General features: G+C 40.7%; 1 protein-coding gene, 1 long non-coding RNA gene and 1 pseudogene across 3 annotated transcripts; 1 reads left to right on the top strand and 2 right to left on the bottom strand.

Moving 5' to 3' along the window:
• The first annotated feature begins 17,353 nt into the window (after nt 1-17,353).
• Nucleotides 17,354-101,970, top strand: SLC17A5 (solute carrier family 17 member 5). Of its 2 annotated transcripts, XM_088840538.1 has the most exons (12): nt 17,354-17,591; nt 30,974-31,170; nt 34,627-34,860; nt 38,435-38,522; nt 43,429-43,515; nt 44,378-44,496; nt 67,406-67,498; nt 69,295-69,453; nt 74,907-75,039; nt 76,432-76,579; nt 87,777-87,867; nt 100,567-101,970. In XM_088840538.1, exons 1-12 carry the CDS (start codon nt 17,498-17,500, stop codon nt 100,702-100,704), a joined length of 1,581 nt encoding a protein of 526 aa, XP_088696664.1. In that variant the 5' UTR covers nt 17,354-17,497; the 3' UTR covers nt 100,705-101,970. The 2 variants fall into 2 exon arrangements, with proteins under 2 accessions (XP_088696664.1, XP_055289756.2); XM_055433781.2 differs by lacking the exon at nt 67,406-67,498 and having other exon boundaries at nt 17,356-17,591; nt 100,567-101,969.
• LOC129561377 (U6 spliceosomal RNA) lies at nt 54,361-54,460 on the bottom strand (annotated as a pseudogene).
• Nucleotides 78,896-114,462, bottom strand: LOC148776285 (uncharacterized). Its single transcript, XR_016038389.1, has 3 exons — nt 114,146-114,462; nt 108,887-108,995; nt 78,896-79,308 (listed from the first exon to the last, which is right to left on the bottom strand). It is a non-coding gene; the product is annotated as an uncharacterized LOC148776285 (long non-coding RNA).
• Nucleotides 114,463-115,961: the final 1,499 nt, after the last annotated feature.

The raw sequence follows: 115,961 nt of genomic DNA, 5'->3' as shown, positions 1-115,961 counted from the left end.
TCAATTTTTTGTAAATTTATTTCATTGTAGGTTATTATAAAATATTGGGTATAATTCCTTGTGCTACAACAGTAAATCTTTGATGCTTATCTATTTTATGTATAGCAGCTTGTATCTATTAATCTCATCCTCCTACTTTGTGCCTCCCCATCTCTCCATCCCAATCCTATTTGATAGCCGTAAGTTTGTTCTTTATGTCCGTGAGTCTGTTTCTCTTTTGTCTATAGGCTCATTTGTATTATTTTTAGTATTATTGTTAAATAATATTTTGTATCATTTTTATATTCCACATATAACTGATGTCATACAGTATTTGTCTTTCTCCGACTTATATCACTAAGCATAATGTTATCTGGGTTCATCCATGTTACCACAAATGGCAATCTTTCATTCCTTTTTCTGGCTGAATAATATTCCATTTTACATATATTAAATGTTGATGGGCACTCGGTTTGCTTCCATGTCTTGGCTGCTGCAAATAGTGCTGCTCTGAACTCTGGGGTGCATGTATCTTTTCTAAATAGACTTTTTGTTTTCCAGATATATACCAGGAGTGGAGATGCTGGATCAAAGGGTAGCTCTATTTTTAGCAATTAAGAAAATTGCATACTGTTTTCCATACTGTCTGCACAAATTACATTCCCACCAACAGTGTACAAGTATTCCCTTTTCTCCACACCCCCTCCAGCATTTATTATTTGTAGACTTTCTTTTGTTGGCTGTACTACATGGCTTGCAGGATCTTCATTCCCCAACCAGGGATTGAACTCGGGCCTTCAGTAGTGAAAACTTGGAGACCTAACCCCTGGACCACCAGGGAAGCTCCATTTTATTTATAGACTTAATTAAACTTAATTTTTATTGGTGCATAGTTGATTTAAAATGTTGTGCTAATTTCTGCTGTATAGCAAAGTGAGTAATCACCTATACATACGGCCTCTTTGTTTAGATTCCATTCCCACGTAGGTCATTACAGAGTGTTGAGTAGGGTTCCTTGTGCTACACAGCAGGTTTTATTAGTTAACTAGTTTATATATAATAGTGTGTGTATGTTAGCCCCAGTCTCCCAATTTGTCCCTGCCCCCACAATCCCCCCTTGGTAACTATAAGTTCGTTTCCTACATCTGTGACTCTCTTTCTGATTGCAAATAGGTTCATTCGTATCATTTCACATATAAGCAATATCATATGATAACTGTCTTACTCTGACTTACTTCACTCAGTATGATCATCTCTAGGTCCATCCATGTTTCTGAAACATGACACTGTTTCTTTTTTTTTCCCCCAATTTTAAAAAAAAAATTTAGTGTGGCTTACCGGATCTTAGTTCCCAACCAGGGATTGAACTTGGGCCCCAGGCTCTGAAATCACAGAGTCCTAACCACTGGACCACCAGTGAAGTCTTACAGTATTTGTAGATTTTTTGATGATAGCCATACTAATTAGTGTGAGGTGACTAATACCTCACTGTGGTTTTGATTTGAATTTCTCTAATAACTAATAATAATGAGCATATTTTAATGTCTATTAGCCATCTCTATGTCTTCTTTGGGGAAAATGTCTATTTAGATCTTCTGCCTATTGTTCTGATCGAGTTGTTTTTTGATACTGAGTTATATGAGTTCTTTTATATTCTGGATCTTAACCCATTGTCTATTGTAACGTCTGCAAATACTTTCCCCCATTCCATAGGTTATTTCATTTTGCTGATGGTTTCCTTTGCTACAAAAAGCCTTTTAATTTTGATTAGGTCCCATTTGTTTGTCCTTCCTTTTTTTTTGCCTTGGGAAATTCATTCAAAAAAATATTGCTACAATTTATGTCAAAGAGTATTCTGCCCACGTTCTCTTCTAGGAATTTAATGGTGTCATGTCTTACATTTAGGTCTTTAAATAAGTTTGTGTTCATTTTTGTATATGGTATGAGGTTGTGTTCTAATTTCATTGATTTCCACATAGCTGTCCAGCTTTCCCAGCACCATTAATTAAAGAAGCTGTCTTTTTTCCATTGTATATTCTTGCCTCCTTTATCATAGATTAATTGACCATAGGTGTGTGGGTTTATTTATAGGCTCCCTATTCTATTCCACTGATCTATGGATAAAATCAATTTTAATTGAACCTATTCAGTAAAAAGACATCTTTGAGACAACTGGGAGAATTTTAATATACATAAGTATTAGATGATATTATTATTTGAATATTATGCTTTGGGGCTTCCCAGGTGGCGCTAGTGGTAAAGAACTGGCCTGCCAATGCAGGAGACATAAGAGATGCAGGTTCAATCCCTGATTCAGAAAGATCCCCTGGAGGAGGGCATGGCAACCCACTCTAGTATTCTTGCCTGGAGAATCCCAAGGACAGAGGAGCCTGGCGGGCTACAGTCTATAAGGTTGCAAAAGAGTCAAACATGACTGTAGCGACTTAGCATGCATGCATTATGATTTTAGTGTAATAATGGCATCATCATTTTTAATCTTTTACCTGAAATGTAGGAAACGATGTCTGATAATTGGTTTTAAATAGTCTGGTGATGGTTATGGAGTAATGGGGGACAGGGACACGTGGTCATTCAGTCGCTAAGTCATGACCAACTCCTTGCGACCCCACAGACTGAAGCACGCCAGGCTCCCATGTCCTTCACTGTCTCCTAGAGTTCTGAGTCAGTGATACTATCTAACCATCTCTTCCTCTGCCTCCATCTTCTTCTGCCTTCAACCTTTCCCAGCATGACAAAGCAGATTAGAACATAGGCTGGGTTTTCACTTAGGACCACCTTCTGCACAGCAGTAGGAGGGAGACTGTGGGGGGATGTCTGTGTCTTAGGTAGTAACTGGGATTCCTTTTCAAGTTTAATGTATTGGGAGCCTAATCCAAAAGTAAAGTAATTTCCTTAACCTGCATCATAGCATTCAATGCATACATTTCCTTGCCTAAACAATCAGAAAAAAGCCAACAATGACTCTTAGACACAACTGACGCTATCATTGAAAGTCCCTCCCAAGCTTCACAAAGGTAGGATAGAATTCATTTCTTTAAATCTGCATCAAAACATTTAATTAACTCATTCCTACGCCTAAGTAGGGGCTTCTCTGGCAGCTCAGCAGTAAAGAAGTGCCTGCCTCAGATCAAAGTCCTCCCCACGGCCCCACCTTGTAATCCCAATAAAAGACAGAGTCTTCCTTACCAGCTCACTCATGCTCTTCTCCAAGAAAACGATGTGTGGGGTCCACCTCTGTTGACATCACGGAGGCTAAGCTGTCAGCTTGGCTGCGTGAGAGACAGAAGTATGACAATCCAGCAGTAGACTACTGAGATTTTTTTTTTCCCCGAATAAACACAAATTAATGAAAAAGATAACTCAAATTTTAACAGATTAAATACCTTTTCTCCAGTCCTCTCAAAATACTTTAGGGACTTTTCTTTGTAAAACACTATGAAGAACCAATTCTTCAGTCCTTTACACAATTTTGTTATTTTATAGACACATCTTGTACGTTAAAACCGTGACCTGGTTTGACTGCTTTCCTTTATATGTAGTGACGCTACCACATAGCATTATTAACTCTATGTCTTGTGGTTTTGAGTTGAAGGGGTTAATCAATCATGAAAACTCTGAGTTTCAGTTTTGCCTTAGCTGTTGTTATTGTTTGAATTTTTGTTCTTTGGTGCTTTTTTGTTTAAGCAAAAAGAGGTCTAGTGATAGAGACTGGAATCATTTCATCAATTGATGTAACCAGTTCTGATGAATTTTTTTTTAATAGAAAGGATTAAATTTAAGATTCTGATTTACTAGCATTATAGCTTTTGATTTGTAAGACTGTGATTTTTATTCCTGAGATACTCAATTAGAAAGATAATCTCAACATAACTCCTTTTTTTTTTAAACTTAAATTACTGGTACAGAAAATAAGTATGAATGTATCCTATTAAAAAGAAGAGCTAAATTTGTAAGGCTACGTCTTTCATGAATACTGGGAATTGCTGATTTTTTTAATTGATTTTTAATTGGAGGATAATTGCTTTACAATGTTGTGTTGACTTCTGCCACAGAACAACATATCAGCCATAAGTATACATATACTACCCCACATCACCCCTCTAGTTCGTCACAGAGCTCTGAGCTGAGCTCCCTGTGTTAAACAGCAACTTCCCTCTAGCTGTCTACTTTACATATGGTAAAAAATGTCTCAATGTACAAATTCAGAAAGCTTAACAAATTGGAAGCAAGATAAATAATGAATCCACACGTAGATGCATAACAGTGAACCAAAAGAGCACAGAGTCAAAAAAAAAGATACTAAAAGCAACTAGAAGGAAAAGACAGATTAACTAGATTAGACAGATTAACTAAAAAGGGAAATCATTTAGTCAGACACCAGACTAATCAATGACCAAAAAAAAAAGGGAAAATGTGTTCAATTTCCTAAGAGTAAATATTCATCAATTTTTGACTTGTAAAACATCAAACTGTAATTCAACAGTAAAGAAGAAAGAGAGGTTAAAAAAATACCTAAAAAATGAAAATTCAGTTATTCCTCTACAAAAGGGTTAATCATAGCCCTTTTTAAAAAAGTAGCAAACTCACATGTCACCTTAAATATGACTGAATTTATGTAAATTTTAAAATAAGTTTATATAAGGAAAAATAAGGTGCTATTGTGTTCATTGGTAGGTTATAGGGATACCTAGAGCCAGAAATTCTGGAATGTGAAGTCAAGTGGGCCTTAGGAAGCATCACTACCAACAAAGCTAGTGGAGGAATGGAATTCCAGTTGAGCTATTTCAAATCCTGAAAGATGATGCTGTGAAAGTGCTGCACTCAATATGTCAGCAAATTTGGAACTGGAAAAGGTCAGTTTTCATTCCAACCTCAAAGAAAGGCAATGCCAAAGAATGCTCAAACTACTGCATAATTGCACTCATCTCACATGCTAGTAAAGTCATGCTCAAAATTCTCCAAGCCAGGCTTCAGCAATATGTGAACCATGAACTTCCAGATGTTCAAATTGGTTTTAGAAAAGGCAGAGGAACCAGAAATCATATTGCCAACATCCGCTGGATCCTGGAGAAAGCAAGAGAGTTCCAGAAAAACATCCATCTCTGCTTTATGGACTATGCCAAAGCCTTTGACTGTGTGGATCACAATAAACTGTGGAAAATCCTGAAAGAGATGGGAATACCAGACCACCTGACCTGCCTCTTGATAAAGCTGTATGCAGGTCAGGAAGCAACAGTTAGAACTGGACATGGAACAACAGACTGGTTCCAAATAGGAAAAGGAGTACATCAAGGCTGTATATTGTCACCCTGCTTATTTAACTTATATGCAGAGTACATCATGAGAAATGCTGGGCTAGAAGAAGCACAAGCTGGAATCAAGATTGCCAGGAGAAATATCAATAACCTCAATATGCAGATGCCACCACTCTTATGGTAGAAAGTGAAGAAGAACTAAAGAGCCTCTTGATGAAAGTGAAAGAGGAGAGTGAAAAAGTTGGCTGAAAGCTCAACAAACAGAAAACTAAGATCATGGCATCTGGTCCCATCACTTCACAGCAAATAGATCAGGAAACAGTGGGAACAGTGGCTGACTCTATTTTTCTGGACTCCAAAATCACTGCAGATGATGATTGCAGCCATGAAATTAAAAGAAGCTTACTCCTTGGAAGCAAAGTTATGAGCAACCTAGACAGCATATTAAAAAGCAGAGACATTACTTTGCCAACAAAGCTCCATCTAGTCAAGGCTATGGTTTTTCCACTAGTCATGTATGGATGTGAGAGTTGGACTATAAAGGAAGCTGAGTGCCAAAGAATTGATGCTTTTGAACTGTGGTATTGGAGAAGACTCCTGAGAATCCCTTGGACTGCAAGGAGACCCAACCAGTCCATCCTAAAGGAGATCAGTCCTGGGTGTTCACTGGAGAGACTAATGTTGAAGCTGAAACTCCAATACTTTGGCTACCTTATGCGGAGAGCCGACTCATTTGAAAAGACCCTGATGCTGGGAAAGATTGAGGGCAGGAGGCGAAGGGGACGACAGAGGATGAGATGGTTGGATGGCATCACCGACACAATGGACATGGGTTTGGGTGACCTCCGGGAGTTGGTGATGAACAGGGAGGCCTGGTGTGCTGCAGTTCATGGGGTCGCAAAGAGTTGGACACAACTGAGTGACTGAACTGAACTGAACACTTTTTAATATCCAGATCCCATTTTCTCAGATTTTTTTCCTGTTATAAAGTAACAATTAGTTTCTAATCCATTATATCCTTCATTAGTCAGAAAATACGAATGTATATGTGCAGAGAATTCTGACCAAAAAGGATTATCAGGAAGATCTGACTCAACAGCACTGTGGTTTCACACACTAGTCAAAAGAACAAATTTGAGCCTTAATCTTCTAATCTGCCTGAGTCATTCAATTTTAAGTTGCTTTAGATGCACTTTCAGCTTATTTCTGAAGGTCATTCTGTTTCTTGTGGTTCTTATGTGATTTTCCCAGCTGATTCACTATCTGCTTCACTGATAATTCACAATTGCACAATTTGACTTATTTTAAATTCCCTAAAGTCAAAGAGATAAAACCACAACATATCTTCTAAATTTTTCAGTGTATTTAAATGTTACACATCAGTCTTTTCCAGGATTTTCCCAGAGGCAAAATTATTTATGTCTCTTATTCAAGTGACTGCTTTTTCAGCATCCATGTAGCAAATAAAAGAAACTGACAAAGAAAATGTCATATAATTTATAGTCAACAACTAAGTTTACATATTATATACCTATCACTGAAATGACTTCCAAGAGTAAGCAAAATTCTACTCAAAAGTTTTAAGATGCAAAGATAATGAAGGAGGTGTTGAAAATCAAGAAAATTATGAAGAAGCACCACCATCCTAGGGGCTCTGAATTCTAGAAAAGGCAATAAATCTAAATTGCCATAGTGCCTCTCACTGACCTTGGGCAATTTACTTCATTCAGTTGTCATGCATTAGTTCCCCTCTTTTAAATGGTTATAATAACCATGTATCTGTGGGTATATTACAATAATTACCCAATTGTTAGGTTGTAAAGCACTAAGAAAATTTAAACCCTGCTATAAAAACAATTGAGTGCATGCTGTCAGGTAAACATGACAGAAAACTATTCACATTTACCTGCCTTACTTTGTTTACATTTTGAACATTGTCTGAGAACATCTGTCAGTACAGCTGCATGAAGGAAACAGGATACGGGTAAACATGTCCAGACTGTTCATTTCTGAAATTCCTTTCTAAAAATACGATCACTCATCCTCTGGAATACATTAATCATATACCCCTGGTTCTCTAGAAAATATACATTTTAAAAAGTCCTAATTCATAATTGTTAGAGAAATATTTGTACTTCCCTTGCACAGTAATTAAGAAATATTTTCTTCAAGGTACATTTTATTTATAAACTCCCTAGAGGCAAAAATCATGTTTATTCATCCATACACTTTCATAGCAACCAGGTCAGGCCCTTGACATAATATGAGGTTCCATAAATATTTCTTAAGTTGCTCTGTCTGCTTAGAGCTGGAATGGAAGATAAGTAAGTCAAGGTTCCTATCTTTAAGGAATGACACACACACTATAAACAGCCTCAGCTATAGCACAATGTGTTAATATAAATATATGAACAACAACACGAGCGCATGAGAAAGGGAGAGGTGGCCAAGAGACCTTGAAAGAAATGTGACATTTCAGTCTACAGGCAAATAAGAACTCACTATGCAGAAAACAAGCAGACAAAGAAAACATGATGTGCAGTCCAGTGTGTACAGCACCCGGCGGGCGCAGAAGTGGTAGAAGGTGGAAGGAAAATGGGGCCAGTCAGAAGCGGTCTTGTGTTCTCCACCAAAGTATTTTGATTTTATCTTCCAAGCGATAGTCTCCAAAGTGGGGGGCACTCACTGCAGAGCATATGCAAACTGATTCAGGGAAAAATCAAAACAACTATCTCTATATTTTCTCATCTCCTTTTTGAGTGTTCATTGAGTGTATATATATATTAATGTGTAATTTACAAAGAAAAACACACAAATTGGGTCCATATTCAGAATTTTTATTGAGGAAGTACACAATCAAAAGATGTGAAGACCCAGGTTTAATTTATCATTAAAGGGCTTTTTTAAAGGAGTAACAGTATCAGACCTGTATTATGCAGAGAGAGCATTAAGGTACATGCAGATGATACTTTAACAGGGAAAAGGAGAAATATTTTTTCCAGCTTTGTTGAAATATTGACATATATGTAAGCTTAAGGTGTACAGTGTGATGATTTAACACATGTATATATTATAAAATGATTTCACAAGGTTAGTTAACATCTCCATCCCCTCACGTAATTGCCTCTGTGTGTATGTACTGATAACATTTAAGATTTATTCTCTTAACTTTCAAGTATACAGTACAGTAGTGCTAGTTATAGTCACCATGATATACATTAGATCCCTTGAACTTATTAATCTTGTAACTGGGAGTTTGTACCCTTTGACTGACATCTCTCCATTTTCCTCACCCCACCGCCAACCCTTGGCAACCACCAATCTACTCTCTATTTCCGAGTTCAGCTTTTAAATTTCAAATGTAAGTGAAAACATACAATATTTGTCTTTCTCTGTCTGACTTATCTCACCTAGCATGTCCTCAAGGTCCATCCATGTTCCCATAAAAGGCAAAGTTTCCTTCTCTATATATCTGAATAATATTCCATTGTATTTTCTTTATCCATTCACTTCTTGATGGACACTTAGGTTGTTTCCACATCTTGGCTATTGTGAATAATGCTGCAGTGAACATCGGAGTGCAAACTTTTCTTTAAGACCCTGACTTCCTTAAGATATCTATCCAGAAGTGGAATTGCTGGATCATATGGTAGCTTTAGTTTTAACTTTTTGAGGAATCTCCACACTGTTTTCCATAGTGGCTGCAGCAATTTACACTCACATCAACAGCTTTGCCAACATCTGTTATCTTTTGTCTTTTTGACAACAGACTTTCTAACAGGTATGAAGTGATATCTAGTGATTTTGATTTGCATTTCCCTGTAATTAGTGATGCTGAGCATCTTTTCATGTGTCTATCTATGTCTTTACCATATATATGACTTCTGTGGAGAAAAGTCAACTCAAATCCTTTACCCATTTTTTAACCAGACTATTTGGTTTTATGCTATTGAGTTGTATGAGTTCTTTTACTTATTATGAATATTAACCCCTTATCAAATAGGTTGTTTGCAAATGTTTTCTCCCACTCTTTTTATTTTGCTGACTGTATCTTTTGCTGTGCAGAAGCTTTTTATTTTAATGTAGCTCCACCTGTTTATCTTTTATGTTGTTGCTTAAACTTTGGGTGTCATATCCAAAATACCATTGCCAAGACCAATGTGAAAGAGCTTTTTTCCTATGTTCTCTTCTAAGGGGTTTTACAGTTTCAGACTCACATTTAAGTCTTCAATGCATTTTGAATTAATTTTTGTAAATGATGTAAGATAGGGGTCCAATTTCACTCTCCTGCATATAGTTATCCAGTTTTTACAACACCAGTTTTGAAATGGCTATCCTTGACCCATTGGGTATTACTGACACCCTTGTCAAATATTCATTGACCTTATATAAGTGGGGGTTTATTTCTGGGCTCTCAATTCTGTCCCATAGGTCTATGCCTTCATTTTTATGCCTGTACCATACTGTTTTGAGTACTATAGCTTTGTAATAAAGTTTGAAATCAAGAATTGTGATGCCAGAAAAGAAGTATTATAAGGAAAATCAATATTTTTAGAGAGAAACCTTATACTCAATAGAAATTTTCCTACAAATTCTATCTTTTTAAAATATTTTAACACTCCTCCTTGAGTAATTACATTAGGTCAGGCTGATTGGTAGTACCTAAAGTTTTAGTGTCTCTCCTCTGCAAAAATCTATTGTCTGAGCAAGTATTTGGCCTAACACTCTATATAGGTTACAAAGATAATTTGAGAAAAAAATGATCAGTGGAACTGAACTTTACAGAATTCTATGAGGAAAAGATCTCCAAAATGGTGGAATATATAATAATGTGATACAATTTAAAGAAAATAGTTGCTAAATCCTAGAGAGTCAAAACCATAAAATGACAAAGAATTCTGAAATTAACCCAAAGAAATGAACTCTCAGATGATTAATTGTAAAGTTTGGCAAAATAATAATAATTAATTAAGACACTGAATAAAGTATCTCAATAACCATTATAGCTTCATAATCATCATTTGTGATTATAATTATTTGAGAGGAAATCTGGGATAAAGGATGATTTTATACGGTGACATGGTTCATCCAAAAATTCCTTTACCAATTTTACTATTTCTAAATTTAGTGGTTCTAATACTTGTCTCTCCATTGAGTTTTTTACACCCTATATACACATATCTACTCGAAATTTCACCTTGGTAGTTTCACCAAGGCCAACATGGCAAAGCACTGTGAAATATGATAAGCACAGTGAAAGAACCAGAGATAGGAACTTCTCAGCTCACAAAGATAAATGAGACGTGATACCAGTTCCTAGGACACCAACAGTCACAGAAAGGAACTAAAACAGCTGCACAGTCAGCTACTATCCATATAATTCTGGACAGAAAGTGATTTGTATTTTGAAAGAGGTATAATAAAAATTAAATTGGAGTTCCTCTGCACTGTTAGTGGGAATGTAAATTGATGCAGTATGGAGGTTCCTTAAAAAACTAAATATAGAGCTACCATATGACCCAGCAATCCCATTCCTGGGAATATATCTGGGGAAAACCATAATTTGAAAGGATACATACACCCCAATATTCATAGCAGCACTATTAACAATAGTCAAGACATGGAAGCAATCTAAATGTCCATTGGCATTAGAATATTACTCAGCCATGATAAAGAATGAAATAATGCCATTTGCAGCAATATCGGTGGACCTAGAGACTGTCACTCTGAATGAAGTAAGTCAGGGAAGGAGAAATATTGTATGACATCCCGTATATGTGTGTGCCTGCTCAGTTGCTTCAGTCGTGTCTGATTCTTGGTGACCCCATGGACTGTAGCTTTCCAGGCTCTTCTGACCTTGGGACTCTGCAGGCAAGAATACTGAAGTGAGTTGCCATGCCCTCCTCCAGGGGATCTTCCCACCCCAGGGATCAAATCTGCATCTCCTTTGTCTCCTGCATTGCCGGGGGATTCTTTACCCACTGAGCCACCTAGGAATCCCATATATGTAAAATCTAAAAAGAAACAATACAAATAAACTTATTTATAATCAGACTTAGAGAACAAACTTAATAGTTGCCAGGGAGGGAGGATGGGAGGAAGAGATAGTTAGAGTCTGGGATGGACATGTACACACTGCTATATTAAAAATGGATAACCAACAAAGATCTACTGTATATAGCACATGGAACTCTGCTCAGTGGTATGTGGGAGCCTGGATGGGAGAGGAGTTTGGAAGAGAACGGATACCTGTATATGTATGGCTGAGCCCCTTTGCCTTTTACCTGAAACTATCACAACATTGTTAATCATCTGTACCCCAATACAAAACAAAAAGTTAAAAAAAAAAAGATGTGGTACACATATACAAAGGAATACTACCCAGCTATACACACACACATATATATATATTCTTTTTTATGTTCTTTTCCATTGTGGCTTATTACAGGATATTGAGTATAGTTACCTGTGCTATGCAGTAAGACCTTATTGCTTACCTATTTTATGTATATTAGCTTGTATCTGCTAGTCCCAAACTCCCAGTTTCTCCCTCTCCCACTCCCTTTCCCCTTTGGTAACCATAAGTTTGGTTTTTTTTTTCCCTATGTCTGGTAGTCTGTTTCTGTTTTATAAATAAGTCCCTTGGTGTCATATTTTAGATTCCACATATAAGTGATATCATATAACATTTCTCTTTCTCTAACTTACTTCACTTAGCATGATTATCTCTAGATCTATCCATGTTGCTGCAAATGGCTTTATTTCATTCTTTTTTATAGCTGGGTAATATTCCTTGTATATATGTACCACATCTTTTTTTATATTGGGGCTTCCCTGGTGGCTCAGAGGTTAAAGTGTCTGACTCCAATGAGGGAGACCCGGGTTCGATCCCTGGGTCGGGAAGATCCCCTGGAGAAGGAAATGGTAACCCACTCCAGTATTCTTGCCTGGAGAATCCCATGGACGGAGAATCCTGGTAGGCTACAGTCCATGGGGTCACAAAGAGTCGGACACGACTGAGCGACGGAACGGAACATATATTGAGACTTATTACCCATCATGTAGTGCTTCCCTGGTGGCAGTAAATAATCTTCCTGCCAGTGCAGGAGCCACAGGAGACACGGGTTCAATCCCTGAGCAGAGAAGATGCTCTGGAGAAGGAAATGGCAACCTACTCCATTATTCTTGCCTGGGAAATCCCATGGACAGGGAGCCTGGTGGGCTACAACCCACGAGGTAGCAAAAGAGTTGGACATGACTTAGTGACTAAACAACAACCCATCCTATACCATGACTTGCATGCATTATCTTATTTATTTCTCATAATAACAAAATGAGTTGTTTAACAATAATGAGTTGTTTAACTGTAATAATAATAGTTGTTTCTATTATTATCTCCATTTTATAGAGGAAGAAAACAGCTAGTCTTTTGAACTAGGCACTGATCAGAAGACATTCTTTTTCAATGCAAAGACAGAATTTGGGGGAAAAGTAAACCCTCACATGGTCTACAACTGTGCTGTCCAAAATGGCAGCCCAAGCCACATGTGGTTATCGAACATTTGAAATGTGACCAGTCTTAATAAAGATGTGCTGTAAGTGTGATATACACACCACATTTTGAAGATTTCGAACCGAAAAAAAGGATATAACATATCTCATTAAGTGGTTTTTGGTTTTGATGTGGATCATTTTTAAAGTCTTTATTGAACTTGTTACAATATTGTTTCTGTATTATGTTTTGGTGTTTTGGTCCAGAGTCATGTGGGGAGTCATGTGGGATCTTAGCTTCCTAACCAGGAAGCTAAAGAAACCCCCAGCCCCTGCACTGGAAGGCAAAATCTTAACCACTGAACTACTAGGGAAGTCCCTCATTAAGTGTTTTATATTGATTAGATATTGAATTTACAAAATTTTTGATCGATTTGATTAAATGTTTATTATAAAATAATTTCATCTTTTTTTTTTACTTTTTGTTTCTTAAGTTTTTAATGTAGCTACTGTTCTGTTCTGTTCAGTCGCTCAGTCGTGTCTGACTCTTTGCGACCCCGTGGACTGTAGCGTACCAGGCTTCTCTGTCCATGGGATTCTCCAGGCAAGAATACTGGAGTGGGTTACCATCTCCTTCTCCAGGGGATCTTCCCGACCCAGGGATCGAACCCGGGTCTCCCGCATTGGAGGCAGACACTTTAACCTCTGAGCCACCAGGGAGGCCCCAATACTAGAAAATGTTAAATTACATATATGTCTTGTATAGTATTTCTATTGAACAGCACTGGTTTAGAGTACTGGTAAAGGAAGGAATTACCAATCAAAAAATAAATAAATAACCTCAACAACAATCTTTTATGGCAGTGAGCAGGAATTGAATGCCAGATACAAGGAAGTAAAAGGTGTTCAGTTCAGTTCAGTCACTCAGACGTGTCCGACTCTTTGCGACCCCATGAATCACAGCACGCCAGGCCTCCCTGTCCATCACCAACTCCCGGAGTTCACTCAAACTCATGTCCATCGAGTCAGTGATACCATCCAGCCATCTCATTCTCTGTTGTCCCCGTCTCCTCCCACCCCCAATCCCTCCTAGTATCAGACTCTCTTCCAGTGAGTCAACTCGTCGCATGAGGTGGCCAAAGTATTGGAATTTCAGCTTTAGCATCAGTCCTTCCAATGAACACTCAGGATTGATCACCTTATACTTTAAAAAAAAAAAATATTCTCTTGGGAAGATTATAAAAGGAAACAAAAACAAAAAGTACCTCCTCTGGGCCTGGAATCAGTGACAACAGAGTAGCAAGAAGTACACCCAGCACCCATCTTGGAGAAATGGCAGGAGCGGAGACTATTCAGTTTGAGCTGCAACAGCCTGTAATATCAGAAACTAAGGTAGTGCCCAAAAAATACACAACAGGGACGTATAAAAGGGATACAGGAGCTGACTGAAAGGAGCACTCAGTTACCAGAGCTGGAGTGATCTGAGCAATCAAATGAACAACAAAACGTTGGATTATAACCCAAAGGATAAAAAACCATGAGTCCACATTAATATAAGCAAATGTTTGAATAAATAAATATATGGGGGTGGGGGAGGGATAGACTGGGAGTGGGGGATTGATATGTACATGCTGTTATATTTAAAACAGATAATCATGGGAGTTACCTGGTGGTCCAGTGATTAGGACTCCTCACTTTCACTGCCTTGGCCCAAGTTCAATCCCTGGTTGGGGAACTAAGATTCCACCAGCAGTGCAGCACAGATTAAAAAAAAAAAAAAATCAACAAGGTCCTACTGTCTAGCACAGGGAACTCTCCTCAGTACACTAGAATAACCTAAATGGGGAAAGAATTTGAAAAAGAATTATGCATGTACATGTATAACTGAGTCACTCTGCTGCACACCTGAAACTAACCCAACACTGTCAATCAACAATACTCCGATGTAAAATAAAAAATTTAATAAATAAATATGAGTCTCAAAGTTTAAATATATGTATAGATAAAATAAACAAATGGGGGGGAAAAGACACATTTCCGATACAGAAGAATTCTGTCCCTCAAAGAGACGAAGCACAAAGTCCCTACCCCTCAAGTACAGGCTGCACATACCAAGAGAAAGGATGGAATGGGAGGGAAAAAGAGGACACAAGGAAAACCTGACAAACACCACCTAAAGCATGTGATGAAGTGTAACACTACCAGTGATAACCATTAATGATAAGTTATGCTGACAACACATTCTCTTGAAATTATGTGATGACGATGGCACTTTACCTCTGTGGTCTTTCTTCAAAACCCATAACTCCAGTTTAATTAAAATAAAAGCATCCAACAAACCCAAATTGAGAGCCTTTCTACAAATTCTACCAGTACTCAACAAAACTTTCAAGGTCAGCAAAAACAAGGAAAGTCTGAGAACCTGTCAGTCTAGAGGAGTCCCATGAGATACAATGATTAAATATAATAATGTGGTATTCTGGATGGAATCCTAGGACAGAACAAGTATATTAGGTAAAAGCTAAATAAATCTGAATATAAAGTATGAACTTCCATTAACAACAACCTATCAATGGCTAATTACTTGTTATCAATGTATCATACCAACCTAAGATATTAGCTATAGGTCAAACAAGGCAAATGGTATGCAAAACTCTGGATTATCACCACAACTTTTCTTTAAACTTAAAACTTCTAAAATAAAAGGGGTAGGTTTGTGGGGTTTTTTTTTAAAGGACCTCTTGTGGTTTGAAAACTTTCAAGTTTTTGTTGGAATCTTTCTGGTTCAAGTCCTTTATAACCTTGCTATTCAAAGTGTAGCCACCTGTGAACTTCCTAACACTGCAGAATTCTGACAGGCCAGAATCCACCTCAGAGAGTTTAAAACCTACCTAATTTCAGAAAGTACGTCTGATTTGTCCTAGTTTTAACGTGATAACCTTCCTAGCCATTACCCATGCAGAGGTGAAGAATTCCTTCAGTAATTGCCACACTCCCCTCTGGACAAAGGTGACCCCTCTCATTCGTTCCCAGGTGGACCTCACCAAGCACCTGACCTGGCTGACTCAACTGTTGGCTTGTGAGTTTCTTCCCCGCTACAAGGTCATCTGCTGCTCATTAATCTCCAGTTCCCAAGATTACTGCCGGTGGTCACACACCCCAAGGCAAGATAGTGCATTTTCCTAGCACTTCTCCCTTAGAGTCAGCAAATGTCAGGAAAACCTGTTCTAATTAGACCTATGGAGACCTAAGTCAGATGACTGTATAGGGTGAGCCATAGGAAACTGCTGATAATTGCGTATTTTGACTGCAAAGTAGGCGATTACATAGGAATCAATGTTATCTATCGCCTGTTTTCCACCTTCAAAGTTATCCTAGGGACAACATGCTGTCACGGGCAGAGAGAACTGGTGTTGCTAATATCCATGGCAGTTTTCCCTTGTGGCTCAGCTGGTAAAGAATCCGCCCGCAATGCGGGAGACCTGGGTTCGATCCCTGGGTTCAGAAGACCCACTGGAGAAGGAAAAGGCTACCCACTCCAGTATTCTGGCCTGGAGAATTCCATGGACTGGATAGTCCAAGGGGTCGCAAAGAGTCGGACACGACTGAGCGACTTTCATTTTCATGCCAAATTACTACTATAACTGAAAGTCATATACACGCCATCCACTCCAAGTTCTGCGCTTAATGATGCACGGTTTAAGCCCCTGTCTTCCGCCTCAAGGTTCCCAGTCCCCGCTGCTCTGAGCTTTACCAGGGAGCCCAAGGGAAGGTTCAGTTCAGTTCAGTTCATGTCCGACTCTCTGCGACCCCATGAACCACAACACGCCAGGCCTCCCTGTCCATCACCAACTCCCGGAGTTCACTCAGACTCACCTCCATCGAGTCGGTGATGCCATCCAACCATCTCATTCTCTGTCGTCCCCTTCTCCTCCCGCCCCCAATCCCTCCCAGCATCAGAGTCTTTTCCACTGAGTCAACTCTTCACATGAGGTGGCCAAAGTATTGGAGTTTCAGCTTTAGCATCAGTCCTTCCAATGAACACCCAGGACTGATCTCCTTTAGAATGGACTGGTTGGAAAGAGGAGAGTGAAAAGGTTGGCTTGAAGCTCAACATTCAGAAAACAAAGATCATGGCATCCGGTCCCATCACTTCATGGGAAATAGATGGGGAAACAGTGCCAGACTTTATTTTTGGGGGCTCCAAAATCACTGCGGATGCTGATTGCAGCCATGAAATTAAAAGACGCTTACTCCTTGGAAGGAAAGTTATGACCAACCTGGAGAGCATATTAAAAAGCAGAGACATTACTTTGCCAACCAAGGTCCGTCTAGTCAAGAATATGGTTTTCCCAGCGGTCATGTATGGATGTGAGAGTTGGGCTGTGAAGAAAGCTGATCGCAGAAGAACTGATGCTTAGAACACCAGCGACCCAGTGGGCCTACAGCAGGCTGGGCCGACACCTCGGCGTCCGCTGCGCCTCAGCAAGCCAGGCCTCCGGAAGCCGGCCGTCCCCGCCCCACCGGCCGCCGCGAGCCCCGACCTCAAGATGGCGGCGGGGGCGGAGCCTGCGCGGTCGCCCCGGGGCGGGGCCTGGCCGACGTGGCCGGGGGGCGGGGCCAGGCTGGGGGCGGTGCCAGCGGCCCAGCTCAGCCCGGCCGCCTCGGCCCGGGGGCGGGGGGCTTCGGCGGTCCGGCTGGAGCTCTCTTTTCCGCGGGGCAGGTTTGCGCCGTCGCTCCCTGGAGGCGTCATGAAGTCCCCGGTTTCGGACTTGGCCCCGAGCGACGGCGAGGAGGGCTCGGACCGCACACCGCTCCTGCAGCGCGCCCTGCGGGCGGAAACCGGTGAGTGGCTGCGCGATCCAGGGGGGTTTCGGGCGGGTGGCCGTCCCAAGGCGGAGGGTGTCCAGAGCCGCTCAGGCCGCTCTCGGGGGCTGAGATCGGGGAGCCCGGTGAGGGCCACCCTGAAGCCTCCGACCTCTCGGATGCCCAGAAGCCCGCTGCCGGGCCCGGGAGGCGAGCGGCGCCGGGAGGCCGGGGCCGGGCGGAGGCTCCGGCGGGACCTCGGCAGGTGCAGCCCCGGGGGCCTCGGCAGGTGCAGCCCCGGGGGCCTCGGCAGGTGCAGCCGGCGGGCTCGGGCGAGGACCTGCTGGGCGCCGCGGGCTCAGGGCGTCGGGCGATCTTCCGTAGTATTGAGCTGGGAACCCTGTGGAAGAACGAACTAGGGTAGAGAACCTTGAAATGAATGGGCAGAGGGCGGAGCGGAGGACCCCGAGGAAAAAGCGCCCTGGGGAAACCTGCAATTGAAGGCTGGAGGGCGGGAGGAGCCGTGGACTCTTCCTCCTTGTCACTGCCAGCTTGCCACAGCTGCTGGTCCTCCAGCATGTGATCTGGCATCTAGCTCCTTGGGCGTGGAGACAAAAAAAAAAAAAAAAGACTGAGGTTAACTTTGTTGCGTATGCGGAGGGAAATTATTGGATAACTCAGCGAGTATCTTGAAATTGTGCAGTAAAAGTTACTACATACATTTTTTCCCCGTATAGTTAGTTGTCTACAATGAAGTCGTAGCAGTCTAATAAGTTAGGAAACGGGTAGGCCACCCATAGATAGGCTCCAGATAGGCTATCCATAGAGCGCTAAGGTAATTTGTCCAAAGCCTTGCAGCAAATAGAAAAGCCTGTATAATACTTCACAACGCATCTTCCCTGAATTTGGGAAAATTAAAATATTTTGCTATCATGCTTCTTGAAAAGAAATCATAGCTAAAGAACAAATCACTTTGCATGCGTTCTGTAGTTTCAAAGATGTATGCTTGAGAAACAGCGCTGAATTAGAAATTTAACTTTTCTTGACCAAGAGCAGTATAACCTTTTAAGTTTGTTTTCATCATTACCAGATGGTGGCAGTAGAGGTAGCAACAGTATAGCTCCATCTGGCAACTAAGTGCTTATTTTTGTGGACGTTCAGGGTAAGCACTGTACCACAGTGGCGTTTTATCTGGAATTCGGATCTAGTTCCATAAACTGATCTTTTTTCATGACATATGAATTATATTTCTATAATCCTCTTCTCTGAAATAATCTAGTGTGAAATACAGAAATAAATGCCGTCATAAATATATTCACTAGAAACTACTATATTCTATTGCAATTGGGAAATATATATATATAATCAAATTTTAGCTCAGATGTTAAACAGAGTAGTTTTCAGGAAATGCAGAGTAAAACCGCAATGGGCCATTACATGCTTACTAAAATAACTCAAGTTAAAATGGCCAAAGATACCAAATACTGGCAAACTGATGGAATAGCTAGAACTCATATTTTGCTGGTAAGAGTGTAAAATGGTACAAGTACTTTGGAAAACTGGCAGTCTATTAATATTTTAAAGTTAAACATGCATGACCATAGTACCACACAATGTTTATAGCAGCCTTAATTCATAATATTCATAGTTAAAAACTGGAAACAACCTATCCATCAATCCATCAACAAATGACTGGATAAACTAATTGGGGTATATTCACACATACTCAGTGATAAAAAGTAACTACTGACACACGTGCTGTGGCTAAATCCCAGGTACACAGGAAACCACCATGTTAATGTATCTTTCAGTCAGTATGAAGTTCTAAACAAGCAAAACTAATCTGTAATAACAGGAAGCAGATCATTGGTTGCATGGAAGCTACAGGCAGGAAGGAGTTGCCTGCAGATACACTAGGGTACTTTTTGGGGTGATGGAAAAATTCTGCATCTTGACCAGGGATCACAGATATATACATCTGTCAAAATTCACCAAATTATACACTTGAAATGGGAGCATTTTATTGTGTGTAAAATATGCCTCAACAAAGTAGATTAAAAAAGAAAATTTTCACTCCTTTTGGGAAATGGAATGAGATGGAAATGAAATTTGAAAACAGTCCCTCCTTGATTCATGGGTTAAGTGTTCTTAGCCCTGTTCCTCATGCCTTGAGGTGGCTGTCTTTATTATAACCATTTCCCCTCTCATTTTTACTCTATACATCACCTACGGGAGAGGAAAAGAAGATAAAAACAGCAGCAACACATTGTTATTTTTTGCTACTTAAAATATAAGGGTTTTAGAGAAAAGTTACAGGGTGTTGGATTGGTCAACAATATTTTAAGTTAAGCTCTGTGCCTGGCGTGCTATGACAAGGACAAGAGAGGAGCAATGGGAAAGCAAAGATGGGCATAACCGCTTTATAAGAGGCACCAGGGGTTACCTCGTCTTCTGGCTCAGTAGTATCCCAGTCCTAGCTTCTGTGCATCTAATAGGAGAAACAAGATGGACTATTAGTTATATTTTTATTTAAATTATGTTCTGTATGTTTACTTTGCACATTTCAGACATTGTAGGTGTTTAAAAAAAAAAACTTTCCATCCAGAATTAGCTTTTTAGTGGTGTCTGAAGGAGTAAATCTTCAGCTGACCTTAAAATCACTCTTTCTGTATGTTTACATATGTTTTGGGCTTCCCTGGTAGCTCAGTGGGTAAAGAATCCGCCTGCAATGCAGGAGACCCTGGTTCAAGTCCTGGGTCGGGAAGATCCCTTGGAGAAGGGATAGGCTACCCACTCCAGTATTCTTGGGCTTTTCTGGTAGAAAGACTCTGCCTGCAATGCAGGAGACCCTGGTTCAATTCCTGGGTCAGGAAGATCCCCTGGAAAAGGGATAGGCTACCCACTCCAGTATTCTTGGGCTTCCCTGATAGCTCAGATGGTAAAGAATCCACCCACAATGCGGGAGACCTGGGTTTCATCCCTGGGTTGAGAAGATTCCCTGGGGGAGGGCATGGCAACCCACTCCAGTATTCTTGCCTGGAGAAGCCCCGTGTACAGAGGAGCTTGGCAGGCTACAGTCCATGGGGTCACAAAGAGTCCAACATAACTAAGCACAGTATGTATGTTTTACTTATCATTTGTTTGTTTTGGAACAAGCCTGTATGAAATTAGCAGTATCTTCTCTATGCCCATGTGTATAGTTTTGTTTATCAGAAGAGATAACAAAAGCTGATAAAATATACAGCAGTTAAAACACCTTAGAGACTAAACTACCATCTGGTGGGCAACATTTTATATATAAACAACCAAGAGCCAAAGAGATTAAGTTCCCAAAGATTGCTGCAGCTGTGTTAAAGTCTAACCAGAGTTCTTCTAGATTTTAGTCCCATCCTCCTTCCTTGTCACAACACTGCCACATTTGCATAACATTTGAGAAATTCCTATTTGCAAATTGCTTAATCATTTTTGTTGACTTCACAAATTTGAAAGTTCACCACTCACTCCATCATGGATAAGAGGACATGGTTTTGTTTTATAGGTAGTGCTTCTTTATTGAGAGCTAAAATTAAGGTATATTTCTATAGTGTTAAGAACCTCTCAGGTTGACCGAATATGACAGATTTCTCCATAACCTGACTGGTCTGCCTTTCAAGCATTTGTTTTTACATAGCCAAGTAGATTTCAGAGATGAACACCAAAGTGATGGGAGACATTGTGTTGCTGCAGACGGCACTATTTCATTCTTTTCTCTGGCTGAGTAATATTCCATTGTATATGTGTATCACATCTTCTTTATCCATTCCTCTGTTGATGAATATTTAGGTTGCTTAAATGTCCTGGACATTGTATACAGTGTTGCAATGAACACTGAGTGTGCATGTATCTTTTTGAATTATGATTTTCCCCAGATATGTGCCCAGCAATAGGAATGTTGGATCATGTGGTAACTCTATGTTTAGTTTTTTAAGGAATCTCCACATTGTTCTCCATAGTGTCTGTATCAATTTACATTCCCACTAACAGTGTAGAAGGGTTGCATTTTCTCCACACCCTCTACAGCATTTATTGTTTGCAGACTTTTGGATGATGGCCATTCTGACTGGTATGAGGTGATACCTCATTGTAGTTTTGATTTGTATTTTGCTAATAATTAGTAATATTAAACATCTTCTCATGTGATTTTTAGTCATCTATATGTCTTCTTCAGAGAAATGTCTGTTTAGGTCTTCTGGCCATTTTTTATTTGTTTTTTGTTTTTCTGAGCTGCATGAGCTGTTCGTGTATTTTAAAAGAGATTAATCCCTTGTTGGTTGCTTCATTTCCAGATCTTTTCTCCCATTTTGAAGGTTGTCTTTTCATTTTGCTTATGATTTCTTTTGCCATGCAAAAGCGTTTAATTAGGTCCCATTTGTTTATTTTTGGTTTTTATCTCCATTTACTCTTGGAAGTATATCAAAAAAGATCTTGCTGAAATTTATGTCAAAGAATGTTCTGCCTATGTTTTCCTTTAAGAGTTGTATAGTGTCCAGTCTTACTTTTAAGCCTTCAGTCCATTTTGAATTTATTTGTGTGTGTGGTGTTCAGGAGTGTAATAATTTTATTCTTCTACGTGTTGTCCAGTTTTCCCAGCACCACTTATTGAAGAGACTGTCTTTCTCCATTGTGGATTCTTGCTTCCTTTGTCACAGAGTAGGTGACCATAGGTGCCTGGGTTTATCTCTACTTTCTATCCTGCTCCATTGGCCTGTATTTCTGCTTCTCTGCCAGCACCGTACTGTTTTGAATACTGTAGCTTTGTATTCTAAAGTCAGGGAGCCTGATTCCTCTAATCTAGAGACTGTCACACTGAGTGAAGTCAGGTAGAGGAAGACAAATATGTTATATCACTTATATGTGGGATCTGAAAAAGGGGGACACAAAGGAACTTATGTGCAAAACGGAAATAGAGATACAGATGCAGAAACAACTTTACAGTTACGAAGACGTAATGAGGGAGGGGTAAATTGGAAGATTGAGATTGACAGATACATGCTGCTGCTGCTAAGTCACTTCAGTCGTGTCCGACTCTGTGCGACCCCATAGACGGAAGCCAACCAGGCTCCGCTGTCCCTGGGATTCTCCAGGCAAGAACACTGGAATGGGTTGCCATTTCCTTCTCCATGCTACTATATATAAAAAACAGGTGATTTTAAGGACCTACTGAATAACACAAGGAACTCTACTCAGTACTCTGTAATGACCTAAATGGGGAAAGAATCTAAAAAAGGGTGAATATATGTGTATGTATAACAGATTCACTTTGTTGTACACTTGAAAATAACACAACTTGTAAATCAGATCAACTAGTAATATATCCCCCAAAATGTTTTTAAGTGGTGGGGGGAAGGAAGGCTCAATGCTGATAAACCACAGGAATATATAGATTTTTCTGCTTAATTTAGATAGGAAGGAGGAAGGGAATTAGGCACACACATAACATTTCCATTCCTCACACTTCCCACCAGTTGAAGGTTTATTTTTGTGTGAATGAAATGTGTCTTGTATTTAATTAAATGGACTTTCAGAATACTGTTTGCACCGAAAATATGTTCATTCATGTTAGGAAAAGTCAGTTTTAGATCTCCTTAGACATTTCTTTGTGTTTAAAAGCAGAACATGGATCTGGAGGCAGGGTGCCTAATTGCCAATCCTAGTTTCACTACCTAACCTATCCTCTCTGTGCCTGTAAATCAGAGGAAATAATATCCCTAACTCATAGGACTATTGTGAAGATTAAATAAGCTAATAGAAAGTGCTTGGAATAGAGTTTGGCATATAGTAGCTGTTAATTACTATTATTACCATCAATTAAAACTGTTTGGATTTTGCATTCCTCAGAGCAGCTGGCACCAAAAAAAAAAAAAAGAGCCCCATTCTTCATGTCACACTCTATTAGAACTTGATTTTCCAGCTTATAATGGCATATCCTCTGCTTTATTTCATTTTTTTGTTGTTTTGTTTTGTTTTTTGCCTCTACTATTCTTTTGGGGCAAGAGGCAGATGGTTACATTGAAGTTTCAGTTATACAAGGTTTGTATAGTACTCACAAATATAACTTGTGTGCAATTACAGTCTTAAATATAAGGTATGGAGTGCTCATAGACAGCAACCATATTGCAGGGTGAAGGGAAGTGGGTCATCTTGTGATAATCAGTGTTAACATATTAAAGTAACTGAGTCCATTTTAGTGTGTTTTTATTTTTCTCTTTCAGAGTATGGATTTAAACAAGGCCTACATTTAATGTTGTGTGTTGGTCCCTCAGTCGTGTCCGACTCTTTGCAACCCCATGGGCTGTAGCCCGCCAGGCTCCTCTGTCCGTGAAATTCTTCAGGCAAATACATGTAATATTGTTGCATATATTTTAAAAATTAATATATTCAGTGCCTAACAGGAAAAAAATTAACTGAGTCCATTTTAATGGAATTTGTTTTCATGTAAATGGATATTAATTTGGGAGCTAGGAATAAATAAGGATTTATCAGAAGTGGGTTACCCATAAGACAGGCTGTGTGTGTGTGTGTGTGTGTTAGTTGCTCAGTCATGCCCAACTCTATGCAACCCCATGGACTGTATGTAGCTCGCCAGGCTCCTCTGTCCGTGGAATTCTCCAGGCAAGAATACTGGAGCGGGTTGCCCTTTCCTTTTCCAGGGGATCTTCCTGACCCATGGATTGAACCTGGGTCTCCTGCATCGCAGACAGATTCTTTACCATCTGAGCCACCAGAGAAGCCCAAGACAGGCTAACATTAGTTAAATATTACCCTTTTTAAAAGCAAAATTTACTTTAACCATTTAGATAGGAACTCTTTTTTAATGCAGTTTCCTGGCCAAGGAGCTCACTCATCGAAGCCCCCTCCTCTAAAGAAAGTCATCATCTTTGCATAGGTCAGTGCCCTTGACTATGAATTTTCCACCTCAGTCTCAGCCTCTCACCACTATTCAGTACATCCTTGCTCCTCAGCCAGGGCCGCTCGTCCCCAGTGCCAAACCCTCCCTCCGTGAATGGAGGCCAGGCATTCTCCAGTTCTCACCCCTCAGGCACCTCCTTACTCCAGCAGAAGCCTGGCCTTCTGGGCGCTCCACTCCCACTCCTCACTGCTGTCGGTTATCTTACAGCAACTGGTGGGGTCACTTCCTTCATACTCCGCACTGATGCCCCCAGACAATCACCCCTCCACTCTCAGGGCCATTCGGCTAGACCACTTCCCCCAACATGGTCTCCTCCTCTGCCCACTGCCCAGCCCTTTGCTTCATTGATCATAGGCTTTACCACCTGACACACGTCCATCTTTCCCGCTCTAACTCCCCGCTGTTATCTCGAGTGACTTCTCACGCACGTCCCCTCGAGTTCTCAGACTCAGACGTGTCTGACGGCTTCCTTCCCTCCTCAGTCGCCCCTTGGACTTGGTCCGCTCCTGTAACTGCCTTAACCACACCTAGAGTTCCTCCCTTCCTGCCTGTGCAGCTGCTCCACTTTGACCTCTCTCTCACTCCATCTGAACTTTCCGCCCACTGACGCCTCGTTTATCTTTATGGAAGATTTCACAGGGATCCAGAAGTAGAGAGAAGGTGTGTCTGTTTTATCTATTGTTAAGAGAACTTCATAGGTAGAACTGTGAACTTCCATCAAGAAACACCTCTTGGGGCTTCCCTTGTGGACCAGTGGTTAAGACTCTGCATGCCAAGGCAGGGAACATGGGTTAGATTCCTGCTCCAGGAAGACTCCACATGCCTCGGGGCAGTGTGCCACAACTACTGAGCCTGTTCTCCAGAGCCCATGCTCCAGAACAAAAGGATCTACCTCAGTGAGAAGCTGATGCATCACAATGAAGGGTAGCCCCCACTCCCCACAACTAGAGAAAGCCTACGTGCAGCAGGAAAAGACCCAGCACAGCCAAAAATAAATGTCAATAATTTTTTAAAAGATACACTTCTCGACTTTTCCATGCTCGCTCAGTCATGCCCAACTCTGTGACCCCATGGACTGTAGCCCGCCAGACTCTTCTGTCCATGGAATTTTCCAGGAAAGAACACTGGAGTGGGTTACCATTTCCTCCTCCAGGGGATCTTCCCAACCCAGGGATCAAATCTGCATCTCCTGCGTCTCCTGAATTGGGGTTAGTTCTTTACCAGCTGAGCCACTGGGGAAGCCACACTCTCTACTTTTAAGCCCCCTGAATATTTGTATGCCAACTCTTGCAGACACTGCTCTAGGCATTGAAGGTGGACAGCAGTGAACAACACAGCCGAAAAGCTCCTGCTTTCACTGAGCATTAGCCCTCTCCATTTTACTTGCTTCTTGAGTCAGAATCACACTCCAGCACTTTATTTCCTTGCTCGTACTCTGAACTCCTTTGTCCTCTTGCTTTGTCACCGCATCCATCTCAGTGGGAGCTATCTGCTTACCTGGTGCTTGCCTCTGAGTACAGGCAAGTTGTGCTTCAAGGTCAAACACAAGGGCAGATTGCTCGCCCCAGTTTTGGGTGGATGTTCGCTCACTCAGCAATTCTATATGTTTCACCGGGAACTTCACACCCCCACTCTCTTCAATAGCTTCTTTTTTCAACTCTTAATTTCTCAGAAATGAGAAATAACCTTGATCCCTAACATGCACGCTCAGTTGCTTCAGTCATGTTCACCTCTTTGCCACCCTGTAGACTACAGCTCGCCAGGCTCCTCTGTCCATGGGATTCTCTAGGCAAGAATACTGGAGTGGGTTGCCATGCCCTCCTCCAGGGAATCTTCCCCACCCAGGGACTGAACCCACATCTCCTGTGTCTCCTGCGCTACAGGCTGATTCTTTACCCACTGAGCCACCTGGGAAGCCCTAATTACCTCAATCCCTAATATCCAGAGAAAGCATTATAAAACAACAGTTCATAGTAATTGAAGCATATTATGGGTGTTCTAAATATTTCATTTGTACCACCCCAGTTGATCCTTGTAACCATAATCTAAACCATTTAAACTGATACTGAGCACACTGAGCTCAATAATTGTTCCCTATTGTTTTGTTATTAAATTAAGAAACCAGTGTTCCACTCAGTTACTGCAGCATCACAGTCCAGCCCCATAAGGTCATCTGCTGTTTCCTGCTCCTCTTTTCTAAATTAATTTATTTTTAATTTTGATGTTTTTTACATTGGAGGATGATTGTTTTACAATGTTGTATTGGTTTCTGCCATTACGACAACGCGAATCAATCATATATATATATATACACACACCTCCCTCCCACTTCCCATCCCACCTCTCTGGGCCATTACGGAACGCCACGCTGGGCCTCCTCTGTCAAATAGCAGTTTCCCACTGGCTATCTGTTTTCCACATGGTAGTATATATATGTCAGTGCGACTTTCTCAGGTCATCCTGTTCATCCTGCCCTCTCCTTCCCCTGTTGTGTGCACGAGTCCGTTCTCTACATCAGTATCTCCATGTCTTCCCTGTTAACAGGATCATCAGTACTATTTTTCTAGATTCCACATATATGAGTTAAAGTGTGATATGTTTTTTCCTCTTTCTGACCTTGTTGTTGCTGTTCAGTCGCTAAGTCATGTGTGACTTTTCATGACTCCAGGCTCCTCTATCCTTCACTATCTCCCAGACTTTGTTCAAATTCATGTCTGCTGAGTCAGTGATGTTGTCTAACCCTTCCTAACCTTTGCTATCTAACTGATGCTTCAGCCCTTCCAATGAATATTCGGGTGAATTTCCTTTAGGGTTGACTGGTTTGATATCCATGCAGTCCATGGAACTCTCAACAATCGTATGGGGTGGGAGGTGGAAGGGAGGTTCCAGAAGAAGGGAACACATGGATACCTATGGTAGATTCATGTTGATATATAGCAGAAACCAACACAATATTGTAAAGCAATTATCCTCCAATTAAAAATAAGTAAGTTTTTTTTTGAAAAAGAGTCTTCTCCAGCACCACAATTCAAAAGAATCAGTTCTTTGGCGCTCAGCCTTTTTTATGGTCCAACTCTATCTGTACATGACTACTGGAAAAAACCATAGCTTTGACTGTACAGACCTTTGTTGGCAAAGTGACGTCTCGGGTTTTTAATATGCTGTCTAGGATTGTCATAGCTTTCCTCCCAAGGATCAAGCATCTTTTAATTCCATGGCTGCAGCCACTATCTGCGGTGATTTTGGAGCCCAAGACTCACTTCACTCTGTATAACGGGTTCTAGGTTCAGCCACCTCACTACAACTGACTCAAGTTCATTCCCTTATATGACTAATATTCCATTGTATATATGGACCACATCTTCTGTATTCATTCATCTATCAATGGACATCTAACTGTGATCAGAAATCTTTCAACAAACACAAGCCCAGGGCCAGATGGCTTCCTGCCTGCTTTGTGCTCCCTCTTCTGGTTTCCACGCTGTGCGTGCCCTGCCTTCGTTTGCGTCTCCCTCCTCTAGCCTGCCCATGGCTTCTTGCATGTGGATGAAGACTCAGTGTTGTGTTCCTTCTCCCAGAGGTCTTCCTTGACCATCCCCTACCCCCCACACAGCATGGCTGCGTCCCTCTTGTGTCCCGTGTTGCACACGTATGCGTTTTGTAGCACTGTCATCTCGTCGGTATGACTTTCTCCAGCATAACTGGGAACGGAATTCTCTTTTACTGCCTGCCCTTCAGTACTTCATCTAATCTACACACAACCCAGTGAGGTGGATGGCAGTCACCTCATTTGGCAACGAAAAAACCTGAGAATGGAAACTCTTAGTGGACTTCCCCCAAGACACACCGCCAGTGAAAATCAGAGCTGAGATTCCATCAGCAGGTCTGCTTTGATCTAAATATGCCTGTGTTCTTTCAACTACACCTACTCCACATTCCTGAGTTGAAACCATGTTTTAGAAGCTGCTGTTTGTTTGCTGGGTGCTCTGCTCGTTATGCAAGCATGGTTTTACTTTGATTTCTGTGTGGCAGGTGCCCAATGAATGCACTCTCTCATTGTCATGCAAGCGCACTTGTCTTGAACCAGTTTCAAACACTGGCCACATTCACAGGTACATTTTGCTCTGTCACCATACGTTCCTTTAGTCTTGTCATACTTTCTTGAAACAAAATCTTTCCAACTGATTTGTAATCAACAACCATTTTTTTTAAACTAGGAACCATTTATTTGTAATATTTCTTAAACCCTCATAGTCATATACTTTGTGACTTCTGTGTTGGCGTTTTCTTTTCTGATTATTGAATGTGCCTCCCAAAGTTAAAATTGCCTGATCCGTAACTACTAGGTCAGATTTTCAAGTAATTGCACTGGTAATTTGAGATCGTTTTACTCACTTTTTCTCCACTTCCCAAACTTCTGGCACCAAGGATGGGGGAAGGGATAGTTAGGGAGTTTGGGATGGACATGTACACACTGCTATATTTAAAATGGATAGCCAACAAGGACCTAATATATAGCACAGGGAACTCTGCTCAATGTTATGTGGCAGCTTGGATGACAGGGGAGTTTGGAGGAGAATGGATACATGTATATGTGTGGCTGAATCCCTTTGCTATCCACCTGAAACTTTAACATTGTTAATCGGGCTATACCCCAGTACAAAATAAAAGGCTTAATTTAAAAAAAAAAACATGCCTTGTAGTTTGCAAACTGTCCTTAACTAAATAGCTGCCAATTTGCTTGGGGTGGAGAGCAAGAGTATCTAGATTCAGGTGACAGAGGCAGTGTGAATGAAACTTTATAAATATAGCTTCCACAGGTCTGGATTGAACTGTGGCAGGTGGTGCCACAGTTCAAACACCAACTCTACTCTTGAGAAAGGAATCAAGAAAGCCAATTGAAAAATTCTCTGTTAAAAGATGTCAATCTTTCACAAAGCTAAAATTGATAGCAGTTGTTAAGTGTATGAGTGCTTACAGAGAAGTGAGTTGGATTACAATATATTAATATACACCTAAATGCAGTTGTGCTGTGTTCATTAAAGCTTCAATCTGAATCTGTACCAAGACCATTGTACTCTTAAAAATATATCCTTGTGCAAAGCTGCTGCTGCTGCTGCTGCTAAGCCGCTTCAGTCACGTACGACTCTGTGCGACGCCATAGACGGCAGCCCACCAGGCTCCCCCGTCCCTGGGATTCTCCAGGCAAGAACACTGGAGTGGGTTGCCATTTCCTTCTCCATAGTGCAGAGCTCGGTCAATGAAAATACCAGGATTCCTGAGTAGGGACAACAGGCATATGTGTGTGTATATGTGCTTATTGTATTTGTGTATGTGCATACAATGCTAATATATCACTGCCAAATAAAACACACATATATCCATATATATGTATTTAACTTGTCGTTAGCAATTGAAATAGATTTTCATATCTTTAAAAACACTCAGTGTTGGCCGAACTTATGGTGTAAAACCCTGGATTGGCCACTTTGTCATTGTCACTTGGGGTCAGACAGCCTTCAGTCAGCTTCCTGAATTCTTATCTCCCCTCCAGTTCTGCCACTCAGTAAAAGAAGAAAAACAGAGACAGTAGGTGCATACACCTATAATTAGAGGGAAAAAAAATAGGTCAGACTCCTCCTGTCATATGATCTTCCTTTAACAGGTTTCTCCCACCCACTCTGCCTTTCCTTTTGTGTGTGTGTGTGTGTGTGTGCGCGTGTGGTACATTCTGTTACTGGGCTTTTTACCGCGGGCCCTTTAAGCAAGACCAACTGAGCAACTGTCACAGGGGCTGCAACTGCCATAGATTCTGCAAGTTTGCTTCTGGATTCTTAAATACTTAGTTCAGGAAAAGCTTAAGCATTAATCATGGCTTCTGATTCAAACCCAGCCTCTGAGGATGGTTTTCAAGGTAAGAAATTGATTGTGGCGGGGGGGTGGGGGGCGGACAGTGGCGAAGGGGATTCATGCCCTGGCCTTAGCAGAAAGTTTTTTATATGCTGAGATATGTTTATGATGAGAGATGACTACTAACCCATAGTTAGTAATGTACACAGTATGCTGAATACTCAAGGACTTACTGGCCATGTTTGAGATAGTTTTTCAGCAATAGCAATGCCATTAAACCCCTTTACCTGTGTTTCTCTTGTCAGCTGACAGGGATTGGGGGTTCAGTTTTGACTCCAGAATGCAGATTTTTCTGAGCAAAGTTAATAAAACTGGTGCCTCCATGTTTTAAGAAACCATCCTACAGTTGAGGCTCTCATATGTTAAATGTTTATCAAAGCTACAGATACCGGAACAAATTCTCCTTGATACATGCTTTTAGGTATACTTCATCTGAGAATATTCTCAGAAAAATATTCATGATTTACTAACGTGTGTACATCTAAGAAGTGACCTTTTTAATGATTTAGACAATATGATCTAAGTTATTTTCATGGAAGTTTTACCCAAGTCTTTATTTCAGCTCCAGTGTGCTGCTCTGCTCGTTACAACCTAGCATGTTTGTCCTTTTTTGGTTTCTTCGTTCTCTATTCATTACGGGTGAATCTGAGTGTTGCACTGGTGGACATGGTGGATTCAAACACGACTGCCAAAGATAACAGGACGTCCTACGAGTGTGCAGAGCATTCTGCTCCCATAAAAGTTCTTCACAACCAAACGGTGAGTGCTGTTTTTTCAAGCAGACGATCTTAATCGTAAAATACTTCCAGGTCAACATATTGAAAAACATTGAATTTGTTCATCCTACAGAAACACAAACTCTTTCTTCATGTAAACCCTGAATCATTTTGTGTTTTCCCAGTCACTGGTTAGCTGCTGCTGCTGTACCCTGATCTGTTAAAAGTAACTTTTAAGTTTCCTCCATAAACATGCCATCCTTGAAGAGAATTTGGAAAAACCTGTCTGGCATACTGGGAAATTAGATTGTTTTAGATGTTGCTAAATAGTTTTCATGGGAACAATATTTAATAGCTGTACACTTTTTAAAAGGTTCCTGTTGCAGGAGAACTATTTTATCTGATTATTTTTGGCTCCGCTGAGTCTTTGTTGCTGCGTGGGCTTTTCTCTCCTTGCAGCAAGTGGGGGCTCCTCTCTAGTTGCAGTGAGCAGGCTTCTCATTGTGGTGGCTTCTCTTGTTGCGGAGCAAGAGCTCTAGGGTGTGCGGGCTTCAGTGACTGTGGCTCAGTAGTTGCAGTTCCCCAGACTCTAGAGTACAGGCTCAATAGTTGTGGTGCTTGGGCTTGGTTGTTCCACGTTATGGGGGATCTTCACAGGTCAGGGATTGAGCATGTGTCTCCTGCATTGTCTGACTGATTCTTTACCACTGACCCACCAGGGAAGCCCTCTGTTGCAGGAGAATTTAAACAATCTCAACTACAAGGGTGAAAAATAAGAATTCATCAATTTCTTTTCAAAAATCTATAACATGTCTCACCTAAGCTACTTACATCATTTTGGCCCCCTCGTATTCTAGTGGAATTGATGAGTAGGAAATGTCTTTTAACTAGTGGCAGCACACAGTAAGGTGAATATGAAGATTTTAAAATTTTCTTTATCTATATTTTTGGTCGTGCTGGGTCTTTGTTGCTGCGCATGGGCTTTCTCTAGTTCATCATTTGTTCAGAATTGAGTTTTACACATATTAAACGTTTTATTTTGCATGGAGACAATACAGGGGGGAAAGGCTGGTGTCGTTTTATAAGCATATTTTTATCCATCTTCAGTGCTCATCAAGGAGCCAGATCCCATGTTAGGTGAGTCTTCTCTGCCATTTACAGATGAGAAGACTTCCGTCTTCTCAAACAGGGAAGAGGGTTTCTGCCCCCAAATAAGCACATGTACAAAAATAATGACATCAAAAATCTTTACGTTGGACTTTGATAATGCTACTGAATACATGTTAAGGGTACATATCACCCACTTTCCCTACCTTAACCTATAATTGCTAGATACTTAATGAAGCCCTGGAATTTTACAGAGAAGCTACAGTATGGTACTGTAAACAAAGATAATTATGGATTTGCTTTGTATTTTTCCTTTCCACAAGTTCTTCTGATAATTCAACTACTTGAAAAGTAGTTTTCAAGTGAAGTAGTTTTCAAGTGTTTTAGTCACTAATTGTGTCCGACTCTTTGCAATCCCATGGACTCTAGCCCACCAGGCTCCTCTGTCCATGGACTTCTCCAGGCCAAAATACAGGAGTGGGTAGCCATTCCCTTCTCCAGGGGATCTTCCCAAACCAGGGATCAAACCGAGGTCTCCTGCATTGCAGGCAGATTCTTTAGCATCTGAGCCACCTATCTGCCTTATATTCACAATAAGAAGAAATCCCAAATGGTTCTTAACACATGGGTTAAGTTACATGGCTGCGTGTACTAAAGATTCAGATACCCAGTTGTCAAATCTTCATATTCGGACTTCCCTGGTGGTGCAGTGGATAGGAATCTGCCTGCCAATGCAGGACACAGGTTCGATCCTTTGTCCTGGAAGATTCTACATGCCATGGAGCAAAGAAGCCCATGGGCCACAACTCATGAGCCTGTGCTCTGCGATAAGAGAAGTCACTGCAATGAGAAGCCCATGTACTGCAGCTAGAGGGTAGCCCCTACTCGATGCAACTAGAGAAAGCCCATGCACAGCAACAAAGACCCAGCACGACCAAAAATATAAATAAAGAAAATTTTAAAATCTTCATATTCACCTTACTGTATGCTGCCACTAGTTAAAAGACATTTCCTACTCACATGAAGTGTCTGACTTGGTTTCAGTTCCTGCTGTGTTGTACTGCTCTATGTCCTCGTTTCAGTGCTTGCTCTGAAATGGGGAGATGTTATCTATATCTTTGCATACTAGTAGCTAACATTAAGTGATTACTTAGCATGTGTCAGGCCTTATCTTATGTGCCTTTTCCATTTAATCTTCCCAGATTACAAATCCAGAAAGTAACAGAGCTGGTCTTGAACCCAGTCCTAGCTCTAAAGTATCCTGATCAGTAACTTTCTGAATCAGCCCTCTGCCTTTTTTGAGCCTTCTTTGTCACAAAACATCTACAATTCGCCCCATAGTCTAGTTTTATAAAATAGCAAGCATGCCTGCACATTATGACTTTCAATGATTTTCCATCCACTCCTAGAACCTGCATGTCTGTATCACATTGACTCACCCACCCAAGAGGAAGTCCGCATGTTCTTCAGTCTCCATCAGTGGTTCTGGGGCGTCTCCTGGTAGTCCAGTGGTTAGGACTCGGTGCTTTCACTGGTATGGCCTAGGTTCAGTCCCTGGTTGGGGAATTAAGATCGCACAGGCCTCACAGCCAAAAAACAAACGAACAGGAGAAAAAAGAACAGTGTTTCAAAATTACATTCTTATGTACTCACATGCCAGTAAGAGAAAGGAGCCATTTTATCAAGATGTTAAAAAGCTGGGTTTTTTTAAATGTTTTTATTTGGTGGAAATTTTCTTTACAACGTTCTGTTGGTTTCTGCTGTACAACAACGGAAATCAGTCATAATTATGTATATATATCCATAGCCTCCCTCACCTCCCCTCATCCCACCCCGTCTAGATTGTCACAGAGCACCAGGGTGGGCTCCCTGTGTTCTGTAGCGACTGCCCACTCTTTATTTTACACGAGTGTGTATGTATCCCAGTGCTGCCTTCTCCATTCATTCCCACCGTCCCTTCCCCCTGCTGTGTCCAGAAATCCATCCTCCACTAATTTCATCAGTACCATTTCTCTAGCTTCCATATATATATGTTAATAGGCGATACTTGTTTTTCTCTTTCTGACTTACTCCACTCTGTAACAGGCTCTAGGCAGAAACCTCAGGCACTGTTAGTGGGAATGTAAGCTGATGCAGCCATTATGGAGAAGAGTGTGGAGTATTCCTCAAAAAAAAAGAGGACTAAAACGACCATATGATCGAGCAATCCCACTACTGAGCGTACACCCTGAGAAAACCACAGTTCTAGAAGACATATGCACCCCAGTGTCCATGGTAGCACTATTTACAACAGCCCAGCGTGGAGGATGAATGGATAAAGCTGTGGCGCATAAACACGATGGACTGTTCCTTAGCCATAAAAGACTTTTTTTTTTTTTCCTATTCTTTATAGGGTAAAAAGTACCAGTGGGATGCAGAAACTCAAGGATGGATCCTCGGGTCTTTTTTTTATGGCTACATCATCACACAAATTCCTGGCGGATATGTTGCCAGCAGAAGTGGGGGGAAGCTGCTGCTAGGATTCGGGATCCTCGGTACCGCGGTCTTCACCCTCTTCACTCCCCTCGCTGCCGATTTCGGAGTCGGAGCCCTCGTCACACTCAGGGCACTAGAAGGACTAGGAGAGGTACCCTTTTTTCTCTTTTATTTTCTTCTTACCCCTTCTCATTTCCTTATCTTCTTCAAGATATCATTCTTTGGTATGAACATCAGCCAAAAAAAAAAAAAAATGACACTGAAAGATAATAGGGATTTATTTTTTAACTACAAACTGATTAAATCATAAAATAACATGAGTAGATTTTTGTTTGTGGTCGATGAGATCTCCAGTGGAAGCACTCCAAAATTAGAAGCTTTACTCAAAGACCAGAGAAAACATTTTCTAGGGGACACTTCCTAGCTCCCCCAGCTCCCTCCTACTGAGGAGATAAGGAGGTGAAAAAGTGTTAGTCTCATCCAGGCCTTAAATAAAGCAGGTGGGTAAAGTTAACATGGAGAGGAATCCCTTTATATCTGTGTGGGAAAAACACTGACTGGAGTAATAAAATCCAGTCATATAATAATGGCTAGAAAACTTTGGAAATTGCCAAGTGCTATTTAAATTTAAAGCTTTGGTCATCCATCTGAACGATCCTTACCAAATAGAGGTATACCAAATAAACTCTTCTTGATTACAAAATAAAACTAGCCCCCTAATACCAGGTTCCTCTTCTCCTTACCTAGGTAAAATACCTGTTTTACAGATAAAGACACGGACATTCTAAGAGGTTAACTAATCTTTCTGAGGCTACAACAGCTAGTGAATGGTCAAGGAGAGCAGTGAATCCACCACTTTGAATCTACCAGAATCTATTCCTTCCTGTTCCCTGTAGCATTTCCTCCTCTCCCAAGTCTCTATGGACCTCCCTGCTTTCACTGTTCTGTTTCTTCTCCATTATCAGTAATTGGTATTTTTTTTTAAATCGAGGCATAATAGATATACAATATTATGTAAATCTCAGATGTACAACATAGTGATTCAAAACTTCTATGGATTATATTCCATTTGTAACTATTATAAAATATTATATTCCCTGTGATATATAATTTCCTGACAGCTTATCTATTTTATACCTAGTGGTTTGTATTAATACCTCTAAATACCCTACTCCTATCTTGCCCCTCCACTAATTGGCATTTACTAGGCTGATTTTATGACCAGAAAACTTAAAAAAAAAAAACAAAACCGTAAACACTCTAATTGAGTGTTTTTTGGTAGGACCATTTTTCCTGTTGATAAGAGTGAATTTGAATTTTCTTCTAGTATCCCACAGTATTAGATCAGTATATTTAGTTATGTATTGGTTACATTTCCATTTCATTCAGGCCTTAAAGTAGATGAGTAAAGTTAACATTGAGAAGAATCCCTTTATAACATCACTCAATACATTCTTTCATATTTTTTTATAACCCTTACCTTGCAGTCCTCAAACCAGTTGACAGAATCCACAAATCTTTGTTCAGATTTTTAAAGTACTTCAGTTCAGTTCAGTTCAGTTCAGTCGCTCAGTTGTGTCCGACTCTCCGCAACTCCATGAATCACAGCACGCCAGGCCTCCCTGTCCATCACCAACTCCCGGAGTACACTCAAACCCACGTCCACAGAGTCGGTGATGCCATCCAGCCATCTCATTCTCGGTCGTCCCCTTCTCCTCCCACCCCCAACCTTTCCCAGCATCAGAGTCTTTTCCAGTGAGTCAACTCGTCGCATGAGGTGGCCAAAGTATTGCAGTTTCAGCTTTAGCATCAGTCCCTCCAATGAACATCCAGGATTGATCTCCTTTAGAATAGACTGGTTGGATCTCCTTGCAGTATAAGGGACTCTCAAGAGTCTTCTCCAACACCACAGTTCAAAAGCATCGATTCTTCGGCAATCAGCTTTCTTCACAGTCCAACTCTCACATCCATACATGACCACAGGAAAAACCATTGCCTTGACTAGACGGACCTTGGTTGGCAAAGTAATGTCTCTGCTTTTTAATATACTATCAAGGTTGGTCATAACTTTCCTTCCAAGGAGCAAGCGTCTTTTAATTTCATGGCTGCAATCAGCATCTGCAGTGATTTTGGAGCCCAAAAAAATAAAGTCTGACACTGTTTCCACTGTTTTTCCATCTATTTCCCATGAAGTGATGGGACCAGATGCCATGATCTTTGTTTTCTGAATGATGAGCTTCAAGCCAACCTTTTCACTCTCCTCTTTCACTTTCATCAAGAGGCTTTTGAGTTCCTCTTCACTTTCTGCCATAAGGGTAGTCATCTGCATATCTGAGGTTATTGATATTTCTCCCAGCAATCTTGATTCCAGCTTGTGCTTCTTCCAGCCCAGCGTTCCTCATGATGTACTCTGCATATAAGTTAAATAAGCAAGGTGACAATATACAACCTTGACGTACACCTTTTCCTATTTGGAACCAGTCTGTTGTTCCATGTCCAGTTCTAACTCTTGCTTCCTGACCTGCATACAGGTTTCTCAAGAGGCAGGTCAGGTGGTCTGGGATTCCCATCTCTTTCAGAATTTTCCACAGTTTATTGTGATCAACACAGTCAAAGCCTTTGGCATAGTCAATGAAGCAGAAATAGATGTTTTTCTGAAACTCTCTTGCTTTCTCCATGATCCAGCGGATGTTGGCAATTTGATCTCTGGTGCCTCTGCCTTTTCTAAAACCTGCTTGAACATCTGGGAGTTCACGGTTCACATTCTGCTGAAGCCTGGCTTGGAGAATTTTGAGCATGACCTTAACTAGCGTGTGAGATGAGTGCAATTGTGCGGTAGTTTGAGCATTCTTTGGCATTGCCTTTCTTTGGGATTGGAATGAAGACTGACCTCTTCCAGTCCTGTGGCCACTGCTGAGTTTTCCAAATCTGCTGGCATATTGAGTGCAGCACTTTCACAGCATCATCTTTCAAGACTTGAAATAGCTCAACTGGAATTCCATCACCTCCACTAGCTTTGTTAGTAGTGATGCTTTCTAAGGCCCACTTGACTTCACATTCCAAGATGTCTGGCTCTAGGTCAGTGATCACGTTATCGTGACTATCTTGGTTGTGAAGATCTTTTTTGTACAGTTCTTCTGTGTATTCCTGCCACCTCTTCTTAATATCTTCTGCTTCTGTTAGGTCCATACCATTTCTGTCTTTTATCGAGCCCATCTTTGCATGAAATGTTCCCTTGGAATCTCTAATTTTCTTGAAGAGGTCTCTTGTTTTTCCTATTCTGTTGTTTTTCTCTATTTCTTTGCATTGATCACTGAGGAAGTCTTTCTTATCTCTCCTTGCTATTCTTTGGAACTCTGCATTCAGATGCTTATATCTTTCCTTTTCTCCTTTGCTTTTCTCCTCTCTTCTTTTCACAGCTATTTGTAAGGCCTCCTCAGACAGCCATTTCGCTCTTTTGCATTTCTTTTCCATGGGGATGGTCTTGGTCCCTGTCTCCTGTACAATGTCACGAACCTCCGTCCAGAGTTCATCAGGCACTCTATCCATCAGATCTAACTATGAGGTATTTTCACTCAACACTGTAAAGGCATGTCACTCCACGAAACCTGATTCTGGTTTGAGTCTTATCCAGAAATTTTTCTTGCAACAAAATACTGAACTGAATTTAAAACATTAACAAAACTACTTTGTATTTCATCAGAAATGCCTTTTTCCCTTCTCAGGGTGTCACATTTCCAGCCATGCATGCCATGTGGTCTTCGTGGGCTCCCCCTCTTGAAAGAAGCAAGCTTCTGAGTATTTCATATGCAGGTGAGATAACCATTTTTATAAAGATTTTTGCTACAGTTTGTTATCTACACATCAACCTTGGGGGAAAGGTATACCCCAGAGTCATGCAGTGTCAGGTGTTTCCTTTGGGGAAAAATAAAGTTTTGAGGATACAACTTTGTTGTTAATGGTTTTCCTTGGCTCACTAACATAGCGATGTGGCATAATTGACTACTGTCGTTTTCTTCATCTGCCATCCTTTATTTCAAAGCATGCTGCCTTTTCAGATGTTGGTATAGAGAATGCTTTAACAGAACAAAATCCCAAAAAAGCTGGAAAATTGAATACTTGTGTCCTTAAATTGTGATTTCTGGTTTGATCATCTCATAAGCATGTCATGACTTTGAATCCCTCCCTTCAGACACCTTTTTTTTCCCCTATGCATTATTTGCTATCGTTTTGATCTATAGGTAATATAGCATGAGCTTTATATGTGAATTATAATTCCTCCAGCTCACATACTGAATGAAAACTTTTTGATCTGACCACTTTTAAATACAGTGGTTGAGAAAGACCTCTCTTGCAGTGGCAAAGCTAGAGTCTGAAGAATGAGATGAACCAGTCAGTTCAGTTCCATTCAGTCACTCAGTCATGTCCAACTCTTTGCAACCCCGTGAATCTCAGCATGCCAGGCCTCCCTGTCCATCACCAACTCCTGGAGTTCACTCAACCTCATGTCCATCGAGTCGGTGATACCATCCAGCCATCTCACCCTCTGTCGTCCCCTTCTCCTGCCCCCAATCCCTCCCAGAATCAGTCTTTTCCAGTGAGTCAACTCTTCGCACGCAGTGGCCAAAGTATTGGAGTTTCAGCTTTAGCATCAGTCCTTCCAATGAACACCCAGGACTGATGTCCTTTAGAATGGACTGGTTGGATCTCCTTGCAGTCCAAGGGACTCTCAAGAGTCTTCTCCAACACCCCAGTTCAAAAGCATCAGTTCTTCGGCACTCACCTTTCTTCACAGTTCAATTCTCGCATCCATACATGACCACTGGAAAAACCATAGCCTTGACTAGATGGACCTTTGTTGGCAAAGTAATGTCTCTGCTTTTTAATATGCTATCTAGGTTGGTCATAACTTTCCTTCCAAGGAGTAAGCGTCTTTTAATTTCATGGCTGCAATCAGCATCAGCAGTGATTTTGGCACCCCCCCAAAATAAAGTCTGACACTATTTCCACTGTTTCCCCATCTATTTCCCATGAAGTGATAGGATCTGATGCCATGATCTTAGTTTTCTGGGTGTTGAGCTTTAAGCCAACTTTTTCACTCTCCTCTTTCACTTTCATCAAGAGGCTGCTTAGTTCCTGAGGTTATTGATATGTCTCCCGGCAATCTTGATTCCAGCTTGTGCTTCGTACAGCCCGCGTTTCTCATGATGTAACCTGCATATAAGTTAAATAAGCAGGGTGACAATATACAGCCTTGACATACTCCTTTTCCTGTTTGGAACCAGTCTGTTGTTCCATGTTCAGTTCTAACTGTTGCTTCCTGACCTGCATATAGGTTTCTCAGGAGGCAGGTCAGGTGGTCTGGTATTCCCATCTCTTTCAGAATTTTCCATAGGTTACTAGCCTGACCTTGGGGCTGCTGTTGCTGCTGCTAAGTCACTTCAGTGGTGTCCGACTCTGTGTGACCCCATAGACAGAAGCCCACCAGGCTTCCCCTTCCCTGGGATTCTCCAGGCACGAACACTAGAGTGGGTTGCCATTTCCTTCTCCAATGTGTGAAAGTGAAGTCGCTCAGTCGTGTCCGACCCTTAGCGACCCCACAGACTGCAGCCCACCAGGCTCCTCCATCCGTGGGATTTTCTAGGCAAGAGTACTGGAGTGGCTTGCCATTGCCTTCTCCGCAGAGTTTATCAAATTGCCTTCCCTGCGGCACTTCAACCCGACGGGAAATAAGGTTAGCGGGCCCCGCCTACATTTTTCCTTTCCAAAGTAGGTTATTACAAAAAAAATAATAATAATAAAATCAGATTTGGTAATTAATACCAGAAAGAAGGTAGCTCATGAAAGAGAATGCAGTGCTAACCCTTTTTTGTTTCTGAGAAGAAAAGTTTGGTTAAAAGGATCACATGCTCCCCTCCCCCAGACCTGGGAGCAACTCTCGCAAGCTCACTTGTAGTGCTTAGAGCAAAGGGTTTGGACAAGCCTATAAGCCTGAAGATACCCCTCATCCAAGGTAAGGAGCAGCGTCTGCACTTTGCTGGAACCAGTCATGCAAAGAGCAAAAAGGAAAGCATTCCAGCCAATCAGAACAGCATGTACAAGGACTGTCAGGCAGGAAGTAAGAATAGTTTCAAAGCAATGAGAAACACTGTAGGTGTCTAGAACACACTGAATAAGAGAGAACAGCAGAGGATGGGGTTAGAGAAATAGACAAGAGCCAGATTACATCAAGGCCTACAGGTCACAGGGTTTTTCTTCTCCAAAATGCAATGGGGAAATATTTTACGTGAGAGATACGAATGTACATTTTCAGAAGGTTCCTTTTTTTTTTCTTTTAAGAAGATTCTTACAGCTGTGTGGAGATCGATGTAAGAAATCTGATAAGTTCCAGAAGAGGCACTATCTGTGGTTCCCCTTTGCCTATTAAATAAAGCCTGAGCTCAAGTGAGGGGTCAAGAGTCTTTGTGGTCATTACCGCTTCATTTTAGCCAGCCTAGCCCCTGGCACATAGTCCCTGGCAGGGAGCAGATATTCAACAGCTGTTCAACCCGTTTCTCTAGCCTTTCTTTTCCTGTCCTTCACCCAGCTGAAGTTCCCAATCCCACTTGCTGCTTTCCTGCTTTCCTTCCTTCAGTTCAGTTCAGTTCAGTCGCTCAGTCGTGTCCGACTCTTCGCGACCCCATGAAACACAGCACGCCAGGCCTCCCTGTCTATCACCAACTCCCGGAGTTCACTCAAACTCATGTCCACAGAGTCGGTGATGCCATCCAGCCATCTCGTTCTCCGTCGTCCCCTTCTCCTCCCGCCCCCAACCTTTCCCAGCATCAGAGTCTTTTCCAGTGAGTCAGATCGCCGCATGAGGTGGCCAAAGTATTGCAGTTTCAGCTTTAGCATCAGTCCCTCCAATGAACATCCAGGATTGATCTCCTTTAGAATGGACTGGTTGGATCTCCTTGCAGTATAAGGGACTCTCAAGAGTCTTCTCCAACACCACAGTTCAAAAGCATCGATTCTTCGGCAATCAGCTTTCTTCACAGTCCAACTCTCACATCCATACATGACCACAGGAAAAACCATTGCCTTGACTAGACGGACCTTGGTTGGCAAAGTAATGTCTCTGCTTTTTAATATACTATCAAGGTTGGTCATAACTTTCCTTCCAAGGAGCAAGCGTCTTTTAATTTCATGGCTGCAATCAGCATCTGCAGTGATTTTGGAGCCCAAAAAAATAAAGTCTGACACTGTTTCCACTGTATTTCCATCTATTTCCCATGAAGTGATGGGACCAGATGCCATGATCTTTGTCTTCTGAATGTTGAGCTTCAAGCCAACCTTTTCACTCTCCTCTTTCACTTTCATCAGGAGGCTTTTGAGTTCCTCTTCACTTTCTGCCATTCCTTACTCACCCTGTTACCTCTGCCTCTATATCTTCTTTCTTATGGGACCAGATCTTGCTCATCTTTTCAAAGTCCCACCGCTGCCTCTTACATCTTTTCCTGACCTCTAGAGGTCAGAGGTTATCTGTCCTACCTTTGAACTTTCATATTGCTCTGTGACACTCAACACTTTCTAACATATAATAATTGTTTGTTTTTATTTACAAATAATATAAGACTAAAACTTGAGACCAGACACAATGTCTGATTGTTTTAGCTCACACTGTACCTACTAAGATGTCTTCTGTCTTGTGGTTAAAATGAGTTTTAGTACTTATTTATCTCATACAAATGTGTGTGATGTATTTGGAGCAAATTAGATTACTTAAAGCTTTGTTCATTTTCCATCAGAAGTGCTGCAGTAGGTTATGTGTAGAGATCATCTTTGAGGCTTTCCCCAAACACTTGGCTTTCTAACACATTTACTGGTAATGTGGCATTTACTAGCTCATATTATAATAGGTCTTTGGTTGATTGGTGCCTTCTAATTCAGCAATAGCTATATAATCGTAATTAATGTAACTATATATTAATGCATCCATTTTATATATTATGAGTTTTCTAGTAAATGATCCCTTAAGAGAATGGATTATTTATATTTGCATGTGACTAACTCAACTCCTCTGGCTTCCCTGCTGGCTCAGTGGTGAGGAACCTGCCTGCCAACGTAGGAATGGAGTTCTATCCCTGGGTCAGTAAGATCCTCTGGAGAAGGAAATGGTAACCCACTTTAGTATTCTTGCCTGGGAAATCCAATGGACAGAGAAGCCTGGCGGGCTACAATCCATGGGGTCACAAAAGAGTCAGACATAACTTAGTGACTAAACAACAACAAACTCAACTCCTATGAGGTTTTTTTTTAATTCATGTATTTATTGCTGCACTGGGTCTTCACGGCTGCACGTGGGCTTTCTCTGGTTACAACAAGTGGGGGCTGCTTTCGGGCTGCAGCGCACAGGCTTCTCACTGTGGTGGCCTCTCCTGTTGCAGAGCACAGGTTCTAGGCCCACGGTCTTCAGTAGCTGCAGCTTGTGTACTCAGTAGGTTGTGGTGCATGGGCTTAGTTGCTCTGCATCATGTGGAATCTTCTAGGGCCAAGGATCAAACCAGTGACCCCTTCATCTGCAGGCGAACTCTTAACCTCTAGCCCACCAGGGAAGCCCCAGCTATGGGAGTTGATGGCTCTTTTCCTCATAATCTACTGTCCATCTTCTTAAGCAGGAGACCTGTCCCCTATTCATTCATTTTTCTCCAAAGTTTACAGAGTTTTGTTGTCATTCTAGGAGCACAACTTGGGACAGTAGTTTCTCTTCCTCTTTCTGGAATAATTTGCTACTATATGAATTGGACTTATGTCTTCTATTTCTTTGGTAAGTTTATTCAAAATGTAACCTAAATTATGATGTGAGAGGTCTGAAATGTAATAGAGGTTTAATAATTGGTTAAAATATGTATATGCCAACTCACTGAAGTAGCCATCTCCTAAACCACAAAGCCCTGAAACATTTACTGATAACCTGTTTTTCAAGTTCATGTGGTTAAAATGATCTGGCTAAGCTGTGACTTGCTGTTAATTTTGGAATATTTGTTCAGTAGAAAGTGCTGTTGAATCCTGTACTTAAATGCTACACTTTTACTACAAAAATTGCTATGTCATTTATTATAAAAATGTAAATTTTGAAAATACTTCTTCTCAAGCAAAGTAGGATACTCTCACTTGTTAGTTTTAATCTTTTTTGTATGTTTGTTTAGTCCCAGGGCCTTTCATTCATCAATCTCAGTAGCAGGATGGTACACATTTTTAATAAAGTAGATGCCACCTAAACATTTATTTGGGAAATATATCTGCAGTCAAAACAAATAAACATAAGCAGATATCTGTGGAAATAATAGATTGTAGACATTTAGTTTTTTAAAGGTTTTGTCTAGTAGACCCTGTTAGGCAGTCATGTGGTCAAAAGTTGATCACATTAGGTGCAAAATTCCCATTATAAAATAAATAAGTCTAGGTTTGTAACATTATCGCACAGTGATATTATAGTGCATACTTGAAAGTTGCCACAAGAATAGATCCTAAAAGTTCTCATAACAAAAAAAAAAAAAAAATTGTGTGGTGACAATGCTAGACATATTGTGGTGAAGTTTATAATTACATAATTTTTTTCAAGACATAAGTAAACTGCTGCATTGGTGCATTCTGATTTCGTTTAACTATTATTTTTCTATTTTAAGGCATTGTTGGAATCATTTGGTTTATTTTATGGATCTGCTTAGTTAGTGATACACCAGAAACTCACAAGACAATCTCCCCCTATGAAAAGGAATATATTCTTTCATCATTAAAAAATCAGGTATGAACTTTGGCACATTTTAAAAATAATTTCAGAAACTTTTTTTTTCAGGTTTAGGATACCAACTTTTTAATGAATATTTCTGTTGTGTACATTCTAGGCAAATTAATATACAAAGTACTATTTTGCCCAAGATATTTTAATTCTTTCTAGTTTAAATCTATGAAAAATTACTTTTCATTTTAAATCTTCTAGAGTAATAATTTTCAAGTGACTCTCTTTGTCTTTCTTCTTAGTAGAAAATAAGGTGTGTTATCTAAGAAAGGAATCTTACAGCTACATTCTGTTTATTGTTAGGAAGCTAGTGTGTTTTTATCTGTATTTTAAATGAGTGTGATTTAACAAGGACAGCACATTTGCTATGCTATATAATTTGCTCCTCTAAAATAGACCTTTATAAAAAATTTAGATGCACTAAAGTAAGATTTGCTTCACTTAATTGAGCACAATAGCAAATCAGAAATAAAATCTGTAATAATTTAATAGAGTAAATTCTCAAGCCCTGGAGATAAAATATTTGTCTTTTAGTGGGAATAAAAGCAGAACCTAAAAACATTAGGAAAAATTAAAATACACAGTCTTTTCTTTAGCATTATTAATGGCTTCATAGTCACTTTATTGGTTTAAAGAACATAAAATATTTCATGTAAAACTTTTATTCCCCATCAAGTTATTATTATTGATATTTTCAATTCCCTGCACCCCTGGCTGGTACAATTGTTCTTTTATTCTGTTATATTTTACAGTCATAAGAGTCAGTGATGTTTTGTTGTTGTTGTTATTATAGTTGATTTACAGTGATGTGTTTCAGGTATAGAGCAGAATGATTCAGTTTTATATACAGATATTCTTTCAGGTTTTATTGTAGGCTACTACAAGATATTGAATACGGTTCCCTGTGCTATACAGTAGGTCCTTGTTGGCCATCTATTTTCTTCTTTTTTTTATTTTTTTAATTGAAGGATAATGGCTTTACAGTATTTTGTGGTTTTCTGTCATACATCAACAAGAATCAGCCATAGGCACGCCCATATCCCTCCCCACCCAAACCTCCCTCCCATCTCCCACCCCATCCCACCCCTCTAGGTTGTCACGGAGCCCCTGTTTGAGTTCCCTGAGTCGTGCAGCAAATTCCCATGGGCTATCAATTTCACACATGGTGTTGTAAATTTCCACGTTTCTCTCCATACATCTCCCCCTCTCCCTCCTCGCCTCCCCTTGTGTCCATAGGTCTGTTCTCTATGTCTGTTTCTCCATTGCTGTCCTGAAAATAAATTCTTCAGTACCATCTTTAGATTCCATATATATGCGTCGGTATATGATATTTCTATTTCTCTTTCTTTCTTACCTCACTCTGTGTAATAGGCTCTAGGTTCATCCACATCAGAACTGACTCTAATGTGTTCCTTTTGTGGCTGAGTAGTGTTCCATTGTGTGTAGGCACCACAGCTTCTTTATCCATTCGTCTGTCGATGGACATCTAGGGTTACTTCCATGTGCTAGCTATTGTAGATAGTGCTTCAGTGAACATTGGGGTACATATGTCCTTTTCAATTTCGGTTTCCTCAGGGTATATGCCTAGTAGTGGGACTGCTAGGTCATATGGTGGTATTATTCCTAGTTTTTTAAGGAATCTCCTTACCATCTTCCATAATGGCTGTAATCAATTTACATTGATTACAGACTTTTTGATGATGGCCATTCTGACTGATGTGAGGTGGTATCTCATTGTAGTTTTGATTTTCATTTCTCTAATAATGAGTGATGTTGAGCATCTTTTCATGTGTTTGTTAGCCGCCTGTATGTCTTCTTTGGAGAAATGTCTGTTTAGGTCTTTTTCCCACTTTTTTATTGGATTGTTTCTTTTTCTGGTGTTGAGTTGTATGAGCTACTTGCATATTTTGGAAATTAATTCTTTGTCAGTTGTTTCCTTTGCTATTCTTTTCTCCAATTCTGAGGGTTGTCTTTTAACTTTGTAGTTTCCTTTGCTGTGCAAAACCTTTTAAGTTTAATTAGGTCCCACTTGTTTGTTTTTATTTCCATTACTCTAGGAGGTGGTCATAGAAGATCTTGCTTTGATTTATGTCATCTAGTGTTCTGCCTATGTTTTCCTCTAAGAGCTTTGTAGTTTCTGGTCTTACATTTAGGTCTTTAATCCATTTTGAGTTTATCTTTGTGTATGGTGTTAGGAAGTGTTCTAATTTCTGGTTTTGCACATAGCTCTCCAGTTTTCCCAGCACCACTTATTAAAGAGGCTATCTTTGCCCCATTGTATATTCTGCCTCCTTTGTCAAAAATAAGGTACCCATAGGTGTGTGGGTTTATCTCTGGGTTCTCTATTTTGTTCCATGGGTCTATATTTCTGCTTTTGTTCCAGTACCATACTGTCTTGATGACTGTAGCTTTGTAGTATAGTCTGAAGTCAGGAAGCTTGATTCCTCCAGCTCCATTCTTCTTTTTCAAGACTGCTTTAGCTATTCAGAGTCTTTTGTGTTTCCATATGAATTGTGAAATTTTTTGTTCTAGCTCTATGAAAAATGTCATTAGTAATTTGATAGGGATCGCATCAACCTATAGATTGCATTCGGTAGTATAGTCATTTTCACAATGTCGATTCTTCTTCCCAGGAACATGGAATATCTCTCCATTCGTTTATGTCATCTTTGATTTCTTTCATCAGTGTCCTGTAATTTTCCATATACACATCTTTTGTCTCCTTGCTGCGAAGTCGCTTCAGTTGTGTCCGACTCTGTGCTACCCCATAGACGTTAGCCCACCAGCCCACAGCTCCTCCGTCTGTGGGATTTTCCAGGCAAGAGTACTGGAGTGGGTTGCCATTGCCTTCTCCGTTTGTCTCCTTAGGTAGGTTTATTCCTAGATATTTTATTCTTCTTGTTGCAGTGGTGAATGGGATTGATTCCTTAATTGCTCTTTCTGATTTTTCATTGGTAGTATATAGGAATGCAAGTGATTTCTGTGTATTGACCTTGTATCCTGCAATTTTGCTGAATTTGCTGATTAGCTCTAGTGATTTTCTGATAATTTCTTTTGGGTTTTGTATGTGTAGTATCATGTCATCTGCAAACAGTGAGAGTTTTACTTCTTTTCCAGTCTGGATTCCTTTTATTTCTTTTTCTTCTCTAATTGTCATAACTAGGACTTCCAAAACTATGTTGAGTCATAGTGGTGAGAGTGGATACCCTTGTCTTGTTCCTGATCTTAGAGGGAATGCTTTTAGTTTTTCACCATCGAGAACAATGTTTGCTGTGGGCTTAGTCATATTTGGCCTTTACTGTGTTGAGGTAGGTTCCTTCTATGCCCATTTTGTGAGGTGCTCTTATCATAAATGGGTGCTCAATTTTGTCAAAGGCTTTTCCTGCATCTACTTAGATGATCATATGGTTTTTGTCTTTCAACTTGTTAATATGGTGTATCACACTGATTGATTTGTGTATATTGAAGAATCTTTGCATTCCTAGGATAAACCCAACTTGATCATGGTGTGTGAGCTTTTTAATGTGCTGTTGAATTCTGTTTGCTAGAATTTTGTTGAGGATTTTTGCATCTATGTTCATCAGTGATACTGGCCTGTAATTTTCCTTTTTTGTGTTGTCTTTGCCTGGTTTTGGTATCAGGGTGATTGTGGCCTCATAGAATGAGTTTGGAAGTGTTCCTTCCTCTGCAATTTTTTGGAAGAGTTTCAGAAAAGTAAGCATTAGCTCTTCTCTAAATGTTTGATAGAATTCTGTGAAGCCATCTGGCAGTGGGCTTTTTTTTTTGGGAGAATTTTGATCACAGTTTCGATTTCAGTGTTTGTACTTGGCTTGTTCATAACTTCTGTTTTTTCCTGTTGAACTTTCCTAAGAATCTATTTCCTCTAGGTTTTCCATTTTATTAGCCTATAGTTGCTTATAATATTCTCTATGATCCTTTGTATTTCTGTGTTGTCTGTTGTAACCTTTCCTTTTTCATTTCTAATTTTGTTGATTTGATTTTTCTCCCTTTATTTCCTGATGAGTCTGGCTGCTGCTGCTGCTAAGTCACTTCAGTCGTGTCCGACTCTGTGTGACCCCATAGACGGAAGCCCCCCAGGCTCCCCCGTCCCTGGGATTCTCCAGGCAAGAACACTGGAGTGGGTTGCCATTTCCTTCTCCAATGTGTGAAAGTGAAAAGTGAAAGTGAAGTTGCTCAGTCGTGTCTGACTCAGCGACCCCATGGACTGCAGCCTACCAGGCTCCTCCGTCCATGGGATTTTCTAGGCAAGAGTACTGGAGTGGCTTGCCATTGCCTTCTCCGGATGAATCTGGCTAGTGGTTGTCAATTTTATCTTCTCAAAGAACCAGCTTTTAGTTTTATTCACCTTTGCTATTGTTTCCTTCATTTCTTTTTCATTTATTTCTGCTCTGATCTTTATGATTTATTTCCTTCTGCTGACTTTTTTTGTTCTTCCTTTTCCAGCTGCATTAGATATAGAATTAGGCTGTCTATTCGATGCTTTTATTGTTTCTTGAGGTAGGATTGTATTGCTATAAACTTCCCTCTTAGAACTGCTTTTGCTGAATCCCATAGGTTTTGGGTCATCGTGTTTTTGTTGTCATTTGTTTCAGGAACCTTTTGATTTCCCTTCTTATTTCTTCAGTAACATCTTCATTATTTAGTAATGTATTGTTTAATCTCCACGAGTTTGTGTTTTTCGCAATTTTCCCCTGTAGTTGATATCTAGTCTCATGGTGTTGTGGTCAGAGAAGATTCTTGATACAATTTCAACTTTCTTAAATTTACTGGGGCTTGATTTGTGGCCCAAGATGTGCTCTATCCTGGAGAATGTTCCATGTGCACTTGAGAAGAAAGTATATTCTTCTGCATTTGGATGGAAAGTCCTGAAGATATCAGTTAGGTCTAGAGTTTCATTTAAGGTTTGTGTTTCCATATTGATTCTGTTTTGATGTTCTGTCCATTGGTGTGACTGGGGTGTTAAAGTCCCTACTATGATTGTGTTACTATTTCCCCTCTTATGCCTGTCAGCGTTTGCCTTATGTATTGTGGTGCTCCTGTGTTGAGTGCATAAATATTTACAATTGTTATGTCTTCTTCTTGGATTGATCCCTTGATCATTATGTAGTGTCCTTCTTTGTCTCTTATAATATTCTTTATTTTAAAATCTGTTTTGCCTGAAATAAGGATTGCCACTCCAGCTTTTTGTGGTTTCCATTCACATGGAATATCTTTTTCCATCCTTTTCCTTTCAGTCTGTGTGTGCCTCTAGGTCTGAAGTGGGTCTCTTGTAGGTAGCATACATGCGTGTCTTGTTTTTGTATCCATTCAGTCAGTCTGTATCTTTTGGTAGGTGCATTTAATCCATGATACATATATTCCTATTGGCATTTTCTTGATTGTTTGGGGTTTGTTTTTGTAGGTCTTTCCTTTCTCTTGTGCTTACTGGCTATATAACTCCCTTTAGTATTTGTTGCAAAGCTGGTTTGGTGATGCTAAATTCTCTTTAACTTCTGCTTGTCTGTAAAGGTTTTGATTTCTCCATCAGTTTAGAATGAGATCTTTGCTAGTTATGGTAATCTTGGTTGTATATTTTTCTTTCAGTACTTTAAATATATCCTGCCATTCCCTTCTGGCCTGCAGAGTTTCTGCTGAAAGATCCACTGTTAATCATATGGGTTTTCCCTTGTATGCTACTTGTTCCTTTTCCCTTGCTGCTTTTAATATTCTTTCTTTGTGTTTAATCTCTGTTACCTTGATTAATATGTGTCTTGATGTGTTTCTCCTTGGGTTTATCCTTTGAGGGACTCTCTGTACTTCTTTGACTTGATTGACTATTTCCTTTCCCATGCTGGGGAAGTTTTCATCTATAATTTCTTCAAAAATTTTCTCGGTGCCTTTTTTTTTCTTCCTTTGACACCCCTATAACTGAAATGTTGGTGTATTTAATATTGTCCCAAAGATCTCAGAGGCTATCCTCAATTCTCTTCATTCTTCTGCCTTTATTCTGCTCTTCAGCAGTTATTTCCACCATTCTATATTCCAGCTCACTTATCTGTTCCTCTGCCTCAGTTTTTCTGCTATTGGTTCTTTCTGGAGTATTTTTAATTTCTGTAATTGTTTTACTCATCTCTGTTTGCTTATTCTTTATTTCTTCTGTGTCCTTAGTGATTGTATTAACTGTGTTAAATGTTTCTTGCATTTTCTCCATTCTATTTTCAAGTCTTTGGAGCATCTTTACTATCATTATTCTAAATTCTCTTTCAGGTAGATTGCTTATTTCCTCTTCATTTATTTGGTCTTATGAGTTTCTACTTTGTTCTTTCATTTTTGCTGTATTTCTCTGTCTTGTCATCATTTTTTTTTCCTAACTTGCCCCACTTGATGTCTCCTTTTCTCAGGCCTTAGGGTTGTCATCCTTGTTCCTTTTGGTTTTTGCCCTTGGAGGGAAAGATTGGTTGGGTGGTTTGTGTTGATTTCTTGTTAGGGGTGACGTGTGCCTGTGTTCTAGTGGGAGGAGATCAAGCAGGTAATTACAGAAATAATGGGACATAAACACACACTTGCACACATACAGTATTCTAAAGAAAAGAGTACAGGAGATTGACTTGGTGAACAAGGAAACCAAAAGTGATATCAAGCAATTAAAAGCAGAGCTAGCGAATGCTCAATCTGGAAAACTGAGCATGAGCAGAGTGCCAACTGGGGAATATAGCAAAGAGGGCTCAACAATTTAACTTACTTGGTGAGAAAGGAAAGAGTGAAGAGGGAAAAAAAGGAGAATAGAAAAGGGGGGGGAAAGATGAGAATGGAAGGAAAAGAGAAAAATAGGGGGTAGAAAAGAGGGGAAAAGAGAGAGAGAAAAGAAAAAATAGAAAAGCAAAGATAAATAAATGTGTGTGGAAAAGATCTATATATATTCAGAAATAGCTATAACCGGTATAGAATGATAGGAAAAGCAGTTAATATGTCAAAAACAAAATAAAAAACTCATTCCAAAATAAAGGGTGAAAAAGAAAAAAAAATCTTAAAAATTATTTTTTTAACAAGAAAAACAAAGAGGAAAACTCCACAGCACTGAAAAAGGATAATGTGAATGTGAGAATATGTAGGGGGAATAAGCCGGGTGCTTTATAAGAAAAATAAATGGATTTTAAAAAGAAAAAAAAGGTTCTCAAGGTCGTACTTCTTCTTGGTTGTGGAGTCTGCCCCGTGGATGGGGTCGGGTTAGTGTCCTGTGATGTTTTCCTGGTTGGGGGAGCTTGTGCCTATGTTTTGGTTGATGGAGCTGGATCTCCTCTCTCAAAAGGTCAGTGCAGTGTCCAGCAGTCTCTATGGGTCCAGCCAGGATGTGTTTGGGCAGTCCTTCTGGCCCTGGCAGTGTTAGACACATCTGTTTCCACAGCTGCTTCAAAGTGGCCCTCTCAGCATGTCTCCACTGCCGCCAGCCCCCAACTTGTCCCTGGGATCATTGCTATGCTTCTGCTCCCCTGTCCCACCCTGCATTGCTGGCTGAAGCTTGCTGGGTAAGGGTTTGTGTGGATCTTTTCTTGGCTCCCTGACTGTGCCCTCTGTGTTGTAGAGACTTCTGTGGGCTTCCCTCAGCCCCCGGAGCTCACCCCTCTGTGTTGTGGGGCTCGTGTGCACTTGTCTCAGCTTCATGGGCCCAAACTCTGCGTCACGGGGCTTGTGTGCGCTTGTCTCAGCTCCCCAGGCTCACCCTCTGCATCGCGGGGCTTGTGTGCGCTTGTCTTGGCTCCCAGGGCCCAGCCTCTGCATCGCAGGGCTTGTGTACGCTTGTCTCAGCTCCCCAGGCCCATCCTCTGCATCGCGGGCTTGTGGGCACTTGTCTCGGCTCCGGGTGCCCGGCCTCTGCGTCACGGGGCTTGTGTGTGCTTGTCTGGGCTCCCCAGGCTCATCCTCCGCATCGCAGGGTTTGTGTGCGCTTGTCTCAGCTCACTGGGCCCACCCTTTATATCACAGGGTTCAGTTGTTACATATAGCAAACCAGGTAATAATTAAACATTTACTCATTCACATTTCTTTTTAAGTTTTATAATTTGCTACAAAGGTCTCTATAAGCTGCTGAATTTTAAGAAATATGGCATCCCTTGGTCTTTGCCAAAAGTTGACAGAAATTTAGAAGGTATCACCAATGTAATAAAGTTACTTTGAGATCTCCGTGTTCTCTGAGATATTAATTAAATGAATACCCATTTTTTCCCCCATGGAGAAACAGATTAAAAGAGTTAATGCATTGTAAATGGATCTTGCCACATAAAACTTAATGTATCTTATATATAAGGTAGACTATTACTTGGTCATAAAAAAGAATGGAATTTTGCCATTTGCAACAACATGGATGGACCTGGACAGTATTTTGCTTTAGTGAAATAAGTCAGATTGAAACAGACAGATACTGTGTCTTTTCATTTATATGTGAACTTTGAAAAATAAAACAAGTGAACAAATATTAAACAGAAACAGGCTGATGGATACAGAGAACCAACTAGCGGTTAGAGAGGGAGAAGCGGGAGGGGCCAGGCAAGGTAGTTGAAGGGAATTAAGAAGTACAATGGAGAAGGCAATGGCACCCCACTCCAGTACTTGTGCCTGGAGAATCCCATGGACGGAGGAGCCTGGAGGGCTGCAGTCCATGGGGTCGCTGAGGGTCGGACACAACTGAGCGACTTCACTTTCACTTTTCACTTTCATGCACTGGAGAAGGAAATGGCAACCCACTCCAGTGTTCTTGCCTGGAGAATCCCAGGGACAGGGGAGCCTGTTGGGCTGCCGTCTATGGGGTCGCACAGAGTCGGACACGACTGAAGTGACTTAGCAAGCAACAAGTACAAACTACTAGGTATAAAATAAATAAGTAACAAGGATGCACTTACTGTGCAACACGGGGAACGTAAGTCAACGTTGTGTAATAGCTTTGTATTGAATTTTGAATTATTCTTTTGTACACCAGGAACTAATATAACACTGTAAGTCAATTATGCTTCTATTTTCCAAAAAAATTGATATGTTTTCTCAGCATTGATTATTAATAACTTCTTCTAAAATTTCATTTTTACCATTATCTTCACTAACTTATGAAACTTTTTAGTTTATTTAGATTTTTTTTTAAAGAGAGCTTCAAACGTTCCTATATCTGTCCATTATCCAAACCTAAGGTTTTGGAATCTGTTTTTCCATATGCTTCAGAAATTTAAATATTCAGAAGCAAGAGGAATTAAGAGAATTAGGTTTCCTAGAACTTCAAACTGCATTCTTAAACCAGATGACATTGCAGTTGAAAATGTCATAAAATACTTTGTTACATGAAGCTCCACTTTTAATCCTAGATCCAATAAATGTTTGGCCTCTGCTGTACTTCATTCCTTAAACATTTTTTGAGAGCTTACTATGTCCTAGGTTCTTTGTCAGGTATGTGTGTGCTTAGTCGCTCAGTCGACCCCTGGACCGTAGCCTGCCAGGCTCCTCTGTCAGTACGATTCTTCAGGCAAAAATACTGGAGTGGGCCTGACCCACGGTTCAAACCCAGGTCTCCTGCTTTGCAGGCAGATTCTTGACCATCTGAGTCAGTAAGGAAGCCCCTCTTTGTAAGGTACTGAGGACCAAAAAATTGATAATCACAGAGAAGAAATTAACAAGACATGGTTCCTGTGGGACCTATGATATCCAGAGGGAGACAGACGTGAATGGACAGAACTTCAGGCTGACAATGCTGTCTGCAGGTTACACAGTACATCTTTGGTACAGAGAAGGCAGGAGTCCTCAGTCAGCCCGGTGATGATACTCTCCTGCCAGGGCCTGTCAGCAACATACCTGTAGTTGAACAAAGGGATTTCTCTCTTTTTTTCTTTTAATATGGAGCATTACATGAATTTGCACGTCATCCTTGCATCCATGCTAATCTTCTCTGTGTTGGTCCACTTTTAGTGTATGTCCCGCCACAGTGAGCAGGGGATTTCTTGCTTTGTGGCAATCAAGAAGAAACCGCACCATGAGGAACCAAAGGGCATCTCAGTGAGAGAGCTGAAGGCAGCTTGCTACAGTTTAGACTTGTGTTACTTGACCATGAGGACGGTTTAAAGAATCACTGTTTTGCTCCAGAATTGGTGCTGTGAGAAGGCAGTAGCAGTTCTGTGGCTGAAGATCTTAATTTTTATCTAGAAGGTAGGGCTGAGACTATAATTGGCAGAGAAGCAGCAGTCATGTTAGCCAGGAGAGTTTTGCTCTTTTGTGTGGTTCATACATTCTTGTTTTCATCTGTGCTCAGAGGTGATCAAGGTGTTGTCTATCTGTCTCATTCCATCATTTTTTTTTTTTACGATTTTATTTATTTCTGACTGTGTTGGGGCTTGATGGCTGCGGGCTTTCTCTAGTTGTGGCAAGCAGGGGCTGCTCTTCACTGCAGTGCATGTGCTTCTCACTGCAGTGGCTTCTCTTGTTGCAGAGCATGGGCGCTAGAGTGCTGGCTCAGTAGTTGTGGCACGTGTGCTTAGTTTCCCTGCAGCGTATGGAATCTTCCCAGACCAGGGGTCACAGTCAGTGGGAATGTTCTGTGGCTCAGCTATTAGAAGCAGACCATCTCAGGTGAGAGCAGTCAGAGGCTGCTATTTCTTTCTTACTGGTAAAAGGTTCATCTGAGCAATCTTGAAAGAGAAGTTGGAGTTAACTAGGCACATTGGGAAAGGATGTGGTATAAGCAGATTCTGAGGAGAGAGAGTGATACTTGCCAGGAATCAGGTATTGCTGCAGGTAAAAGGCAAAGGCAGAGAGTGGCAGGGAAAGCCTGATCATGGAGAATCCTGTATGTCCCATTGAGGAGCTTAGACTTTACCCTTTAGGCACTGGGTTGCCATGAACTATTTGTAAGTTTGATGCTGTTAAAGGGCTGCACTCAGTAGGCCAGCAAATTTGGAAAACTCAGCAGTGGCCACAGGACTGGAAAAGGTCAGTTTTCATTCCAGTCCCAAAGAAGGGCGATGCCAAAGAATGTCCAACCTACTTCACAGTTGCACTCATTTCACATGCCTTTTGACTGTGTGTATTACAACAAGCGTGGAAGATTCTTCAAGAAATAGGAATACCTTGGAGAAGGAAACGGCAACCCACTCCAGTGTTCTTGCCTGGAGAATCCCAGGGACGGGGAAGCCTGGTGGGCTGCCGTCTGTGGGGTCGCACAGAGTCGGACACGACTGAAGTGACTTAGCAGCAGCAGCAGAGAGGAAACGTGCCTGATTTGCTATTACTGGTCATCCTGTACACAGCCAGCACTATTAAGACAAGAATCTATGGAAGAACTTACATGTAGTCCATCTGTGCTCTGTGGCTTTAGATGGTGGCTCAGACCACAGCTGATTGCTTTGATCAGGAAGATAAGATTAAATTAATTGGTTGCGTCCACCCACATTTCCTGAAAAAAAATTTTCTCTTCCTGTTGCTGGATCAGTAACTAGATTTCTTTTTGTTTACATCAAGAGGATCCTTAAAACAGACTACTAGAAAGAATTGTTCTCATCACTAGAGGGCAGTGTTGTGTATAAATGAGTAGTTTAATATTGTACCATACTCCAGTTTGTGTTGGTAATGTGGAAAATACCAAAATCAGGGTGTAGAGCAGGGATGCCGCTATCATGAGTTTCCAAATGGGAAGCTTGTATGGGTTCAGGTTCACCTGAAGAAGGTGTATGTGTAGGTGAAACACGATACATGCAGATAATTGGATGTGACACTGGAAACAAAATGGAGGATTTGAGTCATGAAATAAACACTTGATGCTAAGACCATCAAAAAAAAAAGAAATGGGAATACCAGACCACCTGCCTGCCTCCTGAGAAATCTGTGTGCAGGTCAAGAAGCAACAGTTAGAACTGGACATGGAACAGCAGACCAATTCCAAATTGAGAAAGGAATACATCAAGACTATATATTGTCACCCTGCTTATTTAACTGATATGCAGAGTACATCATGCAAAATGCTGGGCTAGATGAAGCACAGGCTGGAATCAAGATTGCTGGGAGAAATATCAATAACCTCAGATACACAGATGACACCACCCTTATGGCAGAAAGCGAAGAAGAACTGAAGAGCCTCTTGATGAAAGTGAAAGAGGAGAGTGAAAAAGCTGGCCTAAAGCTCAGCAGTCAAAAAACGAAGATCAAGGCAACAAGTCATGGATGTGAGAGTTGGACTATAAAGAAAGCTGAGTGCCAAAGAATTGATGCTTTTGAAAAGTGGTGTTGGAGAAGACTCTTGAGAATCCCTTGGACTGCAAGGAGATCCAACCAGTCCATCCTGAAGGAGATCAGTCCTGGGTGTTCATTGGAAGGACTGATGTTGAAGCTGAAACTCCAATACTTTGGCCACCTCATGTGACGAGTTGACTCATTTGGTAAGACCCTGATGCTGGGAAAGATTGAGGGCAGGAGGAGGAGGGGACGATAGAGGAAGAGATGGTTGGATGGCATCACTGACTCAATGGACATGAGTTTGTGTAAACTCCGGCAGTTGGTGATGGACTGGGAGGCCTGGCGTGCTGCGGTTCATGGGGTCGCAAAGAGTCAGACACGACTGAGCGACTGAACTGAACTGAACTGAACCATGCTCAGGGCTTGATAGCAGGTACTGAGATGTGTGGAAATCCCATTACAGCATTGGGTCTGTTTTCTTGTATGATTGGATGCGTTCTTACTGCGGTTGGACTGCTGTATGGGGTCTCCTTTACAGGAAAAATGTGTGAATAGTAGTCCTTGGCTGGCAAAAGGCAGGACATTGTTAATCTGATGGCCCACATTAGGAGATGAATCATCAGGTATTCACCCTGCACACCCTCTGCATGTGAGGCGCAGCTTGGAGTGGCAACTCTGGAGGGGTTTTTTTCTCCAAGATGTTCCAGGAAGGACAGGAACCACTTTGCATCTCTCAAACACTGCTCAAGATTTGCAAACAAAAAGTTAACTGATAGGCTTATCTGTTGCTTGTCTCTTACTTAAAGTAAAACTACATAGAACCCTCCTTCCTTGAGGAGGAGGCGAGTCCCAGCCGAGAAAGTGATTGACTGTGTGGACTGTAGCCGAGGGCCTGGGCTCCAACCATGAGTGATTGCTTGGGCCAATCTTTATTCCATTTTTTTTGTGCTGAGTTTGGACTCAGCAGCCTGAAACAATGCCAGTGAAGTGTCACAGTCTGTTGTGTCAAAGGGACTCAAGCGTCTCTGGGCTGGGACCACTGAAATGATGGAGTGTTATGGTCTTTCTTCTCAATGCTCGTTTAATGCCTATTCAGGGAGCACTTTATTTACACATCGTTTACATGCAGTTTTGGGTGAAAATTCAGTATGCTCTTGCGTGGGAGCCATGTTTTTTTTTTAAATAAGATGAGCCACTTATACTCTACGTGCAAGGCCTGCGTGTATATTTCTAAACTATTTGCAGTGAGACTTTATCATAGGATTACAGTTTTTAACAAAAATAATGCTCAGGTTTCAAAGGAAGAAAAATAGGTTGAAACAAGAAAAGAGTCGTATGATAATTCTTAAGAATAATTCAGAAGAATTACAGTCTTATGTAAGTAAGTTTTAGCCTAGAGGTTTATCACCTTATCTATGTCTTAGGCTGATAGATAGTACAAATACAAATGCCAATATAATACAAATCTTGGAGAAGTCAAATCATTATGTTTTATATTTACTGGACAATTTCAGAGATTATTTATATTGTTTCTGATTCTTTGTTCATAGAGTTAAAAAGCATGGAATGAGGTTTTATGCATATACAAGAATAATCCAAATATAAAATTAAATATCATAGAAAAGAATAATAATGGTTCATGGAAATCTCATCATACCCAGATATTGAAACAGAAGAAAATTCTTTTTCAAGTCAGAGTTTTATTATCTTGAAGCAATGACTGGCAAATAAATGAGGTGTCTTAGTAGTTAAACAAATAGAGACCTGTATTTCACTTATTTATGGTGCTTATAAGTGACCAGGGCAAGAATTTTAAAGCCATTATCACAAGAATAGTATCAATCACTCTGTTTTTTAATGGGTATGTAAAGCAACAGAACATGTAATTCATAGACAGTTCTTTTAATTAAAGTTGGAGATGAAAGAGTTAAAAAAAAAAAAGGCAACAAGTCCCATCCCTTCATGGCAAATAGATGGGGAAACAATGGTTCGATCCCTGGTCTGGGAAGATCCCACATGCCAGGGAGCAACTAAGCCCATGCACCACAACTATTCAGCAGCAACTACTGGAGCCCTCGTGCCTAGAGCCTGTACTCTCAACAAAAGAAGCCACCTCAATGAGAACCCACGCACTGCAACTAGAGAGTAGCCCAGCTCAACACAACTAGAGAAAGCCCATGTGCAGCAACCAAGACCCACCATGGCCAAAAAATAATGTAAATAAATATATCTTTTAAAAAAAATATTGGAGTGGATTGTCATTCCCTTCTCCAGGGGATCTTCCTGACCCAGGGATCAAACACAAGTCTGCTGCATAGCAGGCAGATTATTCACCATCTGAGCCACCAAGGAAGCCCTATTACAAAACAGTGATTCACAATTTTTAAAGGCTATGCTGCATTTATGCTTGTTATAAACTATTGGCTGTATTCCCCATGTTGTATAATATATCCCTGTAGCTTATTTTATACCTAATTGTTTGTACCTCTTTACCCCTACCCCTATATTGCCCCTCCCGCCTTCCCACTCCCTACTGGTAGCCATTAGTTTTTTCTCTGTATCTGTAAGTCAGCTTCTTTTTTGTTATCTTCACTAATTTTTTGTATTTTTTAGATTCCATAAATAAGTAATGCCTTGCGTTTCTCTGTCTGACTTATTTCACTTAGCATAATGCCCTCCAAGTCCATCCATGTTGCTGCAAATGGCAAAATTTTGTTCTTTTTTTTATAGCTTAGTACTATTCCACTGTATATATACCATATCTTCTTTATCCATTCATCTGTTGATTGCCACTTAAGTTGCTTCAATTTCTTGGCAGTTGTAAATGACGCAACTATAAACATTAGGATGCCTGTATCTTTTCCAATTAGAGTTTTTTTTGTTTGTTTGTTTTTTAGGTAGGTACCCAGGAGTGGGATTGCTCGGTCATTTGGTAGTTCCCAGTTCAGTTCAGTCCAGTCAACTCTGCGACCCCACGGACTGCAGCATACCAGGCTTCCCTGTCCATCACTAACTCCTGAAGCTTGCTCAAACTCATGTTCATCTAGTCAGTGATGCCATCCAACCATCTCACCTTCTGTCGTCCCCTTCTCCTCATCTTTCACCTTCATCAAGAGGTTCTTTAGTTCTTCTTCACTTTCTGCCATAAGGGTGGTGTCATCTGCGTATCTGAGGTTATTAATATTTCTCCTGGCAATCTTGATTCCAGCTTGTGCTTCATCCAGCCCAGCATTTTCCATGATGTACTCTGCATATAAGTTAAATAAGCAGAGTAATAATATACAGCCTTTCCCAATTTGGAACCAGTCTGTTGTTCCATGTCCAGTTCTAACTGTTGCTTCTTGACCTGCATACAGATTTCTCAGGAGGCAGGTAAGGTGGTCTGGTATTCCCATCTCTTGAAGAATTCTCCACAGTTTGTTGGGATCTACCCAAAGGCTTCAGCATAGTCAGTAAAGCAGAAGTAGATGTTTTTCTGGAATTCTCTTGGTTTTTTGATGATCCAATGGATGTTGGCAATTTGATCTCTGGTTCCTCAGCCTTTTCTAAATCCAATTTGAACATCTGGAAGTTCACAGTTCACATACTGTTGAAGCCTGGCTTGGAGAATTTTGAGCATTACTTTGCCAGCATGTGAGATGAGTGCAATTGTGCTGTAGTCTGAGCATTCTTTGACATTGCCTTTCTTTGGGGTTGGAATAAAAACTGACGTTTTCCAGTTCTATGGCCACTGCTGAGTTTTCCAAATTTGTTGGCATATTGAGTACAGCACTTTCACAGCATAATCTTTTAGGATTTGAAATAGCTAACCTGGAATTCAATCACCTCCACTAGCTTTGTTCATAGTGATGCTTCATAAGGCCCACTTTGACTTCACATTCCAGGATGTCTGGCTCTAGGTTAGTGATCACACCACCATGGTTATCTGGGTCATGAAGATATTTTTTGTGTAGTCCTTCTGTGTATTCTTGCCACCTCTTCTTAATATCTTCTGCTTCTGTTAGGTCCATACTGTTTCTGTTTTTTATTGTGCCCATCTTTGCATGAAATATTCCCTTGGTATCTATAATTTTCTTGAAGAGATCTCTAGTCTTTCCCATTCTATTGTTTCCCTCTATTTCTTTGCATTGATTGCTGAGGAAGGCTTTCTTATCTCTCCTTGCTATTCTTTGGAACTCTACATTGAGATGGGTATATCTTTCCTTTTCTCCTTTGCCTTTAGCTTCTCTTCTTTTCTCAGCTATTTGTAAGACTTCCCCAGACAACCATTGTGCTATTTTGCATTTCTTTTTCTTGGGGATGGTCTTGATCACTGCCTCCCCTGCAATGCAGTGAACCTCCATCCATAGTTCTTTAGGCACTCTGTCTATCAGATCTCATCCCTTCAATCTATTTGTCACTTCCACCATATAATCATAAGGTATTTGATTTAGGTCATACCTGAATGGTCGAGTCGTTTTCCCTGCTTTCTTCAGTTTAAATCTGAATTTAGCAATAAGGAGTTCATGATCTGAACCACAGTCAGCTCCCAGTCTTGTTTTTGCTGACTGTATAGAGCTTCTCCATCTTTGGCTGCAAAGAATATAATCAATCTGATTTCGGTGTTGACCATCTGGTGATGTCCATGTGTAGAGTCTTCTCATGTGTTGTTGGAAGAGGGTGTTTGCTATAATCAGTGCTTTCTCTTGGCAAAACTCTCTTAGCCTTTGCCCTGCTTCATTTTGTACTCTAAGACCAAATTTGCCTGTTACTCCAGATATCTGTTGACTTCCTACTTTTTCAATCCAGTCCCCTATGAAGAAAAGGACATTTTGAGGGGGTGTTAGTTCTAGAAGGTCTTGTAGAATTTCGTAGAACCATTTAACTTCAGCTTATTCAGCACTACTGGTCAGGGTATAGAGTTAGATTACTGTGATATTGAATGGTTTGCCTTGGAAACAAACAGAGATCATTCTGTCGTTTTTGAGATTGCACCGAAGTACTGCATTTTGGACTCTTTAGTTGACTATGATGGCTACTCCATTTCTTCTAGGGGATTCTTGCCCACAGTAGTAGATGCAATGGTCATCTAAAGTTCTGTTTTTAGTTACTTTTAGTTTTTTTTAAAAACTTCTGTACTGTTTTCCACAGCGGCTGCCTCAGTTTACATTCCCAGCAGCAGTGGACAAGGGTTTTCTTTCCTCCACATCCTCTCCAACATTTGTTATTTGTGTTCTTTTTGATGATAGTGATTCTGACAGATGTGAGGTAATATCTCATTGTGGTTTTGATTTGCATTTCCCTGATGATTAGTGATGTTGAACTTCTTTTAGTGTGCTTGTTAGCCATCTGCATTTGCTCTTTGGAAAAATGTCTGTTCAGTTATTCTGCCTATTTTTTAATCAGATTATTTTTTTATAGTGACTTGTATGAGGTATGTATATATGTTGGCTATTAACCCCTTGTCAGTCATATCATTTGCAAATATATTCTCCCATTCAGTAGGTACTGTTTTTGTTTAGTTGATGGTTTTCTTTGCTGTGAAAGAGCTTTTGTGTTTAATTAGATCCTGTTTATTTATTTTTGCTTTTATTTACTTTAGGAGATAGATTCAAAAACATTGCTACAATTTTTATCAAAGAGCATTCTCCCTATGCTTTCCTCTAGGAATTTTATTCTATCTTACATTTAAATATTTAATCTATTTTTAGTTTATTTTTGTGTATGGAGTAGAGAATGTTCTAATTTTTTCTTTTACATGTAGCTGTCCAGTTTTCCCAGCACCGTTTATTGAAGAGTCTGTCTTTCTCCATTGTGCAGACTATCTTTTCTCTTTTGTCATAGAGTAAGAGAGACTTCACTTTCACTTTTCACTTTCATGCATTGGAGAAGGCAATGGCAACCCACTCCAGTGTTCTTGCCTAGAGAATCCCAGGGATGGGGGAGGCTGGTGGGCTGCCATCTATGGGGTCGCACAGAGTCGGACACGACTGAAGCGACTTAGCAGCAGCAGCAATTGACCATGAGTGTGTGGGTTTATTTCTGGGCTTTCTGTTCTGTCCCACCAATCTATGAGTCTGCTTTTGTGCCAGAACCGTACTGAGTTTTTATTACTATAGCTTTCTAGTATAGCCGGAAGTCAGGAAGCATATTCCTCCAGCTGTTTCTCTTTCTCGATTGTTTTGGCTGTTCGAGGTCTTTTATGTTTCCATACAAGCTATTAAATTATTTGTTCTAGTTCTGTGCAGAATGCCGTTGTTATTCTGATAGAGATTGCATTGAATTGGTACATTGGTTTGGGTAGTATGGTCATTTTAACAATATTAATTCTTCCAGTCCAAGAACACGGTATATAGAGTTCTCCTTTTTAATAAATCGTTAAGACATTACCACTTTACTCATTGACGTTTTCTTTCCTCAGGAGATCTGGTATTGTTTTTTTGCTTTTTTTTTTTTCTTTACTAAGTCTTTAGGACAGGATATTTTATAACTGTTTTGCTTCTCTTCTACCTTTTTGAAAGAGTATACAATTTTGCAGTCTTATGAAGCAAATAAGGGCTTTGGCTTGAATATTTAATTGCCCTAACTTAGAACATGTGTTTCATGCAGCTTTTTCTAAACCAATTTGTTATTTCTTACATTTGACAGGAAAACATTTTTTTGTCAAGTTGCACATAGAAGATACTCAAATGTTATTGATTGACCTTACCCTTCCTATAGTCTAGAAGATTTTGCACATTTGACAACAAATACATTTTTGTTCCATACTTTCATGCTTCAACTGGTATTTTAAAAAGCTGTTTGAGCTATTATTACTTATTTAATGATAAACATTCTCTATACAAGATTCAAGATCTCATTGATTATTCCTTCAGAAATTCCCTTACTCATATACCTTAAAGAATTTGCTCTCAAAATATTGGCTGGGCAGATGATCTGAACTACTAAAAAATTTCCTTTCCAGTATATTTTCATTCATCAGCAGTGGCATTTTAGAAGAATGTGGAGCTCTGCTAAGAATTTTGTAATGCGCTTTGCCAACATTTAAGTATAATGAAACCAAGAGGGTGTGTGACATTGCATGATTGACAAGTTACCTGTGATAATAGCAAAAGAATAATTTCTTATCTAGAACATCAGAAAAAGCTGTTTTGTACTTTATTAAGATCTTGCCTTCAACTTTTGTTGTCCATTATGGTAGCCACCAACACTTGTGGTTATTAAATTTTAATTTAGATTAATTTAATTAAAAATTCATTTCCTTAGTCACACTAGTCATATTGCAAAGGCTTAATAGGGCTCCTGTTTACCAGACTGGGCAGTGTAGATATAGAACACTTCTGTCACTATAAGAAGTTCTATTAGACAGGGCTATCTTAAAATCTTGAAGGAGTTTTTTAATGCCTGCCACAGTTAATTGGATAGTTTCGCCTAGAAACATTTAAAAATTCCCATTAATTTGAATGTTTTATAAATGAAGGGTTTCCCCCCTAAAATATAACTTATACTGTGGAAATATTGTAAATTGATCTCATAATTCTCATTCGGAGAAAAGAAAGCTGTTATTTTATACTCAGTTTACAAATGAATACTAACATTTACATATCATATTCTTCTTTCCAAATTTCTGACTCTGTGGGCTTCATATTCATATGATAAATAGCTATTGAGGATCCTGCTACATGTCAAGCTTATATGTTTGGCCACAACTGGTCTTTCCCCCTACCCAGCTTTATTAAGATACAATTGACATTATGTATGTTTAAGATGCACACCATGATGATTTGATACACTTAATTACAAAATGGAGAAAGGAACAGCAACCCACTCCAGTGTTCTTGCCTGGAGAATTGCAGAGGAACCTGGCAGGCTACCATCTATGGCGTCGCAAAGAGCCGGACACAACTGAGCAACTAACACACACGCACGTGTCACAAAGTGATGCCCACAGTAGGTTAGTTAACACCTCCATCATCTCAGCTGATGACCATTTCTTTTTCGTGGTGAGAACATTTAAGATCTGCTTCCTTAGCGGCTTTCAGGTACATGATAGAGTAGTGTTAGCTCTCGTCGCCAGGCTGTACATTAAACCATAGCAGCTGCTCATCTTGTAACTGGAAGATGAGTTTTCCCCTCTCTCAGCCCCTGGCCACCACCATTTTGTTCTCTGTTTCCAGGAGTTTTGACTTTTTAAATTTTTTTAATTAATTCATTTATTTAATGTTTGGCTGCACCGTGTCTTTGTTTTGGCATGCGGGCTTTCTCTAGTTGTGGCGAATGGGGGCTCCTTTTCGTTGCAGTGTACAGGCTTTCATTGTGGTGGCTTCCCTTGTTGCAGAGCTTGGTCTCTAGTCCACATGTAAGTTATACAGTATTTGTCTTTCTCTGTATAACTTATTTCACTTAGCATAATGCCCTCAGTCTCCATATGTGTTGTCACAAATGCCAGGATTTCCTTGTCTAAAGCTAACTATCTAAGTCAGTATTTTCCAAGGGTTCCCAGGCCTTGGCCAAGAAAGGCTGATGCTGGTTGACGAGTTACTTCAGGGTTCACAGCTGGGACCAAGATCCTTATGTCTTTTACCCAATGCACAGGCATGCAGAACTCTTCCCGGGTCCCTTGGCATATGTTTGTAGATCCCACTGCCCCCCAGAAAAGCACTTTCGTCTGTGGATGGATGCCAGATTGTTGTTGGGGGTGACGGACAGTGGATACCAATAAGGAGCATATTATTTGGCCATCTTGCTGACATCACTGTCCACGTATAGCTGGTCATGGTTGAGTGATTCTCCAAAAATATCAGATTATAGAAAATTCAATTGTTAAGACTGTGAAAATATTCTGGTATGGCTCAGTTTGCTTCAATTTTCCTTCATTTATATTAATATAAGCAAGATTATGCCTAAATACTGGTGAAAAGCTACAGAAGCTATTATCAGAGCCCTATATTCTTCTAAAACATCAGTAAGTATAAATACATAGTCATAAGCATGTCTTAAAATTATTACATATTTTACATCAGATATTGCCGGTGCCAGCCGGCAAAGAGAACGGGTCCGGACCGCAATGACGTAGAAGCCTGAGAAAAGAATTAAGGAGTAAAGAATGGGGTCGAGAGGACTAAATGCTCGTGAGGCAAATCAGCGACTTTATTGAAAAGGGCCAGGGTTTTTATACAAAGTGAGACAGGGAACAGGGTACATAAAAATACCAAGTCTTTTACCAGGTTAGTTATTGCATCTATAGAAGATTACAAAGGCTTGTTTGCTTTCTAAGACAAGTTTGGCATTTAGACTAATGCTCACAAGATAAGAAAAACTAGTCAGCAGGCTATAAAGATTAGGGGGTACATTCTTAATCTATTTTAAGAGATAAGGAAAACATACCTACATAAATCTGGGGAATAAACAAGAAACCTAGCAAAGGATTATTTGCTCTGTTTTTCTCAAGGAAGAACAAATAAGGCCTGGTAAACGTTTTATGACTCTCTTAAGGGGTGGCGGGACAGGGAACAGCACTTTCAAGGCATTCCCAGGGCCAACATTTGGGGCCTTGTTCAGGCCGGCTCCCCGCAAGATATATTCAGGTTATTTAGATCAGATACATTTAGGCTCATAGTTTTCAACACAGGAGTATGATTTCGTTTCTTTTGTGAGTTTCAAAGCCATGTAAAAAGAGCTATATTCCAAATTCCTTTAAATGCTAAATTCTCTAGACTGGTTTTTTCCTTTTTCTTTGTCCTAAGATCTTCAAGCAAGGGGTGATAGGGCTCAGTGCAGCATGGGGGAGGTTGCACAATTCTTTAATTACTACAACTGCTGCTGTGTTCAGTCGTGTCCAACTCTTTGCAACCCCATGGACTGTAGCCCGCCTGGCTCTTCTGTCCATGGGATTCTCCAGGCAAGAATGCTGAGTAGGTTGCCATTTCCTTCTTCAGGGGATCTTCTTAACCCAGGAATAGAACCGGAGTCTCTTGCATCTCCTACATTGGCAGGTGGATTCTTTACCTCTAGTGCCACTGGGGAAGCCCCAGTTACTACAACAGTGGATCCCGAAGTTTGCTACACTTTGAAATCATCCATGGATCTTTCAAAAATATGGCCACCTACCTCCCACCCACCTCCCAACCTGATTTAATTGGTCTCAGGTGTGATTTTGGCTCTGTGGTTTTTTTAGCTCGCTTGGTGATTCTAATGTGCAGCAAAGTTTGAGAACCACTGCTGTGTAGAATCACCAGGGAAGCCTTTTAAAATACACACATTGGCCCTCCACTCAGAAGTTTGACTTTCGCTTTGAATCATCAAGTCTGGGGTAGAACACAGCCAACTGTAATTTTGAAGTGCCAAAGGTGATTCTGAAGTATAGCTGGAATCAAGAACCACTGCTGTATAAGAATAATTGTCCCCTCTCTTTCTCTTCCCCCACATCCCCTCCATCTTTGATACATGAGGGGAATCACAAGAGCAGATCTACCAAATCAGATCAAAAGTCCCTAGAAAAAAAGGTCCCAAGAAGGTCAATACTGGTTCTTCCCCTTTTTGAAGTGATAGTGCACCCTAGAGGTGGAAACATAGATTGCTCCAGCTTTTGAAGAAGACAGAGCAGAGTCTCAGTATACAGGAAATGTAAGGAACTGATTTCTCAGGCCAGTGGTCTCCAGGCTTTACTTAATCATGCGTCTGTAAAGCGGGGGCTCTTACCAATGGCTAAGACTCTGTACTCCCAATGCAGGAGGCCCAGATTCGATCCCTGCTCAGGGAACTGGATGCCACATTGCCTCAACTGAAGACCCCAAGTGCCACAACTAAGACCTGGCCCAGCCAAGTAAATAAACATATTTTTTAAAAATACAGTGTAGGGGATAACAGCCTGAACATATGCATATTTTTATGGTTATCTGTATGCACTTCTGTACTTTCATACATTATGAAATTTACATAAAGACAGACTCTTTAAAGGATGGGTAAGGTGAAATAAACAATATATACATAAATTTTGAATTTATGGAAAAGCTTTTTGTCACTTAAAAATTAATAATAAGACATTGTTTAATGGGAATAGTGTGTTTGAATACAGAGTATTGATGACCTGCCATCATTTTGTTTGATGTGGTAGCTGACAAAGGGTTCGTGAAGAAAAGTGTCAACTCTACTATTTTCTTAGCATTCACTTGTGCTGTCGTTATTAGATCCCGTTTACCTTCTCCAGATGAATCTTTTGAAGACTTTTCTTTTTTTTGTCTGCGCTGGGTCTTCCTTGGTGCATGTGGTCTATCTCCGGTTGCGGCCAGCAGGGGCTGCTCTCTAGGTGTTGTGCACAGGCTTCTCATTGCGGTGGCTTCTCTCATTGCTGAGCATGAGCTCCAGGTGCGTGGGCTCAGTAGTTGTGGCAAGTGGGCTTAGCCGCCCTGCAGTCTGCTGAATCTTCCCTGGCCAGGGATCGAACCCGGGTCACTGGATTGGCAGGCACATGCTTAACCACTAAACCACCAGGGAAGAACTTGCTAATTCTGTAGATTTGTTTTCATTAAAACCAGCTAATGAAGCCCATAAATCCATTTTGAAAGGCAGGTATAAACTAAAGCGTGCTGTAATACTACACCGAGGGCAGACCAACAAGTAAGGATGCCATTAAACCCCTTTTGATTGGGGATATTAGACAATATGTGATTATCTAATGTATTCCAGGGCCAACCTATTTGTTAAATATGAATAGAGCTTAATTTCTTGTTTTAAAATGAGTATAGTGAGTATAGGTATATCTAGTATGCCTTTCCACACCGTGGAGGATCATCTTGCTACCCCTGGGATGTCTATACCCTGCTTTGAAGACCATTACTCCAGATGGCTACATAAAAAACCTTTTATTGCACAGTTCTTATAAATCACTGTAATTGAATAAAGATTGGAGAATGAAATATGAATTCTAATAGGACTTCCAGTCTCTTACCTTGGCCCTTATGTCAGCCTCTGAATTTGATTATTAAACTGTCCTCTCTTTTTAAGGTGGAGATATTAATTCTTCAGGGGACTTCTGACACTTTTAAGGCATTTTTAGTTTGACCTTTGAGCTCTAAGCTTACATTTCTGTTTTTTTCTTCTAATCTGAATCATGGAGTTTCTATTGCTATTTAATATTTTTAAAGAGTTTTTTCAGAAATCTAAGATTTACTAGCCAAGATTGATAATGTGTTCTAGATGAAATTTTAGCTGATAAGATACAGATTTAAACATAGCTGTGCTGTGCTGTACTTAGTCGTGTCCCACTCTTTGAGACACCATGGACTGTAGCCCACCAGGCTCCTCTGCCTGCGGGGATTCTCCAAGCAAGAATACTGTAGTGGGTTGCAGGCCCTTCTCCAAGGGATCTTCCTGACTCTGGGATCAAACCCAGATCTCCCGCATTGCAAACAGATTCTTGACCATCTGAGCCACCAGGAGAGCCCAAGAATACTGGAGTGGACAGCCTATCCCTTCTCTGGGAAATCTTCCCAACCCAGGGATCGAACCAGGGTCTCTTGCATTGCAGGCAGATTCTTTACCAGCTGAGCCACCAGGGAAGCCCAAACATATCTGTAGCTTATCCCAATTACACCTGGTGTTTGTTTGTTTGTTTTCTAGCTCTCCTCACAGAAGTCAGTGCCATGGATACCCATGCTGAAATCACTGCCACTTTGGGCTATTGTAGTTGCACATTTTTCTTACAACTGGACTTTTTATACTTTATTGACCTTATTGCCTACTTACATGAAGGAAGTCCTAAGGTTCAATATTCAAGAGGTAAGAAAAAATAAGCATCTACTTCTTATAGAGAATATGCAGAATTTGTTCCTATATATGTGAAACTCAGTTATTTTGCATCTTACATTTTACCCTGGTATGCTAAATTCTAGAGACTTCTCTTTTTAGCCTTGCTTGTTCCTTTCCTCTATGTGTGTTAACTCTTGATTCAAAGTATCTTGGCTAGTATCCCCTTTAACTGTGAAGATCTTACTAGTGCCCAGTAACATGCCAGGATCTCAGATGACAAATACAGGTGGTACTGTGTGTGTGTGTGTGTATGTTAGTCGCTCAGTCGTGTCTGACTCTTTATGACCCTATGGACTGTAACCCACCAAGCTCCTCTGTCCATGGAATTCTCCAGGTAAGAATACTGGAGTGGGTAGCCATTTCCTTCTCCAGGGGATCTCCCTGACCCAGGTCTCCTGCACTGCAGGCAGATTCTTTACCCTCTGAGCCCCCAGGGTAGCCCTGCAGGTGATACTGTATTCCCTTCTAAAAGGGACGGTGGCAGGACTCTGCTGGCAGCCGAGTGGAGTGTTGGAAGACACAAGATTATTGTACAGAGTTAGCTCTGTAGTGCCGTCCAGGCACTGGCAGAGCTATAGTTGTAAAGCTGTATGAGACAGACCTCCCTAAAACTGTCAGTTCCTTCCTCATCAAATGGAGACAATTCCTATTATCTCTATGTTGATGGATTTTGTCTCTAAAGAAATTGAAGAAGAGCATAAAGAGAAAGAGGCATAGTGTGTAAGAAAACTTGGTAGTGTTTTTTGTCTTCAAATGAAGGATGAATCAAAGGCATAAATGTTAGGATTTAAGATGATAAAACTCTTAGAAGTGTACATCTTTGTGACCTGGCACTGGACAACAGCTTCTCGATATGACTCCAAAAGCACACATGACCAAAAGGAAAAACTGATAAGTTGGGCTTCATTAGAATTGAAAGCTTTTGTGCCTCAAAGGATATTATCAAGAATGAAAACCCACTGAATGGGAGAAAATATTTGCAAATCATATACTTGATAAAGGATTAAGTATTCAAAATATGTAAAGAATTTATACAACTCAATAATAAAAAGATAACCCAATTTTTTAAGTGGGAAAAGGATTTAAATAGACATTTCTCCAAAGAAAATATGCAAATGACCAATAAGCCCATGTAAAGATGCTCAACACTATTACTCAGTACAGAAATGGAACTCAAAACCATAATGAGATGCCACTTCAGGCCTATTACAATCAAAAAAAATAAATAAAACAGAAAATAGCAAGTGTTGGTAAGGATGCAGAGGAAACAGATCCCTCATGCATTGCTGGTAGGATGTGAAGTGTAGCTGCCATGGAAAACAGTTTGGCAGTTCATCTAAAAATTAAACCTAAAGTTATTATGATCCAATAATTCCATTCCTGAGTCTGTACCCAAGAGAACTGAAAACATATGTGCACACGAAAACATGTACATGTACACAAAAGCTTGTGACATCATTATTCATAATAACCAAGAGGTGGAAACAACCCAAATGGTATCAGCTGATGAACAGATAAATAAAATATGGTATATTCCCCCAAGAACTATTACTGAGCCAGAGTGGAAACCCTGGGTGGTGAATGTAAAGACAGTAAGGCTGACTGCACAACTGCAGTGGTTAATGGACCTAAAGCTATCAACACTGTTAAAGTGAACCTTTCAGTCACCTCACTTCCAAAGCATACTGAAAACGTTGGCCATGTGGACCAAACCTTAAACTTCACCTAGACGGCTAAGCTGTGACCTCCTCCGGCTACTTTTGAAAATCAAAATCCATTATACTGAAATATATCCACCAATTGCATTAACAGAAGTTAAACTGAACTGAGGCTTTACCCATAGCTTGGGATGGGTTTGTTGCAAGCAACCTCATTTTCCCTAAGCTCTCTGTTAACAGAGCTTGACTGTAGTTTCCTACCGTAGTGACAAATTGCATGCAAATTTAAGGATCATTCCACTTGATGCTTCTTTTTGAAATTTTCCCAGGAGAACTATAAAAAGAAAGCAGTATCAATAGCTGATTGGTAATTATTATATGTACTTAATTGCCTTCATTTATTTTTCATTAATATTTTTTTGTAAATATTACAAAGTTCTGTAAAGAGAGACTTTAAAACTAGAATCTTAAAAAACAGAAACTAGAATCTTTTTTCTTGGAATTTTCATACCAAAACAAAACAAACCCAAAAAAGGCATTTTCTTTTTGAATCAAAATTAAAAGAAATGTGAATAGAGTCTGAAAATAATTCTCTTATTATATAGAAGCCTCTTTTTTAATGGTTTTTTCCTTGAAAAATCAGCATACTACATTCATGAAACAGCCTTTGTTCAAAATAAAGCTTGATTTGAGATGCATTGTATTTTAAATTATAATCTCATTAATAAAAAAGTTTAAAGATCTGATCATTTGTTATAAGCTTGCTTTGTTATATGTTTAGTGTTGTTAGTTATCATCACTTTTACTTTTTCCTCATTTTTTCCTAGTGTCCCTATTTCTTACAACTCAGTGAGAGTTGGAGCAGTATCTGTTAGCCTATCTTGAATATTAGCATTTTGGGATCAATTTGTTAAATAAATGACTACAAGGGACTATATCCTTGAACAGAATGCTTAATAACTATGGAAGACACCCATGAACGTATATATGTGGTGTAAGTGTTGAAGATTTTAGCAGTTTTAGGTTGTCAGGGGAGTTTTTACCACAGGAATTTTAAGTGGAAAAATTCAGTAACTAGTGATTGTTGGTCTTAGCCCAGCAGAGGACAAGGCCAAGACCAGAAAATTCTCTTCTCTATTTTCTACAGTTATTCACGTGTAAGGTTCTGCCACAAACAATAGATGTGGTCCCACTCTGCAGAATTCTTTTTGTTTTTAGTATCTCTTATTTAATTTATTTATTTATTCGGCTGAACTGGGCCTTAGCTGCAGCATGTGAACTGTTAGTTGTGGCTGTGGGATCTAGTTCCCTGACCAGTGATTGAACCCTGGGCCCCTTGCATTGGGAGCTGGAGTCTTAGCCGCTGGACCACCAGGGAAGTCCCCCACTGTGCAGAATTCTAAATGGAATCAATTTAAAGAGGAAATTACTCAATACCAGAAAAAAAGAAAAATATTCAGCCATAGAAGTAGAACTAGAAGCGTACAACATCTGAAAATAGGTCACAAATTGTGATAAAAAACTAAATCTTTTCTTTACACACAAATTTAAAATATTAACAAATTTTGCTGATCTATTCCATTAATGATGCTTAGATAGCATTATTACCAGATTTATTAGATGGAATGTATTTGTTGGAGGAGGAAATGGCAACCCACTCCAGTATTTTTGCCTGGAAAATCCCATGGACAGAGGAGCCTGGCGGGCTACAGTCCATGGGGTCGCAAAAAGTTGGACACGACTGAGCGACTAATACTTTATTCATTTGTCAGATAGATGGGATTTATTTATTAGACAAATAGAATTTATTTATTAGATAAAATTATTACCAGGATGGGGCGGACACATGTATACCTATGGCCAATTCATGTTCAATGTGGCAAAAACCATCGCAATATTGTAATTATCTTCCAGTTAAAATAATTTTAATAAATAAAAAAGTAAATAAAAAATATTTCTCAAAAGCTTAAAGAAAGTTAATAGAAATAATAAAATAATAATAAATTAATTAGTAATAATAAAATCAACAACTACAGCAACAGAGAAAAAAGAAACAAAAATCCAGAACCAACTACAGAACAAATCAAAATGTAAGAATAATAATAATTGTTTTTCTTGGAAAAACAACTATTATTACCAGATTTTAATATCAGTGATAAAATATCTTTCTACCTTTTTTGTGTTTGTACATCTCTAACAGGTATACCCATCTCTCTCAGACTAAAAAGTGTTCTTTTTTTAACTTTTTACTTTGTATTGGGGTATAACCAGTTAACAGACAATCTTGTGATAGTTTCAGGTGAACAGCAAAGGAACTCAGCCAAACATATACATGTATCTGTTCTCCCCCAAACGTCCCTTCTATCCAGGCTGCCACATAACACTGAGCAGAGTTCCCTGTGCTGCACAGTAGGTCCTTGTTGGTTATCCATTTTGAATGTAGCAGTGTGTGCATGTCCATCCCAGACTCCCTAACTATCCCTTACATCCATCATCCCCCCTCCCCAGCAACCATAAGTTCATTCTCTACATCTGTGTCTGTTTCTGAAAAACCTTTGCTTTTATCAGAATTGGGCCATTTAGGCTTGGCACCTCAGGTTGTGCTTAAAGGAAAAATGAATAGAAGAAAGGAAAAAAATGTTTTTGAGTATGCTTTCTTCATTTTGCAGAATGGGTGGTTTCCTGAAAAGCAGTCAAATCAAAACGAATAACACATTTCCATGAGACATTCTGTTTGGTATCTCGTGGCTTTTTCATTTTGTTTAGGTGGTGTTGTAAAGGAAGAGAAGAGGGGAAAAAATCAAGCTCTCTCTATCACCCACCACCTTTGTCCTTTGCTCCAAGCACATGTGAGTGCTCCAGGCACTGTTTATTTTAAACTGCATCTTCTTTATGTTGCATACTTTAATTTCGGAACAAAATAAACAAAAAGCACAACACACAACATTCAAACCCCATGTCAGACGTGGAAAGGAATAGAGCTTGAGGCCCTTGTGTCCTGCCTTAGACAGGACAGAAATTAAACCACTAGACATCAGCAGAGGGAGCTGGGTGGGGCGGGGCCACTGGGGCCAGTGCCAGAGGAGTCACGGGACACGATACAGAGGGGACGAGGTCTGATGAGAAACTCCTCCTCTACTTCTTGCATGCATCCTCGTCACCCTGGAGGGGGGCGGTGGGGAGGGTACCAGCAGCCCTGGGCTCCTCTGCTGTCACTTCACCTTGATCAGTGCCTGGCACTGATGCAGTTGAAGTAGGTCTGGGCATCCTCAAGTAAGAAGCCGGAAGAGAGCAGTTTCTAACAGCATCTGGATGGCGCTCACTTTAAAATAGTTCATTAAGCTGTGCATTTGACTTATGTGATTTTCTCTGAATTTTATTTTATAATTAGAAAATGTTTTCAAAATAAATAAATTAAGACTGTCCTGTGGGAGAAAGCCCTAGGCTAAAATAGGAAGACATCCTCTCGCTGAAGCTAGAACCCAAATTCCAAAATAGCATTCAAGATAGCATTCACCCTAAGCAGACTAGACTATGGGGAGTCTAGTTCTAGACTCTGGTTCCCTGTGAGACAGGCTCTCTGGGACTGCATTGAGCTGAATCCCATAATCCTTCTAAAAACTGAACTTATTTACTGTATTATATAAAAATTATCAGAATACTGCTATGTATTTGCTCTCATGTGGTGGTAGGGGTATGTGTGTATGTGTTATTTTGGTTCTTCTTCCCTCCATAATTAACCCTGGATCTTCTTATTCCTTCCAGAATGGGTTTTTATCTGCAGTCCCTTATTTAGGCTGTTGGTTATGTATGATCCTGTCTGGTCAAGCTGCTGACAATTTAAGGGCAAGATGGAATTTTTCAACTCTATGGGTTCGAAGAGCTTTTAGCCTTATCGGTAGGTAAAAATGAATCGTGTTGTTTGGGTTTACAATTATTTACTGTGTTTACGTTGAAAGGCAAAGTAAAAGTGATAATATTAGTTATTTGTTCACATATCAAAACAATATATTTTAACACACATAGTACATGTCTGTATAAGATGGTTCTTTTTGAGTGTTGCATTTTGAGGATTAAGATTTACAATATCCTGTTATCTCTATCATACTCTTACAGCTATAAAAAAAATGGCTTGCTTTGCTGAATATCTTCCCCAGAATTTTTATAAATCATTTTGTTTTCAACTCCAAGTTTGCAATGAAAATAAGAAAGTCTCCATCCCTTTTCTATTTTTTTTTCCTTTTTTTTTTTCCTTTTCTATTTTAAATCTCAATCAAAAATACATACTAGCATCATTATAGCAAATGAGGACCCATAAATCAGAGAACTCAAAGGAACCTTAAATAATCATGTTTCAGACTCTGATTTCAGAAAAGTGAATTTTAAAACGATGTAAGACAACGAATAAGTTCCTTGGTTGCAGTATCTACAAATACAGCATTTCTGTCATCACAGAGAGTTGCTGGATGGCCCTGCTATAGCCACAGAAAACGCACCAGCTGCTCGTTACATCCCTTCCTGTATGACTTTTATGTGACACTTAACTGCCTGTGATAAACCCCGTGTACCGCTTTCAGTTGTCAAAACCTAGATGGAGTATTTTCCTGACCTTATCTAACACAGTTTATTATTTAGTTTTCCTTCTTTGGTTAGGTTCTGCATCAACTGTTGCCTCTCTCTGGAACCGTATGTCTTAGTCATTCTCTTGCTCTTTTCTCAAACATTGTAGAAGTTTAGCTGAGTCCTGGTCACATGTAAATTTAATAGCATTGCATAAAGAGGTTTTTTAACTTTTATGATAGTTGCATTAATCCAGCACTTTTTATTTCAGTTCAGTTCAGTTCAGTTGCTCAGTCAGTCGTGTCTGACTGTTTGTGACCCCATGGACTGCAGCATGCCAGGCTCCCCTGTCTATCATCTACTCCAGAGCTTGTGCAAACTCATGTCCATTGAGTCTGTGATGCCATCCAACCATCTCATCCTCTGTCATCCCCTTTTCCTCCCGCCTTCAATCTTTCCCAGCATCAGGGTCTTTTCGAATGAGTCGGTTCTTTGCATCAGGTGGCCAAAGTATTGGAGTTTCAGCTTTAGCATCAGTCCTTCCAATGAATATTCAAGACTAATTTCCTTTATCTATGGAAACTATAATTGAAGCTGAGTCTTCCTGGCAGTACAATGTTTCTACAGTAGGTGGCAGTAATATCAAATCTCAGATTTATACTATATTAAAGAGCAAGCAAATACTAATGCTGGGGCTTCTTTTTTTCTTTCTATAACATTTTAACTCCAGGGATGATTGGACCTGCGGTATTCCTGGTCGCTGCAGGATTTATAGGCTGCGATTATTCCTTGGCTGTTGCATTCCTAACCATATCAACATCACTGGGAGGCTTTTGCTCTTCTGGATTTAGCATCAACCATCTGGACATTGCTCCTTCGTGAGTACTGATTTAAGATTGGTTCAGATTAGCTTTAAGTTATTATTTAAATTATTAATCACTATTTAATCATTATTGATAATTATAGTGAATTATGCATAACATAAACTTTACTCTTGACACCATTTTTTAAATATTTTGGAAGTTCTAATGTATTTTTTTTATTTATTTATTTTTGAACTTTTAATTTTGTACTTGGATATAGCTAATTAAAAATGTCATGAAAGTTTCAGGTGAACAGCGAAGAGACTCAGCCAAATATATACATGTATCCATTCTCCCCCAAACCCCCTTCCTACTCAGGCTTCCAGATAACATTGAGCAGAGTTCCTTGTGCTGCAGAGTAGGTCCTTGTTGGTTATCCATTTTAAATATAGCAGAATGGACATGTCCATCCCAAATTTCCTAATTATCCCTTCATTAAGTGCATCCATTCACATTGTCGTGCAACCATCAACATGATCCATTCAAGAACTCTTTTTTTTTTTTCTTATTTTAAAAAAGTATTTCTGTGTTTAGTCATGCTGGTCCTTCATTGCTGCTCAGACATTGTTCTAGTTGAGGAGAGCAGGTTCTGCTCTCTAGTTGCAGTGTGCTTGCTTCTCTTGTGGAACAAGGGCTCTAGGGTGCGTGCTGGCTCAGTAGTCTGGGCACACGGGCTCAACTGCCCTGAGGCACATGGGATCTTCCTGGACTAGGAATTGAACCCATGTCTCCTGCACTGGCAGGCAGATTCTTTACCACAGAACCACCAGGGAAGCGCGTTCCAGAACTCTTTATCTTCCCAAGCTGAAACCCTGGACCCATTAAACACTAACTCCCATTCTTCCTCCCTCGCCCCCACTCCGTGGCAGCTGCCCTTCTATTTTTTCTTGTGTCTATGAATTTGACTGCCCTAAGACTGACTTAAATCCTTAAACAAGGTTTCAGTTTACATAATAATTAAAGCATGAAGTTGTTTTTAAATTTAAACGTTTAACTATCATCACCTCTGTTAAAACATTACATACACCGCCCAGCTAGAATAGGACCTCAGTGAAGGCAGAGTTCTTCAGAGTCTTAACGTTCTCAGGGCTCACCATGGAGCTTGGCCCATGGTGAGCATTTAGTTGGTTGGATGAATGCCCAAGACCAGACCAAGTTGTTTGTCCAATTATGATCTGACCTATGTGCAAATATATTTGTTTAGTACTTGATAGCATATAAACCATCTTCACAAACATTATCTTGTTTGATCCTTAAAGCATTCCCTTGAGAAAGACATTCTTGACCTATTTTATGACTGAGAAAACTCAGATTCAAGGAAGTCAAGTGACTCATCTTGTATCACCCAGCTAACAAATGATTGAGCCAAAACTTCCCCTAGGATCCTAGTTTTAAGCCCAGAATTCTTGCAATGGCTGTTTTTCTGGAAGTATTCTTTGGGACACATTCTTCTAGAATTCTTTTGTGCCAGTTGACACAGTGACTATTTTAACCCAGAGGATTTGGTGCACTTAATCTTTTTTAAATAATGAATATGAATTTATTTTTAGAGAAAAGAAAAGTCTCCTAACCCCTACCCCCAATTTTTCACACTTGGACTGCCTCAGAATCTTCCTATTCCTATTAATCCTCAGTCTCCCATCCCTTCAATAAATAATTCTAGATAAGCACCAATAAACCGATGCTCGTAGAACTTGCATGGACCTTTGAAATCGTTCTAATCCAGTCTCTTGTTTTGTATAAGAAGTCCAAGAAGGCGCCACAGGATCAGAGTCTTTGTATGCCTGGCTCCAGGCAGCGTCCTGTCCAGCTGCTCCACAACGCCTTCCACTGGGATTCATTCTCAGCCTCTGGTCCGTTTCCTTTCCTCCCCATCCATCTGAATCCTTCCCAGCTCACATCCCAGTTCTTCATTAAGCCTTTCCAGACCCTTGTGCTTTTTTTCTCTTCCTTTTCTCAGTTTATAATTTTATGCTGGATACCATAGCTTAATTTGTAATTATTTCTGAATGTAACTCTTCTCTTTCTTCTTGCCCCAATCTGCTTGGGAACTTTCTCAGACTGAGACATCATATATATCCATATCACAACTTCTGCACAAGGAGAAGCACCCCCAGTCCATAGCTGTTGAGTGGTTGATGTACATGACAATACTAAAAAAAAATAGGAGCTTCCATCTACATACCCTTAACAGTGAGGAACCAAGGAAAGAAAACGAGTGACACTTGGGTATTGGGCCAAGAAACGATTTGAAACAAAAGATAGCCAAGCAAAAGCTCTGGTGCTGTCACCTCTGAGAGTTCAGAGCCCAAGTATGTCCTGTTAACCCCCGGCAGTACCAGGGTCTGGTACTGTGCAGGGCCATCGGCAGTGCTGTCAATCAATTATATGCATGGAAGAAGGAAAAGAGATTTTCTATTTAATATTATTTTATTTTATTTATTTATTTTTGGCTATGCTGGGTCTTTGTTGCTGTGTGGGCTTTGCTCTAGTTGTGGTGAGCGGGGCCTACTCTAGTTACGGTGTGCAGGCTTCTCGTTGTGATGGATTCTCTTGCTGCAGAACAAAGCTCTTGGGCACGTGGGCTTCAGTAGTTGCAACTCCTGGGCTTTACAGCGCAGGTATAATAGTGGGGTGCACGGGCTTAGTTGCTCCCCAGTACTGGGATCTTCCAGGACCAGGGATCAAACCGGTGTCTCCTGCATTAGCAGGCAGATTCTTTACCACTGAGCCACCAGGGAAGCCTGGAAAAGAGATTTTCGTATTCAGTATCATGTGAAAATCCTTTCTAAAAATCTATTTGTGTATTGACTTTACTGTGTTGCAATCAACACTTTGCTTTAATGCTCTTTCTTATGAGAAACGGAAAGAATTTTGTGAACTTCACAAGCTAGAAAATGTTAAGTATACATGTTGTTGAGTTTAGAACTAAATGAGTTTTAGAATTCCCCCGTGGTCCAGTGGTTAAGGCTCCTCACTTCCAGTGCAGGGTACACAAGTTCAATCCCTGGTAAGGGAGCTATTAATAAGATCCAACATGCCATGCAGGGCAACCAAAAAAAAATTTTTTTAATTAAAAAAAAAACTAAAGGAGATTAATATAGTGAGGAAAGAGAAGAACTTGAAAAGTAAATTAACCTAAATAAAACCTTGTTAAATATAGTGACAGTTTGGAAGATCGGATACAAACATAACTGAAATAATTAAGAGCCTATTGACATGGAAGGAGTGAAGGTGTAAGAAGCCATTTCAGCGGGAGGGCCTAAGCAGGAGCCCGAAGGCCTAAACACATCTCTGCCCAGGACTTGAGGCGGATGTGGTATTTACAAAGTAGACCAAGTCTCATTACAGAAAAGGATTCAAGGCATAGCAATAATTAAAGGACTGAAATATGTTCCCTTATACGATTGATTGAAAAGGAATCTGGAAAGGATTTCCCTGGAAGTAAGTTGAACGAGTGACATTGTTTTTATAAACTACAGTGTATAGTTTATACATGCAGTGTATACGCTGTATAGTTCATACATGCAATATATACAGTGCATAGTTTGTACATACAGTGTATAGTTTTATCATAGAAAGTTAGAACTAGGAAAGATTTAGAGTATTCTTATCTATGCAGAGTGTGGTCCATGGACCACTGACATCATTACATGAGAGCTTGTGCAAAGTGCAGATTCTCAGGCATCTCTCCAGACTTAGTGAACCAGAATCTGCATCTTTAGATCCTCGGGGATCTAAAGGATCCCTTATATCCCTTGTGCTTTCAAGCATGAGGCCCAGGGCTGGCCCAGTTCTCTAATGCGTACAACAAACATCTATATAGTACCAGTTGTACATTCAACCCTCCACATGGCACTATAGAAAATAAAACCCAGCTCCTGCTCACGAGGCAGTCAGTCTAGTTCAGGAAAGAAACAATAAGAAAGAATTGTAATAAGTTATAATCACTCATTCTTTCAACAAATACTTATCACGTGCCTGCCTACTAAGTGTCAGCCAAAACAGCCCAGCCCTGGCCTGTGGAACTCTTAGTCTAGAGTGGTGGGCATGAAAGAAACAGAAACTAACTTTTTGAAGAGAAAGTAAGAGAATATAATAGGGGGCATAGGGCAGATCAGGGAGCAAGGGAAGGTCTTTCTGAGGAAGTGAGACTTATTTAAGCTAAAGCCTCAAGGATAAGCAAGAAGTTAGGCAAAAAGGAAGTAGTGTTCTTGACAGGAGAATTCACATGGCAGGAAGAGGAAATTGGTGTGTGTCTCAGTCTGCTTGGGCTGCTGGAATAAAACACACAGACTGAGTACCTTAAACAACAGAAATTTTCTCACAGTTCTAGAGGCTAGAATTCCCGTATCAAAGTGCCGACACCTTGGTTTCTGGTGCGGACTCTTCCTGGTTTGCAGAAGGGCCAACTGCTTGCTCTGTGCTCACATGGCCTTCCCCTGGGTACGTGTGCATGGCTGTGTGCAGAGAGGGAGAGAGCTCTGATGTCTCTCACTCTTCTTATAAGGGCATCAGCCTTGTCAGATTAGAGTCCCGCCCCTTACGATCTCATTTAACCTCTATCACCTCGTAAAGAGCCTGTCCCAAATGCAAACACACTGAGGAGCAAGACTTCAACATATGAATTTTGGAAGCACATAGACATTCAATCCAAAACTCTGTATTTCACTTAACTGAGAGGTCACTTGTGACTGAGATGCAGGGAAGAAAGCCACTGGAGAGTAAGTAGGGGCCTATAGTAAGTATTTTAAATTGTATCCAAAGCAAGTAGGAAGTGACCTTCTCTGGTCACTTTTAAGGTCACTCTTGTGTGAACAAATACAAGCAGAGAAAACCAATTAGGAGGCTACTGCAGTAACCCAGGTAGGAGGTGGTGATGGCCTGGAATGGAGATGGAGATGTAAAGAGGTAGATAGATTTGAGATCTTTGTAAATACAATAGAAGTGACTTGACAATAGATTACACCTGAAGAGTAAAGAAGATACCCGTGATGATGCGTGCATGCTCAGTCACTTCAGTCATGTCCAACTCTTTGTGACCCTATGGACTCTAGCCTGCCAGGCTTCTCTGTCCCTGGAATTCTCCAGGCAGGAATACTACTGGAGTGGGTTGCCATGCCCGCCTCCAGGGGATATTCCCAACCCAGGGATAGAACGCACATCCCCTGCATCTGCTGCATCGGCAGGCAGATTCTTTACCCACTGAACCACCTGTTGTTGTTCAGTCACTCAGTCGTGTTCAGTTCTTTGAGACCCCATGCACTGCAGCACACCAGGCTTCCCCGTCCTTCACTATCTCTTGGAGCTTGCTGAAACTCATGTCCATTGAGTTGGTGATGCCATCCAACCATCTCATCCTCTGTCGTCCCCTTCTCCTCCTACCTTCAATCTTTCCCAGCATCAGGGTCTTTTCTAATGAGTCAGTTCTTCACATCAGGTGGCCAAAGTATTGGAGCTTCAGCTTCAGCATCAGTCCTTCCAATAAATATTCAGGACTGATTTCCTTTAGGATTGACTGGTTTGATCTCCTTGCAGTCCAAGGGATTCTCAAGAGTCTTCTCCAACACCACAGTTCAAAAACATCAATTGTTTGGCACTTTATGTCCAAGTCTTTATGGTCCAACTTTCACATCCAAACATGACTACTGGAAAAACCATAGCTTTGACTATACAGACTTTTGTTGGCAAAGTAATATCTCTGCTGTCTATGTTTGGCATAGCTTTTCTTCCAAGGAGCAAGTATCTTTTAATTTCATGGCTGCAGTCACCATCTGCAGTGATTTTGGTGCCCACGACAATAAAGCCTGTCACTGTTTCCATTGTTTCCCTATCTATTTGCCATGAAGTGATGGGACCAGATGCCATGATCTTAGTTTTCTGAATGTTGAGCTTTAAGCCAACTTTTACACTCTCCTCTTTCACTTTCATCAAGAGGCATTTTAGTTCCTCTTTGCTTTCTGCCATAAGGTTGGTGTCATATGCGTATCTGAGGTTATTGATATTTCTTCCAGCAATCTTGATTCCAGCTTGTGCTTCATCCAGTTCGGCATTTCTCATGATGTACTCCGCATATAAGTTAAATAAACAGGGTGACAGTATATACAGCCTTGACATACTCCTGAGCCACCTGGGAAGACCATTATTCAGGTAACTAGGTTGTATTACATTTTTGACCCATAGTCTTTCTCATTAAGTAAACTGTGAGCTCCTTGAGAACAAGAACTATGTTTAATTCATTACTGGACATGAGAGTCCTCTGTAGTGGTGGACACAAATGACATGCTTAAGAATTTTTTGTTCAGTGAGCCACCACAGTGAGAAGCCCATGAACTGCAATGAAGAATAGCCCCTGTTCGCCACAGCCAGAGAAATGCCACGCAGCAATGAAGACCCAGCTCGGCCAAACATAAATAAATAAATACAATTCAAGAATTATTTGTTAAATGAATGGATGGATGGGTGGGTGACAGCAATAATTGGTGTTTACTGTTAAAATGGCTTGAACTGTTGGATCTCCTTCGTGCGTTATAATTATAATTGGTTAGAAACTGTGATAAGAATCGACTATGTTCCAAGGAAGACATTAGGATGAGTGATGTATTTCTTACACATTTGAGGAATATCTTCATAATCAACAATTTTAGTTCATCCTTTTCCCTCTTACTCTGAGAATAGCCAATAAATTGTGGGAAAATAAGACGTAATTTTTAAAGATGTATTCAACAGATTGTTTACTGAGCATCTACTGTCCAAAGTGGTATGTGTCCTGGGCACACCCAGATTCTATCCTCAAGGAGGTTAAAATAATAAACTATAGTTTATTTTTTTTAATTTGTGTTGGAGTACAGTTGATTTACAATGTTGTATTAGTTGGACAGCAAAGTGAATCAGTTTGCTGTATATGTATATGAATCTATTATGTGTATCCATATATCCTCTCTTTTTTAGATTATTTTCCCGTGTAGGTCATTATACAGTATCGAGTAGAGTTCCCTGTGCTACACAGTAGGGCCTTACTCGTTATCTTTTTTATATACAGTAGTACATGTATGTCCAACCCAGTCTCCTGGTTTATCCTTCTCCTCTTTTCCCCTCCCAGTAACAGTAAGTCTCTTTTCTACATCTGTGATTCTGTTTCTGTTTTGTAAATAAGTTCATTTGTACCATTTTTTTAGATAGCGCATGTGTTATCATATGATATTTGTCTTTCTCTGACTTATTTCACTCAGAATGACAGTCTCTATGCCCATCCATGTTGCTGCAAATGGCATTATTTCTTTCTTTTTTATGGTTGAGTAATATTCCATTATATATATGTACCACATCTTTATCCATTCCTCTGTTGATGGATATTTTATATATCTGTAACAGTGCCTTATTGAAAACAGTCATCACTGAATTCAGTCTGTAGGAAAGATCAGTTTTCTTATGCTTAATTTTTTGCTACAAGCCCCAGCATTGTAGATTATAACATTCCAATATTAAGTACTGATTTGGAACCAGACAAATTAGGTAACATTTTATAGTCTTTCTTTCTTTCTTATCTATAGAGTAAAGATAACCTTCCTCTTGGGGTTCACTTTACTGTTAAAGTAGGATAAGATATAAAAACTACTTAGAACCCTGCCTGGCATAGGGTTTTTCAATAGGCAGGCAGTCCTATTAGCATGTAAATATAAGGTATTTTCTAAGCCTTTTCTTCTGTGGACTAAAATATATATTTTCTATGGATAATTTTCAGATTACTCAGATATCAAAGGATTTGACTAGATTTTTAACTGTTAATCCTACAGAATTCTAAGACGCCAATAGCACAGAATCCAGACTGAGTCCATACAACAATTTCTTTCCCCCAGGCTCTCATCAATCTTTCATGGCCTTTCTTGCCCAGTGTAATATAAGTACTTGAATGAACTTGGTGCTGACGTTTAGAATTTCACAACATTCATCTGCACTTAATATCTGTCACTGAAAAGGCCTGGCAACACTGCAGTCAGTTCCTCCTACTGCCAAGGTGTTAATGCTTTAAAAAAAAAAAAAAGGACAAGTTCTGCCAAGCTTGGTTAATTTAAGATCTGCTCCCTAAGGGACATAAGCCAAAAAGTTCTGAGCTCTTTCGTTCTGTTGTTGTACACTGTGTACATTGATTTTCAACATAAAAATTTGTGATGTTTATAGATAACTGAATTGGGTTCAGCAGGATATTTTATTTAGGCACTGTCGATCAACTCAGGATGCCATAGAAATACCATGTGGCTGAGTAGCTTAAAAAACAGAAATTGATCTTCTCACAGTTCTGGAGGCTAGAAGTCCAAGGTCAGGGTGCCTGCTGGGTTGCGTTCTGGTGAGGGCTTCCCTCCTGCTTTGCAGACAGTCACCTTCTCACTATGTCCTCACATGGCTTCTCCTCCATAGGAGCTCACAGAAACAGGGAGAGCAGTCTGCCTTTCTTCCTTTCCTGGTAAGGCCACCAACCCTATTAGGTTGGGCGCCTATCTTTATGACCTCATTTAACCTCAATTGCTTCTTAAAAGCCCTGTCTCCAAATACAGTCACATTGGAAGTGTGGGTTGGGGGAGGACACAATTCTGTCCATAGCAGGCACTTTTCCACATCTAAAATGGGGTGAGGAATTTCAGATCAACGGTCTGCAACCGAGTTACTGAGGATCCTATACCTAACAGAAACAGTATCATCCCACAATAAGACTGTATGGTCTAATAAATACCAAGGTTCTTTAATTTTGACCACAATTTTATTTTATAATATCACTGATTATCTCATTAAAAAGTTGAATAGCTCTAATTGGCCTTTGTATATAACTTGGTGGCTTTTGGGCTTCCCTGGTAGCTCAGCTGGTAAAGAATCCACCTGCAATGCAGGAGACCCCAGTTTGATTCCTGGGTGGGAAAGATCCCCTGGAGAAGGGATAGGCTACCCACTCCAGTATTCATGGGCTTCCCTTGTGGCTCAGATAGTAAAGGATCCACATGCAATGTGGGAGACCTGGGTTCAATCCCTGGGTTGGGAAGATTCCCTGGAGGAGGGCATGTCAACCCATTCCAGTATTCTTACCTGGAGAATCCCCATGGACAGAGGAGGCCAGCGGGCTACAGTCCATGAGGTCGCAAAGAGTCAGACACGCCTGAGTGACTAAGCACTGCACACAGCACAGGTGACTTTTATAAAAAATAATTTACTTGATTAACTAATTTTTAACTCTACCACCACCATTGGATTTTCATGCTAAAAATATCAAACCTAAATCTAATGAACCCTCTAGGATCTCAAGTCTGTAGTCTGCCAGGACCCTATGGATTGTAGTCTGCCATGCTCTATCCTGCCATTCCCTTCTCCAGGGAATCTTTCTGACCCAGGGATTGAACCCAGGTCTCCTGCACTGCAAGCCGATTCTTTACCGTCTGAGCCACCAAAGAAGCCCGTAGATACTACCAGTGTACAGGAAATAGAGGAGATAAAGTTAAGTCACTCAGTCATGTCCGACTCTTTGCAACCCCACGGCCTGTAGCCTACCACGCTCCTCCGTCCATGGAATTTTCCAAGCTAGAGTACTGGAGGATTGCCATTTCCTTCTCCAGAGGATCTTCTCAACCGAGGGATCAAACCCGGGTCTCCCGCATTGCAGGCAGACGCTTTACCGTCGGAGCCACATAGGACTATATCAAATGATGCCTCAGTCTACAAAATTTAGAATGTAGGGCCATCTGCAAGACAAAATCCCAAGTTCTTCCATTAATACACACAACTTAGAATACTGTTCAGCAACCCTAGCACGTAATCCAAAATGTTGCATACTGTATAATCCTTCGGAATCAAGTCCCAGGAGAAGGTACTTTGTCTCTTTGTCTTGAGGGGACAAAGCTCCAGCAACCAGTGCAGCCAGAGCCCCATAGGACCAAGCATGGGACCTGAACAACTGAGGGTCACACACCATTTTTCTGGTCAGCATATATTGAATGAGCATATATGTTGCACTGGAAATAATAAAGGAGAATAAAATGTGAGTTTTCAGGGAGACTGTGGGGTCAAAATTAGCAAACTTGAATTAGAGAATGATTACCTCTTAAAACATGAAGTACCAGCTTTGAGGACAATAAAGATTCTGAAAAGAATTTTTATCAATAGGCATTTTTGTCATATCCACACAGTATTTATAAACTCAGTTTGTCTATTTCTGGGACAATATGCAGGGATTTAGCTACAGGAATATATGTAATAAGTTCAACAAATAAGTTGTAAAACTGTACTTGATATCTCATTTCTATAATAATATATTGTTATGTTATTATATTAAAATATATACAGGAAAAAATTAGAATATTTACCAAAATGTTACTGTTGATTATCTCTGCATAGAAGGATCATAAGTAATTTTACTTTCTTCATAATATTTTTCTTATTTTAAATTTTTAACAATGACATAAATTTTGTAATCAGGAAATAAATTCTTTTTTTAACTTAAAAAATTTTAAGATACATGAAACTTCCTATCTAGATACCGTCTTGTATGAAAATCATATCTCAGCACGTCTCCATTTCACTGTAAAAGGGATCGTTTCAATGGCCGTGTTCCTCTATATGATGTTCAGTTCAGTTCAGTCACTCAGTCGTGTCCGACTCTTTGTGACCCCATGAACCGCAGCACACCAGGCCTCCTTGTCCATCACTAACTCCCGGAGTTTACCCAAACTCATGTCCATCGAGTTGGTGATGCCATCGAGCCATCTCATCCTCTGTCATCCCCTTCTCCTCCTGTCCCAAATCCCTCCCAGCCTCAGGGTCTCTTCCAGTGAGTCAACTCTTCGCATGAGGTGGCCAAAGTATTGGAGCTTCAGCTTCAGCGTCAGTCCTTCCAATGAACACCCAGGACTGATTTCCTTTAGGATGGACTGGTGGGACCTCCTTGCAGTCCAAGGAACTATTGAAATACAAGGTTTTCACCAGATAACTATTTAGTCCTATTTCAGTAAGACATTGCATTTAGACTTAAAATTTCACAAGAATACAGCATGGGAATGTAGCTATCTATGGACAGAAGCTACTTAAATGTGTAACACAGGGAATTGCCTGGTGGTTCAGTGGTTAAGAATCTGCACTTACACTGCAGGGGGTACAGACAAGTTCAATTCCCACCCTCCAAAAAAAATGTGTAACACATTAATAAACCTCTATGAAAATGTTTCGGCAGGTATGCTGGTATTCTCCTGGGCATCACAAATACCTTTGCCACTGTTCCTGGAATGATTGGGCCCATCATTGCTAGAAGTCTGACTCCTGAGGTAAGTAGATAACTTACTTATAAACCAAAAAGGTCTAAACAGTTCATTTGAAACCACACATCTGTATCAAAGTTGAGTATATTTAATTAAGGGTAAAATGCTGAATGCCTATTCTTGTGCAGTTATTTACAGCAAAGAAAAGCTAAATGCCTTAGTAGGTGGGAAGTATATTTCAAAGAACACTCTGAATTTTAGACAGAACAATAGAACAAAGTTAAATGAAGATCTTGTAACTGAAACCGCGCAAGCCCTTAAATGTTGTGATATTATAGCACATACATGACTTGTATCTTTGGTTTGAACAAATAAATTTGGCAGTGTAGAATTATTCAAGAAGTGGAACCACAAAGGTATCAGGAAATCATGTGCAAATGAACAAGGAAGATGTATAGATGTCTTTGGGCTTCCCTGGTGACTCAGTGGTACAGAATCCGCCTGCAGTGCAGGAGACACAGATTCAATCCCCGAGTCGGGAAGATCCCCCGGAGGAGGGCGTGGCAACTCATTCCAGCATTCTTGCCTGGAGAATCCCATGGACAGAGGAGCCTGGCAGGCTACATACAGTCCATGGGGTCACAAAGAGTCAGACACAACTGAAGTGACTTAGCAGGCTTGCATAGATGTCTTCACATATTCAAAAGACGGTGACTTCTCTCAGCAGTTCCACAAAAGCAGATAGGGAGAAGTTACAAGGAGATAAACAGCAAATTTTCTGTTTAAAGCTGTTACTGTGTGGAATGGGCTACCCTATGATTTAGTGGGCTTCCCTGGTGGCTCAGCAGTAAATAATCTACCTGCAATGCAAGAGACACAGGTTCAATGTGGGTTCAGTCCCTGGGTTGGGAAGATCTCCTAGAAAAGGAAAATGGCAACCCATTCCAGTATTCTTGCCTGGGAAAACCCGTGGACAGAGGAGCCTGGCATATTACAGTCCATCAGGTTGCAAGAGTCAGACACAGGGCTTCCCTGGTGGCCCAGTGGTAAAGAGCCCGCCTGCCAGTGCAGGAGACATGGATTCGATTGCTGGTCTGGGACACTCCCACATGCTGCGGAGCGGAGCAACTAAGCCAGTGCACCAGAGCAACTGAAGTCCGTGCACCTGGAACCCGTGCTCCACAACAAGAGAAGCCACCACAATGAGAAGCCTGCATCTAGAGCGTAGCCCCTGCTCACCACAACTAGAGAGAGCCCATGCAGCAACAAAGAGCCAGCAAGGCCAAAATAAATAAATAAACAAAAATTTAAAAAGAGTCAGACACGACTTAGCAACTAAACCTCCACCACCGTGAATTAGTGAGCCCTGAAACAGTCAAACGTATATTCAACTGGCACTTCTTTTTTTTTTTCCTCTCTTCTATTTTATTTTTTATTTTTAAAATTTATTGTATTGGTTTTGCCATACATTGACATGAATCTGCCCCGGGTGTACATGTGTTCCCCGTCTTGAACCCCTTCCCACCTCCCTCCCCATCCCATCCCTCTGGGTCATCCCCATGCACCAGCCCTGACCATCCTGTCTCATGCATCAAACCTGGACTGGTGATTCGTTTCACATATGATAGTATACATGTTTCCATGCCATTCTCCCAAATCATCCCACCCTCGCCCTCTCCCACAGAGTCCAAAAGGCTGTTCTATACATCTGTGTCTCTTTTGCTGTCTTGCATACGGGGTTATTGTTATCATCTTTCTAAATTCCATATATATGCGTTAGTATACTGTGTTGGTGTTTTACTTTCTGGCGTACTTCAGTCTGTATAATAGGCTCCAGTTTGATCCACCTCATTAGAACTGATTCAAATGTATTCTTTTTAATGGCTGAGCAATACTCCATTGTGTATATGTACCACAGCTTTCTTATCCATTCGTCTGCAGATGGACATCTAGGTTGCTTCCATGTCCTGGCTATTATAAATAGTGCTGCGATGAACATTGGAGTACATGTGTCTCTTTCAATTCTGGTTTCCTCAGTGTGTATGCCCAGGAGTGCTGGGTCATATGGCAGTTCTATTTCCAGTTTTTTAAGGAATTTCCACACTGTTCTCCATAGTGGTTGTACTAGTTTGCATTCCCACCAACAGTGTAAGAGGGTTCCCTTTTCTCCACACCCTCTCCAGCATTTATTGTTTGTAGACTTTTGGATAGCAGCAATTCTGACCTGCATGAGATGGTAGCTCATTGTGGTTTTGATTTGCATTTCTCTGATAATGAGTGATATTGAGCATCTTTTCATGTGTTTGTTAGCCATCTGGTCTTCTTTGGAGAAATGTCTGTTTAGTTCTTTGGCCCATTTTTTGATTGGGTTGTTTATTTTTCTGTAATTGAGCTGCAGGTGTTGCTTGTATATTTTTGAGATTAATTCTTTGTAAGTTGCTTCGTTTGCTTTTATTTTCTCCCATCCTGAAGGCTGTCTTTTCACCTTGCTTATAGTTGCCTTCATTGTGCAAAAGCTTTTAAGTTTAATTAGGGCCGATTTGTTTATTTTTGCTTTTATTTCCATTATTCTGGGAGGTGGGTCATGGAGGATCCTGTTGTGATTTATGTCGGAGAGTGTTTTCCCTATGTTTTCCTCTAAGAGTTTATAGTTTCTGGTCTTACATTTAGATCTTTAATCCATTTTGAGTTTATTTTTGTGTATGGTGTTAGAAAGTGTTCTAGTTTCATTCTTTTACAACTGGTTGACCAGTTTTCCCAGCACCACTTGTTACAGAGATTGTCTTTTCTCCATTTGATATTCTTGCCCCTTTGTCAGAGATAAGGTGTCCATGGGTGCATGGATTTATCTCTGGGCTTTCTATTTCTGTCTTTGTGCCAGTACCATACTGTCTTGATGACTGTAGGTTTGTAATGTAGCCTGAAGTCAAGCATGTTGATTCCTCCAGTTCCATTCTTCTTTCTCAAGATTGCTTTGGATATTCAAGGTCTTTTGTATTTCCATACAAATTGTGAAATTATTTGTTCTAGTTCTCTGAAAAATACCATTGGTAGCTTGATAGGGATTGCTTTGAATCTATAGATTGCTTTGGGTAGTATACTCATTTTCACTATATTGATTCTGCCAATCCATGAGCATAGTATATTTCTCCATCTATTTGTGTCCTCTTTGATTTCTTTCATAAGTGTTTTATAGTTTTCTGTATATAGGTCTTTTGTTTCTTCAGGTAGATATACTCCTAAGTATTTTATTCTTTTCGTTGCAATGATGAATGGAATTGTTTCCTTAATTTCTCTGTTTTCTCATTGTTAGTGTATAGGAATGCAAGGGATTTCTGTGTGTTAATTTTCTATCCTGGAACTTTACTGTATTCATTGATTCAGTTCAGGTCAGTTCAATTCAGTCCATCAGTCGTGTCCAACTCTTTGCGACCCCATGTATCACAGCCCGCCAGGCCTCCCTGTCCATCACCAACTCCCGGAGTTCCCTTAAACTCATGTCCATCGAGTTGGTGATGCCATCCAGTCATCTCCTTCTCTGTCGTCCCCGTCTCCTCCCACCCCCAATCCTTCCTAGCATCAGACTCTTTTCCAGTGAGTCAACTCAACGCATGAGGTGGCCAAAGTATTGGAGTTTCAGCTTTAGCATCAGTCCTTCCAACGAACACCCAGGATTGATCTCCTTTAGAATGGACTGGTTGGATCTCCTTGCAGTCCAAGGGACTCTCAAGAGTCTTCTCCAGCACCACAGTTCATTGATTAGCTCTAGTAATTTTCTGGTGGAGTCTTTAGGGTTTTCTATGTATAGGATCATGTCATCTGCAAACAGTGAGAGTTTTACTTCTGCTTTTCCAGTCTGAATTCCTTTTATTTATTTTTCTTTGATTGCTGTGGCCAAAACTTCCAAAACTATGTTGAATAGTAGCGGTGAGAGTGGGCACCCTTGTCTTGTTCCTGACTTTAGGGGAAACGCTTTCAATTTTTCACCATTGAGGATAATGTTTGCTGTGGGTTTGTCATATATAGCTTTTATTATGTTGAGGAATGTTCCCTCTATTCCCGCCTTCTGGAAGGTTTTGATCATAAATGGATGTTGAATTTTGTCAAAGGCTTTCTCTGCATCTATTGAGATAATCATATGGTTTTTATCTTTCAGTTCATTAATGTGGTATATTACATTGATTGATTTATGGATATTAAAGAAATCCTTGCATTCCTGGGATAAAGCCCACTTGGTAATGATGTATGATCTTTTTAATATGTTGTTGGATTCCGTTTGCTAGAATTTTGTTAAGGATTTTTGCATCTATGTTCATCAGTGATATTGGACTGTTCAGTTCAGTTCAGTTCAGTTGCTCAGTCGTGTCCGACTCTCCGCGACCCCATGAATCACAGCACGCCAGGCCTCCCTGTCCATCACCAACTCCCGGAGTACACTCAAACTCATGTCCACAGAGTCGGTGATGCCATCCAGCCATCTCATTCTCCGTCGTCCCCTTCTCCTCCCGCCCCCAACCATTCCCAGCATCAGAGACTTTTCCAGTGAGTCAACTTGTCGCATGAGGTGGCCAAAGTATTGCAGTTTCAGCTTTAGCATCAGTCCCTCCAATGAACATCCAGGATTGATCTCCTTTAGAATGGACTGGTTGGATCTCCTTGCAGTACAAGGGACTCTCAAGAGTCTTCTCCAACACCACAGTTCAAAAGCATCGATTCTTCGGCGATCAGCCTTCTTCACAGTCCAACTCTCACATCCATACATGACCACGGGAAAAACCATAGCCTTGAATAGACGGACCTTGGTTGGCAAAGTAATGTCTCTGCTTTTTAATATACTATCAAGGTTGGTCATAACTTTCCTTCCAAGGAGCAAGCGTCTTTTAATTTCATGGCTGCAGTCAGCATCTGCAGTGATTTTGGAGCCCAAAAAAACAAAGTCTGACACTGTTTCCACTGTTTTTCCATCTATTTCCCATGAAGTGATGGGACCAGATGCCATGATCTTTGTTTTCTGAATGTTGAGCTTTAAACCAACCTTTTCACTCTCCTCTTTCACTTTCATCAAGAGGCTTTTGAGTTCCTCTTCACTTTCTGCCATAAGGGTAATGTCATCTGCATATCTGAGGTTATTGATATTTCTCCCAGCAATCTTGATTCCAGCTTGTGCTTCTTCCAGCCCAGCGTTCCTCATGATGTACTCTGCATATAAGTTAAATAAGCAAGGTGACAATATACAACCTTGACGTACACCTTTTCCTATTTGGAACCAGTCTGTTGTTCCATGTCCAGTTCTAACTGTTGCTTCCTGACCTGCATACAGGTTTCTCAAGAGGCAGGTGAGGTGGTCTGGGATTCCCATCTCTTTCAGAATTTTCCACAGTTTATTGTGATCAACACAATCAAAGGCTTTGGCATAGTCAATGAAGCAGAAATAGATGTTTTTCTGAAACTCTCTTGCTTTCTCCATGATCCAGCAGATGTTGGCAATTTGATCTCTGGTGCCTCTGCCTTTTCTAAAACCTGCTTGAACATCTGGGAGTTCACGGTTCACATTCTGCTGAAGCCTGGCTTGGAGAATTTTGAGCATGACTTTACTAGCGTGTGAGATGAGTGCAATTGTGCGGTAGTTTGAGCATTCTTTGGCATTGCCTTTCTTTGGGATTGGAATGAAGACTGACCTCTTCCAGTCCTGTGGCCACTGCTGAGTCTTCCAAATCTGCTGGCATATTGAGTGCAGCACTTTCACAGCATCATCTTTCAAGACTTGAAATAGCTCAACTGGAATTCCATCACCTCCACTAGCTTTGTTAGTAGTGATGCTTTCTAAGGCCCACTTGACTTCACATTCCAAGATGTCTGGCTCTAGGTCAGTGATCACATTATCGTGACTATCTTGGTTGTGAAGATCTTTTTTGTACAGTTCTTCTGTGTATTCCTGCCACCTCTTCTTAATATCTTCTGCTTCTGTTAGGTCCATACCATTTCTGTCCTTTATCGAGCCCATCTTTGCATGAAATGTTCCCTTGGAATCTCTAATGTTCTTGAAGAGGTCTCTTGTTTTTCCTATTCTGTTGTTTTCCTCTATTTCTTTGCATTGATCACTGAGGAAGGCTTTCTTATCTCTCCTTGCTATTCTTTGGAACTCTGCATTCAGATGCATATATCTTTCCTTTTCTCCTTTGCTTTTCGCCTCTCTTCTTTTCACAGCTATTTGTAAGGCCTCCTCAGACAGCCATTTCGCTCTTTTGCATTTCTTTTCCATGGGGATGGTCTTGGTCCCTGTCTCCTGTACAATGTCACGAACCTCCGTCCAGAGTTCATCAGGCACTCTATCAATCAGATCTAGTCCCTTAAATCTATTTCTCACTTCCACTGTATAATCATAAGGGATTTGATTGAGGTCATATCTGAATGGTCTAGTGGTTTTCCCTACTTTCTTCAATTTAAGTCTGAATTTCGCAATAAGGAGTTCATGATCTGAGCCACAGTCAGCTCCTGGTCTTGTTTTCGCTAACTGTATACAGCTTCTCCATCTTTGGTTGCAAAGAATATAATCAATCTGACTTCGGTGTTGACCATCTGGTGATGTCCATGTGTAGAGTCTTATCTTGTGTTGTTGGAAGAGGGTGTTTGCTATGACCAGTGCATTCTCTTGACAAAACTCTATTAGCCTTTGCCCTGCTTCATTCCGTGCTCCAAGGCCAAATTTGCCAGTTACTCCAGGTGTTTCTTGACTTCCTACTTTTGCATTCCAGTTTTGATTTCCGTGCTTGCGATGGGTCTGTTAAGATTTTCTGTTTCTTCCTGTTTCAGTTTTGGAAAGTTATACCTTTCTAAGAATTTTTCCATTTCTTCCAAGTTGTCCATTTTATTGGCATAGAGTTGCTGATAGTAGTCTCTTATGATCCTTTGTATTTCTGTATTGTCTGTTGTGATTTCTCCATTTTCATTTCTAATTTTGCTGATTTGATTCTTCTCCCTTTGTTTCTTGATGAGTTTGACTAATGGCTTGTTTATTTTATTTATCTTCTCAAAGAACCAGCTTTTAGCTTTGTTGATTTTTGCTATGGTCTCTCTTGTTTCTTTTGCATTTATTTCTGCCCTAATTTTTAAGATTTCTTTCCTTCTACTAACCCTGGGGTTCTTTATTGCTTCTTTTCCTGGTTGCTTTAGGTGTAAAGTTAGGTTATTTATTTGACTTTTTTTTGTTTCTTTAAGTAAGCCTGTATTGCTATGAACCTTCCCCTTAGTACTGCTTTTACAGTGTCCCATAGGTTTTGGGTTGTTGTGTTTTCATTTTCATTTGTTTCTATGCATATTTTTATTTCTTTTTGATTTCTTCTGTGATTTGTTGGTTATTCAGAAGTGTATTGTTTAGCCTCCATATGTTGGAATTTTTTTTTCCCTGTAATTGACATCTAATCTTACTGCATTGTGGTCAGAAAAGATGCTTGGAATTATTTCAATTTTTTTGAATTTACGAAGGCTAGATTTATGGCCCAGGATGTGATCTATCCTAGAGAAAGTTCCATGTGCACTTGAGAAAAAGCTGAAATTCATTGTTTTGGGGTGAAATGTCCTATAGATATCAATTAGGTCTAAATGGCCCATCGTATCATTTAAAGTTTGTGTTTCCCTGTTAATTTTCTGTTTAGTTGATCTATCCATAGGTGTGAATAGGGTATTAAAGTCTCGCACTATTATTGTGTTATTGTTAATTTCCCCTTTCATACTTGTTAGCATTTGCCTTACATATTGCGGTGCTCCTATATTGGGTGCATATATGTTTATAATTGTTATATCTTCTTCTTGGATTGATCCTTTGATCATTATATAGTGTCCTTCTTTGTCTCTTTTCACAGCCTTTATTTTAAAGTCTATTTTATCTGATATGAGTATTGTTACTCCTGCTTTTTTTTGGTCTCCATTTGCGTGAAATATCTTTTTCCAGCCCTTCACTTTCAGTCTGTATGTGTCCCTTGTTTTGAGGTGGGTCTTTTGTAGACAACATATATAGGGGTCTTATTTTTGTATCCATTCAGCCAGTCTTTGTCTTTTGGTTGGGGCATTCAACCCATTTACATTTAAGGTAATTACTGATAAGCATGATCTCGTTGACATTACACCCTTTCCATGTTTCTTGTCTAGAGAAGATCCTTTAGCATTTGTTGAAGAGATGGTTTGGTGGTGCTGAATTCTCTCAGCTTTTGCTTGTCTGTAAAGCTTTTGATTTCTCCTTCATATTGAATGAGATCCTTGCTGCGTACAGTAATCTGGGTTGTAGGTTTTTCTCTTTCATCACTTTAAGTATGTCTGGCCACTCCCTCCTGGCCTGAAGAGTTTCTGTTGAAAGATCAGCTGTTATCCTTATGGGGATCCCCTTGTGTGTTATTTGTTATTTTTTCCTTGCTGCTTTTAATATTTGTTCTTTGTGTTTGATCTTTGTTAATTTGATTAATATGTGTCTTGGGGTGTTTCACCTTGGGTTTATCCTGTTAGGGACTCTCTGGGTTTCTTGGACTTGGGTGATTATTTCCTTCCCCATTTTAGGGAAGTTTTCAACTATTATCTCCTCAAGTATTCTCTCATGGCCTTTCTTTTTGTCTTCTTCTTCTGGAACTCCTATGATTCGAATGTTGGGGCATTTAACATTGTCCCAGAGGTCTCTGAGATTGCCCTCATTTCTTTTAATTTGTTTTTCTTTTTTCCTCTCTGCTTCATTTATTTCTACCATTCTATCTTCTACCTCACTTATCCTATCTTCTGCCTCTGTTATTCTACTGTTGGTTCCCTCCAGAGTGTTTTTTATCTCATTTATTGCATTATTCATTACTGATTGACTCTTTTTTATTTCTTCTAGGTCCTTGTTAAACATTTCTTGCATCTTCTCAATCCTTGTCTCCAGGCTATTTATCTGTAACTCCATTTGTTTTCAAGATTTTGGATCATTTTTACTATCATTATTCTGAATTCTTTTTCAGGTAGACTCGCTGTCTCCTCCTCTTTTGTTTGGTGTGGTGGGCATTTATCATGTTCCTTTACCTGCTGAGTATTTCTCTGCCTTTTCATCTTGCTTCGATTGCTGTGTTTGGGGTGGCCTTTTTGTATTCTGGCAGTTTGTGGTTCCTCCTTATTGTGGAGGTTCCTCCCTGTGGGTGGGGTTGGATGAGTGGCTTGTCAAGGTTTCCTGGTTAGGGAAGCTTGCGTCAGGGTTCTGGTGGGTGGAGCTGGATTTCTTCTCTCTGGAGTGCAATGAAGTGTCCAGTAGTGAGTTTTGAGATATCTATGGGTTTGGTGTGACTTTGCGCAGCCTGTATATTGAAGCTCAGGGCTATGTTCCTGTGTTTTTGGAGAATTTGTGTGGTATGTCTTGCTCTGGAACTTGTTGGCTCTTGGGTGGTGCTTGGTTTCAGTGTAGGAATGGAGGCTTTTGGATGATCTATCGATTAATGTACCCTGGAGTCAGGAGTTCTTTGGTGTTCTCAGGTTTTGGACTTACACCTCCTGCCTCTGATTTTTAGTCTTATTCTTACAGTAGCCTCAAGACTTCTCCATCCATACAACACTGATGATAAAACATCTAGGTTAATGGTGAAAAGATTCTCCACAATGAGGAACACTCAGAGAGGTTCACAGAGTTACATGGAGAAGAGAAGAGGGAGTAGGGAGATAGGGGTGGCCAGGAGGAGAAGAGGGGGAATCAAAAGGGGCGAGAGCAAGCTAGCCAGTAATCACTTCCCTATGTCAACTGGCACTTCTTGAGTGCTTATTCGTGTGACAGATACAAAGGATTCGAAGGCAGAATTTGCAAATTCTACATTTGAGAAGCTCATTATTTGAAGGTTGTATGTAATAAAAAAAAAAAAGTACAGTGTGACAAAGGCAGAAAAAAGTGTGTGTAGAGTGCTGTGGGCACAGAGAAGGGAACAGCCAGTTTGTGGGGACAGAGCCGGGGTGAGCTGGGGTGTGGGAGGGCAGGAGGGACCCCCCCTACCAGTGCCAAGGCACTTCCCCGGAAACACCATGGACCCGGGGCTGGTCTGCCCTGAAGCCAGAAGGCCACCTGAGGCCAGATCACTAAGCAGGGACTCTGAGTTATATAAGAAACCAAATTCAGTATCCTTAAAGGCCCTTTCAAACTCTAGTTTTCCTACTGTTTAAGAAAATCTAAAGGCCTAGTGAAATTGGATTCTTCAAGAGGTTTATTTAAATCTCTATAAATAGACTTAATTTTCTGTCCCTGTGATGAAATTAACACTATCCAATCCTTAGGATTTTCAGGCTGTGCCTACAAATTGTCTTATTACCGAACACTCTGACTTCAGACGTGGGTGTTCACTTCAGGTGGCGCTCTCTGCCATTTCTAATTCCTTACTCAATGAATCAGTGCCTCCTTGTTACAGTTTTCTCTCACTTAATGGAAAGGAATGTTGGAACGTCTCAGCATGGTCAGGTCACAGATGTTTAGCCTTTTCTCCCTGGAGCACTGTGGCAACACAAGAACCTAAGTCAGAAGACTACCATTAGTAATTCCATACATTCTCAATAGTCCTGGCACTTCTGCTGGGAAGATCCGGACTCCTGAATTCAAGTCCTGAATGTTTGTAAAGTGGAAATGAACTGGATTTCAGATATGTTGTTTTAGCGTTTGTTTAATATTATTAGAAGGTCATTCTTGTAATTTACTATTTTATTTTTTTATACTTTTATTTATTTTTGGTTGTGTTGGGTCTTCATCATTGTGCATGGGTAGTTGTGGCAGGCAGGAGCTACTCTTTATTGCATTGTATAGGCTTCTCGTAGCAGTGGCTTCTCTTGTTGCAGACCATGGGCTCTAGGTGCAAGCTTTGGTAGTTGCAGCACCTGGGCTCAGCAGTTGCGGTTCCAGGGCTCTGGAGCTCGAACCCAGTAGTTGTGGCCCAGGGGCTTAGTTGCTTCACAGCACATGGAATCTTCCCGGACCAGGGATTGAACCTGTGTCCTCTGCATTGGCTGGCAGATTCCCACCCACCATGCCACCAAGGAAGTCCAAAGGCCATAATATTTTTAAAAAAAGGAAAAGCACATTTGTCTTACAATTGTAATTACTTACAATTAAAGTTTACTGCACAACCACAAAAATGTTGTGGAATGAGTCAGAGCATAAATAATTAATGAAATAGGGAGTTCCCTGGAAGTCCTGTGGTTAGGATTTGGCATTTACTGCCGTGGCCCAGGTTCAGTCCCTGGTCAGCGAGCTGAGATCCCACAAGCTGTGTGACATGGCCAAAAATTAAGAAGAAGAATGAAATAAAAGGTTAGAGCGTGTCTGAGGTTCAATTTTGTTACAGACAAAACAGTATTCTCTAAAAACTGGTGAAATTTTTTTGTTAGGAGGCAAACTAGGAGCTTTGTGAATTTCTGATACTATTCATTGATTTTAAGTCACCCATTGCCTCCAGATAACACTGAAGTGTTATTTCATCCTGTAGATCACACAGAGAAACTTTGTCTTGGAATCATAAGAAACCATCTTAAACCTGTCTCTCTGATTTATAACTATAATTACTGACAGACTTCTACCCTAGGATGATAACACATTGTTAGCAACCATATCTAAATAGTCCCTAAAATTTAAGAAGCAGTTCTAAGATTTTTTTCACCAAAATATATCATCTGAGACAAGCATAATTAATCACAGAGTGCTCCTTTCTTTCTTTTTCCTTTTTTCCTAAATAAATCACTTCATGACAGCTTCCAACTTCCTGGTTTCCTTTTTCTTCCTCATTGCCAGTTCTGCTGCTTGTTTTGTTTTTCTTCTCTAAGTGCAGCAAATGTAGCACTCCAGTTACACTGAAACTGCGAAAATTTTTTTTTAAAAAAAAAGGTTATTAAAGATAGTCACATGACCCAGAGATTTAGATAACTACTGGATATTTTTTACATAAATTATTTTTATTGTGTGGAAATGTCATAATTCATAATGATTAGACTACTGGATATTTTTGTACCACTGGATTACACACTGTATCTTTTTAATCTCTCACTGACAAATCCCATCCACGTCGTGTGTTGTGTGCCATTCAAGAGCCCTGCAGGATCTTTCAAGCCAAGTCTCAAACTTGAACTTCAAAGTCCGTCTTAACTCATCCTTACTTGATCTGCCCCTAACACATTCCACGTGAGAACTTAGGAGGTGATGTGCTGGCATAATACTAAACTTTCCTAGTAACACATGATTCGAGGACATACCAATGTTTTATTTTTAGTAAACTTTTTCTTGAAGTATAACACGCATTTTTAAAATGCACAGATCCTAAGTACATAGTAGGACAAATTTTCACAAAGTTAAAACATCCATGTAACCCGCACCCACCCAATCAAGAAACACAATGTTTCTTGCACAGTGGCCAGGTAGCCCCTCCTTTCTCTTTCAACCCCACCATGAGGAACCACTATCCGGACTTCTTAACGCCATAGATTAGCTTTGTCTGATTGGCTTTATATCAGTAGAATCACTCAGTACTCTTTTGTGTCTGGCTTCTCTTGCTTAACATTTTGTGAGCTGTATCTGTGTTGCTGTGGGTCATTCATTCTCACTGCTGTATAGTATTCCATTGAATACATACGCCACAAGTTCACTGTTGATGGACATTTGTGTTGTCCAGGTTTTATGAATAATGCTACCACTATGTAACAACAGTCTTGAGGCACCACCTTTTTTAAAAAGTGAACTGCAAACAAGATATTTTGGCATTTGCATCTTTTTTCTCTGTTTCTCCACAGAACACTATTGGAGAATGGCAAACTGTTTTCTGCATCGCTGCTGCTATCAATGTATTTGGTGCCATTTTCTTCACACTATTCGCCAAAGGTGAAGTGCAAAACTGGGCTGTCAGTGATCACCGAGGACACAAAAACTGAAGGAACCAATAAATAATCCTGTCTCTATTAATGTATCTTTGTTTATCATGTAACCTAAAAGTGCCTTTGATATTTTAATGTTTAAGCAATCTGTATACAAGAAAAAATTGTATGTATTAGATTTGTAAGGCTTGTAATCATGAAATGTCACTAGTTGCCAGATAAGCAAAATTAGCTATTTTTAATTATTATTAACCTGTTTGCTGGAACTTATAATTCAGGGTCACATACCTGGCTGCAAGTCAGGCCACCCGCAGTAGGGGAGTTCTATTTATTTATAAGACTATACCTAAAGAGATGAGCTGAAATAGACCCCTCTATACCTTTGCTTAATTAAGGTGGATAATAATTCTCAGGTCTTGTTAAACATCTGGTTTTGTACACCTTCCTCAAAAAATTATTTGTCATCAGCAATCCCTGACACGTAGGTCTCAAACTTTAGCCTCTCCACGGAGCTGGCAGCCACTGTATCATTCAGCCTGGCAACTTCACTGAGGGAACCATGCCCAGGCAGCTGCCACACATCCCCTCTCTGGCTTCAGGGACAGTGCCCAGCACTTAGGCAGCATCCAAGACCAGGGTCAGCGCCAAGGCTTTGGATGGTATTCTTCCCCTGGCGCTGTTAATCTGTGGATGAAGCCCTGAGCCAACAGGGACAGTGCGATCCACAGTCATGGCTACCATGCACCCTCTCCCTTCCCTTCCCAGTGCACTGGAGTATTGCCTGGCATGTAACCTGCAAAAGAAAGTGTGATACCCAGTTAGCCACATGTAATGTCATCCTTGATGATCCTACCTTCACATGGATCAGAGTATAAATCTTCAAGTCCTGTGTTCTAGGAGCTACACCAGAATAATTAAAATATAAAAAGAAGAAAAACATTTTTTTTCTGTCTTACACCTAAGTGTCCGGTTGCAGTTCAACGTTCAAGTGACTTCTACTTCCATATCACCTGCAACTGGTGGTGTAATCATCTTTAGTGCTGGTTTCTGAAATCTAATTTTTCCAGTTTTTCCTGAACCATCTTCCAGTGGTTTTGAGCATGCTTTGCGGGCATTTATGTGATTTAGAACTTGATTTATGTTTCGTTGTGTATGTTCAACACTACCTGTAATATTTTAACTAAATCTATTTAATGTAATATGATGTGTATACATTCTGTAAATTAATTTTAAATCTGTAAATAGCTTTAAGTTGCAATGGTGATATTTCTTTTATAAATCATCAAAATAAACCTTTTTGGAATGATTTTTTTTTTAATCTGACAGTTCTATGATATCTTCTAGTATCCACAGTGGCTATTTTACATCTTTCCTGCCGTCTTTCTCAAACCACTGGTCAACCTCTACGTGCATCTCTACCACCACCTGGGCAGGATACTCAGGTCCTCCAAGTGATGCAGTATCACAAACCCCTACGGCCATCAGCCTGCCCTTCCTGCTCTCAAAAGGGACTCTTCCCACCCACTAAAACATACACTTGCATCAGTGATTATATCTTCTCCACCTCCACTAGACCTTGCTTCAGTAATTTCTCTTTAATTTGCTTCCTCAGTCTCTACCTCTATTCTTGTTCTTTCCCTTCTGTCTCAAAAACACACAAAAGCCTTCTCTAGCCTCTAAAAAGCAAAAATACCAGGGACTTCTCTGGTGGTCTAGTGACTAAGACTCTGCACTCACAATGCTAGGGGCCGGAGTTCAATCCCTACTCAGGGAACTAGATCCCACATGTCCCAGCAAAGATCAAAGATCCCATGTGCCCCAACTAAGACCTGGGCAAATAAATAAATACTTTTAAAAATACCAAACTCTCCCAAGGACATAAAAATGGTCCAGTGGTTAGAACTCAGTGCTTTCACTTCCAGGGGCTGGGGTTCAATCCTTGGTTAGGGAACTAAGATCCTACAAGCAGTGCTGCTCGGCACACAGACAGTAAAGAATATGCCTGCAATGCAAGAGACCTGGGTTCGATCCCTGGATGGGAAAGATCCCCTGGAGAAGGAAATGGCAACCCAATCCAGTATTCTTGCCTGGAGAATCCCATGGACAGAGGAGCCTGGCGGGCTACAGTCCATGGGGTCCCAAAGAGTCAAACACAACTGAGTGACTAACACTTCCACTTTTCACTTTCAGATAGAGATATACACATATATGGAGTGTTTCTAGAGTGATACTCAAGAGACTGGAAACAGTAGTTCCTTCTGTAGAGAAAAAATGGTCTACGGGGTGGGGAGGTGGAAAGGAGATTCATTTTCACCTTTTGAAACACGACATTATAATCTAGTCACATAAAAATATCACCGAAAAAACAAGACACCTGTTACTCAAGCTACTGTGTAATCCCCACCAGGCTTTCCACTGCCTAATGGACATCCCCAGTGAGCTGTCTTCATTTCACCTGAGAAGTTTAAATCCACCCTCACTCCCTCACCCCGTTCCCCCAGTAAACAACCGTTCCCATCATGATCTTCATTCCTGTTAAGAGTTTCATCTTCCTGTCACTGAGGCTCGGGCTTGAAGTCATTTGTTATTCTTCCTCCTCCCTCATCTCCCATCTCACCCTCAACCCGGTTTATAATTAACCACCTGTATTTTCCATTCTAGTCTTTTTAAGACTCTGGAATTTTTTTAATCTCTTTGGCCATCTCCCAAATAAGATCTTTGCAGCTTTTGTTTTCACCTGGAATAGATAAGTAATCTCACTGCCTTTAATCTGAACCTCTTCTGCCTGATTTCCCACCTGTGCTGGGTTATTAGTCCAAGTACATCCCACCTCCCAGACCAGGATGCTCCCATAGGGTGAAACACTCCCACCCCACTTCCCTCTGCCCACCCAACAATTCCTTTACCCAGCATGCTGCAGACCAAGGGGTCGCAAAGAGCTGGGGCGACTGAACAGCAACATTTGTTTAACTGCTAAGCTGCTAAGTCACTTCAGTCGTGTCCGACTCTGTGCGACCCCATAGACAGTAGCCCACCAGGCTCCGCCGTCTCTGGGATTCTCCAGGCAAGAACACTGGAGTGGGCTGCCATTTCCTTCTCCAATTTGTTTAACTAATACTTAGTAAATAACCCTTTGTTACATGTGTTGATTTTTTAAAACTCATATATTACTTTTTCAATAGACTGTTTTCTTCTCAAAAAAGAAACTGAATAAATGAAACACTCAATGCAGAAAGGATATGCTAACCTCAAAGTAAGTTATAAGTGGCAGTCATTGGTGAATGGTTTTGAAAGTATTTGAGAATAGCTCAGTCCGATATAGGCAAAGTAATTCTCCTCCCAGTTATACAGCAAGTATTTTCCACACATTCATCAGGTGCTGGGCTTGTTCTTGTACCTGCAATACAGTGTGAAAAAAGCAAACCCCTTCTCCCATGAAGTTCACATCCTGATTTATCAAACCTTTTCCTTCATGGGGTCCAGCCTTGGAAACCTTCTATGGAGATTGTCACTATCCACCTAACAATCAAATCCAGGGCAAACAAGCATGCCAGCTGACCTCGGGAAGCTGAGTTACGAAAGAAACAGAGGCAACGCTGGAGTCAGCAGTTTGTATTAACCATTATAATGTCCTTCCTACTTCAGCCTTTGTTTCATTTTCAAGAAATCAGAGATGTTTGAATTTAGATCCTATTGCAAAGTAAATGATTTCTCTGAGGGAAGTTTATCACTGTTAAATAAAATCGCCCCAACAGAAAAATAGTGGTCAAGTATTTAAACTTAAAGGCAGGAAGAGCCCTAAAGGAAACGACCTGGTTCCTCTTCCTCTCAGGAAGAGCATGTTACTGCCTCAGATGACTAGATATGAAGTGAACATCTAATTTCCGTTTAAAAAATAAATAACCTTGTTCATAGAAATGTAAAGTGGATCACAACGCCTTTTCAGATGCCTCTGCCTTTTAGAGCAACCGTAAGAAAAGCCAGTTATAAAAGTTTGTGCTTTAAGAGGGTGACACAGAACGTAATTTCTTGGAGCTCTGCTATGGCAAGCTTTGAGTACAGAAAGTACTGAAGCCAAAGGTAACCCATTTCCCTGCCACCCTTTCCCGTGCGCCTTGATGAGGAAGAGCACAGCTTACTTTCAATTTACCTTGACGCAGGGGGAGGAGGAAGCTGACGTCCAGCCCTGCCAGCCCTGTGCTTCTCGGTGAGGACACGATTGCACAACTGAGCTGGGAAAGTAGTCAAGCGACCGCTCTCCTCTCACAGTCTCCCTGCCGGGATAGGCTGCGCTTGGGACAGGGAATCCTCCTCCTGACCTAAATATTGTGTCAGGTCTCTTCCTGTCATGCTCTCTTCAGCAGAAACCACTGAACTAAGCTAGCCCTTCGAGGGTCACTGCCTCTCGGGGATCAAGTGCATACTGGCCTCATGTTGCATTAGAACCATTAATAGCCCCTCACTTTGAGCATTGCACAATTTCACCTTCACTCCACAGCCTGAAACTTGAGCTTCCCGCAGAAGTTTGGTTGAGATTGAAAGTGATCGAGATAGGATATACAGCCTTTTAATGCTCAAGAACTGTTTGTGAAAAGTATTGGGATGCTGTCAGAGGAAATTCCAATTGGTATATTGCATAAATTACCTATACAATATGTATGATGTAAAAAAAAAAAAAAAACAATATGTATGATGTGCGTGTATGCTAAATCACTTCCATCGTGTCTGACTCTGCGACTCGAAGGACTGTAGCCCACCAGGCTTCTCTGTCCATAGAGATTCTCCAGACAAGAATACTGGAATAGGTTGCCATGCCCACTTCAAGGGGATCTTCCCGACCCTGGGATCGAACTGGTGTCTCTTGTGTCTCCTGCATTGACAGGAAGATTCTTTACCACAAGTACCACCTGTGAAGCCCAGTATGTATGATAATGCATTTTTCCCCTCCACAACAAAGCTACTTTAGGTGTCTGCTGTGCTTTGAGTTGTTCTGTCATTAGCAGCAGGGCATTCACAGAGGTCTCTTTTTGATCATCATCAGCTACATCAGCATACAATAGGTGACAGCATGTATATTTCACTGTCACATAGATTACCTCACTTAGTATCCACAGATCAGTTCAGTTCAGTTCAGTTCAGTCGCTCAGTCGTGTCCGACTCTCCGCGACCCCATGAATCACAGCACACCAGGACTCCCTGTCCATCACCAACCCCTGGAGTACACTCAAACTCATGTCCACAGAGTCGGTGATGCCATCCAGCCATCTCATTCTCTGTCGTCCCCTTCTCCTCCCGCCCCCAACCTTTCCCAGCATCACAGTCTTTTCCAGTGAGTCAACTCGTCGCATGAGGTGGCCAAAGTATTGCAGTTTCAGCTTTAGCATCAGTCCCTCCAATGAACATCCAGGGTTGATCTCCTTTAGAATGGACTGGTTGGATCTCCTTGCGGTATAAGGGACTCTCAAGAGTCTTCTGCAGCACCACAGTTCAAAAGCATCGATTCTTCGGCGATCAGCCTTCTTCACAGTTCAACTCTCACATCCATACATGACCACAGGAAAAACCATTGCCTTGACTAGATGGACCTTGGTTGGCAAAGTAATGTCTCTGCTTTTTAATATACTATCAAGGTTGGTCATAACTTTCCTTCCAAGGAGCAAGCATCTTTTAATTTCACGGCTGCAGTCAGCATCTGCAGTGATTTTGGAGCCCAAAAAAATAAAGTCTGACACTGTTTCCACTGTTTTTCCATCTATTTCCCATGAAGTGATGGGACCAGATGCCATGATCTTTGTTTTCTGAATGTTGAGCTTCAAGCCAACATTTTCACTCTCCTCTTTCACTTTCATCAAGAGGCTTTTGAGTTCCTCTTCACTTTCTGCCATAAGGGTAGTGTCATCTGCATATCTGAGGTTATTGATATTTCTCCCAGCAATCTTGATTCCAGCTTGTGCTTCTTCCAGCCCAGCGTTCCTCATGATGTACTCTGCATATAAGTTAAATAAGCAAGGTGACAATATACAACCTTGACGTACACCTTTTCCTATTTGGAACCAGTCTGTTGTTCCATGTCCAGTTCTAACAGTTGCTTCCTGACCTGCATACAGGTTTCTCAAGAGGCAGGTGAGGTGGTCTGGGATTCCCATCTCTTTCAGAATGTTCCACAGTTTATTGTGATCGACACAGTCAAAGGCTTTGGCATAGTCAATGAAGCAGAAATAGATGTTTTTCTGAAACTCTCTTGCTTTCTCCATGATCCAGCGGATGTTGGCAATTTGATCTCTGGTGCCTCTGCCTTTTCTAAAACCTGCTTGAACATCTGGGAGTTCACCGTTTACATACTGCTGAAGCCTGGCTTGGAGAATTTTGAGCATGACTTTACTAGCGTGTGAGATGAGTGCAACTGTCCGGTAGTTTGAGCATTCTTTGGCATTGCCTTTCTTTGGGATTGGAATGAAGACTGACCTCTTCCAGTCCTGTGGCCACTGCTGAGTTTTCCAAATCTGCTGGCATATTGAGTGCAGCACTTTCACAGCATCATCTTTCAAGACTTGAAATAGCTCCACTGGAATTCCATCACCTCCACTAGCTTTGTTAGTAGTGATGCTTTCTAAGGCCCACTTGACTTCACATTCCAAGATGTCTGGCTCTAGGTCAGTGATCACATTATCGTGACTATCTTGGTTGTGAAGATCTTTTTTGTACAGTTCTTCTGTGTATTCCTGCCACCTCTTCTTAATATCTTCTGCTTCTGTTAGGTCCATACCATTTCTGTCCTTTATCGATCCCATCGTTGCATGAAATGTTCCTTTGGAATCTCTAATTTTCTTGAAGAGGTCTCTTGTTTTTCCTATTCTGTTGTTTTCCTCTATTTCTTTGCATTGATCACTGAGGAAGGCTTTCTTATCTCTCCTTGCTATTCTTTGGAACTCTGCATTCAGATGCTTATATCTTTCCTTTTCTCTTTTGCTTTTCGATTCTCTTCTTTTCACAGCTATTTGTAAGGCCTCCTCAGACAGCCATTTCGCTCTTTTGCATTTCTTTTCCATGGGGATGGTCTTGGTCCCTGTCTCCTGTACAATGTCACGAACCTCCGTCCAGAGTTCATCAGGCACTCTATCAATCAGATCTAGTCCCTTAAATCTATTTCTCACTTCCACTGTATAATCATAAGGGATTTGATTGAGGTCATATCTGAATGGTCTAGTGGTTTTCCCTACTTTCTTCAATTTAAGTCTGAACTTCGCAATAAGGAGTTCATGATCTGAGCCACAGTCAGTTCCTGGTCTTGTTTTCGCTAACTGTATACAGCTTCTCCATCTTTGGTTGCAAAGAATATAATCAATCTGATTCCGACCCCCAAATATGCAGGCAACAAGACTTAGTTAATGCTGGGATCCAAGATACATGCTCTGTTAATGGAGAGGTCTTCGCAGCTTACAGGAACCCCACCATCAATCTTGGCTCCCCGTGCCAACTTCAACCAAATAAGCCCACTGGCTCAAACTATTACACTGAGTTGGGAATTTTGTTTCACTATCTCAGCTCCATGGATGATATTAGGGAAAGTGCAGCTATTCTATGTTTATTCTATAGCACTATGACTCTTTTTAATGTTTTCCACAAACCTAAGTATGTTGATATGATTCAGTTGCTTCTATGGAAAAAAATAATAATTCATTATTTCTATTCCTGAAATAGAAAACATTTAAAAAGGGGAAGGAACAGAGGAGCCAAGGACACCGACAGTGACTCTGTAACTACCATTTCTGCTATTAGCAAAAATGGGTGATGGTCAAAGCCCGCCATCTATGTCTGAGGAGCTCAAAGCAACCCTGAGAAAGAAAAACAGAAACTTGAGAAATCAGGCTCCCCGACTTCAGACTATACTATTAAGCTAAAGCAGTATGGTATTGGCACAAAGACAAACTTATACATCAATGGAACAGAATAGGAAGCCCCAAAATAAGCCCATACACATATTCTCAGTTAATCTACGACAAAGGAGACAAGAATAATACTGAAGAATATTGAAGTCTCTTCAATAAGTGGTGCTGGGAAAACTAGACAGCTACATATAAAAGAATGAAATTAGAACATTCTCTAACACCGCATACAAAAATAAACTCAAAATGGATTAAAGACCTAAATGTAAGACCAAAGACTATAATACTCTTAGAGAAAAACATAAGCAGAAAAGTCTCTGACATAACTCACAGCAATATCTTTCTGAACCCACCTCCTTTGTTGTTCAGTCTCCTAGTGTCCGACTCTGCAACCCCGTGGACTACAGCTCACCAGGCATCCCAGTCCCTCACCATCTCCCAGAGTTCGCCCAAGTTCACCTCCTAGAATAATGAAAATAAAAACAAAAATAAGCAAATGGGACCTAATTAAACTTAAAAGCTTTTGCACAGCAAAGGAAACCATGAACAAAATGAAAACACAATCCTCAGTATGGGAGAATATATTTGCAAATGACGAAACCAACGGGGGTTAATCTTCAAAATGTATATTTTGTATAAATAGTTCATGCAGTTCAATATCAGAAAAACAAACAAGCCAGTCAAAAAATGGGCTGAAGATCTAAATAAATATTTATCCAAAGAGGACACATAGATGGTTAAAAAGCACATGAAAAAGTGCTCAACATCACTAATTATGAGAGAAATGCACATCAAAACTACAATGAGGTGTCGCCTCACACCAGTCAGAATGGCCATCAACAAAAAGTTTGCAAACAGTAAGTGTTGGAGAGGGTGTGGAGAAAATAGAACCCTCTTAAACTGTCGGTGGGAATGCAAATTGGTACAGCCACTATGAAAAACAATATGGAGGCTCCTTAAAAAACTAAAAATAGAGCTACCAAATGATGCCACAATCCTATTCCTGGATAAATATCTGGAGAAAACCATAATTTGAAAAGATACGTGCCCCCCCGCAATGTTCATTGTAGCACTGTGTACAATAACCAAGACATGAAAGCAATCTAAATGCCCATCAACAGAAGAATGGATAAAAAAAAAGATATGGTACATATATACAGTGGAATATTGCTTTTGTTGTCATTTAATTGCTAAGTCATGACCGACCCTTTTGTGACACCACAGACTATATAACCTGCCAGGCTCCTCTGTCCATGGGATTTCTCAGGCAAGAATACTGGAGTGGGGTTGCCATTCCCTTCTCCGGGGGAACTTCCCGACCCAGAGATCAAACCCATATTTCATTCACCGTGGGTGGATTCTTTACCACTGAGCCACAAGGGAAGTCAACAATGGAATATTACTCAGCCATAAAAAGAATGAAATAATACGATTTGCAACAACATATATGGACCTAGAAATTATCATACTAAGTGAAATAATTCAGACAAAGACTAATATCATATGATATTGCTTTTATTTGGAACTTAAAAAATGACAGAGATAAACTTATTTACAAAACAGAAACAGACTCACAGACTTTGAAAATAAACTTATGGTTACCAAAGGGTTTCAAAAGGTGGCGGGGGAGGGATAAACTAGGAATTTGAGATTAATAAATGCACACTACCATAAAACAGATAATCAACAAGAACCTACAATATAGCATAGGAAACTCTATTCAATATTCTTTAATAACTATATGGGAAAAGAATCTGAGAGCGGATATATGCATACGTTCAACTGAATCACTTGACTATACACCTGAAACTAACACAACATTGTAAATCAACCATACTCCAATATAAAATAAAAATTAAGCTAATTTTAAAAAATCATGTTTGGTTCCCCTCTGGGCTTGGACCTACTTTGAGGTGATATGGCTAACTGTACCAGGAAGGTCAGGACCACTGTCGATTCAGGACAGTGTTGACCCAGTGCCTCCCTCAGGAAGATAGTGAAGCAAATCAGCCTGCACACCAAGGACACCTGCTCCTTCTGTGGCAAAACCAAGATGAAGAGGGGAGCTGCAGCTCACGCACGAAAACGGAGGCTGGTGGCGCCTGGACCACGGCACCACCGGTGCCCTCACAGTGAAGTCGCCTTAGAGACTAAAAGAGCTGAAAGAACAGGAGCAGCAACACCACTGGAAACATCACCAGCCTATAATAAAAGTGTTAATTTATACAACAACTACTACAACAACAAACTGTGTTTGAACACTGTCAATGGAAGTACAAATCATTACAACGTTTTTGGAGAGTAGTTTGGTAATAAGTCAAAAATTAAACATATTCATTAAACCAGAAAGTCTGCGTATGATAATCTAGCCTAAAAAGTACTTGAACAAGCACCAAGCATTTTTTAAGAGTATTGTCAGTTTTTCATCAGTAAGGAAATTGTTAAAGAAGTTATGGTACATTCATATAAGAGAATACTATGCAACCATTAAAAAGTAAGCATGCTGAAACAGAGACATAGGAAAATGTCCATACAATTTGTTTGAAGATGAAAAATAGCTACCTAACAAAACACATTATCTTATTATATTTTTGTTAAGAAATAAATTAGGGATGTGTTGATATATACATGGGAAAAGATCTGTTAATAGTAGCAATATAAAATTAGATAGTGAAAAGAAAAAATTACTGGAAAATAGCTTTTAGGAACAGGGGGAAAATTATCTTTTTTTAATCTTTTTTTTTTTTGGCTGTGCTGGGTTTTAGTTGAGGCACATGGGATCTTTTTAATTGTGGCATGCAGAATCTTTAGTTGCGACATGTGGGATCGTTTCCTGACCAAGGATTGAATCTGGGCCCTCTGAACTGGAAGCACAGAGCCTTAGCTACTGGACCACCAGGGAAGTCCCTAGGAGTAAAATTAAATGGTCTTCACTACATTAAGTACTTCTTAACATACCAATCAAAGTTAACAGATAGTAGAGTAGAGGAGATTGTAACATCTTGTCCATAGAAGAGATTAATATCTAGAATATTCAAAGAGCTCCTACAGATCAACAAGAAAAAGTGAGAAAACCCAACAGAAAAATGAGCAATGAACAGGCAATTCACTTAATAGAAGACAAGATGACAAACAAGTATATGAAGAGCTGATTAAATTCCCTTGTAGAGGCTGGTCCAGTGGTCCAGCCGGGTGGTCCAGTGGCTAAGACTTTGTGCCCCCAATGCCAGGGGCCTGGGTTCCATCCCAGGTCAGGGAACTAGATCCCACATGCCGCAACCAAGAGTTCAACTAAAAGTCCTGGCTAAGCTAACCCAGCACAGCCAAACAAATAAATATGTTTTTTAAATAAACAAAAGACTTCACTGGTGGTAGAGTGGATACGAATCCTCCTGCCAATGCAGGGGACACAGGTTCCATCCCTGGTCAGGAAAGATTCCACATGCTGCAGAGAATTCAACCAAGTCCCTGTGTGCCACAACTACTAAGCCTGAGTGTTGCAACCACTGAAGCCTGTGGGCCCTAGAGTCCATGTTCCACAAGAGAAGCCACCGCGTGAGAAGCCCATGCACTGCAAACAAGAGCAGCCCCCAGTCGCCGCAACTAGAGAAAGCCCTCGAACAGCAACAAAGACCCAGTGCAGCCAGAAATGAAATAACTCAAAAAAGAAATATAACAGTTATTTTTTTTAATAAATGAATTCCCTTGTAATTATAGAAACAGAAATGCAAATTAAGATATTCCTCTCAAACCATCAAATTAATAAAAATTAGAAAGTTTGATGCCATCAAATGTTGGCAGAGGATGTGAGGAGGTGAAAATCACTGTCCACAGGGAGAAGGGAATATGAACTGGTGTATCCATTCCAGAAAGCAAAACGATTGCATTTAAATTAAATAAGAATATGCCCTTTGCCCCAGTATACTGCCCCACATCAGGGTATTTGTACCAGAGTAATTCTTGCTCAAGTCCTGGAGGGAACGTATACACCACACTGTTCCTTGTGACAGAGCTGGAGGTGAGCCAGGTGTGCCTCATTACGGAAATAGATAAATAAAATGTGGTGAATTTTACTGAGGAATAATATCACCTAAGAACATGCAGAGACCTCAGAAAGTGTTTCATAAGAAGACTTAATAGCACAATAACCACTTCCAAATATTAAAAACCCATACCAAAATGTGATATTTTCCAGAGATACTTGCATAATGTAGAACATATAAGGAGGATCACAGAGTGAGTGGTGACACAGGGGAGGAAAATGAAAGCAGAATTAGAGAGAAGAAAATTAAAAATAAAAACAATGGGCTTGCCCAGAACCTAAGGTTCTATAAACAGAAGAGTATTAGATAAAAATAATTTTTAAGCAGGTTCTCTGCAGGTGTTGAAGATGGGCAGGGGGAGAAATACTTCACTTTCTTCTGTTCACTCTTCTGCATTCTTTTATTCTTTTTAGAATAACTGTACATTACTTTGATAATTAAAAATAGAAATATTACAGAGTAGTCTTTTGGAATATTAGGGAAATGTTCATAATATGAGGTACAGTGTGATTCATCTACTTTTGTTTAATAACAGCTTTTTGAGATACAATTCACACACCATAAAATTCATCTTTTTTAAAGTGTACAGTTCAATAGTTGTTAGTACATTACAGAGCTATGTGCCCATCACATATTTAATTCCAAAACATTTCATCAGCCCCAAAGGAAACTCCATCTCCCCCAGCTCTAGTCCCTGCCAGCCACTAATCTAGTTTCTGTCTCTAATGTGCTGTGTGTCTGGTTTCTTTTTAGCATAATGTTTTCAAAGTTCATCCACGTTGCAACATGCATCCACATTTCATTCTTTTCAGTCCCAAATAATATTCCATTAAATGGATAGATCACTTTTTGGTTATCCAGTCATCAGCTGAATTCTTTCCACTTTTTAGCAGTTAGGAATAATGTTGCTATGAACATTCATGCACGGTGGTTTGGGGGGCATATATTTTCATTTCTGTTGAATATAGCAATTCCATTTTTGTTTAAATAAAATAGACATAGGAAAAAAAAAACTGAACACACACACACCAAAATGTTAACAGAGATTATTTCTGGACAGGTAATTATTTTTTTTCCTCCTTTGAGCATTTGTATTTATTTAGAAATTTCGAAAATAAAAATTGTTTAATCAGAAAAGAACATATTAAAAAAAAAAACAAAAACCTGTGTCAGCCCCGGAACTGATCCCCTGTCTTTCCAACACCAAACTCAGAGCCGCTGGCACTGGAGCTCTTGGCTGGAAAGTTCCACGTCCCCCCACCCCCACCCCCACCGCCCGCCGCCACCAGCGTCACCACTTTCCAACATTACACCTCACCCTGGGCGTAAAGTGGCTTCTGTGGCCTACAAAGTGGCCCTTGTTGATATTCCTGTCAGCCACAGGCCATGCCAAACGACCCATATTTACTTGCCAAAAAAAAAAACCAGGATACCGTGGAGGCTGCCATTCAGTTCAGGCATCTTCTTTGCTCCCTATCCCGAGATAATGTCCATCAGTTTCACTGCAATAGTTTTATATTTTTAAAGAACTGATTATTGAAGCATGCACGCGCAAACACACACACACACCTCTCTTCTGAAGCTTGGGCTCCACTGCAGTTTCACTGCCCTGAAAACCGCTTCACAGCGCGCAGATCGGTTTGCCCTTGGATACCAAAGAAGTGCTCCAGATTTGAGCCACTGGGTGGCGAAACGAGAACTGTGGGCGCTCCCCGTTAGGGTGGGGCGGAGCAGATATTTCCAGCTCTTAGGAAACCGGAGTTTGACTCATATTTTAGCTGACTCGTGAATCAGAACCATCAAAGGCTAGATTTCTTTTGTCTGAGCAAAGAAGATGACTCTTAGAGCAGCCATCCCGCGCTCGCGGAGGGAAAACACAAAGAATCCGGAGTGACTCAGCCAGGGCCGCCCGCGGGCGCGGGCCGCGCCAACAATGGAAAGTCACAGCGGGGCCTCAGAACTGGGCTCCGGGCACCCCGGACGCTTAAAAAAAAAGAAAGAAACAGTGACTGTTACTCTTTTCTTTTTTAGGCCAAAATGCAGAACTGACTTTTCAGATTACTGTCCACTTGATGATACTTCCTAAAACCCACAGTAGTCGTGGGACCGTATTCCCAAAAGCCAGGGTCATCGTGGCGGGAGGAAGACGCCTGGAGACCACCCCCCAAATCTACTCCCGTCTCCCCCGAGAGGTGGGCAGGACCCTCATGTTCTCTTCACCCAGCAAAAACTATCCTGAAACAGGCACAGGAAGCCACATCACAGCCTCAGCGTCCAGGCGCAGGGTGAAGGCTCGGATTTCGAAGGGAAGAGCTTGCCCTAAGGCAGGAACACGGTCTTGGGGAGGGAGCTGGCCCGGGGCTTGATGGTGAGGAGCTCTTTTCTGGGGGGGGAAGCTGTCGTCTATGACAAATGTATTGAGCTTGGAGTATCTTGTCTGGGACTCAGTGACTCTCGAGGAATCTGGCGGCTGCCGCCAAGAGTTGAAAATCAATAGAAGATGTTTCATATCCCGACTTCTGCCCTCGGCCAGCTTGCCGACGCGCAGGAAGAAAAGATTTGCTGGCCCGGGCAGGCGCGCTGAGCGTCCCGGGGCAGCTCCCGCAGGGCCGGGGCGGCCGGGCTCATGTCGTCCCTTCCCCCAGCCGCCGGTGCGCCCCCAGCGGCGGCAGCCCGCAGCGCCCCGGCTCCGACAGCCCGGCCGCAGCCAGAGGCCCCAGATGCGGCGCTGCGCTTTGGGGCGAAGGGCCGGGGCGGGGGGAGGGAGGGGACGGGGGAGGGGCGGGGTTGGGGGTGCGGAGGGAGGGGCGGGGAGAAGTGGGGGTTGGATCTCGTCCGCGTTCCACCCCCGCTGGCCGGCACCCTGCGCCCTGCCCAGGACGGCTTCCCGCCGGCCCCAAAGCCCAGGCTGCCATACCAATCCATACCTTGCTCCCCTAAAATCTCCCTCCCAGCTTCCAAGAACACCTCTCGGATACCCTAGTATATGAGTCCCTCTCTGAGATTTCTCTGTGGTTTAGTATCTGAAACCAAGAATTCTAAGAGGTGCAACTGGAGATTATCATAGGAAGTGAAGGAAGTCAGAAAGGGAAAGGTAAGTACCATATGCTATCACCTGTATGTGGAACCTTAAATATGACATGTGGGATAGTCCCTGGAGGTTCAGCGGTTAGGACTGCTTCCCCTGCAGGGGGCGCAGGTTAGATCCCTGGTTGGGGAGCTTGGATCCTACAAGCCATGCCACACGGTCAAAAAGTAAAATAAATTTTAAAATATGATACAAATGAACCTACCTAGGAAACAGAATAAGACACGTAAAGAATAGACTGGTGGTTGCCAAGGGGGTGAGGGGAGGGAGAGGGATTGAGTGGTGGATTGAGTGTTT

The sequence above is a fragment of the Moschus berezovskii genome, chromosome 10, assembly GCF_049115385.1.
Source record: "Moschus berezovskii isolate FMDL1 chromosome 10, NW_MosBer_1.0, whole genome shotgun sequence".
NCBI lineage: Eukaryota > Metazoa > Chordata > Mammalia > Artiodactyla > Moschidae > Moschus > Moschus berezovskii.
The sequence above is the reverse complement of the archived record's forward strand: the minus strand, read 5'-3'. Positions and strand labels throughout refer to the sequence as shown.

Bases quoted from the DNA above. Each gene is read 5' to 3' on its own strand.
- SLC17A5 (XM_088840538.1), top strand. From the start codon at position 17,498: ATGAAGTCCCCGGTTTCGGACTTGGCCCCGAGCGACGGCGAGGAGGGC. The intron at 34,861-38,434 runs GTACCCTTTTTT...TTCCCTTCTCAG, and splicing joins CACTAGAAGGACTAGGAGAG to GGTGTCACATTTCCAGCCAT. The intron at 87,868-100,566 runs GTAAGTAGATAA...GTTTCTCCACAG, and splicing joins CTAGAAGTCTGACTCCTGAG to AACACTATTGGAGAATGGCA.